We start from the raw sequence: 144,179 nt of genomic DNA on the forward strand, positions 1-144,179 counted from the left end.
AATTTACTCAAATGGTTTTTTTTTTTCTTTGTCTGCACATGCTGTCAAAACTCAACACTACAAGAAGTGCAATCTTTTTAAGACAGCAATGCAGGTTTTATTGTTGCAATTAAATAAATGAATTTATTTTATTGCATAATTACCAGCCCTGCCTAAGGAAGGGTAAGAAACACTTTATTAAAAAGAGAATATAAAAAGAGATGGCAGTGTTACACCTCGGTGAGGAGGAAGGGAACAGGGAAGAGGGAATCAGGGTGGGACAACGGAAGGGGTGGGGAAGAGTTGATTGTTTACTAAAATGTATTTTAATCCATTAAAGCTGCAACAGTTGGACCAGAAAACACAAGAAGCATTAGAGTTGGTTTAGTATAATATATTTCAGCTTCAAGAGACATAGAAATCAATCCTCATTTTCCCCCATATTCTTCTATAAAAGACCCATTTTTTTCTGAAGCATTATGATGCAAAAAAAAAAATGGCATTAGAATATATTATGGGAGCTATGAAATCCCAGTGACCGAGTATAAAATTAAGTCACATTAGAGAGATATTTGCAAAAGAGAAGTCCATGAACAGGGTGAAAAAAGAAAAAATATATATAATAAAAATAATAATACATATAGACCTTGATCTATCATCACTGACATGACAGGCATGAGAATAGGTGTATGGCTATAAAAAAAAAAATGCTCACTTATCGACTTGATTTCACTTGAAAACATCTACACGCGTTAACTGATGTATTTATTTCATGCTCATTTCTGAATATTTATAATCATACAACTAAAGAGGTCAAACTTCCATGTTTTTTCAAAGACAATATTGAAAAAGATGAAAAATACTGAATCCAAGTTCTTGGTTTCTTTAGACTGTTTTTTTTTTTTTTGTTTTTTCCTTAAACCCTTTAAAAAATTGATAGTGGGCCACTCTCCGCCCTAGAGGGTGGCTCATGGATGCATTTATCTATCTTTGCTAAACTTGATGTTCTGCTGTGTTTTTCTTTAAATATTCATCAGTTTGTGGTTATCGTAGAAGTGAAGAATGTCCGTTCAGAGTTCACGCTGAAACCGAGAACCCAGGAAAATTCAAAAGGGGGCAAAGAGACGAGAGTTCTTCTCTCTCGCGGTCTCTTTTTTTTCTCTATTGGCTCTCGTGGAGGTCACTCTGGCTTGGATGGGAGCAGTTCAGTCAGCTAAGTCACCATTTATGGCTGATGGAGGAGGGAGGGGTGGGAGCTGTTGGAATGCTGGCACGTTCCAATCAGGGCAACAGTTCTTCATTACAGCATTTCTGCAACAGAGCACAGTGATGGTCACTCATTCATTCAGAGATTAAATCCTCCACTCTACACATTAATCTGCTCTCTGTCACTGCCCTCTATTGGCTGATGAGTGAAACTACATGAACATACAAATTTCTAAAAAACTGCAGACTGTCGTACATTTAACCCTGGGAGCATCTTTGTGAACAAAGGTGACATTTTGGGTGTTTTTATGTGTTTGCCTCTTGATATTCCAGTCATTTTAAGGCTAGTTGTATAAAATTTTGCCACTATTATGTTTTAATTTTTCTTTCCAAAGTCTTGTGTATTGGAAGTGTATAAAAAAGGAAATATGCGTCATACTGGCACTTTGTAACCTCATGACCAAATTTGCCCCATTGACTCCCATTGTAAGCACATATTTTCATATACTGTAATCATGACATCATAATGCTTTAATAATACCTAATAGATCAAAGCCTCTACCTTCAAAATAAAGGGAAAATGTAGAGAAATTTCAGTGAAGACCTGGATTTCTTGCAGAATATACAAGGTGTACAAGTCTATTTTTTTTCTCTTTAAAACTGTCCTCTACAACACCCAAAAAACACAGCCCATTGTTTTGCAACAACTAAGTGTGTGAAAACACCAGAAACATGTTGGGTAGTCACTTTGGCAGAGTTTTCTGGGGCAAACACAAGAAATCACAGAAAGAATGAAGTAAAAAGACTTTTATGCATCTGTTTACGGGACTCCATATCCCACAATGCAATGCACAAAACTTTGTGTTTAGAGTAGAGACCAAAACAAACTTTCAAGCAGCAATTTCAAACTTTTTTGATTAAATGATCTTTGATATATTAATTAATATATTAATCTGACGCCAACACTGCATCTTTATCTGACAAAAAAAAAGTCCATCTCCAGCAGCTTTAATAGGCTTCATCTAATAAATATGTTTATTTACGGTTTAAATGGATCGATGTTGGACTGGTGACCTGTGCAAAGTATCATTATCTAAATGGCACAAGGCAACAAGACCAGCGCCAAACAACTGCAGAGTGAAGTCAGTGTTTGTAATATTAGAAAAACAACCTGAGTTCTGCGTATTCTTGTGAAATGTTTGGAACAATCAAACTGGAGTATGCAGGTGCCGGTCCAGCCAAATGCTTAAGAGACCCATTTGTTTAGTAGGATAAGCAAACATCCAAAGACGCTAAGCCAATGCAGAGGATTCACATCCAAAACTGAAAATGTGTGCTGACTTTCTATCATTAAATATGTGCATAATACAATAGGTTCCAGCTAATGTACATTTCTGCCAAGATTTAAACAACCTATTCCTATTTTGTGGTCAAACATCAAAGTCTGATAAAACAACTCCAACTCTAATTACTGACTCTATAAACCCTCTTGGTAAAGTACTCTGTAGCAGTGATAAAACATGAAGCCACATCAAACTTACTGCAGCGTGATTCAAACAGTAAAAGGTCACCTGCTGGTTTAACAGCTCAAGTGGTGAAAAGAATAGAACCGTTTTTAGTTTGGTTTTTTAAACACTTGTTTAAACAACAAAACCCAAATCTGATCCAATTAGCATTTAAGGAGTGACACAAAATGTGCATAAATGCTAAACTAAAACTTTATTACTAAAATAAAGCTAACAAGAAGACAGTCATCAACATCCCATGCCAAATTGGTCGTCATAACCCACAACCTTTTCCTAAATGTCTTAAGTCTAAGAACTTAGATGTATAAATAAGAAAAGATTCCATCAGAATATAAAATTACTACCTATCTCAAACGGTTTCTATGAAAAGCTGTCCCCTTTGAAGATACCTTGAACAGAGTAAAAACAAAAAAAAAAAAAAAACGGAACAAGGGCAAGAACTCCGGAAAAAAGAATTGCGCGCTTCTCATTTTCGAACTCCATCAAGGTATTGATGCCTTGAAGCCACACACCAAATTTGGTTATCCTATCTTAAACAGTTTGTGAGAAAAGCTGTCAGAGTAAAAAAAATAGAACAAGGGCAATAACTCCAGAAATGAAAAGCGCGCAATTATTTTTTTCTAAACTCCATCAAGGTATGGATACCCTGAAGCCACACAACAAATTTGGTTATCCCATCTTAAACAGTTTGTGAGAAAAGCTTTTAACTCGCACAGATGGACGCACGGACCTCAAACCTATACCCCCCCCCCACACTTTGTGGTGGGGGATAATAAAGTGATTGGGCCTATAGCTTTCTCTTCCCTCTGTGGTTTGTTGGGAGCAGTGGAACAGGCTGAAATCCCATTAGTGCTGCTTCATTGGTCTGTATGTGACTGACCTCACAGCACATTGGACCTTCACTGACTGACCAACACAGATGGATTTAGAGAGGGAACCTGGAGGGGAGCTTTACATCCCCATTAGCTGAGCTTGACACAATGGCACCGACTAAGGTCATAGGTTATGAGTTCTTTTCCCATTCTAGGTCCCTTAAGGTCAGGTAAAAAATTAGATCTGATTGCTTTTTTCACCCTAGTTTTACAACTACAACTAAAGATCTATTCCCTCTAATAACACAACTACAGACAGGTAAGCTTTTATTTGACATTTTTGTCACCAATACATTATCCTTAAAATTAAACAATCATTTAGAGCTGGGGTGTCAACCTCATTTTATTTCAGGGGCCAAATACGGAGAAGTTTATCTAAAGTGGGCCGCAGATTTTTGGCGGAAACATTAGTAATTTAATCATTATTGTGCTCTAGTTTGCACTTTAACTATACTTTAACTATAAATACTATCACTGATAATCAAAGCAATAAGTGACAGATTAAGTAAAGATTCTGCAGGGACTGAAATCTATTTGATTTTGTGACCCATTTCATGTAATTTGGGGAAATTTTGTGGTGTAATTAAAGAACTTCACATTTTTTCCCAAATCCTGCAATTCGCTTCTAAACAATTTGAGATTAAAATTGTCTGCCATGTAATACAAGCATGGGCAAAATGTGAACCCTGTTAATATTTTATTAATTTGGAGATTTCTACAACTGAATTAGTTGGTAATTTACACAATGATTCATGGTTTCTCTGACTTTTTTTTGCTTTCTGCTGCAGGCCGAATTGGATGCTCTAAAGGGCTGGATTTGGCCCCCGGGCATTGTGTTTGACACAGATATACTTCTCTTCTATTGCCACGTAAGTTACATTGTCTGGTGCTGGACTATTTTAGCCTGCCTTTGCTGTTCTTGCTCCAGGAATTATGCAACACGTTTGGGTTAATTTAAGCTTTTTTTCCTCTCCAATGGCACAAAAAGCTGGTTTAAAACATTTTCTTTTTTTTTTCTTCCAATGAGGAAAATACCATACAGTGCAAATTAATTAAATGACAACTACTGCCACGTAACATAACTATTTCAGTAAAACCACCTTCCTTGTGCAAAGATAACTGGTCTACTACAACTAAGAATAACAAAACGCATCTTAGCAAGATGTTCATTGTGCTGTGGCATCAAATTAATTAAACTACAGCTAGAGAGTGAACCGCTAGACTCACAAGTAAATAATACATTTTCCTGAACTGAAGAAATCTGGGAAATACTCTAGTTTTAGTACAATTTGTGTTTTTAATTCTGTGTTCCATCATACCCAGAGACACCTAAAGAGGGCCTTCTTTGCAAGTCCATTCTCCCACCAATAGTCTTTGAGCACAGGCTGCTTTAAGGCACCAGTAACCCTTTGTTGACACTGACTGTGTTTGACTTGCCCCAGCAGCAGCAGCAACAAATTAGTAATACCGCTCAGTGAAACAAAGTACATCATCATCATCATCATCTGAGACTGAACATTAGCTAGTCCGACAGCGCGCTTCATGAATCATGACAAACACATACACACACACACACCTGGCTCAGAGCTGCTGCAGCATCTGTAGGGGACTGGGGTCTTTAAAGCAGGACACAGTTGGATTTCTTTTTTGCCTTCTTCTTTTCCACTGGCGTTTTTCTATTTATCTGTCTGACCAGGTCATAGAAAATCTGAGAACAGACAGAAAATATTAAAAAGGAGTGATTCAAAATATTCATGCTTCATCAATAAAGTCAAACAATTTCAACAATTTTTTTACAGTTACAGTTGACCTCAGACAATCAGGTGGACTTAGATGTAATAAATTAAACACTATTTAATTACAATCAAAAACATTCTTCAGGAAGCATTTTAAACAGCTTGTGGTTTGGTTGCCATCAGTGTATGTTTGCACTCACATCGAGGACGTTGATCTTTGACTTAGCGGAGGACTCTAAAAAGGCACAGTGGTTCCACTGTCTGGCGAGGTTCTGGCCCTGCTCCTTCCCCACCACACGCTCATCCTCCAAGTCACACTTGTTCCCCACCAAGATCATTGGCACCTGAGGACAAGACATGAGTATGAAACAAAGTGATGCATAAAGAGTGGCCTACAGTTGAAATGAGCTCCAAGCTAACATCTGGTACAGGGAAATATTTATGCTCGATATAGCCTACATTGTCCCTTATCAAATAAACTTTAAAGAATATGAAAAAACATGTGTAGATATCCTCTGGGTACTTTGATTCTTCTCAGTCTAGAACATGTATGCTATGTTAACAGGAGTCTGTTTGAGCAGGTGATTGTCCATTCGTCCTTTTATGCACTTACTCCATAGTGAACCCTAGCTAGACCTGGATAAACAAACATCAGCGTGTGACATTAACAGACAAATTAGTTTTAAATTCATCAAGGATAAAACTAAAAGCCATTTCTAATCACATAAATCAGAATTAACAGATCAAACCACATTGTGGTGTAAAAAAGTTATACAAAAATGATTATTGTATTTTCTCTTTGATATTTTATAACTGATGTTTAAATGGTCCTTTCTGTACTAATAATTAATAGTATAATGTTTGAGTTAATAGTGATAAGTAGAATTGTTTCAATAATGTGATGAGTTCATGATGCTGGGAATAATGATGACAATGATATAATACCACAACTAGTCATTTATAATGTTAAAAACAATCATGATGTTACAGACGACAATGATGGGGACAACAGGTACATTTTTATTAAGGGGCAGGAATAAAATAAGTGTAAACTTCATCCTGAACGAAGAATTATTTTTTGTTGCTTCCTTAATTGTTTCATTTACTTACTTTTTCCTTTTGGAATTAAAATTGTTGTTAAAATTGTCTGAAATAAAATTAATTGTGACCTGCCAAGGGCCCGCAGATGTAAATTAGCTTTACGCTAACTCTTGAACATGGTCACTTTACAAATAAACAAATTAATAAAATAAAGAATATGGTGGTGAGGAAAAAAAAATGGGCCAGAGTTATGAATCTCAGAGGAGGTATGTTAATTGTTACAGCTGCAAATAGAAACAGGACATTACACAATGTGAAGAAAATGTCTTTAAATATAATCCATTTTCATTAACTACCCCTTTAAAAACAGAACTAACATTACAGACCTGCCTTCACACATTTATTTTAACTGAGGACATTGAAAACAAGGGCGTCCAATTTTCTTGATGATTCAGTAACAGAACAATAGTTTTAACAAGTCCACAAGTTATAAATGTCCTCTTAGAGCTCGAGTGGGGAGTAATTTTAGGCATTCCAGAATGTGTAATTGTAGGAATCAGAATGCGTTTGTTAAGTTACTTTTTTTCTCTCAACTAGCCTGTGCAATTAGAAAAGAAAAGCCACCATATTTTAGTTACAATTCTAAACATTATCTGTTTTAGCAATTTTCCCATAGAGTCATAGTGAAGAATACATGTCTCGTTAGAGATTCCCAACCAGCTGCACTTTACAGGTTTCGTTGTTAAGCCAAACGTGACACTTCTGCTTTTGTGTCCTCGGACATATTATAAAAACAGCCAAGGTCAGAAAACAGTGAGGAAGAGAAAAAACAAACTGGGGAAACTTCAGTCCCTGCAGCTACAGCGGACAGAGCCACAGCCGTCAGGGTGTCGTGATGCGTCTCATCCTGCCTGCTGCTTCCTGAGCAGCTATCTAGGGACAACGCTAACTCTGAGGAAGTTATGGCAGCCCCGCCCTGACAGGATAACATCGCTTTCCTTCCTGAATGTTCGCTAACATTTCTGCTGGAAATTTTCTGGCTGCTCTCCGGAATAGCACCATATTTGCATGAATAGTTTATGGTATATTTAGATCTTTTCTTGAGTAACCTCTAAAATACCATTAAGCAACACAAATAAATGACTGAGAAGATTGGTTCCACATTTTGTCTCAGAAATAACAGGATACTAGCATTTGTCAAGCTTTGCAACAAAAAGCCAGCTAGTGAAAAGTACAACAATCACTGATTTTTCTTCTTGCAGAAAATAAACCTTTGCACAGGAAATCCTGATTTTACTTTTCCTCAGGACTAGAAAAGATTAGATAATAGTTAAGATAATATCTTAACCGATACTAATAATTCATGGGGCTGCTATTCATGGCAAATATCCTCCTGAGATCCTGAAGAAAAAATGGTTCATAAATTCATTTTTTTATTTTTAACATACTGAGTCTTCAGGTTAAAGAAAACATTTTGCAATGAAAATGTTCTCAGAAATATTTTTACTTTTGCATTTATCATCTGTCCTTTGTAGTGGACATTGGGTTTAATCAAAATTGAACTTTAAAATGCAATGAAAAGTATTATCTTTTATTAATTGTCTACATTTCATTAACATTACAACAGTTAGATGAGAGAAACATTTAAACACTAAACATTAACTTTTATGAAACATCATCTCACAAAGGTCATGGGTTCAAGCCCTGGGGTGGTGGGGTAACAGTTAAGGAAGCAGGCTGTAATCACTGGTTCTAATCCAAACTGGTCTATCACTGTGGGATGTTGAGCAAGTCCCTAAACCCTAACTGCATGTGTTAGACGTTGCTTTGGATAAAATTAAATTGTAGTAATTATTTCATTATGCACAACATTAGCATTATATCATCAAGAAAAATGATCATTTAACCAAGATAACCCTTGGTCTCAAAAAATGAGGAAGCTGAGACACCAGCCATTTTGGAAAGACAATTCATGTGTTAATTTAGCCACAACCACACACCGGAAAGGCCAGGATGTCCTCTTGACAGTACAGTAAGATTGCAGTTGATAAAATAAATAGTTCTGGACTGAGAGAGTGCAGACTGATGTCCCCCACAAAGGACTAAAATGCATTGCCTGGTCTCAGGAGGATATTAACCTAGAGACCACCTATCTTTGGCAGTCCCAAACCTTCCCATCTTCGACCCTCTCCATATAGCAGATGACAGGAAACAAATGATTACATTAACCCCACAGAGGTTGTAGCATGATGTTTGATATCCAAACAAGCTCTCACAGTAGATTGCTGGGCAACATTGCCCCCGGGGGTCCTGGGAGAACTTCTGGTGTGCCATCCTAACACAAACTCCCGAGCCAAGCATGGGTAACTAAAAAGGGTGATGTGTGTGGAAGGATGAAGGCATGCAGAGGAGAGAAAAATGCTCAATGTCAGTAGAACATGAGGCAGCAAATCCACACAACCCACAAAGAATCTGTTCAGACACTGGTAAACGTGTTACAGACAGGTCTCATCTCGCCCACAATGGCATGCTAGAGATTGGGTTGCAAGGAGACAGGAGGAGTGTATAGAATAACTAATGAATGGAGCCGGGCCCTCCAGATGAAGCAATGAGTCACACGCAGGGAGTCAGGCATTAGCGCTATCAGAGTCACACAAGTGTAGACGGAGATGGCCCTGAACAGTCATAAGACCCCCTCGCTTCCATAAGAACTCTGGAAGAACGTAAAGCAAACAAGCTTTTAGCCAACTGCTATCTGCTCTGCTCACTGCATTAGTGACCTGCTGGGCCTAAATGAATAGGCCATAAAAGAGCATTTCATTGACTTTAGCTTTATTGAGTGCGTATGTACATTTTGCCAGCTATGCAGTAAATGGAGCGCAACAGCTCTTAACAGATGTAGAGCTTTAACAGCTCTACAGTAGCAACGACAGACTAATAGCTCTAAGTTTGGAAGTTTCCTGCTTAAAATAGAAATAATCAAATAGATATATCAATCATTTCCATTTTGATTTGATGAGAAGTAGCACATCCTAGAAGAGGGGTTCTCAACCGGTCTCATCCTGGGACCCACATTTTGCCATGGTCATTAAATCGCACCCCACTTTTCTTTTTTTTTTTTTTTTTTAAAGAGTTCAACCAACCAAGTTTAGTTTTTCAAAAATAGCTGTTAAACACACATCTATTCTTTTTTAAAACCTAAATCTAAATATTTGTGTGCAACATGCATTTCACAGCATACCTGTCAAAATAAAAGTTTCTTCCAAAATTAAAGACAAGTGAAATTTGAGAGAGATTAAGTATTTATTTATTTTTGACCAGCTGTCCGTGACCCACCCAGTGCAAGTCCGTGACCCACTTTTGGGTCCCGACCCACCAGTTGAGAATTGCTGTCCTAGAAGATTACCATATATAGTTATTCATCCTAAATGAAAGGAAAACCTAAAGCAACAGACAGAAAAAGCAAAGAGTGTATTGGCAGAAGAGTGGAGTGAATTCAAACCTCTGCATCAGACAGAGACTTTGCAGATAGTTGGGGAAGGAAAAAAGGCGTAAGATGGATGGGTGGGGGGGAGCTGCAGAGTGGCTTATGGTAACACTTGGTCCTTCCAGAGAACACCAAAAAAGGGCATCTCAGATCAAATTCACCAGAAAGAGGATGATGGGATTACTCATCCCAACAGTCTCCCAACTAATTACAGAGATAAATGACAAATTACCATTTATAAACACCAAACCAGGATAACATTAAAACTACTGTAATTATTTTGCTTATGATGGACAAAAATTGTCTAAAAACTCAAAGTGTGAAAAATAAATGCTAATACTTTAACTTCATTCCTGAAGATATTCCATACCTTCTACTGGCATCTCAGCTCAGTAATGTGTGAAAAAATGATGAATTATTCAAACATATTAAATATGATTGCTTAAAGTGATACATAGTCCATCACATGAATGCACTCAAGCTGTTTACAGTGCTTTTTATTACATATGCAGCTTCTAAATCACGTCTCATCCCTACTAGTAAAAGGTTACCTCTAATTGTCTTTCAGTTGAGCTCTTGTTAATTTGGGATGAGTATCTCTTTAATAAAGTGGTTTTTAAATCTCTACCGAGTGTTGCAACAGTTACCATGGGAAAATGTGAAAAGGTTCCTCCACAACGTAGGAAGCTGAGCCCACGGGCCTGCTGTGCTTTCAACACAACTGTACTTCAGTGTTAAAAATGGAGTCCGAGTAGAAAGCAACAACTTACATCCTCTGTGTCCTTTACTCGTAAAATCTGTTCTCTCAGGTCCTGGAGGTCATTGAAGGTGGACTGTGCTGTTATTGAGTATACCAGGGCAAAGCCTTGGCCGTTCTTCATGTACAAGTCCCTCATTGCTGTGAACTGTTCCTGTAGACGTGGAACAAAGAGAGACAGACCATCAGAGCTGGAATACATCCTAACAGTTTTTATCTTCTGCTCAGAGATACTGAACTCATATTTGCACTTTAAAAGTTAGAACTAAAATGGTGCATGTACTGTTATGTACAAAGTGCTTTACAGCAGAATGAAAGAGCTTTACATTGTCAGTAACAGTTAACTATTCACACATGCAGTGTAACCCTGAAAGTATCCTGCAATCAAGCCATGCAATCAAAAAATAATCCAATCTACCACCTGATCCACTGCCTATAATGCATCTCCATATTCTGCAAAAGAAATGTGCTACATTGCTTAAGAAGTATTTATGGTAAACAAGGTTTATCCAACCAAATGCATTTAAAATGCTGAGTCAACACTAATTTAAAAATAATTGATCAAAATGTACTACTTATTAGTGTTGAAATGTGTTCATGTTTGACTAAATTCAAGCTTTGAAAAATCTTCCCCTGCAAAGTAACTGAAGATTTTTCAAAACAAAAGGCAAAAGCCTACACCAACCTATGCAGCAGAGGGCAATTTACACTGCATTCTTTTTTTTTTTTTACAGTCACTATAAAGTATCTGTGTGGTATTGTAAAAAACCTAAGTAGTTGGAAGGTTCATTTGTCATTGTTGTAGCCAATGGACAGAGTTCCTTCAGCATCTACCCATATGGACCTTTGCTATAGTACTAATTACAAGTAATCCTATTACATTGACTATTCACCTGGTTGGCATCTTCAAAAATTCATTGAGATATTTTGGTTATTTGCTGAAAATAAGTAACTATTTAGAAGATACAGACTCCCAAGATTGTTTATTGTGATGCAGAGTAAAGCTAAGTGACGGCAATGCTGTCTGCTGCATGGCGTTCACTTACTGTGCCGGCTGTGTCGAGAATTTCAAGCATACATTGTTGCCCATCTACTTCCACTTGCTGGAAAGATGGAGGGAAAGAACTCATGTTAATGGACTGAGTGAAACTTAACACAACAGCTCAATGCTTTAAACAGTGATGTTCTCAAGGGCTTACATTCAAGGGGATAAAAACTGTGAGTAAAGTAAGAAAACAAGTATGCACTGCAAATGTCTTTTTTTTTTTTTTTTATTTGAAAGAACATTGGCCTCTCTGTCCCCTTCACAGGACACTTACCTTTCTGTACGAGTCTTCTATTGTAGGGTCATATTTTTCCACAAAGATTCCCTGTACAAATTGAACTGTCTAAAGAAGGCACAGAGAAAGCTGGATTTAGAAATGTGGCATAAATGACAAAGAAACACAGCATGAGCATGAAATATTGTTAAAGCACCATGCGTCTCCTAGTACTGTCTTTTTCAGAGTCAAAACAAGGAATACATCTGGAGAAAGGATATTTATGAAGGTGAGACTGACCAGTCCACCAGTAGGACTACGGCCACATTAATATATTTTACTTAAAAGTAGTGCAGCAGATTAATTGCATGTGTCAAGAAAATCATTCACTTTGGTATAAAAGCATGAAATTTGACACAGATACTCTCTAAGGGCCACTATTTCAGAAAAAGGCACTGGCCACTCAAAAATTCAATATGGTGGCTATTTTTCAAGATGGCTGACATTGCTGTTCAATTGTTATTATATAACCAAAGAATACTCTGATCGGGCTAAACGAGGTGTCAGCGGAAAGGTCTGGTCTTCCCGAGTTTGAATATGCGCATCGCCCCCCAGTCAGGACTGCACCCACTAGAGGTGAAACACTTAATTGCCTCAAAAAACTTGGGAAAAATCCAAAAATGCTCGGATCTGGTCCTTGTTTGGCCCGATCCGAGTATTTTTTGGTAATATAATAACCATTGAATAGCAATAGCATATTGTATTTTTGAGTCGCCAATGCCTTTTTCCAAAATAGTGGCCCTTAGAGAGTATCTGTGTCAAATGTCATGCTTTTACACCAAAGTGAAATTTTTTTTTACTAATCTGCTGCACTAAATTGGGAAAGCATTGTGCTTTAGGGCAACAGTTTTCCATCAGGAGTAGGAGTAACTTGATAGAAAGTATGTTAATCCTGTCAGTTTGACAGATTATCACCACTTCAATACCTGGACAAAACAAACCCAGCAGGGAACCCAACATTTCATACTTCACTCATGTTATTAGATAAGTGAAGTGAGTAGCACTGAGATTTCTTGATCAGTAGTGGGGCGTTTCCTTCAAAACACATGTTATAAGCAAGAAAAATAGACAACCATGAAGCGTGTAATGAGTTTGATAAGGACCACATGTGTCATTAGTGACCTGCACTGATTCATAATCCATCAGATGTAGTCAAAGATTCCAAAAATGGGCCAAAATTCACTAGTGACAGTAGAAAGTATAAAACTAATAAATTAATAAATAAGTCTGTGGGAATGGGAAACCTACTGGTACAAAATATTTGGCAGGTAATCTTAATGTCTAATTGTTCATGCATTTATTTAGTTTATAATGAAATGTAAAAACCAATTAAAACTAAACAGTTAGATTGCTGTGGGTTTTATGGCAATTAAGAACAAGCAAAAACATGGCATCTGACTTTTAAAGTGTTTTGGAAGCCTTGTTGTTAAATGAGGCTACAAAATTCGATTTGCCTCACCTTAAAGAACAAAATTGGTAAGAAACAACTGGAAATGACAACAGTGTAGTCTTAAGACAAAAATAAGCTTCCCTGGTTTGACTTAGTTTTTGTGAGCTTCCTCCAGAAGCTCACAAAAAGTTTCCTTGCTGTTTCATTGACAATTATACACCAAATATATAGGAAACAAGCAGCAGGAGTGCTTCCTTAAGACAGATGTTTAGGAAGGTTTACTCACCAGAGCCGATTTGCCCACACCTCCAGAGCCTAACACCACTAGCTTGTATTCACGCATGGCGGAATTGGTTTTCTGGAAAGCCCAACAGTCTGCACTGGACACAGAAAAAAAAACAAAACAAATGTGGACAAAGTTAGACAATTCAAAAAGAGAATTCAACCAACAAATTGGTACTACAGAGGGAAACTTTGTTTTCAAACTAAAAGGTGCTTTCCTCACTCATCCCTCCATGTTTTTCCATTCCAGAAGGAAAAGATTGTAGTCATTCCTGAAGGTTATGGACAAGAAGCAGCACAACAATGAAGGGAACACCCATAAGAGGAGCTGCTTCAGGGTGGAGGAGGTGAAGACTATGTGACCTCTACTCTTAATACAAACCAGCTGTGAAGTGAATGAGTGTGGGGCAACCGAAGGGATGATGATTAGGGATGTAACGATTAATCGTAAGGCAGTTAAAAATCGATTCATAGGTATCACGGTTGACAACAATTTTCTGAAAATTGAATCGCAGTACTTTTTTTAACCAGCAGAGGGCGCTATCCACAAGTGTAGGCGGAGTCTGCTAATACTTTCTGTCTGGCTGCCTTCTACTCTTAAATATGTTAATAAATGATTCATTACCCCTTTAGCACCGAAAGAATATCTGTAATATTACTTGAATATCTGTAAAAGTCACGTTTTTCTATTAGCTCTGTCTGCTAGCATAGCTTCCCTTCTTCACTGAAAGATATCTGCATGCCAACCGACCACTGTATTACCAGCGCCCTCTGCTGGTCCAAACAAATATGACGTAAATTATTGCAATCACGGTTTTTTTTATTTTATTTTTTAAAGTCCAATTGTTAAGACACAAAATACATTTTCAGTTGCACTTTTAAAAAGAAAAATAACTATTATGCAGTTTTGCATTGTTTGTTATAGAACCATAATTTAAATTAATAGGCTTCATCTTCATTTGTATTATTCCTTTATTTATTTCATTCAAGATTTATTTTTAGTTAAATTGCATTGTTTTGAATAGTTTATCAAGGAATTCTTTTGACAATGAAAAATCAAAGGAAAATAGTACCATATTTTCTAGTTTTTTTCCCCAAAAAAAAAAAATTTGTCTGCAGTCGCATTTTGTAAAAAAAAATCGTGAGAGAATCTTATCGTGAACCCAGTATCGTGAATCGAATCGTATCGGGAGTTGAGTGAATTGTTACATCCCTAATGATGATGCATAGATCTGTTAGATATTCATATAAAGCGTCTTCTGCATTGACTCACTCATGTAAACCAGATGGTGTCATGTACTATTTTAAACAAAAGGCAGAGGGAAATGACAATAGACATTGTGCAAATACTGAACTACATCATAGAGGGAGTTGACTCAAATCATCATCGTCATCATTATAGCTGTAGCATGGATACTGATGTTTTCCTGCATTCAAAATGCACATGTGGCCACCCCTGCTTAAATTTGTCTAGGGTTTAACCTCCATTCAAACTGAGATTTGCCACTTCGACCTAATGTTGTGATACTCCTGCCTTTTGTGTCCTGAAAACAGGTTTTTCTTTCTAACCAGCACTGCACAAGGTGGACATCATTTGTTCTTACAATTACAGTATTCCACTACTCTGGAGGTGATGTGCAAACAGAGCACCAATTTCACTTAAACAAATTTAGCAGAAGGAAAGAAAACAAAAAAGAGCAGCAAAATGTTTATTTGTCACATTGTCCCCATATCCCTCCACCACATTTGTTTTGAAGTTAACATGTGCATAAACAGTGCATTAGTGCTTTGTGTAATAAACAATCCAGTAACGAGCTGCATTAAGAGCCAATCCTGTGCAATCAATGAGATGAGTCGACAAGAAACTTACGACTCCTTTAAAAAAAAAAAGGACATGTTGAGTGATACAAGAAAATATATGGTATTGTGGTCAGAGCAGAACTGAAAGTATTATAGGAGCTACTCAGTGACAGTTCATATGTCTAGTATTAAGGACAAGGTTAGTAAACAGATACTGAGCTTTGATCAAATCTTGCAGGTCTCCATCCATTGGGCTGAAGTCCCAAACAGGGTCAAAGGACACTGAACAAACAATGAGAATAAGTAGCACATCCTATTCAGATTGAGATTCATTTTGATTTTGTGTGTAAATGTTTTTGCGGAGTTACAGTAAAATTTAATTTGAAATCTTACAAAAAATGTCATATTACTCCATCTACAATGTCATTACACTGACCCAGCCCTTTAAAAAGTAGATAGCAATTTAACTATGAACACAAGGCTCTCATGTCATTTTTAATTAAATGCGGAACACCTTAAATTTCTACCCAACAAATTAAATATGCTTGAAATTCAATGTGATGATTGTAATTTTCTTCTATCACATTTTAGGACCCCTATGATACAAAAGTCCAATAGATACATAATGCGTATGATCAGGCTGGTACCATCTCCACCACAATTTCAGCCAGAAAAAGACGTTAGCCAATGGACAACGCAACAAATGTTACTTTAACACCAAGATGGATATTTTTCTATTAATACTTACAGCATTGTTTGTTTTTTCAAAGCCCTCTTTCACACAAAGACAAATCTTACAGGGAGAGGACTGGGACGTGTTATGCATTTTTATGGTTTTACAGCATTCATGCTGTACCCATAATTCTATTTTTTTTTTTTTTTTAACAAAACCATGGGAAAACATTGAGAAATGCAACCAAATCAAAGACTTTCAAAAAGACCAACCATGACGTGTAATATGAGGCAAGAGCAATATGCCTTTTTTTTTTGACATTATCGGTGATGACTTCATACTAAAAAATGCATGCATCTTGTGATTTTCTGTAAGTAAATGATGCATCTTGTAAATTGAATAGTTTCATTATTTTGTATGTCTGACAATATATACAGTACTACAGACAAAAGTTCTTCATTAAAAAAAAAAAAAAAAAAAAAAGTACAAAACAGCTTTAATAATAATAGAAACCAAAAAGGAAATGTTCCTATTAACAAACTCTAGGAAAAACGTTTTCTCACCAAGAAAAATACATATAGTTAAGTCCTCTCATTTATCTTACACACAAAAACATTTATGCCCAGACCATTTCAGGCCATGAGCCTTTAAAAACAAAATCTTTGTGTTTACAGCATTTACCCTACAGTCACATCTCATCATTTTTACAAAATATTCACACCGCTGCTGTTCCTCTGGTCTCTCAGTAACCAAAGCAAATAAGGGAAATCCAAATACAACAAAAAAAAAACAGGCTCTTCCATGACATCACTAACCCTCTGCAGCCAAAGGTATGTCTCCATCTAAGGCTGGAGATTGGATTAGGTAGAGACGGGAGCCAAGACTTGCAGCGTGTTTGAATAAACCACAGAAATAAATTTGAAGGAGCAGTCACAGTTCACTAATATCAGAGAACTTCTATTTCCTGAGCTGCTGAGAAGAATTCAACTGTCAGAGCAACAGAGACGGTGAAAGGAGATGATTGACAGGTGCCCCCCCTATCTTCCAACCAATGTTGGATGCTACATCCGCTGCTTAAGTGAACACTCTCACCAAACCATATATGCATATTTGTAACATACAGTAACGACAACTTAAGAAGAAATACTTTTATCAAGAGCATCATGAAGAAATCCTTGAAAGGATATTGACAATTCTAAAACACTATCAAATTAAATCCTGCTTTCATTGTAACTGTAAGGATCAAATTTGTTATCACGAAGCCTTAACTAGCTGATTATTTATTAAATAGATGAATAGGAATGAAGTTTACCAAATTTAGTCTCAAGTTACCAAAGATTAGCCTAAAAAAAAAAAACTCCTAAAAGAGCAAATTTTTTTACAGGCCTATAAAATCCACGAAGACAGATTCAAAAGATGTAATAAAAACAGGGATAACTTTGTTTTATTATTAACACTTTGACAAACCAAATCATACAGTATGTTTTTGGCATTTTCTACATTGAGGGCTTATATTTGCAACCCTGCACCCACACTTAAACTAATCTCTAAACGATTGACATAAAAATGAAATAATATCCCAATATTTACCTCTTTTTTGATCTCTTCTATATTTGCTGCTACTATCAGGAATGTCTCCGAGTCAGAGCTAAATTTTGATGCGACTCAATTCTAACAAAGACGTGTGACTCCGACAGTCCAATGCATCCGTGAAGCTGGGTTTCTGATGTGAAACTACTTCCTCTTTCTAAACATGAGGGACTTTATGCTGATAAGATGGAAAAGAAGCTGCCAACTAGAATAAACCTCTTCCAGTCTCGGTTCCTGTTCAAGACTCTCATCCGTGCTTACTTACATTTCTAAACCCTCACTAACAGTTCTTTAATTTAGGACAAAGACAAGACAAATGATCTTTAGGCAACAGAGTGACAAAAACCTCAATATGACAGTCAAATAGAGGAAAAATAAGAAATGCAACATTCATTTTTGTAATATGTGTATTGTCGACAATCACAAAAGTCACAAGAACATGTTTTTATTTTCACCTAAAGCTTTTATTTTGAACAGACTCAATCAAATCTATTGCCTACACGAACCCTTGTTCAATAAAATGCCACATTTTAAATTAATTTTAATACCATTATCTGTGCATTGGCCAATAAGAAGTGCCGACTTTCCCTTTCCAATTCATCAGAATCAGCTGTCATCAATCTGGCCGGATGTTCTTTTTATTATTATTATTATTATTATTTCATAGCCCACACCTTTTCTATCAGTAAAATATTCTTTAAAAATACCCTTAAAAACCCAACAATTTAAATGCTGAAGCATAATAAACTGAAAACTATCACATGGTTATGTCACTGCGATTGTGAATGTATCCAAGTTGCTCTTGGCTGTAGCATATGTTTGTTTCTGCAGGTCATGCCAAGTTGTTCCAGTTTGTGGCTGACTTCAACGCAGAGCTGAAGCCAACAATTCCACCCATATGGGTCACAGACAAACTCAATTCAAACTAAGGCGTTGGGAAATCATTTATTGGAATTCAAATATGTTTCCCTTGAATTCATTCTACATCATCTATTAGCTCCAATCAGCAGTGAATGTAATTTATTTGATTTCCTTTGGCATATTCTAAGTTTACAGTGAATAAATTACCCCTACATAAAGAAAAACAGTGCCTGACTGTCATAAAATTGCAATCAAATTGTTTAAAGCTGCTTAAAACTGGATTTCTTGCTACAATAATGTATCTCATCACAAGGCAAATACAAACAGTCTATGTTTGCTGAGGTAAATTACATATACTACTAACACAACAACATGACTAAAATACTGTGGCTCTTCGGTAGTAGTAATAAGTGTTACATTTGCCCAAGTTTAGTTACTGTACGTGTTTTAAAGATAGTAAGGTTTTTGAAATAGGTTTCTCTAATCATTTACTTCCTGTTCAAAATTGACTTGAGGGTTTGTGTTTCCCTTAGTTTACTGTAAACACTGCTATATTGAGCGTTTTCTTACTTCCTGATACTATTTAAGGTTTAGAGCTTGGGATGTGGAAAAGTCACTGTTCCACTTGCATAATGAACTACATTGCAAAAATAAAGTCAAGACTGGAGTTTAACAATAATTTAGGTACTCGTCAGTTCCTTAATGTAAACAATATCCGACTATTAAAATCTTAAGTATCGTAATTGATTTTAAATGGGTTTATATATATATATATATATATATATTTGTAATGTCTGGTTTTGTTATGGAGTTCTATTTATCGTCTGGTACTAGCTCGTGTTAGTGGAAAGAGGACATATGAAATTACTGTGTATGTACATTTTTGATTGACAGACAGACTGATTAGCAGGCTATTATCCAGGCGAGTTAAGCCCGCAACTGTCCGTCAACAAACCAACTATCTTTAAACCGCCCAGCTGTCATAAGTACCGTTATCAAGCTTGTTAGCCGAACACCGCTAACTAGCTAGCTTTAGCTTGTTAGCAGGATGGCGCTAACTAGCTAGCTTAAACTGCCTTCACTAACCGCTAGCCGCAGCTCGTTAGCAAGGGAAGCTAACTAGCCGACATGCTCTTCGACTGGGTTTAACACCAAAAACGCAGCCAACTTGTCGGAATCACACAGCGACGTGATTTAAAACTGAACTACGCTCAACCAGGCGTGGCATGCATTAGGTTCGCATGCGGTGCATGTCCCCGGCAGAGCCTCCAACAGGCGCTGGGCTAACGTTACCTGCCCTTCCGCCTGGCCTTTGCTAAAATGGGAGTGCTCACTCCAGACTCCCACTTACAAACATTTATAACCGTGGTCAAACCGAAGCTACAAGCCTCGACTCGTCCACACACGGAGCCGCCGGTTCGAACGCAACAAGCTGTCACAAGACAAGTGGTTTGAGCGCGGTAAAGTTAGCTGTGTGAGTACTTACCGTCTGTGGCTCGCTGTCTGTCTCTATCGCCGCTCCGCAAGTGTCAGTCCGTGCGCGCCGCAGACGTCACAGCGAGCGGAGTCCCGTTTTCTTAAAAGGGCATGACACGCATGACACGAGGCCCCCGAAGCACGGGAACGATCACGACCTGCACCGTTAAAAACTATACAAACTGTAGCAGATCACGAGCTCACCTTCAGGGACACAAAATGTCTAATCGGCTTTATTCCCACACATTATTAATAACCACTGACACGTGTTTATAATTATTTATTTTAACACGAAGTCTACGCCAAGCTATAAAATAAATATACAAATAACTTTTTTCTATAATTCTGCTGATTCATGGCTGTCTTATTTTAAATAGTATGTTGTCAGGGTTAAATGCATCTGCCTTTAGACGTCCAGATCAGCAGTGTACCTGTTGCCTAAATCAGGGGTTCTCAACCATTGGTCAGGACCCCATTTGGGGTCGCGAGACACTGGGAGGGGTCGCCAGATGTCTTCAAGAAACTAATTGCATTGGATTTATATAGGGCCTTATTTTGGTCACTCAAAGCACTTTACTTGGCATTATTCTTTCACTCCATACTTGGTGGTGGTAAGCTACTATTGTAGCCACAGCTACTCTTAGACTGATGGATGCGAGGCATGCCGTAGTGCGCCTCAGCCCCTCTGACCACCACCAACACTCACACGCACAACACTTTTAAACACTTTCCACCACTTTTCTCACCCAAATTCACATATGATTAGTTTTAACCTCTTTCCATCATGTGATGCTTATTTTTGCCAATTTAACCACATTCACGATTTGTCATTCCCATTATTTGACAGTTTTAACTAATTGTTCCTACTTTTTAAATTATCAGTCTCCGGTCTCTGGCACCTTTATATTTTGGGGGTTGCGGGCTATTTATTTGAAAAGACGAATAAATATGTCATCATGTTCTGTCATGTGGGCATTAACTAAATGAAATGCTGGGTTTTATTCTGGTCTTTGAAAGCATGATAGGGTTGTTTCCAAAACTTCTAATTTATGTCAAACCAACACCACAACTCCATATCTTCACAGAAAAAAACATTACAGTAAGTTCCTCCATTTTTCCCCTTCATAAAACAAAATAAACACGACATATTAAATGTTTTGTTTTTTTCTACCATTGAATCCTTTCACAGAATAACAACAATAAATGTTGGGGTGGGGGTCCTTCTATCCCCAGGCTTATGCATCCTCACTATTGTTTTCCATGTACTTTATTATTATTATTTATTAGAATATATTTCTTGGACAAAAGAATCGAGGGGTTATACTGACTCCGAGGTGTTATACTGACTCTGAGAGGTTATACTGACTCCGAGGGGTTATGCTAAAAGTTATACTGACTCCGAGAGGTTATACTGACTCCGAGGGGTTATACTAAAAGTTATACTGACTCTGAGGGGTTATACTAAGGGTTATACTGACTCCGAGAGGTTATACTGACTCCGAGGGGTTATACTGACGCCGAGGGGTTATTCTAAAAGTTATACTGACTCCAAGGGGTTATACTGACTCTGAGGGGTTATTCTAAAAGTTATACTGACTCCGAGGGGTTATACTAAGGGTTATACTGACTCTGAGGGGTTATACTAAGGGTTATACTGACTCTGAGGGGTTATACTAAGGGTTATGCTGACTCCGAGGGGTTATACTAAGGGTTATACTGACTCTGAGGGGTTATACTAAGGGTTATACTGACTCTGAGGGGTTATACTAAGGGTTATACTGACTTCGAGGGGTTATACTAAGGGTTATACTGACTCTGAGGGGTTATACTAAGGGTTATACTGACTCTGAGGGGTTATACTAAGGGTTATGCTGACTCCGAGGGGTTATACTAAGGGTTATACTGACTCTGAGGGGTTATACTAAGGGTTATACTGACTCTGAGGGGTTATACTAAGGGTTATACTGACTCCGAGGGGTTATACTAAGGGTTATACTGACTCTGAGGGGTTATACTAAGGGTTATACTGACTCTGAGGGGTTATACTAAGGGTTATGCTGACTCCGAGGGGTTATACTAAGGGTTATACTGACTCTGAGGGGTTATACTAAGGGTTATACTGACTCTGAGGGGTTATACTAAGGGTTATACTGACTTCGAGGGGTTATACTAAGGGTTATACTGACTCTGAGGGGTTATACTAAGGGTTATACTGACTCCGAGGGGTTATACTAAGGGTTATACTGACTCTGAGGGGTTATACTAAGGGTTATACTGACTCTGAGGGGTTATACTAAGGGTTATACTGACTCTGAGGGGTTATACTAAGGGTTATACTGACTTCGAGGGGTTATACTAAGGGTTATACTGACTCAGGGGTTATACCGACTCCGAGGGGTTATACCGACTCTGAGGGGTTCAACTTCTGCATCCTCACTTGGATTCAATTTATAATCAATAACTTTTTTATATACCTTTTGGAAAAAATTGCAAGCAGATCCTTCGTGCCCACTTTCTGAAGGCATGTTAAAAGCCAAAGTGTCAAGAAAACATGAATAAATTGGTGCATTTCCAGTATGACTGTTGTTTTTCCAGCTTCCAACAGTATGAGGAGTACGCAATTTAACAAAAAGGTAAAAAAAGAATTTATGTAAACTTCTTCACAAAGCTGATTACATCTTTTTTATTATTTTAAACCAATATTGAAATGTAATCTAAACCATGTGATTTTTTTTTTTTTTTTTTGTACTAAGTTTGGATATTTAAAGATTTATATTTAAAAATTTTCCCACGCATTGTTATTTTTATAGTGAGTAGGTTGACTTCAAAGCCATTTATGATGTGTTACAGCCATGGCTACAGTGAAAGGAGTTGGTGTATATATATATATATATAGCTGCAAAAACTACATTTCTGCAGGCTGCATACCAGAAATGGTTTATATTCATTTAATTCCTGGGATTAAATTTGCTAATTATCAGTCTCTAATTTAAGATTGAAATGACTTGAATTTTCCATTTCCTGTTCTAACATATCCTAAATTAAGACTTTAAAAAAAAGAGCGAAATCTTAAAATAAGTGATTTTAGGGTAAAACTGTCGTTATTACTGCTTTTCTGATGTATCACATGAAGTCGTTCTGCAACTACAAGAGCATTCCTCAGAATAAGGTGGATAGCTTTGAAATCATGACAAATGTTACTTTTGAAAAAGGCTAATTGCATTCTGAAGTTAGTTTTTTTTTTTGCCATCGTCTGTTATTCAAGTTTATATTTTTACAAGTCAAACCTGTTGTAACTTTGTAATACTTCTGTCCCTCTTGGTGAAAAATAAGAAAATGCTCAGATTATAGACAAATAAAAAGCTGGCATTCATATTAAAACACCATAAACCAATTTAATTCACAAAGAATTCTTAACCTGTGAATGCAAAGCTGGACTTGGAGAAAAAAAAAAAGGTTTTACGTCAAAAGACGTGTGTGTGAGGACATGTTGATGTTTTTGGGGAGGAGTTCCCTCTAGTGGGGACTCAAAGTCTCAGTTTTGCCCCCAGTTAGAGGTTGAGTAAGAGTTGTGCTGCTATAATATTCTATTTATCAGTTAGATCAAAATCATTTTAGTTACGGGGCCAAATACGGAGCAGTTTTATCTCAACTGGGCCACAGATATTAAGCAGGAAAACAATTAGTTTCTACATTTGTGCCCTAGTTTGCACTTCTACATATACATACAATACAAAATATGTAAGAAACCAACAATAACTAAGCAATCCGTGATAGATATCTGTCCCTACAGGGTCTTCACTTTAAATTTCCTAGATTTTGTGACCAATTTCTATTTAATTAAGGGAAATATTATCTCATAATTTGAGAAAAAAATTAAGGATTTTGTAAGAATTTTGAGTTTTTTCCAACAGTTTAACATTAAAAATGACTGCAAACATGTGATATAAGCTCCAGGAAAAACTGTGAGCGCCTGCAAATATTGTTGAGTTTCATTTCCACAATGATTCGTGTTTTGCTGCTGGATGAATTGGATGCACCAAAGGGCCAGATTTGGCCCCCAGGCCTTGAGTTTGACACGTGAGTTAGAAGGTCTAGTTTCGCCAGTTAGAATTACATATAATGTATACAAAATAACTAACAAATATGATTTCAACAAATAATGCACAATTTATTTATTGTGTATAGTACAATCACACAGATTTAAAACAATAAGCGTCAATCCCTTGCTCGAGGTTTTTTTTTTTTCGTCTTTCATTCATACTGCCTGTGTCCTCTGTCCCATCAGCCTTCCTTCCTTTTTCATGTATTGTCTTGAATGTACAATTATCGCCACACAAAAGTCTCAAAAGCCAACTAAACAAAAATAAATAATTTTCAATCTTAATAATGTTCCAGATAAGAACATTCCAGTAAACTAAATCATGTGATTTATTGAAGTTAAATAAAGGCTGAGTGAATAACCTTTACAGAACACCATCAGTATGTTCCTTGTTATTCTTAGATTCAATACTATAGAGCACACGGCCACCACAAACTCAGCAGGAGAAAAAAAAAAAAAAAAAAAAAAAAGACACGACCTTGGACACACAAGTGAATCATAAACATGTCTAAATTGAATTGTAAAAAGCAGATCTGTACACGAGGCTCTGATGAGAGCTGGAAAGAAGCCATATCTTGTCTTGTCCTTCATGTCTCTGACTTAGTCCATGAAGCTTGGAGCAGTTACTAATGTGTAATGTGTGACATCCTGCACCTTCTTTTGTTCTCTGTAGACTCTGCAAGGAATTCAAAAAGGCCTAAAGGACGAGGGAGAGAGGGAGGAATCCTCTCACTGGTATTGCCTGTAGTCTCCAAAGGACGGAGCTGCCATGGCACTGGGCTCTTCTGCAAACTGGGGACCTGGAGAGAGGAGAGAAAGAGATCACATTTGCACCGCTAACAAATATGATCAATACATAAAACTGTTCTGTTATTTCCTTTTAAAAGTTATTTTAATCTGTTTTATATCCCCCAGCAATGTAGAAAAATGTTTCACAATTTAGCTTTTTATTAAATCAACAAAAACCAGTTGGTTTTTCATTTTTTTTTTTGGATAAACCAAGCTGTGATAGTCCTTGAATATAAACTTAAATGAGTTTAAATCAATTTTAGAAGAAAAAAATACTGCTAAAATGTTTTATAAATAATAAAAAAAAAAGCCACTTTAAAAAGAATAACCCCACATCACCAACCTGTGGGGTCGTCTGAAATGTCTTGTAACTGATTTAAAAAAATGTGAAATAAATAAAAAAAACACTGATTAAATATTTTTTATGTTTAACTTATTGTTCTTTTACAAATTAAAACACAAAAAAGTACTGTATTCTATACTTTCACTTTGTCAAATATAAATCTAGTTTAATAATAACATGGAGGTGATCAATATGACAAAAAAAAAAATATCAATTTTTTTCTCATAAAAACAATCATGATTTTTTTTTCTCCATTCAGATGATTTACACTATTTTCAAGTTATTAGCCAGTAAAATAAACCAATTCACCTACTTAAAATTATTGCCCTAAATGGAAAAAATGGATAAAAGATCATTTAGGTCAGGTTACTTTTTGAACAATTTAAAAAATGTAATTATTTCATCAAACTGGTTCCAAGTACATTTCACATCAAACAAAAAGGCTGACATGTTATTTTAGTCACACAGTCTTTTTACTTTGTTTAACTAAAGTGATGTAGCATTAGCAACACTTTCTACTTAACAAGGCACCATATTAGTTTAGTGATTTTGATTTGTTATTGAGGTAACACTTGTATTAAGAAAATCCTACTTTAAGCAGTCTTATGAACCCCTTATTTCCCCCAGTTTAGACAATCACATCCTTTACAATATTCATATCAATACTTTTCCTCAAAATGGCGATAGGAATGATACATTTGATTTATTTTATTATCTTTTTCAATATAGTTTTACAAGGAAAAAAAATATTGGGTCAAAGTCAGTGGAGAAAAATTCCACATGGACCCTTTTATTAATCACTAGCAGCACAATATCAACATTTTGTGCCACTTTTGACTTTTTCCTTCATTAATGCTGAACTATGTGATTAAACTATATAGTGTTGCTTCTTTCAGGGCTGCTGTGAGTTGCACAAAGCAGTGTTTAAACTCATTCAGGACGTGGTCCCTTTAAAAAAAAATTAGAAAAAATCTTGTTACACAAGAGAAATACACGCAGTTTTTGCTCAAACGTGACGTCTCTTCTCCTCACACTCTGCGTCCGTGCACTAGGAGGGAGGGGGACGTGGTGTTAGCGGAGCGCACTTTCTGTGCTTTGAGCTCTGATTAATGAATTATTGTGTGTGTAGTGCTGATATGAGCCTGACTAGCAAAGAGTGTGATTTAGCAGAGAAAAAAAACCCTTTGAATGTGCCATGTGTATGAACACACAGACGTATTGTACAGACAAAGCACCGCGAGGGATAAAATGTGCACTACAGACGGTTCTACAATCTCTGTGATTTGGCAGATCTTCGTCATGTTTTAATTCTTCAATCACAATCTAATATTGTCAGATCGCACACCCTTATAATTACAATAATAAAACGCAGTATGAAAATATGTGAGCTGGCACAACTCTATTTGTTATACAGTATAACAGACATGATCAAAAGCTTGATATCAAAATGGGTTCATGCTCCAAAAAAGGTTGGGAATCACTGCCATATCATGAATAATAGGTTTAAACAGCAGAGCTCCTAGTATTACAAATAAAAATACTTTTTGTTTTTGTTAATCATTAAAAGAAATGAGTATAACTGATGAGATCTGTGTTGCTGTGTAAACATAGACTACATGGTGTTTTTGAACTGTACCTGGTAACCACTAATGACAAGACTCAGGCCTTTCATTGAGTCAACAAAGACACGTCACGTGTTGTTTGACTATCTGTAACAGTGCTTTCCAAAGCCAAGCAGGATGTTGTTGTTTGAGTGAAGTCATGGTAATGACTTTATGACCAAAAAGCAGCTGTTCTCAAAGTGTGGCGTGTGTCACTATTATTCACCAACACTGGAAACCTGCTGAAGAGGAGCGACTGTGTTTAAAAGTCCACTGTTATGGTAAATAAGTTACAGTTTGTATCAATTAAAAAGTATACAAAATATTGAAGCAAATGGGGGTGGGGTTGTTTGGTAAAGGAGCAGGGTTGTAAAAACGTGACTCACCTGTGGGGAACTGTGAAGAAGCGAACCTTGTCAGGAGGATTCCTACACCCTCGATCAGGCCCAGCAGGATCCCTCCCATTGCAGCAGAGCCAACCATGGCCACGGGTCCATCTACAGACAGACAGTCACAGGTCAGTTAATACACACACTGAAACAGTAGGTCAAAATATACAGCACAGAAATGCATTGGGCTGCACAGCAGTGTTTGAAAACACTAAGATCAAGAGTTTGATTCCAGTCTGGAACATCATCAGTCCCACGTTAGTCTTCTCCCAAACTTAAAGCATCTTAGATTAATACTTGGCTTTTCATTGGCAATGAGTCTATATGAAAAAGTTTAGTGCATTATGTTTCAGCATTGAGACGAAATGTTAAACAAATGCTCTGTCTATGGGCATGACTGTATGAACAGACTGATATTTCTAAAGGAATTACATGACAGATTAAGGTCAGAGCTTATTTGGAGTAAACCAAGCTTGTCTATTTAATTCACCTATTGTCTATTTTTTTTTAAAAAATCTAGGAAATATCCAAAATTGGATGAGGAACAAGTGAATCATATTTGAAAAGGATCCAGATCAATGGATCAGTTTCAAGAATCAATGATTGCTTATGTTCAGCTGTTTAAACTGGTTGACAGCACCTCCTGCTGGAGAATTTGGTAAAACTACCACAAAATAACTAAACAAATCCTCTAACACAGATTACACTGAGCATAACATCCCGTCTGAAACCCAACCTCAGCTCTAAAACCCATTCCACAGCCGTCTACATCAGTGTTGTTGTGATGCCACCAATTCTAATTTTAAAGTCTGACTACAGTACAGTCCGTCAACAGCAACATGCTATGTTTGTGTTGGTGGTCTCTGTTTACCATCAATGGACTTACTTCTAGCTGCGAGGATGGCTCCTGTCATGGCTCCGCTTGTTATCGAGTTCCAGGGATCCTCTTTCCCTCTCACTTTTACTAAGCTGCAGTCGATCATGGAGAACAGACCTCCCCACACTGCAAAACTACCTGCAAGTCAACAGAGATTGTAAAGTTGGACACAAACTGAAGACCATCCTTCTTCCGTCTCATCTCTCTGTCCTATACTGATATACAAATGACAAATTATTCAATGGGAATTGACCAGTGGTAATAATCAGTATTTGCTGTGATATACTAGAACAGGGTTACATGTAAAACTAAATTTAGTCTAGGGGCCAACTACGGACCGGTATGATCTGAAGTGGGCCCCAGATTATAGGTAGGGGGAAAAAAATAACAATTTTAACATAATCGTGCCCTAGTTTTCAATATAAGTTCAAATCACTTAAAAATTCTGGATTTTGTCACTATTTTTTTTGTGTAATTGAGAGAATTTTGTGCAATTGTTTGTGAGAAATTGCAAGATTTGTGGAAAAATTGAGAGTTCTTTCTACAACTTGAAATTAAAAATGACTGCATTCGTGTGGTATAAACAAAGAAAACATGTAAGCCCCTAAAAATAGAAGTGGAGTTTCATAAAATTGCTGAATTTGTTCATCTACAACTGGATTATTTGGTAATTTACACAATAATTAATGTTTTCTCTTTCATTTTTACTTTCTCCTGTGGGCCGAATTGAATGCTATAAATGGCCGGATTTGGGCCCCGGGCCTTGAGTTTGACACATGTGTACTAGAATATTTAGATAAAAAATCAATAGCACTTCAATGAAAACTTCCCACTACCCTCATTTGTATGTAAATATTTTGAAAAGTTTTTACCTCCGAGCTGAGGAGCTCTGGTCTTGATGGCAGTCAAACTTCCTCTCATTCTGTGGCTCATCCCCTTAAAAAGCACAACAACAATAATTAAAGCCTGATCGCCAGCTAGGGATTATACAGGCAACAATTTTAACAGTAGCAAGTGTATTGAAAAAATGATTTAACAAATAATCAAAGGACCACTGGTACCACTGAGTGTAACATTTCTGTTCTCAAGTGCTGTGATTAAAGTACAGTCCAACTTCAGTTCAGTAATCTAACAGTTATCAACACACACTATCTCTATTAACATTTTACTATATCAGCCAGTTTTAGATGTCTTCGACCTTGACATGAGTGTAAAGCATCATTAGTGGGTAAACTTACCGAGGGGGAGTTTCTGAAGCCCTTTACCGCCTGAAATATTCCTCCTCCGATGGCTCCCATGGTAAACGCCCCCCCACAGTCATCCACAATCCTCCAGGGACTGAAAGCAGAAAGCAGCCATTAACCACAATCATAACAACTTTTTACATAACAAAACATCCACTGAGCCCTTTTTTAATCCTTTCCCAACATACTCTTGGCAGATATGAGTACAGACATTTTCTGATATAACTGCTTATTCCATTTATTAAAGAGCAAAGCTCAGAACTTAGTTCATAAATGCCAGAGATGCCTATGTTTGAAAATGAATTCAACTCATTTTGTTATAACTGAATAAACAGCTGTTAAAGTAACTGGGTTAAAAGTTCCTATATCTGAGGCTGAACTGAAAGTTGTTCATTTCAATTCAACTTTATTGATATAACGCCGAACATACCACAAAATGTATAGTTATTGAAGTCAATTTAAGTCTATTAACCCTTTTTACTTTTATTATTACAATATCTATAATTATCCATTAATCACTCAGAAAGTTAAAAATCTAATAATCGGAAAAAGGTTGTAATGACCAGAGTAAATATTACCGAGTAACATTCCTGATATTTGACAGATCGATAAAATTGTAATGAGTTGCTGAACTTTTGGAATTGTAATTATCTTATAGCCATTTTGTCCGACTATTTAATCAAAGCATGAAAAGTAACAACCAGAAACATAAACGAATTAAAGAAAAAAAGAAATTGGAGAACCAGGACAAAATGAACATAAATCGATGGGATGGTGAACCAAGGATCAACCAGAAGATCGACAAAAGATGGTTCTTTTCATATGGACTGGTGAATACTGGTAGTCCTGTTTTCATCTTCATTTCAATGTAGGCTTGTACATTTTGTAGATTAAAGGTTGGACACTGGCTGCGATGGCCCAGTGTCCTCCCTACTTTTGTTCAGTTTGGCCAAGGCCTCCAGTCGCTTTTGTTTCTATGACATAATGTTTCTGTTGCTACTTTTCAGATCCTTTTGATTTACATAAAATTTTGAACAATTGTTTGTAGTACTGTCCCGATCAGATATTGACATCAGTCCAATTCCAGCAGAAAAAAATTAAAATGGAACAGATTATATTTTGCCTGCATCTAAGATCTCTGATATAAACACTAAACATGCAAGCAGTCCATTACAAATTCTGCTCCAGCAATTGTATCAGCAGCTGACAGATCTAAAAACTGACAGTAAAAATTAACTGAAGTGAACATGAATTATTTTGCACTTAAGTATGATTTGCTGTTATTGTTTTTAAGATGTTGAGGCATCCGGGCATGCTTAGCAACAGACACGGTGGGGGCGTCATGCAGACGTGAGGCAGGGGGTAGAGCGCGTTGAGCAGAGTGAGAGCTGCAGTCTGAGAAAGAGGCTTCTCAACACAAAATCTGATAAAGTCAGATATGAGGGCCAGTCTTCACACTGATACTGTGAAAAACCTCATCAGAATCAGCATCAAACTGATGGACTATGATGCCAGGCCAGATGTTCAGCGGTGGTTCAGGGCAAGGGTCTGCAACATGTGGCTCTGGAGCCTCATGTGGCACTTTGACTCTTTTGTAAAGGCTCCCTAAAGCTTTAAAAAAATATATTGAAATAAAGAGTTGTTATTTTCTTACAGAAGCTATTAATGATTAATGACAAATAAAATCAAGATATAACATTTTGTTAACCTAAAAATAAATCACGTTGTGCAATGACTCAGCACCTTTCTCCTTCACCTCCTGCAACATCTACAGACCATCAACTTTCCTGCACCTGTGAGAAACCTAAATAACTAAACTAACAAAAACACTATTCTGGAAGAAAATAGAGATTTAAATTGTATGGGGAACAGATTCATTTAACCGCCAATGTGCTGGTTAAATATACATGCTTTATGTGTGGCAAGAAATGAGGAATTAACATGTGTTGATCACATGATCATGGGTTATCACATTTCAAGTTACTTTTTGTGGTGTTTCAAATACATTAAAAAAAAAATCTTCTTAATATAACGTGTTTATATTAACTGAGATGCGTAAGATACTGTTTTGTTGTTATTGCTTCATGTCAATTTATTTTATTTTAAACTGTTTTTAAGATTCCATTCACGTGATCAATATAAACCAAATCAAATTAAATCAAACATTATTCTATATAATTTTAACTGTATAGAATTTAATACACTGTATTGTATTCATTAAGAAGGTATTTTTTCGGCTCCAGGAGGACTTTAATCCAGGTGAGATGAGGCAAAATGGCTCCTTGTAGAGTAAAGGTTGCAGACCCCTGACTAGGGGAAGAGGGTTAGGAGACCCCACTATAAGAGCTGGACCCTCTGAAATGAATTCCACGGGGTGAAGCAATGCAGATGCTAAGTTGGTTATGCTACTGTTAAGTTAATTGAAATACAGTATTTCTGCAAAATAAAAAGATTACATGTAACCTGTTGTTATGCTTTGCTTTTATTTAAAACATTTTTATTGTCTTTTTTTTAATTATATAACAGAAATTATCTGTTATTTCAGCCATTGCCTGTTGCAAAAAAACTTAATATTGACACTAAAACTTTAAAACATTTTGCAAATATATCTGGAGTCACTGTCAATCTTTATTCATACAAAACTACGGTACGCCAGTTAAGTCAAGGCCGTGGCTATTGATACGGAAACGTATCAATAGTCTGACAGTCTATGCATACGCAGCGCCCCTCATTGGCCAGTTTAGGTGATGTGATTGGTACATCACGTGACTTAAAGTTCCGTCAGTTTTATTTTAGCTCATATTAATTTTTAGCTACCCCGCTAACCCTTTCATTTTAGCCCTAACTCAGGAAACACCCTAAAATGTTTATTTTTTTCGTATATGTATTTTTAAAAGTGGAATTGGTTGTGTTAAATATGTTAAAATGAAAAAAAAAAAAAAAGTATTTTTGTCAAAAGCAGGATTTGAACCCGCGGCAGTAGAAGGAAAAATTCAGCCATCCTGACACGGTAAAAACACAGGCACATTACGCTTATGTAGGTCCAGAAAACATACTCATAGTCCCGTTATACATTTCAGTATCAATATACACTTCTTAAAGTCAACTATTCATCAGCATGCATGGCTATACTGTACACCACATATTAGGAGTGTGACAATATCCCGGAAAATTGCGATATTTTTTTTGCACGCATATGCTCACACTTAGTATCGATTTAAGAAAAATGTATAATAAGAATTTTTTTTTAAATTTACATTTTTTTTATTATTTTCAAAATCTTTTCTGCTTTTTCACTAAACTGTGGAGGAGAGTCTTCACAGAAATGTTATCACTGTTTGTTGAAGGAACCAATATTTTGTTTACTGGAATATTGCCCCATAATAGTGTCACTGGTGAGAAGGACCCTAGTTGTTCTAATTATTGTTTACAGAAAGCACTATTGGAGATACTTATTCGTTCACATTGGTATGTTGACACTTATTTACAGAATTGTTGCACTACAATAGTGTCGCTATTCATAGGACACTTTGTCTTTCAGAGATAAAATAAAAATTTTATTTTTTCACTTCATCTTTTTTTCTTGTTATGTCATAGATTATCGTAAATTGATTTCTGAACCAATATATCGATACTCACAGTATCATGATATCGTGAGATAATCGTTATCGTGAGGTACCCAGAGGTTCCCAACCCTACCACAAATGACAGTTTATTTAGATTATCGATTTATATATATATATATATATATATATATATATATATATATATATATATATATATATATATATATCAAAAATTGGTGAGTGCTGAGTATTTTGCCGATGATTGTTTAATCTGCCCAGGTATCTCCTGAACCTTGCAAGCCTCACAATCATTACAGGTAGCAGACTACACACTCATAACATTATATAGTATATAACATTTATGTCATGTCAGCATCAACACTGCTCAAAGACTTGGCAACAAGTTGGGTAAAATATATTCGGGCTATGTTTGAAGAGAAATGCCCTGTTAGCTGCGAAATCCTGCGATTATCTTTACCATGAGAGCTAATGTTGCTAACTTAAAAACACTATTGCATCTCAGTTCTCAATACACAAAATACCGTAAGCATAAAGGGGCTACAACTGTCACATCCGAGAAACAATCCCCAACTAAATCCTTTTTAAACAAGTCTATTGTTTTAGACATCTAAGCGTAAAAACGTGGACGAAAACACCGACAAGGTCACTATCAACGTGATGTAGCATCTAGTTCATCCAGCTAATGCAATCCTATGTAAAACTAGCATAGCTGCTAACACATGTTACCCAACCGGGATTCCGCTGATTCGAGCTTTATTACCACTTGAAATGCAACAATAACTTAACGAACAACGCGGAGTAATACTCTCAAACAGACCCACAGAGTGGCTAACTAATATCACTGGTAAATAAAACAAGTTAGAAGTTTTTACACTCACCAAGGCTCTCTGGCATATTCCTCCATTTTGTTCTTTCGCTGTTCCCACTGACGTAACGATACGTCAACGGAGAAGGCCACGTGCTGAACTAGGCAGAGGCGTGCGTAACACAAGTGACCGGAAGTGGAACGATTTGAGGTCAGAATCGTCAGAATCAGATCCCAAATCCAGCCCCGCCTTCCCGCAGGCTGCAGCCATTACCTTCTCATCAGATCAGCAAAGCCTTTCTGTATACATAAATTACCTAATAATACAAACATAATTAATAGATTAAACTAAATGTATTTAACGGAAAGAATGACTTTTAAAAGTATTGCAGAAAAACATCTGTAAAAAAAAAAAAAATCAGTATTTACACACACACACACACACACACACACACACACACACACTCAGTATTAACTGATGATGTTGGTTTTTAATAGTTATCTTTTCATTCAAATGTTGCTTTCAGGCAATATGTTTATTTTTGCAAATCCAGACAATTGTCCATATACAGATCTATTTGTATTTATAGTTCACTTTCATTTGCACTTTCAGATGCACAAAATCTTCAAAATGATATGGCAATCTGTACATTTACTGAATTTACTGTTTGTTTCTGCAAATACAGTATTGTTTGTGCACTGTTGAGCAATTTGAATGCACCCATTAATTTGGATTTATATAAACGATTTGTAATTTCAAAAAACTACTTTAAAGAACTCTAAATAAATACTTTTAATGATTTTGACTTATATGTAGTCCTCTTTGGTAAAGCAAGCGTATCTGTCCATGTTCAAAGATCTTTGAAGGTAAACCACTTCACAGTTTATCTGTCTGTAATTGATTTTCATTTGTAGAGCCAAGTTAATTTTATTTTTTTGAACACTCCTGGATGTAACTTTTCCCTGTAGCCATTACATTTGGTATTGCTACGGAAGTTGATCAGAAAATAACAACATGTGGCAATTGGCTTGCTGCCTATTCATTTTCCCATAAAACGGCTCACTTTAAAGTCACCATCAGAACAGTTTCCCACTGTGAGAAAATTTGTCAGAGGCCGCCACTGAAGCATCCGCTGATCTTTCTGGGCGTGGCCAACCTGATAGAGAGGGCATCGGTCGACAGGGGGCGTGGTCAGTCTGAGAGAAACGTCAAATTTCCTGAAAAAAAGTAAAATAAAACAACTTTTCTGAATAAATGAAACCCTAACATAATTTTTCTTACTTGTCTTTATCTATTACTGTGGTCATGGCTGCGCTTGTTTTTATTATGGTTATTAATAAGGTGGTTATTTATGAGTGCTGTTATTGTTGTTTTTGTCAACACTCTTGTAAATCAAATTATTACAAAAAAAAAAAAAAAAATTGAGAGTTTTGAAAAAAAAAAAAAAAGAAAAAAAAGAATGTTTAGTATTTGTGTGATTGTCCTATTAAAGTAGTGATTCTCAACTGGTGGGTCGGGACCCAAAAGTGGGTTGCATGCCTGTACTGAGTGGGTCACGGAATGCTGACCAAAAAAAAAAAAAAAAAACTTAATGTCTGTCATGTTGTACTTGTCTTTTATTTTGAAATAAACTTTTCTTTTGACAGGCATGCTGTGAAAAGCATGTTGCACACCAAAATATATAGATTTATGTTTTTAAAAAGATTATATATGCATGTTTTCTACAGCTATCTTCGAAAAAAAAACTAAATTTCGTTGGTAGAATTAAAAAAAAAATTGCGATTTGATGAGCGAGGCAAAATGTGGGTCCCTGGGTGAGACAAGTTGAGAACCCCTGCTATTAAAGCACATATCCTTAAGGGGGGAAATATAAATGTCCCCACAGCAATTCATAATTCTAAAATACAGAAGTAAAAATTACAAGATAGAGAAGTGATAATAATAAGATACATAATATAATAATATGATAAGATACAAATTGCACACACAGTTGTTTCATGTTCGAAGTACATTATTATACAGTCAATTCTATTGCACCAACAGCGTGTAATCAAAAGGTCTTCAGTACAGCTGCATGCTGGATTAGTAGATGTACCTGTGGTCTCACTGGTAGAAGACCTTGGGTTTTGATACCTCTGGGGGACCTTGAGACATCCTGCATGAGGTTTGCTTGTTCTAAAAAAAAATGAAATAAGGCCCAGTTTTTTGTGACCCTGAGCACGATGTTCTGCATTCAGTACCTGAATGATTGTAAATGACTGTAACAGGCAACATGCTTAAGCAAAAACAATACCATCTTTAATGTATTTTGACTGACAAAATGACAAAACACTCAAACAGTGTCTTATAAATTGACAAGTTTCCCGCAAGAGTGGTGGCACATGCAGAGAAGTATGTATCCCTAAAAGAAGCGTCGGTCACTACATGACAGCAAATGCAACTCATAAGCTTTTATTTATATGATAAAAACTTTGATTTGTTGTTCAGGAATTATTTACAGCTGCACGTTCTGTTCTTTATTTAATATGTACAATAATGTGTGAGATTCAGCCCGTTTCATTCTTTCCTGCTCATACTTTACATGATGATGACTTTGATCTGTCAGCAGCTTTTCAGTTTGGACAGAACAACCCATAATCTCCACATTTCCATTCTTCCACCCCCCTTTTTTCCCCCCATTACAGACCAGCACTGTTGGTCAGAGGAGCAGTTACAGGCAAAAAACAGGCGTCTGGCCAGCAGCCCATTATTTGAAACAGGAAAGGAATGACTTGCGGAGCAAACCTTCTTTAAGAAATGACCAAATATAGACATTTCATGGATGCTGAAGCTGAGGCAAGGCTGTGCAGAAATAAACGAACCTGCTTGAGCTCCTTTAAACACTGCTAGGTCTCAAACTCCTACTTTTCCCATTCAGCTTTAAACAATAAACCCATATACACGCCATGGAGTTGTCATTTTCAGACAAAGAGGATGGTTTTAAAAAATAATCATGTTAAAGTTTTCCTTACGTGAACATTCAGTAGAGATCTCCTATCAATACAAACTGTATTGTTTTGACTACATTTTACCTCGAACTGGCCACACTGTAACTATATCCTGCTTTTACTTAAACATTCATTACCTACTTAGTTTAAAAGTGATCACAAACACACTTAGAATTAAAACCCAGCACTGCATGTTCATATAGAATACATCAATGTCAAAATTGAATGTGGATACAATTCTTTAAATGTCTGAGCATTCATCGATTTGCCCGTAATAACAACTACATTTAAAGGGCAATATGAAATACCTGCGGATTAGGGTTTGTTCCCAGAGTTACAAATGAAGCAAAGAAATGTGTTAATAGTCCGGACTGATCTCTACTAGAAATGTGCGCTTGAAAGTAACTGAAATACACTTAATTTGAAAAAGCATTTTTATGCAAGTTTGTAGGACTTTTGTAGAACCTTTGAGAAAGGAAGTCTGCCATTTATTTTAGGGTATGACATCTGTCTGTGTTTTTATGGATGTATTGTTACTACATAATGTTCAAATCCAGGCTTCTATCTAGAGTTTGTGTGGTGACATTGCTTTATAAATGTGTTCTGATAAAAAAAAATATTAAAATTCTAATTTGAAAGTGTAAAATTCACTTATATTGAATTGATTTGGGTGTTTTGGTGGTTATTACGCGTTGTGTGGTCTGTGAGGGCGTGTTTTATTGATGACATTGTCTTTTGTGTTGTGGAGAGAGACATTCAGATTTATGTTTGTGATAAAATGAGTTTGTGCTTTAGGTAATTACTGCACTTATAAAATGAAATGCTTAAAAAAAATTGCATTACAATTCTTCTCACTATGATAAATCTAATTAAACTTGAACAAACTCATACCTAATGACATACAACCATCATTTAAATTGCATGTAAGGTAAACATCCCCAAAATTTTGAAAGGTAATAAGGAGCAACAGTTCAACTGAAACACGTACAACAGCATCATTTATCATTTTAAAAGTTAACACAACACAGCTGTATTCCCTTTAGATACACAATTTGTTACAATACACGCAAATATCTCAGAATGTTTTATTGCAGACATACAGGCTCTGTAAAAAAAAAAACTAAAAAAAAAAGGACACGCGTGTTCCTTGAAATAATTTGCTCATAATGTAACTTCACTGAAAAACCTGCATTCGCCAACACAGAGGTACTTTCATGGATGGGTAGTTTACAAAATGTTCTGGATTTATAACAGAGGGGGATAATCACTGAAGCTAGAATGATTCTGTACAAATTAAACAGCCATTTGAGCTTCCTGATGTAATGTATTGCATCATTATTTACATGTCATGCACTGGGAGTCCTCTGGGCAGCTTTCCAAAGCTGCCTGAGATGTCATGACTCATGAGATTTGACGAGGAGACATCCAAACAGAGACAACCATGACCATTCCTCTTTCTGTTTTATGTAGCTTACATAAATCAGGCATTCGTGTTCGTTAACTCCCTGATATTTCCATTATTGCTGAATCCCCAGTTTGAGTAAAATTACAGCACATGCACTGTATTATTAATATTAGCCACCAATAAATAAAGTTCTCATCAATACTCACTGTTAATATCAATCGTAGACTCTAGCTCAATGAGAATTTAATTGTTTCTTTAACTGAATCTGTTAATGAGCCTATCACTTATACTCTTTCCACAGTTACATTCAGATGAGTATACAAGCCAACATGTTAAATGATCAGCTTCATATTATCTAGTGCAAATAACCAGCAAAGCATTCAAACGATTCTGTAGCCAACTGCAGGTCTGCGGTCGGCCTGCGGAGTTCTTGGCTTCACTCGTTCTCCACAAAGTCTCTTTGGTCCAGTGTTTGAAGGGAGAAGTCATAGCGATGCACACCATCTCACAATCATCTCTCTCCATCTCTTAACACCACAAAGCTCAGACTGCCGACTAGAGGAGCTCGACTTGTAGAAAAAGCTGCGGTGAGATGTCCTCCCATCATCTTTTTCCTCTTCACGTGAAATTCCAACAGGAAATACTACTGCAGCCACTTTGGCACTGGCACCTGTGGGGGGAGGGGGAAAGGGGAGTCATTGAGAAAATCGCTTGAAGATCTGAAGGCTCAAACATACTCGATCGTACATCCGCAAACCTGAGTCCGCCAGAACAATTAACTGCAAAGTTCAGACTTTACAACCTCAAGGAGTTGTCTGCATACTTGGTGTAAGACAAAACACTGCTCAGCATTGTATCGACCCGCATTAAATATAACTCTGACCTGGATTTCACCCCTCTGGTGAAACTGAGCAGGAGAGATGGAGACAAGCTACGAAAGTACGGACACCTTTAAAACATGTCCCAGGAGTACAAGGACTACAGAGAAGTGCTAAGAATTGTGGGAAATGTAGGATTTGAATGGAAACTACTACGCGGCGGTGCGCCTGAGTATATAAGCTCTGAGGAGTGCGAACAGTCTGCGCGGAGTTCGCCCGAGTATGTTTGAGCCTTTAGAGATTCCTCACCAACTCCTACCAACCTTCTTCAATTGTTTCACATTGCTCCCTCTAATGGAGGCCAGCAGTTGGTCCCGTGAGTTCTTGCCGCTGCTTGAGCGGTTAGCATTGGGCGTTAGTGGTGGAGGAGGCGGCAGGGCACCACCAGGCGGAGGTGGAGGTGGTGGAGGAGTTGAGCCTACAGCGACTTTTCTGGGAGTCAGCTTTGGTGAAGGCATGGGTGAAGGAATGGGTGATGGTTTGGGGGAAGCCATGGGAGAGCTCCGACGAGACCCACCTACACTTCCTGTCTTGGGCACATCCAGAGTGTCCTTCTTCTCCCCGTTGGCCTGAAGCTGCTTCTGCTCCTGCAGCCTCCTCTGCCTCTGACGGTCCATGTTGCGACTTAGTATATTCGTGGTGGTCATTCGTGGCCCTGCCAGCTCAAAGTGGTAGCCCAGTTTGAGCAAGGTGGTGTTTTCTTTCAGAACTTTGGCCATCTCCATCTCTGTCTTGCCTCCACAGATGTGTCGCTGGTTCTGGAAGCGAAGCTCAGTCAGTGTGGAGTTGTGAGGCAGTGCTTGGATCATTGCCAGGATTCCTTTTCCAGTGAGATGATTGGAGTCAACATTGATGCTGGTAATGGTCTTGTTGACACGTAGCATTCCGGCAATAGCGTAAGCTACGTGGTCGTCCGCACGGCAGTTAGCGATCGCAAATATCTTCACTTGGGTGTTGCTGCGCAGAGCCTCGGCAAACTCAATGAGAGTTTTGGTCTTGATGACCTCTGAGTTGTTGACGTTGAGCTCGGTGATGGCAGGGTCATTGCTTCGAACCTGCTGCATCAGCTCGTCAAACATGCTCGAGTCTTCGTCCTCCTCATCATCCTCTTTTGCCTTGCTATTTGGACTGTTCTTAGCCACACAGTTACCAACTTTTTCATTTTCCCCATTTCTTTTCGACTTTTCCTTACTGCCTTCTTTTTCCTTTGTCTCCTCAGCTTTTTTCTCCTCTTTCCTGTGATCGCTGTGGTTGAGCAGTGCCTCTAGATCTCTCCTTTTTTCCTCCTGCACCAAAGCCTTCTCAGACCCCTGTCTCTTGAGTTTGCCTTCAGGCGTTATTCTCTCTGTTGGTAATACCTTTTCATCTGCTTTGCACTCCTGAGCCAGGCTTTCTGGTGTCTTGCTCTGCATCTCAATCATTTTTGAGACTCGCCCTTGTGTTTTCACACTTTCAGGTTTTCTCTCCTTCTCCTTGCCCAACTCTTTCTCGCTTTTTTCCCGCAGCTTTGAGATAATGTCTTTTGTTTTATTGTCATCTCTTCTTCTGCAATCATCTCGCCTCTCCTTGTCTTTGCCGTCCTCTTTTTTTTCTTGTAACCTAGAGATCATGTCTTTTGTTTTGCTTCCAGTGCTCTCTTTGTTTTCTCTTCTGTCTCTCAACTTATTGTCCTCACATTTCATCTTTTCGTTAATTTCAACTTTTGCGTCGCTCTCCTTGATTTCGAGCTTCCGATACCTATTTGACCGCCAGCTTCTCTCTTCCTTTGAACCTTCTGGATCTGTGTTGTTTCTGTCCTCTGCATTGATCTCTTTTTCACTGGAGATGCTTGTTTGTCTTGGCAATCCTTCTTTGATGTCATCATTGCCTTCCTGGCTGAGGCCCATCTTTCTCAGGTATTCCTGCTTCCGGCTTTCTTTCCTGTGGTCACCCTGCAGTAGGACAAACACAAGTGCGGTGGTGTGATTATTATTGATTATAAATTATACAAACGCAAAATCAACAAATAACTAGAATATTTGCATTTCATGAAGAAAATACAAGCGATCACGCAGGTCCTGGCCCGCGTCGCACTGCTTTAGCTTAGCATTAGCTAGCATTAGCCTAGCATTAACATTAACCTAATGTTAGCATTAGCCAAGCATTACCATTAACCTAGTGTTAGCAATAGCCTAATAATAGCATTAGCCTAGCATTAACAATAGCCTAACATTAGCACTAGCCTAGCATTAGCTTATCATTAGCATTAGCCTAAAGAGTTAGCATCATCCTAGCATTAACGTTAGCCTAGCGTTAGGATTAACCTAATGTTAGCAATAGCCTAGCAATACCATTGGTCTAGCATTAGCATAGCATTAGTAATAGCATCAGCATTAGCCTAGCATTGGTACTAACCTAGCATTAGCATTATCCTAGAATTAGCACTTACCTAGCATTAGCTGAACATTAGCAATAAGGTTAGTAATTAATATTAATTTGAGCCTTGAAAAAGAAGTAGTTGTAGTAGTAGAACTAAACTTATTATAGTTTTGCATCTCTACGATGAATTGCATGTTCAATGTATCACATCCTGTGTGCTCACTGTGAATCATCTACTCATCCATCAGTTCAGTCTAAACACATGCACTCGCTCAGTCACAATATGACATGTGTGTTTACAGTCAGCTAAAGGACACAGAAACATTCAGGGGGGGGGGGAGACATACGGGGCAAGTAGTTTGCTAAGTGTTTGATTTGTGAGCCACCATTTGTTTTGCTGTGCGAGGCCGTAGCCCTGGCAGATGTGTCCTTAAAAGGCAGTGAGTGAAGAAGCAATCAACCAAGGAATTCCATCAGGACGGGATTAAGAAGCTCCATAGCCCCCTCCTCCATTCCATCCACTGGTGTACTGGTCGTTTAAACACGACGACTGCCAGAAATGACAGCTCAGGGAGTGCTGGGTGTCCCTTTGAACATTGCAACAGTGTTTGTTGTTGTTTTTCTTAAAGGCCGTTTCTCTGCTTGTAAAAGGATGAATAAATAAGTGGGAAGGATTAAAGAAAACCCCAGAGGGTAAAACTATGTTTCCCTGTCATCACAGACTGCACTGGGGACCACTATTTATAAGCTGATGGACTGAGGGAGGAACACAGGGTTCTATTGCATGAGGTAACACATCAATCAGCACAAAATCAATCATTACAATTTACAGACAGAAGATGGATATTATGAAATGCAGTTTATTGCATTACAGTAGCTGCTTTTGCTTTTATAATTCATTAATTAACACTCAGATATATAAAGTAAGAGATAAAAATATGACTTGATCTCAGCATGTCACTCATTGGTTTGTCATTGTTTCAGACCAAAACACACCCACTCACCTCAACACTCTGTTCTCTCTGACTGAGCCTTGCTTTACTGTCATTTCTCCTCCCGACGTTGTTGCTCATCGTCTCCCCCTGAACGACGACCTTTCCTTCCTCTGGCTTTAGGTCCGGCACCTTCATCATGTCCTTCTCCAGCTCCTCCATCTCCTCGGGAGAGAGGGTGGACAGCAGGGTGTCCAGGTCAGGGTCCTCACTGACCTGCCGACCTGTGCGGGTCAGGCCTCTGACCTTTCGCCTGGACATGACTGTGAAGATATGCTGTGACCCGAGGAGAAAAACAAGAAGTTAGTGTGGAATGAGCTGCTGATGGTGTCAATCACTCCACAAGCAGATTGTCTCACTCCAGAGTCCCTCTTGCTGGCGTTTACGTCCCCCTCACAAAGACGACACCAGGGGCCTCAATCCTGATGTGAAAAGTCTGCGTTCAGACCAGTGAGAGGAACCAGTGAAGGACTGCAAGAGACTCGCATCATCAGAGTGAACTGTGAGGCTGGGACATTCTTTAAAATCCTCTGAAAGTGCATGTCCATATTTAGTTCAGGGTACACACTCCTTTAAAGGTAATGGGACGGGCTCAAGCTTACAGAAATGTCAGAGCAGACTCACAAAGACTTCCTATTACACAATGTGTGTTTATATTGCTTAGAAATTCCTGTGAGTTTATGTAGCGAGATAGAGCAGTGTTGAATATAACATAGTTTAATATACGTTAACACAAAACTAACCATTCTTCAGAAAATGTATCATTCTATAGGTTTGATTATTTAGTTTTACATTAGCCTAAATAATGACCTCCTACCTAATACTGTATTTGTCTCCGTTTCAGGACTGATGCACTGTACATTCATTCTTCAGCTGTCACAATGTGGTCATAGTAAAAACAGGCTCAAACCTTTGCTTGTTTTGTTTTTTTAACACTTGAAAAAACATTTTTTTTTTTTTATTTAGTGTGTGTAAGACAGTACGTTTACCCACTTACACATGCAGACATTATAATAAGATGCTCAGTGTAATGTTTTTTTTTTGTGTCTTGGGTCATATTCTTATGGCTAATCAATGAATGAATTCACCTCTTTCTAGATCACTTGTCAAACTCAAGGCACGGGGGCCAAATCCGGCCCGTTATACCATCCAATTCGGTCCGCAGGAGAAAGTAAAACAAAAACAGAAAAAACATGAATTATTGTGTAAATTATTGTAATGGTAGAATTATATTACATTTTAGATACATTTACATATATTTTTTATTACATGATAATTCTGAGCTAGATGCTAATATAGATGCTGATGTATATTTCTCCCTCCCTTAATGTCAGAGCTCTGTTTCCCCAGTGTTATGTCTCTCTCTCTCTCTCTCTCTCAGACAGATTCACAAAACATGTACACAAATAATGCAGTCGTACTGTATATACGTCAGCCCTTCTAAATACACTAATTTAATGATATTCCACAATGTTTGGAGGATCGCAATTTCCCCATGCTGGTTTCACATGACTGCAGTCATTTGAATCTTAAATTGTTTAAAGGACTCAATATTCTTGAAACTGTTTCTCAGAATTTCCTGAAACTAAATACAAATTAATCACAAAGTCCATCAAATTGAAAAGAGAAAATCCTGCAGGGACTGAAACCTGTCACTTATTGCTTGGATATTGTCGGCGCCTTACGTACAATTTAAATGCAAACTTTTGAAATCGCTCGTTTTCTCGCCTAAAATCTGCGTCCGACTTAAGATCAAACTACTTTATATCCGTCCCCTCAGCTAACATGAGTTTCACACCCCTGTTCTAGATGTTCTAAAATGCCATCAACTGTTATAATTGTATAAAAAGAGCAGTCCGAACACATTTGTCTGATGGAAGATCATCAAGGACATCTCGCGGCGCCATAACTGTTCATCAAACAACATTTTATGAAAAGACGACACGTCAGCCAAGTGTTTTTTTCATTCTAAACTTTATGTTAATAGAAATAAACATCTTTCACTAACTTTATATTACAATGTCAAAGAATCCACAGGACGACAGATGATAAAGCCATTTTGCTGACAGACGTCCAGAGTCCCTCAAACGTGAAAGCGTCAGTTTACATAGAAATTCTTCATCCAACCCCAACGTCAGAGCACTAAGTCGTGCTTTTTCTCAACAAAACTATACATATGGTATTTAGCATCGCAGTCACTAAATGATGAGATATTTAAATAGAAATGTAGTGTATGTTTCTGATTCATAGTTTAGTTTAGCAGGGGGAGGAGATTATAATACAGTGTGTTCACAGTTCAATGCTCTCAACCTGAAAAACAAGCACACGCTTCAGGCATTTTGCACACTCGTGTTTAACATAAGGTTCAGAGAAGCGGCTCTCTATATCTGCAACACACAGTAGACAGAAACTGGAGGCCTTGACCTTTGTATGTCATACATGAGCATCAGCAGTTCAAAGTGTTCGCTTTGAGAAGGGACATGTTTATTAGATATTAGGGAGGGCTATTATAAAAGTCTGATAGCTGGTACAGATTTACACAAACACTGGAGAGTTCAGAGTAATGGAACATGAATTTAAAAATAGAAAAACTAATTTTGGACATGTGCTGCTAATCTCTCGGCCAGGTTCTTTCATATCCCAAATGTTCCCAAATTCAAGAATATCAAGTAGAGATGTCCCAATACAACTTTTCCACTTCCGATACGATGCCGATATTGCCACCTTGAGTATAGGTAGATACCGATAATGACCCGATACGATATCAGCATGAATCATACCTACTTTTATTACTTATTTTGTAGTGTGGAATGTTAGAAAAGACTTGATCAAGTGATGTTACTCAAACAGAGAACAATAGTCAACAATTCAAGTTTACTTCAGCTATTTTTTACCGTCAGTATATGGTGGGAACAACTGAGGACGGGGACAAAAACAACAAAACCTTATCGGCGCACTTATATCGGAGATTTTAGATCCATTACGATAAAATACGATATTCGTTTTCTGGCTGATATTGAACCGGTATCAATATCGAATCGGGACAACTCTATTATCAAGGCTTAATTATTGCACATTCAGCCCAACCCTTACATTTCTAATTTTATCCAAATATGACAATGAGATTGCGGAAACTGGCTGAAAACTATATATATTGACAATTTAATCTTAATTTTTAAATTTTTCTGTAGAAATATTTACGTGTATACTGAAGAGATCCAAAAATACCTGTTTAGAACCTCTGACCTGCAGTGCCTCTGCAGCCCACTAGAGGGACATTTACATTTTTTGTCAGCATCTTAAAAAAAAGATATGAAAAAAAAAAAAATTAAATGTGATCAAATAAAAGGGGAAAATTCAAAAGAGCAGGTGTCACTGAATTTTGTAGGAAACAATATTTCTCAGATGACAAAACACCAAAATACTTCAAATGTTAAATAAATAAATAACAAGCATTACACATTTATAAATTACCATTAGATAAATAAGAGATATTTAAGGTATGCTCGCTTTTTGTTGCGCAAACACGCCGCCAATCGCCTAAACTTGCTTCCAATCTGTGGCTGTAGATTTTAGGTGATTCTGAGGTTGGGCGTCAGGACAAAATATTTAACCGACAGCTACCATGAGATGCTTCAAAAACCAAAACTTTTAATGACATTTTCAGTCATAAACAGATTCCTTCTAAATCAAAAAATCAATTTCACCTTTATCCTGACCAATTATAATTTGCCATGAATGTGTTTTTTGTGTGTGTGTGTTTTTTTTCTTCCTTACATATGAGTGCAGGGAACAGCTGATCAACTGTCATGTTTGGTTATTTTGGTGTAACTACACACTAGTACTGGTACTCTCCTGCCCTGAACTGGATCTGTTCACCTATAGATAGTTACGGTAAATACCAGTTTGTGCCTCGTAACTTATACATTTGCAGATTCTCATCATAAAACATAAATTGTTATTGTTTTTATTTAAATAGAGAATAAATTAACAGGCAGAGTATCAAACAACTATTATTGGTGTTCATCCTTCACACCAGCAGCAATGTTCAAGTCATTTTCACACCCATATTTTAGTCTTACTTGAAATAAAAAAAAAGAAAAAGTTAGGCTTTACATCAAACACTCAGCCAGAAAGGGCGTTTCCAGCATCTTTCCAAATAAAAAAAAAAAAATCAAATGTCCCACACAGCCATGGATTGAGATGTTTTACAGCGTTTGTTACAGTAGTCACGTCTGTGCAGCTTAATCCATGACGTGAGAACACGATGACAACCAAAGGAGATCAATAATCCTTAGTTAAAAGGTGAGATATTGCCTAAACCCATGTCACAGCAACAACGTTGTGGTTTAGAAGAATTTGTTACAATACAAATATAAAATACTGAGTTAAGAAGCAAATTTACAAAATTCATTTAAATAGTTATTTCTTTTTTTTTTATACATATATATTTCTTTGCTCCAAGAACATAATCAGTTAAAACGAAGCAGCTCAAGGTGCGACTCCTTCAATCTGATCTGAACAAACACTGAACAGGAAACCCAATCCTAGCAGGAAATCTGGGATTATTCTCAAAAACGTATTTCTATTTTACATAAGACCAGAGAAGAAGAAGAAGAAGAAGAGGGGAGGAAACCTTAACTTTGTAGCATGCTGACACTCAGATGGTACACAATAAAGGGCGTGTCTATTCAACTGCGTTAAGTTCATAACAAAAACAGCGAGAGAAAAACCAAAACAGTGTGAATAGGCTTCTCGCACAAAAAGAACAAAACAGTAACATATTTAATGTCTGCGTTTGATTCAAACAGGCTTCTTACTTTGTCAAACAAGTATCCACTCATTCCACTTTGTTTCATGTCTTCCACTACAAAGAAAACGCATGTGTAGCTCTGAATATGTCATGGTATCAGTAGTAAAGAATGTGGATCAGTGACAGAGACTACCTGTGATGTTGCTAAGAGAATTTTTCACTTTAATCAATACAAATCTGCTTTACTTCTCCTTAAATGAAGAAAGAGTTCATTGTTTTTGGGAATATCATTTCTCTCTGGCTTCAGAAGTCATTTAATATTCTGAATGAGTGGCAGTATTGAAGCTCAAACACTACATCTACATCAGGGGTTCTCAACCTTTTCAGTCCATGACCCCAAAATAAAAGGTGCCAGAGACCTGAAATATTATCTGAATAATAGCCACTGTTAGCCAGGAAGTTTATCATTATTTGCACCATAGTAGATAGTGATCTTAAATATGTAAATCTTGTTTTAATCTTGAATAAAATGGGCTAAAAGTGACCAAAAACAGTGGAAAAGGTGGTGAAATCAGACACAGACATTGGTTAAAAGTTGCAAATTAGAGTGGGCAAAAATGGACAGAAAAAGTGGTAAAAATGGTTCAAAGTGTCAATATTGACTTAAAAAAGGCAGAAAAAAAGTAGGAATAATTTGATTAAACTGGCAAATAATGGGTATGACAAATCGTGAATGTGGTTAAATTGGCCAAAATAAGCATGAAATATGGTGAAAAGAGGTTTAAAGTGGCAATAATGGGTCAACATTAGGTGGGAAAAGTGGTGGAAAGGGTTTATAAGTGTCATAAATGTCTTGAAAGTGGAAAAAAAGTACAGAAAAAGCATTGCAATTTGATGGAGAAGTGGCAGAAATGGGGGTAATGTAGCAAAAATGCATTAAAAGGAGCAAAAATATGGCAAGAAAACGTGATCAAAATACGTTAAAATATGGCACGTATGGTTTAGTTGCAGAAAAGGGTAAAAATAAGCAAAAATGGGCTTCTTAAAGGCATCTGACGACCCCCTCCTAGTGTCTAGCGACCCCAAGGTTGAGAACCCCTGCTCTAATTAATGATGATGTGACAGTTTTTGTGAAAATACAAGGAGGAAATAACATTTATATACATTTAAAAATAAAAATATAAAGTGCCTTGTATTTATTTTCACGGGCGAAACCTCCATTTTAGGCTGTAGTGCTTGAGTGTGTGTGTTAGCGTGGTGTGTGTGTAACCCCATGAATGTGTGTGTGGATTATTGTTGCTGCCTTCTCCTTCTGAAACAGTCCTCTCACAGTTGCAGGTGTTTCCTTCGGTGTGTGAGACTGTCAGCCTGTTAGTGACCCGGGTACTGGGGAGGGGAGTACGGTGGGGGGGCTGGAAGAGAAGTAGAGAAAATCCACATTTAACAGTGAGGTAAACATTACACATTCTATTTCTAAAGACAGTGATTTCATGTAGTTATTGGTTGTTTAGGATCAAATCAGCAGGATTCAACCCCAGGATACGTGCACAAAGTGACAAAATGCACCAAATCAGACATTTTTATACTGCATTTTACTATAACTAGATTTATTTGAAAAAGTACAGGTATAGAATACTTGTTTGAGATTGTGTGTGGTAAATAATCAAATGTATTTATTCTCGTCTTACATCTCTGATAAGACTTTAAAGAATAATCATCCATGTCCTAATATGTAAGGTTTCATTTATTCAGACAATTCTTTTTTAGGAAATTAGATCTCCTGACATGTTTCAACTGCCAATCGCCAGTCTTCCTCAGAGGCATCTAGATGAAGACTGGGGGGTTGGCAGTCGAAACATGTTAATAAAGCCTCATATATTACTTACAAATATATATATATTCTTGCTAGAATCATCCATGTCTTGTTTATAATTAAAATTAAAGCTGCAAGCAGCGTTGAACGGGCCCTCGCAACCACACGCACGTCGGGACGTGGCACACGTAGAGGTGTTTTGCATGTCGTGGTGTTGTATTAGCCCCCCTATTGAGTCATTTTGCCATTCATTGTGCAATTCCCCCAAAATATCAATTTTTTTGCCAGTCCTAATATGCGTTCACATTTTCATGAGTTTTTCAACGTGTTTAGGCCCTCAAAGATGCAATCACTCTTTTGTGAGGATGATAGAGCCGGGACAACAAAAAATAAGTTGACGCAAAATGTGCTGGCCGATGCGTTGTCCGACCAAAACAAAGATGGCGGCGCCGGAGAATAACTAACGCGAGTGGCTCTTCCGAGTTTCAAAAGTGCAAGGCAGTGAAGACACGCACTCATTCGTCGAAGGTAGCTGTTCCTCGTAACCCTACTTTTTTATTCTTCCTTGAACTTTATTTTTTACTTGAAAGTTTATTTTTTGTTGGAAAAGCACTTTCTATATTAGCATTAGGAATTTAAGAAAAATGTGAATGGCAGTGTATTACTTTAAGTTGTTGTTATTTTCATGTGAATGAAGAATGAACAGATGTACTTTTTTCAGTGAGCTCGGCCTATGTGTTTTCAACATAAATCTTAAATTCTGTTGGTTCAGGAATGGTTCACAATGACAGGCTGCCTTTTTATTTTTGATTGAATGCCACCTCTGACTCTGAATCTATTATGTTGTACTTTTATATTCTTCCTTGAACTTCATTTTGGAATTTTAGTTGAAGAGCAATAAACATATATTGCAATGTTAAGGAATTCACGTTTGTAAATCAACATGTATAAATAACTTTTAGTCAATTAATGCGGAGATAATTGAATCAAGTCGAACTGAACTGGAAAAATAAATTGTTAGATTAATCGATGCATCAAAAAAAAAAAAGATTAATCGTTTATCCCAGCCCTAAAGAATAATAATATTAATAATAAAAACTAGGTGCATTACAATAAGGTCTTACTTGGCCCTAATTAACACAGTGAGGTCTTACCCTGGCTGTAAACAGGATCCATTGGCTGTGGTGGGTAAAAACCAGGCTGGACCATTGGGTACTGTGGGGGCACGCCGGGATACTGGGAAGCCATTGGATATCCTACATGTGGATACTCGGAGGGTCCCAGTGGTTTACCGTAAGCATCATACATAGGCTCCACAGGGTAGCTGGCCATAGGGATGGGCTGAGCTGGAGGTTGAAATAAAATCAAAGACTGGGACTAAGAGAAAAAGCCTTTGATCTCAGACAGAAATAGGTGAGGTCTCACCATCATAGGGGGTCCTGCCTCTCTGCTGCCTCCTCTGGTAAAGGTAACAACAGGAGCACATGAAGCAGCAGACCATGGTGGCGATGATGGCCACGAACAGGAGAATGGAAGAGGCGATGCCGGCTAAGGCCGTGGGACTGAAGAACCAGCAACACAGAGATAAAAAAAAAAAAAAAAACTTAAACACAACATTCTTTTGTGGTGAAATTGAACAATTTCAACACAAGTACTACTTGGCATTTTGAAGTATAAATTATATAAAAGCATGCATGTAGAGCAGCGATTCTCAACTGGTGGGTCAGGAGTCCCAAAAGTGGGTCACGGACCTGTACTGGGTGGGTCGCAGACAGCTGGTCAAAAATAAATAAATAAATACTTAATGTCTCTCATTTTGGTCTTTTATTTTGAAATAAACTTTTCTTTTGACAGGCATGCTGTGAAATACATGTTGCACAGGAAAATATATAGATTTATGTTTAAAAAAAAAAAAAAAAAAAAGATTGTGTGTTTTGAAAAGCTATTTTTTAAAAACTAAATTTGGTTGGTTGAATTCTAAAAAAATGTGGGTCGCGCGATTAAATGACTGTGGGGTCCCAGGGTGAGACGGGTTGAGAACCCCTGATGTAGAATATATAAGGCACCGACAATATCCAAGCAATAAGTGAAAGGAAGTGACAATATTATTTCAATTTGGGGACATTTTGTCAAATAAGAGGAGAATTGAGGATTGAGGAGGATTTTGGAAAAACTAGGTTTGTTCCAACAATTTTAGAGTATTATTTATATATACATATTGTTGTTTCATCAATTTTGTGAGAAATTCAATTAAACTCCACTTGAATAATTGTGAAGTTGAACTTCCCAAATAAATCTGTTGAAAAGTTATGTTTTTTTAAAGTGTATTATTTTTGCACGGATGCCAATATTTATGTTTGAATATGATATGGTGATTTTAAATTCCTCCCAATTTCCGATTAATTTCAAAAAATAATTCCCATGAAAAATGACTATCTTATTATTGTCAAAGTTCCCGTGTAAATTTTGCCAGATGTTTGATGCTCCTTTGCAACCCGACTGACACATCCACAACTAAATTATTTGGTAATTTACACAATGACTCATGTTTTCTCAGTCATTTTTTTCTTTACACATGTGATCTAGATATACAGTAGATAATGACAATTAGCTTAATTATTCCAGTTGTTACCAGTCCCAGTAAATAGTTCACAGTTTCCATCTCTGAATCTCTCACACACCCTGAGCTCTATATAATAAAAAACGCTTTGTGTTTTGTATCTGATATGATTTCCCACTGCACCAAAATGCAGGTTATTTGCATCCTGCTGGACAGTGATGGATGTTTTCCACTGTGATGTGACAGAAAACTGTCACAGTTTGCAGCCTTTCAGGCAAAAATAATAAAAAATATTTGAAAATAAAGCTGTGCTCAGCATTTCCTCCCAGCCTCAGAGGGAGAATGCGGTGATGTCAGGGACAGAGAATGGAAAATGTAAGAGATGAAGGCAGCAACTGGACATGGGACTCTTAAGGCTATGAGACGAGTTCACTTTGTTCTCGACTTTGTTGATTGTTCTTGAAATGAAAACTGACTGACCTTTGTTAAATATGCCTAAGTATGCCTTTAAAATAGCTACATTATAAAAGGTCTTTGAACACTGGTATACAAACAGCCATGATTTAGGACAAAATGTAACTCCTGAAAACGAAATATTGTAAACACAATTTTTTTTTAAATTTTTTTTTTAGATATAATTAAGCAGAAATTACCATGTGACAGGTAATACACCCCGACTGGCATGTTTTGGGACAATATCATGCATTTAAACGCTATTTTTCCAGGGTAAACAGGTGGGAAAAGAGACGAAATTGTCAATTCTCAAGCAAAATTGTAATAACGTAACGTAATATGACGGGATATGACGCAATATGATGGAGTTCACTTCTTGAAATGGAATTAGCTGTATGACGCGGACTAAACCAGATGTAGTCAACTGACCACATGCGGCCCTCGGTCTAACTGTATGCGGCCCTAAAGTAAATGCAGAAATTTAAATTACATAAAACAACAGCAAGAATACACTGAAATATACCAAAAAAAAATTACATTACAAAAAAATACAGTAAAAGGCAAGAAAAACAGAAAATGCAAATATTTACAAAACGACAACAGAAATAAACAAAAACACCAAATAACACACGACAACAAAAAATACACAAAACTATTGAAAAAACATTAAAAAATTACAGAAAATGATGACAAAAGTACATAACAGACAATAAAAAAATACACAAAATGACTAAAAAAACATACAAAATGACTGAAAATAACAACAAAAGTACACAAAAAGAAAAGAAAAACAACTAAAAATAACTCTGAAAACCCACTGTACTACAAACAAACAAAACGACAACAGAAATACACCAAAAAGACTCCAAAAAAGGCTAAATGGCAACACAAATACACCATACGACTCCAAAAAAGGATACATTTTACAGGAAAAATACACAAAAGGCCATCAGAAATACACATAATAAACAAACGCACACAGAATGACAGAAAAACACAAAATGACTCTAAAAACCTACAGAGCTTCTACGTTTTTGTTAAAAGAGAATAAATATTATCTAAAGCTATAACAATATATCTGCTAAACAAGTAATCAAACTGTAGACTTTGGATTGAGGTCAATAAATAAAACAATTAGGCTAAAATAAAAACCTGAACTGGAAGAGCATGCATCGTTTCTGCTCGCGCTCCGTAATCATCTTGAAGGCGTCCAGGCAGCAGTAGCGGCGATAACAGTTCCCACAGCAGAACGTGATGAGGGGGCAGTCGAAGCCGTTGTGCCAGGTGCCGTTTTTATCCACGTACCAAAGACAGTCCTCGTCCCCACTGACTGCAAAACAACCACACACAAACAACAGAAATCATGAATTGTTTGCATGTTCCAACATGAACTGATGCTGTGCTGTTTTTGTGTTTTAGCACATTTCACACTGCACGGGGTCTCGTCTGTTTACACAGAGAAGCAGCTTTGTTCTGCCTTCAGGACGAAAAATAAATCACCTCAAATATTTGCTAACACATTGTAGTCTTTCTCAGGACGAACTGGATGAACTCACAATTCATTATTCAATGAAGAGCAGACCTTTAAAAACCGATTTAGGGTTAAGTTTAGACAGAAAACCTAAAGATTTAAAGAAAACACAGAATTTGTTCCTGTTGCAATTTTTTACTTACTGAGGAATTCATTCAGTCGACATAAAATCATGTTCATTTTTTGTGTTACATTTCATTAAATTCAGACTCCAGGATCAAACACGTTCTTTTTTGACAAATAAAGAGATAGTGTAGGCCTCATAGATCAATAAAGTTGGATTAGCGGCTCAAAAAGCATGTCGGAAAAGTTTCTCGCATTGCATTGTGGGATGTGGAGTCCTGTAGGCAGATACATACAGTACATAGAAGTGTTTTTTTTTTTTAACCACATTTCTGTTGTTTTCACAGACTGAAAGTTGTGGCAAAACAATTGCAGATGTTTATTTTTCAGGTAAGGTGATATCAAGGGGAATACCAGGAAAAAAACTACAACAAAAATGGTACCAAGTGAATTATTATCACTTTTTGTTTTATCCAAGTATGAAGCTTAAACTACATTTTTATCTGTTAAAAATAAAAGATAGTCCCCAGCAGCTTTAAATACCGTACTACAAGAATTTATGCAATCATTGTTAAGGAAAAAAAAAGTTTCCAAGTCTTTGTGTTTATAACAGCAGACTTAAATAAACACAGCTGATATAAAACTTCTTTTAAGGCGTTTGGAGGTAAAAACTACTCACAAGTGTTGGAATAAACATTGTGTGCACGTACAACACATTTAAACTCTCAGAGATGTTGAGCGTATAAAAGTGATGGAGTTTCCATCACTTTTATACACTCTGCACCCACTAAAGAGCCCAGTTTGAAACCAAGACCTGAATTGATCCTGGTCATGATTAAATGTTTGCCTTTAGAAACCGTGAGGGCAGCTACTCCAGCTGATTCATGCCAAACCTCGAAAACTGTTGAGTGAGTGATACCTTTAGAGGTAAATCTAACATTCACAAACCCTTTGACCTTTCGTTCAGTGTTTGTTTAGATTAACAGATATGTAGTCACACAAAAAAGGACTGTGGTGTGATTGTACTGGTTATTTTCATATTAAATTCAGGCTATACTCGTGGCAAAAAAATGCTGAAACTATACAAAATAAAAACGGTCATTCCATGTCCTTTCACAAATGGCCCCACGCACTTTGGTCTAAAAAATTCTGAGATTTTTACCAATTGTTCCGTGATTGTTGAATAGGCACAGTGTATATTTTCTAGATTCAGATTTATTCATCCCCGAGGGGGAAATCAGTTTCAGTTACATTCCATCCAAGAAACATGAAAAGACAATCACATACAGTATAACGTGTGAGTACAGGAGCGGGAGTACTGTGGGTCGCCACTAGTGGTGCAACGGATCATCATTGATCTGTGATCCGCACGGATCTCTCTCCGCGGTTCGGCACGCACGTGGTCCGAGGATTGGTTGTTGAAAAATAAAGCAAAAAACTTTTCATGATGATACGCGCATCGTTAGTAATGCCTCGATGAAGCCGGCTCCGTTTGCGACGTCCGTGTGTGTGTGTGTGCAAGCGAGCGTACCTGCGCATGTGTGGTTTGATGGCCATCCTTGACTATTGTAAGGATTTGAAATTATAAACTCAGATCTGCTTTCTTTTCCTTCTTTCATTCTTTTTTGATGATGTGGGCATAGGCTAGTTTTTAATTCACTCTCCATGTTTAAAAAAACCCATACAGTTACCTGTTTAAAGGATGAAGGTTTAATGCCTTATACTGTACTTTAATTAGTTTTTATATGATTCAAAACGTTATTTAAGCATTGGATTGACACTTCAAGTTAATTGTTGTTTGTATTTAATGAGCAGAAAAATGTTGCATTAAGTGCTCTACAAAATAAATGGAGAGCAAAGTCATTTGTCATGTCTTTAGATTTAAAAAAAAAAAAAAAAACGAGCTGGTCAACATGCACAGGTTTCAGCTTCTTTGTGCAGTTATAATGTCTCCTACAGTGGGGAAAAAAAAGAAAATCGATATGGATTTTTCTGGTGTTTAAGAGACTCTGACATGAATACTCGTATCACTCTGTCGTTACTGTCCCCAACAGACGCTAGTGCCGTCAGCTCCTCCCCACCGTAAGCACACACAGACGGGGCTGTGATCTAGGCTTCCATCGCTCTGCTTCCAGACTATAGAATTAATTCACCTTGAATAAGCTTATCATGGTTTACATGTGTCTGTTCTCAGTCTCTCTCTCTGACACCTGTGTGTGTGTGTGTGTGTGTGTGTGTGTGTGTGTGGGGCGGACCCTGCGCAGTCACGTGGAAGTGCATTGCATTTTTTTTTTTTTTTTTTTTAAATTGACGGTATTGAAACTGATATTGTTGCTTTTGTATACGGTATCACCGCCCAAGCCTATTTGGGCCCTCAGTAAACAACTTTGCATCTGCCTCAGCTCCCTGTTTAAATCACTAATGATTAGTCACATATATATGAGTTGGTTCTTGGGTGATAGTCTCTTGAAATCTAAAAAAAATTATTTTATGTCCTATTTTTATTGGCCCATAACTGCATGTGGGAATGTAAGAAAAAGAAAATAGGTTTAGGCTTAGTCTTAGCCACGCGACCTAAACTGGCCAATGACTGACCTATCATGTGACCTAAACTGGGCAAATAGGGGCGCTGAGTACTGATGGAATGTCGGTATATTGATACAATAACCGTACGAATAGACACTGCCAATTATATAAATATCTAGTAAGGCAGTGGCTATCCAAACGTTGCCGTATCAATATACCGACATTCTATCTGTAAGCAACGCCCCTATTTCGACAGTTTAGGTCACGTGATAGGTCAGTCATCGGCCAGTTTAGGTCACGTGAATAAGACTAAATCTTACCCTAACTCTAAAAATTGTGGTGATATTGGGTTATAACCTAACCCTAAACCTGTTTTTATTGTGTTTATTTTAATGACTGCCCTGTACAGTGTCCTTGGGTGTTTTGAAAGGCGCTTTTAAATAAAATGTATTATTATTATTATAAGACGCTATGTCGGTAACCGTACCAATAGCACCACGTTGTCCGAACCGCAACCGTACAAATAAACACTTTCTAGTAAACATAAGAGGGATATTTCTATTTTTTTATTTTATTTTATAATCTACACATGGTTTATAAATTGCTTTATTTGAGTTTCCAATATTTAATAAAACATGCCATAATGTTCCACTCCACACAATTACAAATATAAGCCCTTACATAGACCACCAGTTAAACGGGGAACAAGAATATTCATAACACCCCAAACGATTTAGCTTAACCAAAATAAACATTTAGACCTTACACTACAAAATACCGGGTAGATAGGAATAAATATACATTTTAAAAACAATTTCATAGAGTTATATAAGCGTAGGCACCGTCTAGTCTGCGGATAAACTAGGTTTTATAACGGTGTTTTACCGCTGTACGGACGATGAGGCCTGCAGAGCCGTAATCTTACCCGGAGACGAGCACAGAGCGACGGCCACGAACGCCAGAGTGACCGGGACCAGGCTCCAGGTCCCTGATGGAAACACCATCCCCATCCTGAGCTAGGACCGAGTGGGTGTTGTTTTAGTCTCTGATAGTAGGTGCTTTCCTCCGTGGGTGAGCTAACGGTCCCACTCAGCCATCATTACAGCATTACAGCCTGAAGACGATAAAGCGGCAGTGACGCTCAGCAGAGACGATGCCTTCACGGACCGCCTGAAAAGTCGGACCAATTACAACACCAGCAAAAAAAAAATGTCTAACAGTGACACAACCACTGTTAAGTTTGTCAGCACATTTTGATTTAGTTTTAGTCATAGTCTGTTGACAAAAATTCAACTGAGTTTTAGTCTAAATGTAGTCATTTCAAATATAGTCTTTTTCTATTCAACTAAATGACAATAACATTTTAATAGACTTAATTATGGTGATAGATTTGTGTCTATATTCAATCACAAAAAAATAAAAACAAAAAAAATAATATATATAATATATATATACAATAAAAAAAAATCAAAGAAAAAAGTGTTCAAATGCTAAAAAAAACTAAAAATATTTGAGAAGCAAATAATTTCATTTAAACACTTTTTTCTTGTTTTTTTTAATTGAAAAGGTTTGCTTTGATTGAATAATAAAGACAAATATCTACCTCCATAATATAGTCGACTGAAATATAAGGGCAAGTTAATGTTTTGTTAAAAAATATAATTATTATCAATCAATCAACGGATCAATTACCATAGACCACACTTAATTTGGGACGGTATTAATGTTTGTAAAGACACACAGATTTGATATGATCAATGTGTAAAAACCAAATGATCATGAGTTCCGTTTGGATCTCGTTCTGTGATGAAATTATAGATTTTATTAGTTGACAAAAATATCACGAGTTTGATATAGTTTTCGCTCACAATAGCATGTATTTTAAAAGAAATAGTTCTCGTCTCATTATTGTCACTTAAAAAACGCAGTCGACGGAAACTGTGTGAAAATTTTTAGTCAACAAAATTATCTCTGGACAACTTTTTTTTTTAAAAAAAAAAAAAATTGGTAGGCTGAGAGGGAGGGATTCACTTTGTAGTTTCCAATTTATGCCAAACTTCCCTTACCAAGTGTTTTAATATTGCCTATCACACAAAATATTACATTGTTTTATGGTATATACAGTAGAAGAATGAGCCTCCAACTACTTGATAAGAACTGTTTATATCCCAAGCCCGAGATTCTCAGTTAAACACAATTTACTGCCATGCTTTTCTAATGATACACGAATAATAGTTTTTTTTAAAGTTTTTTTTTTTTTTTTTAAATAAAATGTAAAAAAAAAACTGTCAAAACTTATCAGGAACCACAAATCAGACTTCAGAATAAATATTTTATCTAAATCCACAAAGACACCATTAAACAACTCAACATGCCACAATACAAGTTCACTAATAGATAAGATTTATTTGCAAGTATGTTGATATACAAAATACCAAACCCCTCCACATGTCTTTCAGTTTGGGGGAAAACATGGAATCTGTTAAGGTCTTTTTGGGACTTTTATTTAGAAAATGTTGCATACTGTTAATGATGTAAGGCTGCCGATGACAGCACGTTGTTTGGTTTGTCCTTCAGTAAACAGTCTCTTAATTGCATTTACTCTTCAAAAACACACGTGAGCCTAAATTACCAGAGTGTGATTCACTTTTCCATTCCCACCAAGAGTTGATGTCTTTTTTCACAGAAATCTTCTTTAAAGTTCCACCAAAACTGCAGGCAGACCAGTGCAGTTCCTCCCCTGGTGTCCTCCAAACTTTAACAATAACAGATCGTCGTCCGTCATCTTATCACTCACATAATGAAAAGCAGGGATATAAAAGTGTGTACGTCTCTTCCCATCCTTGCTCATCATCCGACGTTGCGGTGTTGTAAATTCACCACGAAAGCACAAAGTGATGGAGCAACAGTGTAGAGTTTCAGGGTTGCAGGTGGAAAGATGTGGAGGATAATGAGAAAGACAGGCTGCAGCGCTAGAGGCCGATAGACTGCAGGGTTTGTCTCTCTGTGTTGTTGAGGTGGCCTGAGAACATGCTGTAAACTGGCTGCTGGGAGAACTGGGTGAGGAAGTCCGTCAGGTAAGCCTGAACAGGAGACAAGTGGCAGAGCAGGTCAGATCCAATCAATCAGATTTTATTCAAATTATACAGACCTTTTGGTTTTTTAATAACGCACACGTTGCAGCACAAAGTCATTCTAATCCCAACATAGAACTACTTATCTCAAAAAATGCTCGAAGATATTGGCAGTAATCTCAATCAGTGCTCCCGATCATGGTACCATCATCATTCACACTTAAAAGCTTGGAAAAATCCAATAACAAAAAGACAGTCATCAACATCACACACCAAAAAAAAAAAAAAGAAAAGGATCAAGGGCAATAACTTTGGAAAAAATAATTGCGCGCTTCTCATTTTCGAACTCCATCAAGGTATTGATACCCTGAAGCCACACACCAAATGTGGTTATCCTATCATAAAACACTTTCTGAGAAAAGTTGTCCCCTTTAACTCGGACTGACAAACATCAAACCTAAATCCCCCTTCCACACTGTGTGGCGGGGGGATAAAAATACCACCATACAAAAAGTTTGCTAGCTTCATGCTAACCTCTATGGGAAAACCTATGTATATGCTCATGCTAACAGTTACTGCGATCTGCAGTGATTTATACAACACACTGTTTATGCTTAACTTTCACAAACAGTGTTATCAAACAGTACACTTAAACATACTCACAAGCATGTTTTTTTTCAAGCTGAAAATACAATAACTTAGTTCGTAGAGACCAGTAGGTCATGGGCTTTCTAGATGGCGACTACCGACTACTACGGGAACAGTGGTAGGTCAAAACACACAAACTCACCCAGAGTAAAAAAAAAAAACAGAACAAGGGCAAAAACACCGGAAAAAATAATTGCGCACTTCTCATTTTCCAACTCCATCAAGGTATTGATACCCTGAAGCCACACACCGAATTTGGTTATCCTATCATATGAGGAAAGTTCTCAGCTTTAACTCAGACAGACGGAGCTCAAACCTACATCCCCCTTCTACTTTGTGGCGGCGGAAAATAACAATAAAGTAGCTCCAAACGTATGGGCACCCCATTTTTTTAAAAAAATTGTGATGAAATGTGCAATCTGGATGTGATCCAGATGAAACTCAGAGCAGAAATTGAGGAACCAACCTAACATAAACGAGTCAAACGCCAAAGATCTTTTAATTACAAACAAAGATATTAATTTTTGAACTTTTACCAATAGGGAAAGATAGATTTAAAAAAAAAATATTTGAAACTGAGCTACAATCAGTATATTGATCCAAATCCCCTCCAAAATGTAATGGAATCTTCCATGGCATTATGTCTGTGTTTGGTCAAAATATCAAAATCCAATCAGCACTTTTAATGTAATCTGTACAGCACGGTAATAAAACTAGAAAAATGAAAATGAGGTGAGGAAATACAGTAGGTTGAGTAAAAAATAGTAAAAAAGTGAAACTCAATAGTTAAGAATTTAAAAACAAACTTATGCATAAAAATGGCACGAACAATAGATAACTTTAATCAATTAAAATGGAAGTAAACATGTTAAATTAAAAACAAATCTATGAAAAAAAACACTGGTTTTAAAACTTAACAGGAGAATAATTGGAAATGTGACTTTAAATAAATCAGTCACTAAATACACAGATGAGTGGAAAGCCTGCCTTTAAAAAGAGTAGTATTACGTTTTCCTTTGGAATTGTCAGGACTCTCCGAGGTAAGCCATTCCACAGCTGTGTTAGGCAGCACCAATAAAACAAAGCCTGTTTGTTTCTTGGGTATTGTTAAGTTTAAAGAGCCTAAACTCTGTGAACCTTATGACTTAATCTGTTTTAGAAAAAACAAAGGTTACAAGAAAGGATAGATCTGAAAACCAATAGCAGGATTATAAAATCAATATTTAAGCACGCTGGAAGTTTTAAAATAGATGTAATACGAGTTCTCTTTCAGGTCAACCTCCACTCATCTCGTACTGTAATCGAGTGATATGAAGACTTAAAGGTCAGGCGAGCGGAGTATTTCAGAAGCCGTTGTTTATCAGCAGCTGGATGTGCACATTGTGTGATTAATTCTTCCAGTCTAATGGTTTGGCCCCACTTCACCTTCCCCTAAAGGCCTTTATATAACTGGGACATCATCTGATCTCATTCTATGTTCTCAGGAGCGTTTTTGCAGGGATTAAAGTGCCTGTTTTACATTTTTGATTCCAACACAAATACATTTAATATCTCATTTTCAACACTTGGTGCAATTTAGGTCAACATATGGATGTTCTGAACCTATGCTGCTAAACACTACCCACTCAACTCAAATACGTCTGCTTCCCAATTGACAGAAAACTCTAAAAATGTTCACCCTTGAAAATCAGATTTTCTTTTCATCTAAAGTAATTACATAAAGACATTATCTCCTTGGATGGAGTTTTAATTTTCTATTGCTTGTAAACAACATGAAGTGGAAAATGTGTCAAATGACAGATTAGAAAACAATTAGACATTTTTTTTTAATCTTGGTATTAACAAATAATTTATGCTACATGCATAAGGTCCACCTCAGGATAATACTAATATAATTTAAATTCAATCACACTTTGTTTTTGATATAGTCTGACACATTAATCCATTGTCTTTAAAACCAAAGTTTGGACAAATAGTAAAAATAGCCTAAAATGGGAGAAAAATGAACACAAATATAGTGTTTTAAAGGTTTACCTGCAGATCTATTTGATAGATGGGGTCTTTCAAGGCATCTGGATCATCTTCATCATCATCCTCATAGTAATCATCATCTGTATTAAGACGTTAGTATTGTAAACAATCGTTTATGGCGGTAATAATTTAATCTCAACATCCAGAGTAAGATCAATGCTTGCGAACGAAGGTCACAGAAGTACCGTATTTGTTAGAAGAGATGAGATCAGAGAGCAGCGTTCCCGCCAGCCCTTCATCTTCCTCCTCATCCTCCTCGTCCTCCCCCTCCTCCTCCCACATGCCGCTGGAATCTAAGGAACCAATCGGTGCTTTTCAGTCATTCCTCAGATTAAACATGCAGCAACATTTCAGATTTGAGTTAAAGCAAAAGTTAAATACGTTTGGTTTTCAACAATTGAATATATTTAACTGAGGGTATTAAGATAAAAGTTGGTGAACTTGCCAAGGTCAATATAAAGCACTTTGTCCTTTGTGAGTGATTTGATTTCATTACAGACACCAAGCTGTTATAACACTAGACAAGCCATGACTCTTCATCTTCCAATAAACGTAATTTTATTTTCATTATCGTGGAGTGAAATTATGGAATGAGTATGGAGATCATATAGAAACTTCAAAAACTAACAGAAAAAAAGCATTTTAAAGAAATATTGTGCACTAAATATATATCTTAATTATAAATTAATGCAATAGTAATCTGTAATTGTGATCATTAATTAGCAATGAATACATATATTTTTTCTTTCCTACTGTAAATGATCTTCAATGTGATATTTGTTAGTCATTAGTTCATTAATGTGATTGTAAACCATTTTAGGAGATGCAAAGTTTTTCTCTCAATTTGAGAACAGCCTGGGTTCTATATTATGTTGATATTAGGGGTGTGGCTTTAAGGATAAGCGCTTTCAGGTTTCTGTCACACTCCCATCACGTTTTGTTGTATTTATGTTTTTTACTACCAATTTCTGTTAATATCATGTAAAAAAAAAAAATATACAAAAATAAATACAAAATACAAATACAATACACAGTTGGTTAAATTCACAATTACCAGAAGCAAACTAAAGCCAAAGAAGTGCAAATGCACTCCCAGAAATCTGTGCTTCAACAATACAATGGTGCAGAAGACAGAAGACTTTCACACATTTATCTGGTTTGCTTCACTTTACATTTAAACGCAGACCAAAGATTCCCAAAGTCAGAAACATTGAACTACCTGGGCAACATACATACTTTTTGATCAAAATCTGCCCAGTATGAGTCAAATTTAGCTTTTTAAATGAATAAAAGCAGTACAGAAAAAGAAAAACAGTTTTAATGTACTGGTAAGAGGACTTCAAACTGTGAAGCGGTGAATAACTAACTTTCCTGCCTCACCTTGGCTCCAGTCGGCTGCATTCGCTCTGCTAGCATTCGCCTCTACGACCGTCGACAATTCATTGATTATTAATTTAAAGATTTTAACAAGCAAAGGAATGTTAGTCCATCGCTCCGGATCTGGAGGGACAAAAAAAAAAAGACAGAAGAACAAAGATTAATTGACGTTGCACCATTATCTTAGCAGACAAGATAATGTTGCATTAATAAATAAAATAAAAAACACACGTAGATATTCTTACGTCTTCCAAATACCTCGCTAAGTAAACAGTTTGGGATTTTTTTTTCGTTGCGTCTTACTTTTTGCCGACTTGGAGCGAGTGCGAATGCCATCTTCAGGGCCGTAGATTTCTTCTCCTTTAACCACAATGTCCTGGAGACGTTTGTCATCAGTGTTGAGGCTGTGCTGCAGCAGTTTACAGAGAGCCACGGTGCTGCAGGCACAGGTCACAAACAGCAACAGCATTACAGGACAATAATTAGTAAAGGTCTTACACTTTAAAGTTGCATGACATTATTATTATTTATTTTTTAAACACTAAAGTAGGAGCCATTAAACAATGCCTTAAGAAAAGGGTAAAGGAAACTAAGTACTTTACTATATTCTTAATTACATTCAATGCAGCTGTTGTATTGTAAACAGTTTAAGCAAGTTTGATGTATTCATATTTTTTATTTTACACTTCATCATTATTGCTGCCCCACATCTTCATTTGGAGCCAGAAATCTATGAAACAACAAAATGACAAAAAATAAGAAATTAATAAAAGCCATTCATTGGACAGGCGATTGTGTGATTGTGCGGTGTTACGATAAATTATATATATTTAAATTTTTAAAAACTAATGTTACCATTTATTTAGAAACGTGAGACTAATTACAATCACAAAATTAAGTGTTAAAAATTAAAACTTTTGACACATTGATTCAAGACCTTCTAATGACAATTAAGGCTTTATTTTTAGATTCATGAAATAAATGCTTTGACTCAAGGCTCCACAGGAATCGACAGTCAGCAATTTTAGTGTGTACATTAGGGATGTAACGATTCACTCAACTCCTGATACGATTCGATTCATGATACTGGGTTCACAATACGATTATCTCACGATTTATTTTACAAAATTGGAATGTAGAAAAATATTCTCTTTATTTTCTTGGTTCTATAGTAAACAATGCAAAACTACATAATAGTTCCTTTTCTTTTTAAAAGCAACTCAAATGCAACTGAAAATGAGCATCGATGTGATACCTATGAATCGATTTTTAACTGCATTACGATTAATCGTTATATCCCTAGTGTATATGTAAATACTCCGTTTTTTTGTGCAATGTCCTTTCTTGCCACACATCTTCCCTCTTTCTCTCTTTATTGTGTACGGCTCATGTATATATATTTTCTTTTTTATTATGCTGTTTTATTTTTTTGCTACTGAAAATCTGCAAATTTCTCCTTTAATAAAGGTCAACTTTATCTTTATTGGTTAATATTGATGAAAAGTGAACATAAAGCTTCCTTACCTGACTTTACCCTCGTACTGTCCGTAGAAAAGGTGCTGCCTGCTCATCCACTCCGTCATTACAAACTCCAGGGCAGGTTTCCCTGTCGGTCCAGGCAGACTGCACAAGAACTCCAGCAAAGGGTCCAGCTGAGAGTGAACCAGGTGAGCAAACACCATAATCAGAGACTACACAGAGAGAGAGAGAGAGATGAGGCAACTCCAGTCAAACTCATAACCTCAAACATCACAAAACGTCGTGTGTTCCTTTTCCCACAAACCTGCATCACGCTCAGCGTCTCCGCCTGCTGCATCTTACTCAGGATCGCTCGAAGGATTTGGTCCAGCTGCTCACCGAGCTCAGTCCCCGCCCTGGAGATCAGGGTGGAGACGAGGCGGCCCACGAAGGCGGCCGTGAACTCGGAGGTCCGTGGGTCCAGCAGCTGGTTGACCACCTGCATCACGTACCATAAACCACTGTTGCCCTGCTCGTCTCTCCACTGGGCTATCTGCTCCAGGGCCACGGAGACGTAGGCCCGCAGACACTCACCTCCGTTCTGGTGGTGAGGGGTTAAGAATTATATAGTGGGGGAAAAACTGATGCAGAGATAGGAGACCAAATGTTTATCTACCTGCATTAATGTGTTATCGTCGGTCCGTAAAGTACACTGAGCCACCACAGGGAATGCCTGGCACACCAGCAGCTCTGACAGAGGAGGTTTGGTGTTTCGAACGACTGTGGTCAGGATGTCTATGGACGTCTGCAGACAGAGCAACGCAGGAGAGAGAGAGGAAAGCAATGCAATAAATGATTAAATGATGATAATGATAATGCACAACAGAAAACATTTAACAGTTTAAAAACGAGAGTAATGCGCAACGTTAAACAGTCGGCTTCTCCTGAGAACAAAAACAATGGTTACTTACGGCACAGAGACCGGAGGGGATCTTATCAGTGGGAGCCTGCATGATGCTGACCAACGTAGGAATGAGACGCATCTGCATGGCGCCCTGACAGCCTTCGATCTGAGCCAGTTCCTTAAAGATATCCTGCGCCAAAGACGCCACCACAGGGTCTGAAGCGGGAGGAGACAGACTGAGATGGGGGCGTGTCCCTCAATAATGGCGTGAATGTGTTTTTGCCCCATATAACACTGGTTTAAACACAGTTGGGCTGCCTCCGTACCGTTGTTATATTTGAGGAAAATGGCGATGGTGAGCGGACAGATCTTGTTCTCAGCGCTGGTGGTGAAAGTCGGGTCGACGGTACAAACAATGCACAGCGTCTCCATGACCAACGTCAGCACTTCTGAGCTGAACTGAGCCGCCAGCTGGACCAGTCCCTCCAGGATGCTGGGGAGGAAGGGCTGGAGGATGTGTGTGCTCTCCGACAGCTTCAGCTGGTCACAGTACCTGTAGGTCAGCGTACAAACAGGAGAAGCTTGGACAATAATCATGAGATTTGACTAATTTTCCTGCTCTCAAAAAATGTGTATTTTTTTTTTGTGTACCTATTTTCAATTTAAATATCTGTATGTTTTGTGCTTGATCTTTATTCTCTGTATTCTATTAATTTCCTTTTCATTTATTTTGTAAAATTTGTTTACTTTATTTATTTATACCTATGGGTATGAGTGTCTATATACTGTACATATATTATATGCATACTAGGGATGTCCCGATCCGATATTGATATCTGATATTGGTCCGATATCAGCAAGATTACAAATATTGATTTTATCGGACTAGTGTTCTGCAAATATCTGGAGATTTAACGTTAGAATGCCACCCTCTGATTTTCTGCATTAATACAAACTAAAAGAATCAGTTGTTTGCACATTAAAACGCTGGCCAAAGCACCATGTTTAGTGCTGGAAACCAGTGTGTGTATGCGAGTGTGTGTGTGTTTTAACGCAGTGAGCGTACCCCCAGATGGCTCTGACTGCCGAGATGCGGACGGAGGGCGGTTGGTTGTCATGGAGGCCGCTAACGGTGGCCTGCAGGAACTGTTGGATGAGCTCAGGAGACATGGCAGCCGTGAAGCGACTGGCTGCCCATAGAGCTCGACCCAGGAGGAACGGAGATGCAGCTGAGAGAGAGAGAGAGAGAAAATAAGCAAATGAGAGCAAACAAAAGTTATGTTTGATCAAAAAAACGAAGACAAAACATGACCGTACCATTAGTAGAAGGTAAAATTAGCTTTATTTGTTTAAATAACTTTGTACATAAAGTCTTCGTGTTCTTTTTATTTAACATTAACCAGAGTTTTTTAGAATGCTTCATTCAAATGTAAATTCTTTTAGTTTTTGCTAAGAAATTTACATTTGATTCATACAAATGTTCGTCCTGAAGGGCCGCAGAAAGAAGTCTGAACTCAATGGCTGTGTTTGAAATACTAGCATACTAATGTAATACAATAAGTCTGATGTCAAAATTAGTATGTAGTTTGTTCTTATGAGACAGTATGAAAAGATGGAGTATGTGTGAAATACCTGGATGTATACTCTATGGGGACATTTTTTTAAGTATGCACACTAGTCATACTCAACCGTCCCATGATGCATTGCAAGCGGAATGTAAAAATCATCCTGCGACCTGCTTCAAACTAAAAGTCAAACATCCCCTTTTCAAAACAAAAGCATCTCTCCTTGTCTTCCATTAGATTTTTTTAACCCTTTTGTAAATAGGGCTCTTGTTTTGAAGTTAACCGGAAGCTTTGTCAGTAGCACAATGGAAGGTGTGAGTTTTATGGACCAACTGACCACATGTTGATCTTCTACTTGGTCACTTTCTCACTTAAAATGTTTTCAGAACTTTCAAAGGTGAAGAATCAACAAAGATATTTAGCCTCAGTGTGCTTCAGGTTTTTGTTATTGTAAGTTTGAAATACATCTTGGGAAACTTGGAAGTATACTTCAGTGGGAACGCTCATCTTCCTAACCATACTTATAGTATATAGTAGACAGTATACACTCATTGAGTTTGCAGTGTATAGTACGTTAATGTGCCATTTACAATACAGCCAATATGTAATCATGCAGTTCTGCAGCAGGTCGAATGTGGAGCCATTGATTACGGTCAGGACTGCAGCCCTCCAGGACCACTTTAGAGTGTAACCTACCTGGCAGGTTGAGATCAGCCAGGATGACACTTGCCAGAAAGCCGTGCATATCAAACTGGATTCTACCGTTCTTCACGTTCTCCGTTATAATCGTCTTAACCGAGCCGAGGGCCAACATACAGGCCTCGTGGATTTTCCACCTTGATTTAAAAAAAAAAAAAAAATGAACAACACGTAATCTAGTAAGTTAAACAAAAATGGAAAAGTGGAAAAGTCTTCTTACCAGTGCTCATTTCCAGCGTTTTTGGCCTGTTCGGCCTCCTGCAGATGTCGAGTGGAAGCCGCTGCGAGGGCTGCTGCGCTCTCGTTTTGAAACTCTGCAGCGACAGCCTGCAGCCAAAGGTCAGAGGTCATCACTTCTAAAGCAGGAACCTCTTAGGACCAGTTTAACTTCAAATGCACACTTTAATCTCCCTACCAGCAGCAGGTCCTGTGCAGAAATGCGGACTGAGTACGAAAACGTGTCATCATCCTCGTCCTCAACGAACTGCTGCGGATTGGCCGTCCACACTTTGATCTAGTCACACAGTGGAGGGGGTGATTAGGATGCAAAACAGGGAAAACAAATCCTCAGCTCCTCACCTGGTCCTCTGTGATCTGCATGTACAGGATGACGTAGTAGATGAGTTCAGGCAGGGCTTTCTTCACTGTGCTCTTAAACTTGCTGTTCTCCAGCAGCGTGTGGACAAACTCAAAGATGCTGAAAACCAGATTCTCAAAACCCAAAACCTCACCTGTGGGGGAAAAAAAGACAACACAAGATGGAAAAACGGGCTTCTCTGTGTGTGTGTTTTGTGATCAAGAGGAGCTTCAAATCTGCTCACCGTCTGAGTCAATGGGGTCATCCACCTCTTCTGTGTAGTTCACCTCAGTTCTGACATAAGTTAACATCTGCTTAAGGAAATTATGTTCTTTCAGCCACAGTGAAAATATGTTCCTGATGTGTAAAACCATATTGTTTAAAGAGAATTGCTCTAAAAGGTTAGTTTATTTTGAGAATAAATGTATTATTAAACTTTTAGTTTTGTTTAAAAAAAAAAAAAAAAAAAAATCATAATTCCTATTGGGTAGGAGTAGTAGGGGTGTGCATTGCCATGAATCTGACGATACAATATGCATGTCACGATATGATATATCCCGATACTAAACAATACAATTTACATTGTAAAAAAAAAAATCGCAATATCAATAATGACAAATTTCTTTACAAGTACAAAATGGTTAGAAATACAATTTTTAATAATTTTTTTTTGAGAACAAGTAAATGGTAAATGACTGTAATTCAAGTACCAATATCAAAAACAAGTGGTATGTGTATCAAACTGTCAAATTACATTTTTCTTTTTTAAAAAGTGTAACTTTTGCTTCTACAACCGATTTTTTTCTTACGATGTATTGAGCAGTGAGGTCTTCTGTGATTCACTGACACATAGTGACCGGGAGTTTATGTGCTATGCATATGTTAGCAGAATTAAATGTTTCTTTTGTTGTTAAAAAACATGATTAAACAAAATCGATTTAGTAATTTTTTTTTGGATCGATACGATAATCGTGTGGTGAAATATCGCAATATATTAAATCCATTTTTTCTTACACCCTTAGGAGTAGCTTAAGCCCACTAAAGTCATATTGATTTTAATCGAGCAAATTTACTTCCACGTGTCTTATTTTCATATTGCAGAAATATCTTCTGATCATTGCAATAAAATCAAATTCTTTACATTTGAATCTTATTTTATTAGATTTTAATTATGAAAATGTCATACATTTGTCATATTTTCTGTCGTCTTGGTATTGCATGTACTGTTACTATAGTTTTAATTAGGTGAAAGAGTGAAGTTGCGAAAAATAAGAGGAAAATAGTCAACAAAATTAAACAGAACAAGAATAATAAATGAACAAAAAAAAAACATCAGACCATTGATGACGTTTTGTTCTTAAAGTTCATTTATAAAGGCAAAGGTTATGTTTGTCTGAGATTAAAAAGGATATAAAGCAGCACTTTCAGTCAGAGTGTTCCAGACGATGGGCAGGATCTGCTGCATGGAGGAAACCATGGGTTTGGGGAAGTTTTTCACCAGCGCCGTCACAGCCTGAGAGAGAAAGAATAAATGCAGATATCGGCATCAGTCAAAACTACATTACAGCCTACGGGGGGTTTAAACATTTGATTTATCTTTATAATAGAACTCAGTCAGGAGTGGGACAAAATAGGCAGCAAGTAAAGAGGTTATTAGAGGTGATGCTTCCAAACATTTACAGTGGCTCATTAAACTTCATTAGATTCAGGTGTGTTGAGCAATTAGATAACACCTGTTTCTAATTACAAAAAAATGAAACAAAACAAAAAAAAGCCTTTTTTTTTTTCCAAACGGCGCGAGAGCCCGTATGAGAACAGCATTTTTAGTAAGAAGAGCGCCAAAATGTGTAATAATATGCAAAACGAGGCTCATCAACAGCAAAAAATATCTGCATAAATCACACTAAATCAGCAATCATGGTCTCTTCCTTGAGACATAATCTTATCATTTAAAAGAAACGACAATGTACGGATTCATGTTCATCAACTTGTTACACAGAATCGCTGAAAGTCTCACTTCTTACACAGCACCGTCCTAAAAAAACGCCTTTTTACTTTGTTAACGGCGACTTCCAGTCGTACAATATGTGAAAACTTGTTTGTTTGCTTCCATCTTCTAACATTTTAGTTCCTGAAAATGAAAATTAATTACTTTTTAAAGTTTTGCTAATCACTTCCTGACCCTGATGAAGAAAAATTCCTTGAATTTCAATCTTAATTCTTTTTTTATTTCAAAATGAAAATAAAAAAAAAAAATCTTTTTTTTTTTTAAACTTTTTAATATGATTTTCTGAACAACGACCAAAACCTACACTGACAACGGGCTTATTGTTTATAATTCAAATGACTGACGGTTGAACTACATTAGTGATTCAAATTTACAACAAGGTGAGATGAAAGTATATACATTTACAAGAATTACTTTGGAATCAAATCTAGAAATCATTATTTGTGCATGTTTTTCTAGTGGAGTATTTTTTTTACATTTTGGATTGAATTTATCCCTAAAAATGTGTTATTAAATCAAATTATAACCATAAATAAACTGCAAATAAAGGCATGTTGGCTGCAGAGTATCTGTTTAAAAGGAAAACTCAACTATTGACACTTTCATTAATAAGTGTCAATCCCAGCTCAATGTTTCCCTCTTCACCTTGAGAACTTCCATCTTCAGCCCGCTGTCAGACGAGGGACCGTCAGGCATCTGGAGAGCCTGCACGAACGCTTCTGTGAACTGCTGCACCACGGGGAAGATCAGTGCTTTGGCTGCACCCTGCACACAGTTCATTACAGTGTTAGACACACACCATAGACACAAACACTATAAATATTAACCGCATTCTCTTACTTTCTCCAGCTCTTCGATAGCACAGATGAGGTTGGCACAGGTGGTGAATATTTCTACTGCTCTGGAACGAGTACGAATACTGTAAACCTCGGCCATTGTAAAGATCTTGTACATCTCTGGTAAGATGACAGGAGCCACCAGCGGCATCTGTGTGTCCGTTACTTCTCGAGTGAACTCTGAAGGTGACCGTTTAACAAAGAAAGAAAAACTACTTTAAATTGCCAACATTTTTGAATAAATTTCACGTAAAAAACATGCGTGAAGACATTTACATTTGTGCTGTTCTTTTACGCACCTGTGAGGACCCTCATGGCCCCGTGCACAGCATTAATGTCGCCGCTCACCAGCATCTCCATCAGCAGCGTGAAAAGTTGAGGCCACGCCTCCGGCCAGTCCCAGTGTGCGATGGCTGACACGGCGTAGGCCACGCTGGAGCGAACTTTACTGATCGACTCACGCAAACCGCTGGGTAAAAGCTCCCTGATGGCGGCTTTAGCCTGAAGCAAGTAAGTAAATACATTAGTTAAAATGAAGTGGAAGCTTCACAAAATGTTTTTAATCATTAAGTCAGACGTCAAGAAAAGATAAACGGTACTTTTTTAAGCAAAGTTTGCACTCGTCAGGTTTAGCAACAGGAATGGGGTCAATTATACCTGTAATCTTGTAATTGATAAATAATTATGATGTAATTATAATTGCAATTGTCACTGAAAAAAAATGTTGCTGTTGTAATCATAATTGAATTGATAATTGACTTTGTATTTGTAATTGACATGGAAATTCTATAAAAACTGTCAGTTACAATTGAATTAAATGCAAAACTGGGGAAACTTGTTAAAGTTCTATAGCTTACACAAATGTAATAACAATTATTTAAAAAGTTTTCCCACTTCCTGTCATTTCTCTTGAGGATCATTTTATCATTTAAAAACAAACTGAAATCAACACAATCTGACACAAATAAAGGCTCAGACGCCCACACCAAAAATGTTAATACCAATATTGTCATTGATTAGGAAGCCTAACAAGGTAAACCAAGATAAAAAACTAATTAAATAATAGATACTATTCTTAGTGTATTTTGCAGCTGATATGGGTCAAAACTGACCCGTTATCATAAGAGATGCTAACAGAAAGCTAATATTTGAAATCTGTGTACCCTTCGTTCTTTGGTTATTCTGTTTTGAAACCAAATCAAAATAACAAATAAACAGTGTGGTTATTTTCTTTTACTGACTTAAAACCAAAACAGAAATACAGAAAATCAAATACCAGAGAAGAGAAGCAGCGTTTTTCTGTTTTAAAATTAAATCTTGTTCCGTTTTGTGATATTTGGATATTTACAGGAAACTATGACCAGAGCTTCATGTTTTAATCCCAGCACACAGAGTGGACCCACAGACGGGGGTTGGGAACTTTTACTTTCAAACAAAAAAGGAGCAACACATAAGTCACATTACTGATGAACTGGCGAACTGAAACATTATTAATGCGTAAACAAATCAAAACAAAAATGGATATTACGAAAAACACACATATGTGATTAAAGGGACCAGAGGTGGTGTAATGAATCTACTGGTGCTATTCGTTTCTCGTGATCAACTTCCGTGTGTGTTAACGGCTGTCGTTAGTGGCTGGCGGAAATATAATGTGCAAAATACATATTTTTACTGCCCTCAAAAAAGCTGTAATTGTTTTTGCAGAGGTGTTAAATCGTAGAAGTTCTAAAAATCTATTGTTCCTCACACCAGCCCCTGAGTCATTAGTCAGTCACATGTTTATTTGGATACTAGTTGGACAGTACCACTACAAAACAAACCAAACGTGAGCAGCTTTTTACGAGCTAGAACATCCACAGGCTGCATGAAAACATGAGCAGGACCAGAAAACAGCTGAAATACATCCTAAACAGTCCTATTGCAACAGGAAACCAGGTCCAGCAACTGTGGAGGGAAACCAGGTGCAGTGGGCTTCAGTTCTCGTAATTTCCCCCGTAAATATCCAAATATCTCACAAACAGAAAAATACATTTTTTTTAAAAACAGAAAAACGCTGCTTATCTGGTTGTTGACATTTCTGTGTTTCTGGTTTGGTTTTAAGTCAGTAAAAACAAAATAACCACACCGTTTATTTGTTATTTTCATTTGGTTTTAAAACAAAATAACCAAAGAACGAAGGGTACGCGGATTATAAGAGGTTAGTAATTGTGATTAGTTGAATTTGAACTTTAGCAATTGAGAAACAATTGTCGTTGACTTTCAGGGGGAAAATGACAATTCGAATTGTAATTGCAAAAATGCTGGTCCCCCTAAATATAATTAATTGCAATTGAACATTGATAATTAAAGACATAATTGTAATTGAAAAATGTAATTGACCTTCAAACATATCTGGACATAATCAGCCTCAAGTGGTGCCAACAATCAATAAAAAAAAAAAAAACAGTATTACCTGATCGGAGGTTTCAGGAGGCCGAAACTTCTCTGATTGAGAAAACCAGTGAGTCTCCACATACTGCTTCAAGATGACAGACGCCAACTGTAAAAACAGCCAACTGAGGAGTCAACGGCACATAAAATGTACTAAAGACAAGTGTCTGTGCAGCAGCTGCACGTCAACTTCTTATTGCTAGTTTTCCTCACCTGGCGGATAGCGAGCGCTCCCTGAGGGTCTACAGTGAGCTCTGCCAAGTGGACACCAAACTCTACAAATATAGAAACACCAAAAAGGGGAGGAGAGAGAATGTGAGTAGGTTCAGTCAGACAACACACACAGGCCAAAGTGAACAGCCAAAAGTGGTGTGACGATATCTCGATACGGCGATATATCACAATATTTTTCTGCACGATCGATCACCCATATGCTCCCGCGAAGTAACCTTTTCTGCTTTTCCACTAAAATGTGCAGGTTCGTCTTCACAGAAATGTTGTCACTGTTTGTTGAAGGAGTCAATATATTGTTTACTGGAATATTCCACTATAATGGTGCCACTGGTAAGAAAGACCCTATTTTTTGTTTACAGAAAGCACTATTGGAGATACTTATTCGTTTACATTGATATGTTGACACTTATTTACAGAAATGATGCACTAAAATAGTGTCACCGTTCATAAGACACTTTTTCAATTTATTTTATTTCAGAGATGTAAAATAAAAATTGTATTTTTTCACTTAATCTTTTTTTTTTGTTATGTCAGATTATCGTAGATTGATTTCTGACTAATATATCGATAATCACAGTATCGTCACATCGTGAGATAATCAATACCGTGAGCTTTGTATCGTGTATCATATCGTGAAGTACCCAGAGGTTCAAATAGGGGTGTCCCGATCCGATATTGATATCGGTCCAATATCAACTATAAAACGAATCTGATTTTATCGGACTGCATATAAAATCTCTAATATATAATATATTAAATTGTAGAATACTGTAGATATTATGTTGACGGTTAAAATGTATGTAACCAATTGATTAATAATAAATGGGTCAGTTTTTCTCATACCTACAGTTGCTGACTATTGTTCTCGGTTTGAGTGACATCACCTAATCAAGCCTTTTCTAACATTCCACACTACAAAATAAGTAATAAAAGTATGTATGATTTGTGCTGATATCGTATTGGTATCGGCTAATACTCAAGGCTGCAATATCGGCATAGTATCAGAAGTGAAAAAGTTGTATTGGGATATCCCTACAAACAAATGGACGCTTTGAATTGTCAACAATCACCACTGCTGCAGCCTTATTAAATATATTTAATAATACACATGTAACTTATACTGAATAAATGTGATGTTGGAAGGATAATAAATAATGTGCCTCTGGTACACCAACACAGGAGAAGCCATAATGTGGTCAACAATTATTCCTTGATGCAACAAAACTGATGAGTGTCAATTAGGGCTGGGCATAAAAATCGATTTAATCAAATTTGTAGACAAAAACAATTATTTTGCAAATTCGAGTTAAAAAAAAAATGTATTTTTTTTTATTTAATAAAAAATAATTATTTTCCCACCACATTTTTTTGGACTTTTTCACGTTCCGATGTGAGCCAGCCCCCTCTTTGTTTACATGTGTTTACCCTTTGAGTGGGCTATATGTGTGCCACAGGCATGTTCAATTTTTCATTCACACTATGCTGAGATGCTAAGGGAAGAGTTTTTTATTTATTTTTTTTAACTGTAATATTATATGTTATAGAATATGTAATTATCTGATTTCTTAATCAGAAAAATTAAGCTACTCTGAAGTTGCTGTTGCACTTTTGCTTAAACCTGGGTTAAAGCTTAAAATAGTTGAATGACAGAGACTCATTTACTTTTGATTTTGGGATTGTTCTATGCATTTTAACTCCTGAGGACAATCACAGCAATAACGTTGCACTTTTCACAATATATCTGATGTCTGCCGTCATTTTCAAGAGCATTGAAAAAAAAAAATAATAATCGAAAATCGAATCGAAACTCAAATTTTTCTTAAAAAAAATCTCCAATTTTTTTTAAAGGCAAAATCGCCCAGCCCTAGTGTCAATTTGAACTTATTTGGGACAGGGTGTGGAAATGTATCCTGTGAGGCCTAAACACTGTGTTTTAGCAGCAGTGACATCAGCACCAGGAGACAATGTTAGTGCTGAGCGGCCGACTTATACAGGGGCCAGTGGAAGGGAGCAGGCCTCACAGTGACGACACGACACACCCAATGCTTTGCTTTCTTTCTTAGTGAAAGTTTATTCAATTCAGATAACAGTCTGTATGCTTTGCCTCACATAAATAAAATGTAATAAAATATGCAGATGTACTGGTTTTTACTACACTATTGTAATATTTTTTTGTATTAACTATAGGGACTATATACACCTCACATTCTGCCTTAAAGAAGCAAAGATAAGTTTGACGTGCCCTAGTTTGCACTTACACATATATTTGATATATAAAGTATGTTGGCACTGAAAACATCCAAGCAATAACTCACAGATATCAGTCACTGCAGGATTTATGCTTCAATTTTCTTGATTCTATGACATTTTTATTTTTAATTTGGGGAAAATTTTGTAGAATAATTTGAGGAAACGTGCTGAATTAGGGGAAAATTGAGTTCTTTAAAAATTAAATGGGACTAAATATGACTGCAATCATGTGATAAGCATGGGGAAACCATAATCCCTGGGGCTGAATTAGTTGGTAATTTACACCAGTGGTTCCTAATTAGGGCTATGTGTCGTGTACCCTTAGGGGTACTTGAACACATCTCAGGGGGTACACAAGAACATGTGTAAATGTAATTTCTACCATTATAGCACATCATATCATATGCACATTTTCCTTGTCCATCAGTAATTAATCGTATCATACTTTAAAATAGCTATATGAAAAGGTGAAAACGCCAAAACTTCAGAAATAGATAAATAAAAGGCTTGAATCCAAGGTTAATGTGGGACTTGACACAAATAACCTGAACTAGACCAGGGGTGTCAAACTCATTTTAGTTCAGGGGCCAAATACGGAGCAGTTTGATCTCAAGTGGGCCACAGATTTAATGCAGGAAAACGAGTAATTTCAACTTTATTGTGTCCCAGCTGTAAAATACAAAATATGTAAGAAACCGACAATAATAAGCAATAAGTGATAGAAATCAGTCCCAACAAGATCTTCACTTTATATTTCCTAGATTTATTACCAATTTCTATTTAATGATATATAATACTGTAAGTTGAAGAAAAACTTTTTCCCAAAAAGTTTAACATTAAAAATGACTTCAGTCATGCGATATAAACACTGGGAAAACTGTGAGTCCCTGCTTATATTGCTGAGTTTCATTTACACAAAGATTCATGTTTTCTCTTTCATTTTTGCTTTCTCCTGTGGACCGAACTGGATGCTCTAAAGGGCCAGATTTGGACCCTGGGCCATGGGTTTGACACATGTGAACTAAGGGTTACTGGCGATCATAACAAAAAAAGACAAGGAGTTAATGAGGTAAAAAACAAGTTGGGAAACACTGATATTCACAAAGATTGCTGTGTTGTCTTTCATTTTTAACTTTCTTCATGTGGGCCAAATTGAATGGTCTAATGGGCTGGATTTGGCCCCCGGGCCTCGAGTTTGACTCGTGTGGTCTAATAAACGGTCCTGATGATGTTGACATCCTGGAAGGCAGGATCCGCGGGAAAAGCTGGAGACAACTTCGCGGGAAAATGTGTCACTAGTGACATGCTGGGGTTGCCATGGAGACCGTAAAGATAGATGGTAAATATTTTATTACAGAAATAAAAACGGTATGATTTAATGTAGTCAACGATTGCTCGTGAACCGGAGGATGACCCGTTAGAGCAGGCCGAGCTCAGCACTGGGTCCATGTGGTGTCCCACTGCCACTTTAACTACTTTAAAGACATGAACACAACACATCTGTTAACCACATAATTGTGCCACTTCTCGTATTTTAATCACATCTGGCTAACTAGACTAACTTATGGTAATGTGGCCTAACGTTAGCCACTGGGAGCCAGGGACAGCCCCCACCGCTGTTAGCCACACACAGCGTTTAGCACCGGGAGGAGGCTTGCAGACAGCTGCCCTACGCGGACACCAGGTCATTCAGTCCGTGAGCACCGGCCTGATGAACGCCGGTCCCCTGTTAAGCAGCATCGGGCTCACCCTCTGTCACTTCCAGCACTTTGATTTGCTCCTCCGCGGCGGCGCGCACTTCTTGCACCGGGGACAGGATGGCTGTCAGCGTCTCGATCAGAGCCTCCTTCAGACCCTGCTGGACGGGGCCCACGGCCGAGCCAGGTCGGGTGTTACCGGCCACACTCATGCCTCCACCGTTGGGTTCACTCGCTGGCCGCTACAGTCGGTCCACAGCACCGGGAGGAGCAGAGAGCCGCGGACACACGGCCGGAGCGCGCCAAGGCATGGGAACGTGGAGGCGTGGCTTCCGGTTTGCTTCTTCTTCTGTTCCTGCGTCTTTAAAACTCAGTAGAAAACTACTGCCTCCTACTGGCATGGAGCTGCAAGTTCAGTCTTCATTTATTTATTTATTTATTTATTTATTCTCTCCATTTCCTTTAGAGGTCGCCATAGTTCGTCTCCTTCATCCTCCACCATTTCCCCGTGATGTTTAGCCTACATTATTTTAACCCAAAAGCTTTCTTGGATCGTACACTGGAGTATTTGTATATTATTCTTGCTTGATATTTTTATCCTTTCTTATTCCTGTGTGAAACTCCTTTTAGTTTAATCAGGGGCTAAATACACACCAGTTTCATCTCAAGTGGGCCACGGATTTTAGGCAGGAAAAAAAAAAACAAAAAAAAAAACAATTTTAACATTAATGTGCTCTAGTTTGCACTTCCAGGTATACATTAAATATAAAGTATATACAATACCGACAATATCCAAGCATTAGGTGACCTTAAACTTGAATTTACTTTAATTTCCTTGATATTATGAACAATTGTTATTTATATTACTATAATAAATTGAGGACATTTGCAGGATTTAAAAAAAAAAAACATTTTTTTTCATCAATTTGCGATTTAAAATATGACTTCCATCATGTGAAATAAGCATGGGGATTTAGTAAATGTATAAGCATGTGTACTCAGATGGACTAAGATATCTACATCTGAAATATTTTGTAATGTACACAATGATACATTCAGTCATTTTTACTTTCTCCTGAGGGTCAAAGTAGATGCTCTGAAGGGCCGGATTTGGCCCCCGGGCCTTGAGTTTGACACGTGTGTTAATAATCTCTTAAACTCTAATCTCTGTTTACTTTTAATCTTGTGTATCTTTTGTTGGTGTTTCTTTTCACTTAATCATTTCTAATTGTTTGCCATTGTAACAAAAGTATTTTTTCCCTGGGATTATTAAAGTATTCCTGATTTCCATTTTAATCCTGTTGACTCCCTTTAACTCTTTCAAACAATCTTCTGCTTGAAGATTTAACTGCATATTTTATGTATGTTACAAATCAAATGTAGAGACCAAAGTCAAACTGTGATAATTCTATTTTACTCTCAATGTAAACCCAACATTTTACCTTTCATTTCAAAAATGCAAAGTAAAATAATAATAATCATCCTTATCATCATTAAACACTCTCCTACTATAAATTTTCTTTTAGTTGTGTGACGCTGAAAATTATGTATAATGAAGTATGTCCGAGTAAAGATCGACTGATTCAAGCTTTGGAAAAAAAAACAAACACTAACAACTGTTTCCACTTATTTAGCAACAAAACGTGAGGAGCGATTCATTGTAACGTAACACAAGGGGAGGAGCTAATTACTGTAACATAACAAAAGGGGAAGACCTAAATGCTGTATTTTAACAAATGGGAGGAGTTAATTACTGTAAGGTAACAAAAGAGGCGGAGCTAAAAAATTGAAACGTGACAAAGAGGAGGAGCTAATTACTGTAATGTAACAAATGGGAGGAGCTAATTACTGTACCACAACAAAAGGGGAGGAGCTAAAAAAAACAACTAATTTACACAAGGGGCGGAGCTAATACTTGTACCATAACACAAGGGGCGGAGCTAATTACTGTAATGTAACACATGGGAGGAGCTAATTACTGTAACATAACAAAAGGGGAAGACCTAAATGCTGTATTTTAACAAATGGGAGGAGTTAATTACTGTAAGGTAACAAAAGAGGCGGAGCTAATAATTGAAACGTGACAAAGAGGAGGGGCTAATTACTGTAATGTAATAAATGGGAGGAGCTAATTACTGTACCACAACAAAAGGGGAGGAGCTAAAGACTAATTTACACAAGGGGCGGAGCTAATACTTGTACCGTAACAGAAGGGGCGGAGCTAATAATTGTAATGTAACACATGGGAGGAGCTAATTACTGTAACATAACAAAAGGGGAAGACCGAAATGCTGTATTTTAACAAATGGGAGGAGTTAATTACTGTAAGGTAACAAAAGAGGCGGAGCTAAAAAAAATTGAAACGTGACAAAGAGGAGGAGCTAATTACTGTAATGTAACAAATGGGAGGAGCTAATTACTGTACCACAACAAAAGGGGAGGAGCTAAAAAAAAACCCCTAATTTACACAAGGGGCGGAGCTAATACTTGTACCATAACACAAGGGGCGGAGCTAATTACTGTAATGTAACACATGGGAGGAGCTAATTACTGTAACATAACAAAAGGGGAAGACCTAAATGCTGTATTTTAACAAATGGGAGGAGTTAATTACTGTAAGGTAACAAAAGAGGCGGAGCTAATAATTGAAATGTGACAAAGAGGAGGGGCTAATTACTGTAATGTAATAAATGGGAGGAGCTAATTACTGTACCACAACAAAAGGGGAGGAGCTAAAACTAATTTACACAAGGGGCGGAGCTAATACTTGTACCGTAACACAAGGGGCGGAGCTAATAATTGTAATGTAACACATGGGAGGAGCTAATTACTGTAACATAACAAAAGGGGAGGAGCTAATAACTGTAATGTAACAAAAGGGGCGGAGCTAATAATTGTACCGAAACACAAGGGGTGGAGCTAATAATTTAATACAACAAAAGGGGAGGAGCTATTAACTGTAACATAACACAAGGGGCGGAGCTAATAATTGTAACGTAACACAAGGGGTGGCGCTAATAATTTTAATATAACAAATGGGAGGAGCTAATTACTGTAACATAACAAAAAGGGAGGAGTTAATATTTGTAACGTAACAAAGGGGAGGAGCTAATAATTGTAATGTAACAAATGGGAGGAGCTAATTACTGTAACATTAAAAAAGGGAGGAGCTAATAATTGTAACGTAACACAAGGGGTGGAGCTATAAATTGTAAAATAACACAAAGGGGCAGAACTATAAATTGTACAGTAACACAAGGGGCGAAGCTATAAACAGTAACGTAACACAAGGGGCGGAGTTATTAATTGCGGGCGTGTTGTAACGCTCGGTGTACAACACGCTAGTAATCTGTTTATTTGCTTTTTCAAATTCTGTTAAATAAATCAGAGGTGAATCAAACCAAAATGAAAAGATAAAAATGGGAGAAAGTTGTAAAGAAAGAAAAGTAACAGAGGAAAAGGCCTCTTCCCTGAAACATAACTTACATTTTTAGCTCATTTGTACAGTCGTGATCAAGGCACAGGAATCTCCTACAAGTTCTTATTTTTTTCATCAATAAAGTTGTACAAAATAATACATTTTACAGTCTGTACAAGAATCATTGTCCGCCAATAAAAGAGAGACAGTTACACTTAAAGCCAAAAGGAGGAGGTGGTGGGTGGGCGAGAACAACACAAAGACTACATGAGAAGGCTGAGGCAGGAGGGAATCAAATGTGTGTGTGTGTGTGTGTGTGTTCCTGGGACAAAATGTAGCATCCAGTCTAGACAATTGTTTTCTTTACCTCTCCTAAATGTTACTTCTTCCTAATCAATCTGCTCCATCTTTTCTCATACCTGAATTTTTTTTAATTAGCAGCAGGAGGGCAAATCCATGAATCTGTGTGTGTGTGTGTTAGTGTAGATATTGCAAGTTGTACACACACATGCACACATATGCATACACACACAAGTTGAAAAAACTTTAAACAAAAAAAGTAAAGGTTGAAGAGTTATTACAGGAATATATATATTTATAGATTTATATATATATATTTATATACACATATATAAATATCTATATATATCAACAGCTGGGATTTTTTTTGCACGGCATGATTTGTTTGCATGAGAGTATGCATCGTATGATATTTTTTCTTGCTTTGTTTTATCTTCTTTTTGCGTTTTCTGTGGTCCCTCTATGAAGAAGCGGGGGGTGTGGTTTGAAGTCCGTGCTGTCACGATCACAGGCTTCCTTTAAAAGTCTATCAGGTCTGTCCGTCCATCAATACGCATGATTAAAAAGACAACAGCACTGCTTTGTGTCCGTTACACTCCTTCATTTGTTGTCAGCTCGCAGTGATGAACTCTTCCCTCCAATAAAGCAGGATGTGTTTCACTCGACCGAGGAAAACTAAAGGGTTTGAAAGCAGTGGTTCTCAACTGGTCTGGCCTCGGGACCAGTGATCATTTTGACAGAAAACTTTGATTTAGCTTCTGTCAATGTTTTTGACTCAAATTCAACTTAGTTTAAGTCAAAATTTTGTTTTGTTTTAATGTAGTTTTAGTCAACTGAACGACATCAAGATTTTAGTAAATTAAATCAGTTACAGATATAGTTGATTAACATAAGAATTTAAGCATTTTGTAAATATTTAATTACCATCAGAGCTGGGGTCAATTATAATTGTAATTTGAAAAATCTGTGGCTGTCGTAATGGTAATGAAATGGTGATTGAGTTCAGATAATTGACTTTGTAATTCTAATAGCCATGAAAATTCTATAATAATTGTCAATTATGATTTAACGCCAAACTGGGGAGCCATGTCACAGTTCTATGTACAGTTCTACACATACGTAGTTAATTATTTAAATATGTTTCATATCACGCTTTCCCACATTTTACCATTTCAAAAAAATGAAGCGTATACTGACAAAAAAAAAAAGCTCAAACGCCCACACCAAAATATGAGGATAGAATAATAGATAGATGATAGATATTTGTTTTTAGTGTATTTTACAGCTGATTTAGGACCAGAAAATAAACTTTAATGAAGTTATTTATATCAGGCTCAATAATTGTGATTCATTGCAATTGAACTTTAGTAATTGGAAACGTAATTGTAATTGACTTTGAGGAAAAAAAGAATTATAATTTAATTATAATTGGAAAAAAATGCTGGTCACTGTAAGCATAATTGAATATGGGTAATTGAAAACGTAATTGTAACTGAAAAATGTAATTGATCCCAACCCTAATAACCATGCATCAACCTGATATGGAATGTTCTATTAATGTTTGTAAATACACACAGACAGATTTGATTTGATCAATGCGTAAACCACATGATCACATGAGTTCTGATTGGATTTGGTCCCATCTGGCGAAATTATAGTTTTTATTGGTTAATGAAAATTAAAAAAAAAATAGTTATAGTCTTGTTAATATCATTTAAAAAATGTAGTGGCAAAAACTAAGACGACATTTTTCAGTCAACATTGACGCTGCTCGGGACCCACAATCACCCCTTGATAACAAGTCGCAACCCATATCAACAAAATGGTCTTACATTCTCAAATTTAATCAATAGAATTTTTTTTCAACTAAGATACCATGATATATGTCATCACAGTACAGTTAAATTAAAAAACAAACAAACACAGTTCAACAATGAAGCAAGAAGAATGTGGAAAGTGTTGCCAAAAATCATTTTTAAATGCAAATCCCAGTTCAAACGGAGAAATTGGATCCAGATAAATTGTTATCACCACCTATCGCTGTCAGATGTGTCACTTTTTACCATTTATGCCAGAAACCCACTTTTAAAGGGTCCACGACGTACCTCTGTGTCCTGACCCACGAGTTGAGAACCCCTGTTCTGAAGGCTTGTAAGTCTGCCATATGAAAGCAATATTTCGTAATGTGGTGCATAAAATTGAAAAAAATGAAAACGTGGCCGACGCTGAGGATTCCCAGTCCTGACGGTCGTCAATGGAAAAGATGTTTGCAATGAGCTGTTGGTTAGTTTACCACTGGGTCCATTGGAGGAGAGAGCAGGTCCAGTTTGCTCTTTCGTCTGTCAAAGTGAAATAGGTTGAAACAGAGTGGTGATTGGTAACTGGTGACAAAGTGGCTGCCATGTAGGCAAGTTAACAAATCAGTGGACCAAGGAGCCTCTGCCCATCACAACAGCTCGTACTGTCGGAGGTGCATTCTCTGTATGATATCACGACAGTCATTGAAGACGCGGCGGATGTTTTCCGTGTCAACGGCGCAGGTGAAGTGAGGGTAACAGTAGTGCCGTCCGTCTCCGCTGGCTGTGCTGATCCTCTGAAAGAGACGCAGAGAAAATCCACGAGTCAAAACCTGGAGCAAGGCTTGCTTTCAACTGCGAAGTGTGTGGGTCATTCCACGTCACGTTCAACAAATGGCCCACGCACTGAAACAATTCTGCCATTTATACCAATTATGTCCTCATGCTGTCCGGATTGTTAACTCCACTCTCCTCAGTTAAAAAAAAAATGGCTATTTAACTGGACCCTGGTCACTATGAACTTTGCATATTTAACACGTTGACTGGTCACTGTTTACAGTATTTGATTCTGTATTCTATGTTTGTGCATTCATATAACTCCTTTTATTTTTTGCACTGAGTTGTATTTTTCTGCATTTATGTGTATTACTAAATTGGGTGTTTGTTGTTGTTGCATTTGTATGAGCATGTGACAAATAGGAGTGTGACAATATCTCGATACGGCGATATATCCCGATTTTTTTTCCTGCACGATCGATTATCGATATGCTCGCGCGAAGTATCAATTTTCTTTAAATTATTATTATTTTTTTTTTTTTTCAAAACCTTTTCTGCTTTTTCACTAAAATGTGCAGGTAGGTCTTTACCGAATGTCACTGTTTGTTGAGGGAACCAATATATTGTTTACTGGAATATTGCACTATAATGGTGTCACTGGTAAGAAAGACCATATTTTTTGTTTACAGAAAGCACTATTGGAGATACTTATTCGTTTACATTGGTATGTTGACACTTATTTACAGAAATGTTGCACTAAAATAGTGTCACTGTTCATAGGACAATAAAAATTGTATTTTTTCACTTAATCTTTTTTTTTTCTTGTTATGTCAGAGATTATCGTAGATTGATTTCTGACCAATATATCGATAATCGCAGTATCGTCTTATTGTGAGATAATCGTTATCGTGAGCTTTGTATGGCGTATCGTATCGTGAGGTACCCAGAGGTTCCCACCCCTAGTGACAAATACAAAAAACTTGAATCTTGGATTGTTCCGTAATTATTCAACAGGCACAGTGTAAATTCTTAGTTTGATTGGATGAATACTTCTGAGATATGGCCAATTTATTGAGGTGTTTATGTGTTGACTTTAACAAACTGAAATTGGGTAAAGTAATACAGCTTCACCTACTCTCTCAGAATATACAAAAACACCTAATAAACTAATATTAAGACACAGAGGCAAGCTGCTATAGCCTCATGCACAGGATTTAAATATTTGTAAATGGTGAAATAACCTAAAGTTGAGGTCCAAAATAAAAATGAAGAGATTGGATAAAGAAAATGTGTTTTACATCCCAAGAAAGGGTCATCTTTATACAATAAATTAAAACAGAAATCAGATTTTTTTCTTACATTCCCACGTGCAGTTATAAGCCAATGAACATAGTAAAAAAAAGTATTTTTGAGGCTTTCAAGTGACTGTCACCAAAGAACCAATGCATTTATGTGACAAATCATTAGTGATTTAAACAGTCTATGTACAGAGCTCAAAGCTGATGAAATAATAGGGAGCTGAGGCATATGCACAGTTGTTTACTGAATCTCAAACATGTCTGAGACCTAAACCCAGACAAACCTTTTTCCAAATTTGAGGGACTGGCATGTCCACCAGATAGGATGTATAACAGATGTGTTTGTATATTTTCAGAGAGTAGGTGGAGCTGTAATTCTATACTAAATTTCAGTTTCCTATGTGGTGTAGGTCCTGAGATATTGGAAAAATAAGGACACAAAAATCGAAACATACCCCCCTCACTGAATTAACAATATCTAAAAAAAAATATCAAACAATAAAAATACAGTGTGTCTATAGAACTTTTGAGACGGAGATGCGTGGAACGTCCTGAAAATGTTGTTGAAATTACATGTAATGACACAAATGTCCAATGGAGGGTTTAATGCTACTGCGTTTAAGATTCAGCTAAGGTTTTCACTTTTACAATAAAGCCCTTTTTGCTATACTCTTCTTACTTGTTTGAAATCTAATGTACTTTACCCTAAACTAAAGTCATATTGTGCAATACATGTCCAACTCACAAAGCAAGAACAGCATACATGTGTTATAAGCTGAGCGTATACTATAAATTATCCACAAACTTTGTGATCATACATCAAACTACGTAAGTTTCACCATGTATCCGGTTAAATAATTTTTTTTTATGAATGAAATGAGATCCGAGAAAAACATTTTGATTCATGTCACTATAAATAATTTTTCAATGAATAAATAGGATTAAATTCTTGAATTCCACTGTTGTACACACCAGAAACTCATCGCGGATGAAGTACTTGGCCCTGGTAACGCGAGGATCTTCACCTGGCTCTGGTATTGCTGCAACAAGACGAAATCAAAGTCAATGTTCAACTGAACGATGGAGACCGATAAATCATTAGCACCAGTCTCACCATCATCAGGTGTAGAGTAGCGAGCAAACTCCGGGAAATAATCCTCAATCTTTGATTTCCCAGCTAAAACCTTCTCAGCGAGCAGGTCCTGTTTGTTCAGGAAGAGGATGACAGAAATGGTCCGTAGCCACCTGTGAGAAAACACATTAAGGTCAGTAAAAGGAAACTGGTTTTTATGTGACACACGGGCGTGTTTTGGCAGTATTGTAGCTTCCAATGAGAGATTTTCAAGGATTCGATGATCTTTAATTGTCATTATGTGTATAACATGTACATAAGAGAAATAGCACTTAAAAAAAAGTAAAAGAAAATAATAGAATAGAATGAAAATAGAAAAACACCAGTAACATAAAAAAAGAATATATACAAATATACAATAATAATAATACAACAATATACTGTACAACATTTTCATATTCAATGGCTTTCTTAAAAGCAATAGATAATATTTTTACCTTCATGCCATTGGTTTGTCTTCCAAAAACTACAACAATAAGGTAGAGGAAAGCTAATTTATGCTTCGTCTTTTTTTTTTTTTTTTTTTTTTTCTTTAAATAGCTGCAGCTATTTAAAAAAAAAAAAAAACTAAAAACCTTGCCTTAAAATGTGTGACTATGGTGACGTATACTGACATTGTTTTTAATTCACCAGGACATTGTTAAAGTCTGACATCTATTCAAATCAACAACTTTTTTTTTTCTTCCAATTTTTATTTAGTTTAGTCAGTACACTTACTGGTATTTTTTCAACAAAAGAAAAAAAGAACATTATAAATTAAAAAGAAATCTTAAACTCAATGACAAATAAATCAAGACAATACTGTTTATAATAATAATAATAATAATAATAATAATAATAACAACAACAATAATACATTTTATTTGTAATGCACTTTACATTTGATACCAAATCTCAAAGTGCTACAGGATTAAAAAATAAAAAAATAAATAAAACACAACATATATTAAAAGACAGGACTAAAAGAGGCATTTTAGTTATTATACAAAATAATATGAACAAAGCCTGTGGTGTATTAATCTTTACCTCTTTTCTTTTTCCTTAATCTTTTTCCTTTTTTTATCAAAGCATTCTTCCTTCATTTTTCATTTGAAACATTTCATTTTTAAACTTTTGTTTCAACACTAAAAATAAAAATGAAAAAAAAAAACTGGATGCAGTATTTGTTTAAAACTGACTTTTCAGAACTATCTTAAATAAAGTGAACAACCACAGACGTACGAGTCCAGGGGTGGCTGACCTGTTGTTCCAGATGTTCTTGAAGAGATTGAGGGCTTCCTGTAGTCTGTTGGTTTGATTGTCTTCTCTGATCACCATGTTGTAGCTGCTGCTCGCCACCACAAAGATAATTGCAGTCACATCTGTTACACACACAAAGACAGGAAAAACACAGTGTATCAAAAACATGGACTTTGTTAAAAAAAAAACTTAGTTTTTAATGATTTATAATAACTGTATGGCAATCATTTTAAAATAAACGTGTTACCGTTGAAACACTGAATCCATTTTCGACGTTCGTCTCTCTGACCTCCAACGTCAAACATACTGGGACACACAGAAAGAGGAGGGTTAGAGGAGGAAAAAAAAAGATCCCGCACATCATTTCTGTCTGTGGAAAGTTGCCGTAACTCACTGGAATTTGACTTTGTCTATTTGAAATGTTGTTTCAAAAATCCCAGATGTCAAAACTCGGCACCTCAGGAGATCCTGAAAATAGTGAAAGAACAGGAAAAGTTATTCCGGTTAATGACAAAAGAATAAAGAAGCAAAATATAATATTGGACATGGCGATTCTCTTCAGAGCAAGATGAAAAATATTTTTATAAAGAGTTGATAGGATGATCTTAAAACTCTAAAAAGTCTAAAAACAAATATAAGGCCTCTGTGTGTCACATTTTGCAAAGTTCAATGAACGTGAAGTAGGGATTTGAAAAAATATCCATGTATGATACATCGCACATTTTTTTGTGACACAATCAAAAAACATATCATTCACCAGAATTGGTTGGCTTATTTAAAAATGTAACTAAAATAAATGCATTTAACTTTTTAAACCATGTCTGCGTGTGTGGTCATAGGTTAACACTACACGTAGTTCACTTTCACGAGCAGCGGAGATGTGCATTGTTTTTTTGCAACTATGACTTATACATTTTTTTTTAGAAGTATATGATTCCACCTTTGTTTTTTAATAAGGAAAATGTGAAAATTAAAATGACAATAATTGTTACTATCGAATCGTAATAAATCCAAATCGCAACACTTTCCGTTCCGTTATTTCATTTAAAAAACATCCTAAACCAGGGGCCACTGCCTACGTCCAGAGCCTCCATGCAGCATGTTCCGAGTAGCTCATTATCAGGCTTTCTACAAAGCTGCATGATTACATCATTATTAGATTCAGGTGTGTTAGAATAGAAGGACACCTAAAACATGCTGGACATCAGCCTGGAGCACCAAACTGTGGTAACTATTATAGATACTGTACATTAGTTTTCTAACCAACAATGTTTTTCTTTCACTTCAGTTTATTTAGATATCCATCAGCATCACACGTCTCACCTGATCCGTCGGCGTGTAGTCGTTTTGTCTCACCATATCAATGCGGTCTAAAAAACTGTAAAAAACAGAGAAAAAGGAAGAAAAACCTTTACATTTTAGGATGATGACCAACAATAAAATAAAAGGAACAAGTTGATTAAAAAAAAAAAAACAGCAAAAACGCACACACACAGGAATTGGCAAAAATTATGCCATATGGTGGCTTTTAGTGCATTATATTAGTGTAATTGTGGCTTTTCTTCTGTCTATTTTGTAGCACTTTTCCTAGCATGATGTATTTTCTCACCAAGTTTTCGTTTGCATGACGCATTTACAAGTTGAGATCTGGTATCCATGATAATGATGACAAAGAATTGAGCATCATTATCAGTTTACCTCTTTCCAGTTGAAAATGTACCAACTTATCGTATACCAGTCGTATGGGCGCTTGGTCTCGTAGTAGTCTGTAATCTACCCTCTGTAGAACGCTGTCTGGCACTGGAACATATCTGCATGATTAACATCATTTTTGTGTGGTTTGCGTGTAGTTGGTTTTGGTAATATATTTAGTTGTACATTAATATTTTTAATATATCTAACACAAGCACATTAATATTCATAATATTGCTTACATATACCCTTACATTTGTGATTTGTGAAAAATTAAAAAACCCCTTCAAAATCTTTAAAATTTGGTCTGTGAACTATTCTTACCAGCAACTCATTTCTTTGTTGAATACTTCTTAAAAGATAGTGTTTATTTAATTTAGTTGAATTCAGTAATCTTGTTAATGTTAAGATTTATATGTTTATAAACATGTTTAGAGACAATGATTGTTTTCCTTCAGTTGCAGCCGCCAGATATTTGTTTGGACCAGCAGAGGGCGCTGGTAACCCAGTGTTCAGTTGGGATGCAGCTATTCTGCACAGTGTAGAAGAGACGCTATGCGCTAGCAGACAGAGCTAATAGAAAAACCTGACTTTTACAGATATTTTTTGGTGCTAAAGGGGTAAGGAATCATTTATGGACATGTTTAAGAGTCGAAGGCCAGAAAGAGAGTAGTAGGCGATTTCGCCTGTCGCCTACATTTCTGGACATCCCTGCTTATGTTTTAGGTTGAAATTTATGTAACCCATGGGTCAGTTTTTGTTGCGAACTCTTGTTCTCGGTATGACTAAAAGTATGTATGATTCGTGCTGATATCGCAACAGATCAACAGCTGTATCGGGCGATACTCAAGGCTGAAATATTGGTATTGTATCGGACTGTTGAAGATACACAAACCCTGAGGATAGAAGTCATTTTGGTTTAAAAGTCTTTCTGTTTAAGGGAGAGTAAAAGTCTCTTAGAAGAGCTCTTCTTCTCTGCTTCATTGTCTACTACCAAACCGCTGAGTTTTCGGGTCACAACTGTTTTTATCCTCTTTCGGTAAATCAAAGAGGATTACATCAACATCTTTAACTTTTCCTGATTATTTACAGCAGGGTTCCTCAAATGGGGGTACGTGTGCCCCTAGGGGCATGCGATGGGACAACAGGGGGTACTTGAGAGAGAGAGAGAGAGAGAGGAAAATAAATAAAGTACCAGTCTTGGTCCCACCCCAGGTGTGAGATGAAATAAAGAAATAAATCTATTCAGGAGCCATTAAATCCGTGTTTTTCAACCTTGGGGTCACCTGGAGTTTAAATGGGGTCGCCTGATATTTCTGGAAAATTTTAAAATATTTTAGATTTTTTTTCTAATTAAACACAATCTTAAACAACTGTATTTCTTTGCTTTCACTTTGTGAAATATAAAACTTCACTCCAATAAAAAACACAAGGATTTTTACAGGCAAATGGGGCTGTGACATCTTATCACGTGATTTCAAGATGGCGGAATACAGGTTCTAAAAAAAGTAGTCCCATTTTCAGTTAATAAAACAAATATGGTGCAAAATGATGTGTTTTGTTAGGCATAGATCTTCAAATAAGGACATTGTAAAAATTTGTAAAAACATGGAGGATCCCTTTAATGTAAGACGAGAATGGCCACACGCATACATGCAGGATGTTGAGTCCTGAACGTCCACAAGGGGGAGAGTGTTTGAAGTCACCAGCAGCTCTGTCAGACCAGAGCAACCTCCTCTTCAATGGAGCTGCTGTGTGTGTGTGTGTGTGTGTGTGTGTGTGTGTGTGTGTGTGTGTGTGTGTGTGTGTGTGTGTGTGTGTGTGTGTGTGTGTGTGTGTGTCCGTACAATGTGCTTTCATTAGCAAAGCGCCCACCTAAATGCATGCTGGATTTTGGTGGTTAACTGGCCTAGATTTGCTGCTTCTTTCCTGATTGTGTTGATCAGAGTAACCACATTTGAAAAGGTTCCACTGCACCAAAATAGGAACGCTCCACAAAGAGAAGGCCTCACCGTCACACACAGGAATCTACGATGAACCCCGGCTAAACAAATTTGAGTGCAGTGGTGGAGCAGCGATTTTAAAAGTGAGGGTGTTCTAAGGGTAGGGCAACTGTCTAATCTCAATTTAGTTTATTAAATTCATTTACTAATAACATTTTAACCCTCTTTTACCTTTTTCTTTGGTCATTTCAAATTCCTTTGTCCCATTTTTGCCCCTTTTCCAAAAAAGTCACACTGTTTTGTTTTATATCTCTAGATTTTAGCTTCCTTTTGCCAATAAATATACCTTTTTGTAATTTCTGTCCATTATTGCAAGTTCTTTTTGACACTTTTATTATATTTTTGTTGACTAACTTTTCATTCAAATAAGCTACCTTTTGCCTGATAAAAAACACTTATTTACTTTTTCTCCATACATTTTTCCTCTTTTTGTTCCACATTTTTGTCCTTTTTCACAATTTTTTGCCATTGTTTTATGTTTTGTCAATTTTTCTGCCACTATTGACTGCTTTTGGCCCATCTTAGTCACTTTTCACTCTTTTCTTGCCACATTTTTGCCACTTTTGGACCATATTTTGCCACTTACACTTTACTCACCGCTGTTAACTCTTTATTAAACAGCGAGAAGGTAAACAAAGTCAAACGGCTGGCTGTGATTGGCTTGATCACTATTCAATCAACCTAACTGCACCAATACATTTTTTAACAATGAATCCCTCTGTAAAAAGTGAGAGGGATTAATTTTTGCTTTCATGAAAGTGCGGGTGTCGCATCCCCCGCATCCCCCACGGGTGAGACACGCCTGTTTAAGTGTACACATTCAACAAGAGACGGAGCAACCCTCCTTCTACACACGTGTGTACAAAACAAACCCCAAGGACTTACATTACAGCCTTTAAGTAAATATTGACAAAAACATGGCAAAAAGGACAGAGGTTTAGACGTCCTGAGAGTACTTTCAAGATCATCTTGTTATTTGCACATTCTAGTCTAACTACTGTTTATATTTATACTTATGTTTATACTTATTATCATCTTTTCTAGTTGATTGTTTATTATTGAATGTTTTCACTATTGGAGAGAGCACAGTTGACCGAGTCAAATTCCTCGTGTGTACAACATACACTTGGCGAATAAAGATGATTCTGATTCTGATTCTGATGCACGGAAGAAATATGATTTATTAAGAACAGGAGTGGCCCAGCAAAGGGAAGGAGGAGTGGGTTGAACTGAGACCAGTTGTGCTACACTGTGAGGAATTTGATGATTATCTATCAGCTTCAGTGACAACAGTGTTAAATGTTCCACTGGCATGCATTAATCTATCCATGTTAGAGAGCCAAGAAAACAACAGCGAAAACTGTTTCTACCACCAAAATAAAAAAATAAAAAAACACTTGTTCTGCCCATTCTGTGAATAATACATTTATTTAAATAATATAATAATAAATAACTACCAAGTGTGTTCAAATATCAGTTAAGCGCATACTTGCTGTAATCAGTAGTCATCAGTCAGAAATCACACATAAAACTTGGTCATACGTCGAGTCAAAAGGTCAAAATTCAAAAACCAACAAGCCATTACACCAGGGACGAAAGAAAACAAAAGTGGGATCTAGTGATCTGACCATGCTGTGTTGTTGGCAAACACAAAACTTCAAAGTTTCAGATCTCTGATTAGAGTAGCAAAAGGGCGGAAACCTCCTGGTACATTTCCACAGTAACTTAAGCTCTGGAATTTTGGAAATATTTTCAAAATCTACACTTTTCATGGGAATTATTTAATGGAATTGACCATAAATTGAGAGTAATAACTGATGCTGATATTTTAGGTGATGTTAAAATATATTTTCCCAACTATCCCTGCTAATGGTCAGTTTTCATTTTGTTTACGACACTTCCCTGTTTTTTACCTGTTCATTCCCATGCTGGACAGTTTCCAATTTTAAATATTTCCAGAATTTTGCAACCCGAGTTGAAAGGTTTTATTTAATTGTATTGTTATGCAATGATGCTAATATTTATGATTGGATATAATAGTTATTTGAATTTACTCTCTGTTTCCGGTTAATTTCAAAAAAATAATTTCTATGAAAAGTTTTTATTTTTTAATATTCCCAAAATTCCATCACTTAAGTTCAAATAGAAATTTTCCGACCCTTTGAAAGCGTGTCTCTGATATTCATCTGTTTTTTATCGGTACAACTGAAATCGGGGGTACTTAAATCCTATTATCCTATATAAAACATATTAAGACAAATGTAGAAAAATAATTTTGTATTTTATATTGCAATAAATTTACTATTTTCTATTAGAGACTTCTAAAAATAAATGTCTCCCAGGTGTCAATATATCATTTGATGAGCCAAATGCCCCTTAAGTTTCTTCCCAAACTCATTTGGTGACTAAAGTACGTTACATTTAGCAGTTGTTTAAAGCAGACCTGTTTGTACAAGAGGTTAATCTGTTCTGAGTAATTATTACTTTAGATAACTCACAAGGAAATTACATAAATAAATAAATACATACACAAACATGTTTTCACACTGTTAAATAACTAATACAACCATATAAAGTTTATAAAGTGCATTTCTTTTTAGAAAAAGAGGGAAAAAAGCAGTTAAAAAAATGAAAGAAAATATAATCTGTTGATAAAAAATCGATTTAATATATTAAAAGTTATATTTTGTTAAAGCGCATTTATTTATTTTTCCCACCACAGTTTTTTTGGACTTTGTCGCGTTCCGTCCTTGTGAGTTACCGTAGTGCAACGTGAGCCAACCCCCTCTTTGTTTACCCTTTGAGTAGGTTATATGTGTGCCACAGGCATGTTTCATTTTTTATTCACACTATGCTGAGATGCTAAGGGAAGAGTTGATTATTTTTTTAATTGTAATGTTATGTTATAATTTATGTAGTTACCTGATTTATTAATCAGAAGATTTAAGCTACTGTAAAGTTGCTGTTGCACTTTTGCTTAAACCTGGGTTAAAACTTGAAATTGTTGAATGACAGAGCCTCGTTTACTGTTTATTTTGGGATTGTTTTATGCTTTTTAACTCTTGAGGACAATCACAGCAATAAAGTTGCACTTTTGACAATATATCTGATGTCTGCAGTCATTTTTGAAAACAATAATAATCGAAAATCGAATCGAAACTCGCCCAGCCCTAGTTCATAATCATGAGTCTGTCACAAACAAAAACTCAACTTCATAAGAATAATTCAGCATGTTTTCCCGTTTGAAAACCGTCGACTGCTGATGAATGACTTCCCAGGCTGTTTGAATCTCTGCCTGGTTGCTTCTGCATGGTGAGCGCTTCACTCTCACAACGCGCTGGTCAAGACGCGTGAGGACAGGTATGCATGCAGCCGCCTGTTAAATAAGGAGGAATGTGGCGGGCAGGAGTGAAATGTGACAGCGGGGCTGCAGGTATAACCCATAGACAGAGTATAGCAGCTCTGCAGTGGCCACTACAGTAACACTATCAGACAAAACAAATACACAGCAAACGCATCTGAGAGCCAACAAAAGGCCCTCCTTACACACACAACATGGGTTTCAGTATGAAACACACACACACACACACACGCACACGGGAACATTCAGTAGCTTCAACACCCTGAAGGACAACGGACCCAGAGCTTTAGTGACAGAGGAGTCCACGTGGCTGCTGTCCACCAGACCCAGCCTCTGTTTATCTACGGCTCTGCTCTGATGCACCAACACACACAGGTCAAACCTCCTCTGCCTCGTATAATAGCAGAAGTGCCAATAATAACTGGGCTTAGTAATGTGAACTTAATAATAGGGGGTGCCCCAGTAACAGAAAGCTCTACAGTGTTATGTATAGCCTGTCAGGGTTATTTTGGGGGTGCAGACAGGCTGAGTTTAAACTCACGACACTGCTTTGGTGTTAGGAAAAAACGTGTACACAAGAGATCCATGACTCGTTAGTCAACTTTACTGTGCTTTACTTTGAAAATAAAAATGTTCTTGCATCATGCATAGTAAACAATTATGCAGCAATTGAACTTATTTTCACCCAATTTTGTTTTTACATTAGAAGTCAGAAATCAGAATCAGAAATGTTTTTAATGGCCATGTACAGTTTTAAGGACAGTACAAGGAATTTGTCTTGGTAGTTGGTGCACAAAACAAACAACAAAAAATTAAAAAAAAAAAACAAAGAACAACCCAGCAACAATAATAATAATAATAATGATAAATATAAAGGATGAGGGATAAATAAAGGATAGATAGAGAATAAAGGATAAATATGATAAATATAAATATATATATACAGTGCAGCAGATAATGTCATCATGGAGGTGGTGATCGGGTGGGGGGGGGGTTTCAGTGGGTGACTTGGGGTGTGTTCATGTGGATGGTGGAAGTCGACCAATATATAATATAAAAACCGATTTAAAAAAAAAAAAAAAACTAATTCAGCCGATGGTCGATATCTAAAGCCGATTTTGGAAGCTGATACACTTTTTTTTAAAGCACATTGATTATGAAAGACAATTGAAACACTCATGATATAAATGTGGGGTCCTTCCGTCAGTCAAGCGGTGGCTGGAGCTGCCCACACGGGTGCCTGATCAAATATCCTTATCCTATTAAGGATATGGATATAATGGATGTTTTTTATGTTCTCTTTTTTCCTTTAATGGCTACTCTAATGTGCTAAATGAAAAATAAAAAATTAAAAAAAAAAAAAAAAAATACCCTCTCTTACACACCAATTCACAGCAAAAATAAGAATATACACATTTCAGTCAACATCCTGCATGGCTTAAAATCAGTTTAACAATTAACAAAAACCATAATAGTGTGTGATTTTCTTGTCATTTTTTTTTTAAAGTCTGTTTTTCAAAAGAGAAAACAACTTTTATTGTGTCTCTTATTATCAGTTGTCGATAATCAATATTAAAAAAAAATCTACAGGTTTACACCATCACAAACACATGTATTATTATCCTATAGAGTTCCTAATGTAGCTTTAGCATTAGGAAGGAGGGCTACGCTGGTCATTAACTTAAAGCATCTTTGAAACTATAGCAAGTTAAAGCTGATGAACATTTTTTAAATCAAATACATCCATAGTGTAGGCCTCATAGATCAATAAATCAAAGGTGATATTCTCGAAAAACAAATGTAAAAGATTAAAACTCAAGTTTGTTTTAGCCTTTATAAACACATTCTTGTAAGAGTTTTGCATTGCATTGTGGGATGTGGAGTTCTATGGACTTTTTTTTTACTTCATGCTTACCAGAAATTAAGTATGTAGCTGAAACTGACTACATCTTTAATTAACTATTACATATATTTAGATAAAATCTATAAAGACAAAACTAATTGAAGCCCCTAGCTACACAAGACATAGCTTTTCATATTTCATACACCCATTTTTGTTTATTCTATTTTAGAGGGAAAAGCATAATGAATCATTATTGATAAATACTCTTTTTATATATTTATTTTTTGCTCCAATCTTTTAAAACAATTTTAAAAAAAAAGGGAACTTTATTTTTCACATTATTTAGAATTTTTTTTAGTCTTTCCAAAATGGTATATAAACAAAATTAATATGCTCTTTTAAAGTGGTTGACGCTTCATATTTTTAAAGCTGCAGCAATAAAAGACTAATAGATTCGGAAAATTTGGTGTTGAATGACTCATCCATGTGTGTTTTCACTTTTTATTTCCATGTCTTTTGTTACATGAAGAAGGCTTCAAATTAGGGGAAATTATAAATATTGAAATTTAATAAACATAATTTGTAACTTTAATATTTTTTTTTATTGATTTATTTTATGGAACCGATTGAAATAGTGACAGAAGACACATGACCATACCATTAAGAATAAATACCAAGCGGATCCTTTTAAGCACGCGGAAACAACCTGAAAACACAAAATTCACCATTTTGTGTTGTGTTGTCAAAATGGTGAGATGGTTCATGCGTGCAACGGGTGGCGCGGCTTCACTGAGAGCTCACTGGTTCTTTGTATGTTAATGTTTCCCACTGAAAGTCAAGCCAAGCAAAAGCGCTTCAGCAGCCGATCCTTCATCAAACACACGGAGAGAGAGGGCGAGAGGAGGAGGAAAGAAAAGAGAGAGGAGGCTGTGTCTGACATTACAGCGCTGCTCCAAAAATAGCTCCCCGGCGCCCTGGCCTCCAGCTTGGTTGTCATGGTGACAGAACCACAGGCGCTATAAATAGACAATCGGCTCCAAATCTTGTGCTGCTGGAGAGAGTCCAGAGAGAGGGAGAGAAGGAGAGAAACAAAGAGACGCCGACGGAGACGTGCCGCGAAGAAGAGGAGATCAGAGCAAACAACAGAAGATGTCAACGTAAAAACAACACACAAAATGGAGGAGACGGAACAACAGCAATCAAAGGAGAATGGTCCTGTAGAGAAACAGATAGAGCACGAAAAAGAAGACAAGCCGATGGAAGGGTAGGAAAATAGGATAAGGGAGGGTCAAAATAAACGTCTGTACAAACACATTCAAAAATAACAAGCTATCAAGTAAACCACAGAATATTATATATGTATTACGAGATTCAAAATATATCAAGTTTTTATTTTAGCAATATAGAAAATTACACTATCACCTATATATATATATATATATATATATATATATATATATATAGCTTATTTTGTTTTAAAATTCTTGTTTTAGGAGTTGCTGCTTTCACTACTTCTCCAAACATTATGAAAAGAACAGTTAGATTAATTTCTGACTGTGTCCTAACCCAGACCTTCCCCTTAACAAGCCACACTACAGAACTCACTCACACGTGCTGTCCCTCATAGGAGAGAAAGCCAATAGTGGCACATATTGTGCAACTGTTTGTTAATAACTGACTTTCTGGTAAGACTTCATTTGAATTAAAATAATGCAGATTTATATCGTATATCACCATTTTGTGAAAAAATATCAAGATATGAGTCCATATCGCCCAGCTCTATACATTATATCAAAAACTACAGTTCAAGCATTTTCAACACTATACAGCAAAAAGACCAGAAAACCCTTAGACCAGTAGATTTCCTTCTATTTAATGTTTGAACGGTCTATTTGTGTCTTCATAACTTTATCATTTAATTCTTGTGTTTTTTTTTTTGTTTTGTTTTTTTACCAATCATTATCATTATTATTGGCAGGGGTGGTAATAGTAGAAATAAAGCTACTGGTGTAAAAATCTACTCGAGTAAAAGTAAAAAATAGATCACTTAAAATGTACTCAGAGTAAAAGTTACTAGTTACTTTTTTTGGGGGGGGGCATCTCTCCAATGCAATAAAAAAGTACAAAAACTTGTATAAAGATCAAACTAGGTTTTTATTAATATTATTATTATTATAATACACCATTTCAAAATAAGACATGGTGTGGCTAACCTGGATAAAGAAACATTTTCCAGTAACAGAACAATTCCTATCTTTAAGAATCTCTGAAAGCAAGAAATGTGTACAGTATGTTATATAAAGTCTATAAAACATTCTAGGTGGAATGTCAAAAACTTTGTATGCATCTATGCATTTCAAACAAACTGTCTAATGAACAGATTACATTAAATTGTGCATAAACATCAAAGAAAACATGAAATAAATGCTTAATGAAATTATGAGAGGTAATAGTGCTTGTGTCAGTGCAGACATTTATAAACGCTGCGTACGTAAAAAGAAAGCGTACGCCACTTATAAGCAACGTTTGAGACTTATTTTAAAAAACCTGGCGAGATAATGTGCACACCTCCACGGCAACTCTGACATTAATAATAATAATTGTAATTAAAATCACATGATCATTGCGCAAAACTGCTGATCACCTGGCTGCAACACCTGTAGCTGTTACAAAAAGGAACATGCACATAATGCGTAAAGACGCACAGTGGCTTATCAGGCACTGCTGGAGGACGAGGTGCATGCGAGACTCCAGAGGGAGAGGATGATCACAGACCAGCGAGATCTATAGGCAGCAATGCCCCGTGAGGATGAGGTGCTGCAGGTGGGAAGGAGGATGAGGTAAACACCCGGGGACTGATAAAAAAATATGGTTTTAATTGAAATGAAATATTGTAATTTATGTAACAGAAACAGGCGTGGGACGAGCGTGCAGGATTTATTTTACTCTGCAATGAAATTTATTTCCAATGAAGCAAAGTTGTGTTAGAAAATTGACTTTAGTAAAAGAAAAATTACAGATTTTAGAAAGTACTCAAAAAAGTAGAAGTACACAAAAACGCTACTCAATTACAGTAACAAGAGTAAATGTAATTCGTTACTTTCCACCCTTGATTATTAGTATTAATATTATATAATCATTATTATTATTATTATTATTATTATTATTATCATGTTGTGTCTTCCACACCCAAGTCTTCCTGTACTTCTTTGGCTCAAACACATTCCTAAACATTCTGGCTGTATCCAAGATGTAAGATTTCTGGATCATATCTATTCAGACATTGATGTCAAGCATCTCCTGGTATGAAAAGAGTCTAATGTATATCATGGATATCCCACGAGTATCTGCACTACTCCAACACTTACCGTAACTCCACACAACTTTGCCATAGCTCTCTACATTATGCCCTGTACCTCTACATCTTTCCATCATCTTTGTTTTAAACTCTGGTATCTCTTGATACTGCAATGTCTACAATCAACCAATCACTTTGTTACTTTGAACAAAATATTGTCAGCTTTGATTATTATCATTTTATTACAAAACAATCAAAAAAAACATCACTCAGAGAGCGCAAACCTCCACCAAGCACCAAATATCGTCTTTGGCAGAAATACAGAGTTATCTGGATCAGTGATCCTGATCATGGTACCATGGTCATTCACACTTTAAAAGTATATCCCATTATTAACAATACTGTAGGTCCACATGTATGGACACCCCCATTTTTTTTGCAAATAATCATGATAAAATGTACAATGCAGATGAAACTCTGTGAGGAGCCAACCCAACATAATAGTCAATGACGAACCAAGATGGGAATTTTTTGAAAGATGAGAGATCTCTCGTTTTTTTAAAACTGATCCAGAATCAGTATATTGACCCGGATCCCCTCCAAAATTTAATTGAATCTTCAGTGTGGTAAGGTCTTCCTTTGTTTTAAATTTTGTCAAAATATTTTAATCACTTTGGACGTAATCTTGCTAACAAACGTTGGTGAAAACATTACACACATAGAGGAAGTAAAAATCTAACCTAAATTCTTTCTAGAGGGTAGACTAACAAAGCCAGTTAGACAGGAATCATTTAAAAGTTTCAATCCTCGAAACAACGAACAGGGACACGCCCAATAGATAGCACAGGCCAATAACCAATAGCAACCAGCAGCTTGTCCGGTCACATCTAACCCTCCCTCTTTATGAGTCAGAGACTCGATCCCTGCCATTATCTGTCCCTGCAGAAGCACAGCTGCACATCAGAGGAGAGGAGGAACCCTGAGGAGAGAGTCAGGGGGCACCGGCACCCCAGTATTATCAAACTCTAATGTTCTCCAGACATCTGGGACCAGTGTCGGCCTCGCTGAACAATGAGCAAGACAAATAGAAAAGAACATTAATATTAGAGTTCTACAATATTTGGTGACACATTTAATGTTGTTTTTATGAGCTTTGAAGTCACGTTTTTTTTTACCTTTTTTTCAATAAAGGTTAAATTTTTTCACCGATTTTTTTGAAATTTTGTTGCGATGGAGGGGGCCTAAAAGTTTTTCATTCTTTAAAGAGTGCGCAACAGAAAAAGGTTCGAGAACCACTGATCTGAAACAAAACATTGCTTTTGTCACTATTAGAGGTCACAAAGTACATTTATTCTTACGGATCCAACAATGAGCGTCAATAAGCCTCGTAAAAACAATCTATCAAATTTGACTTGTAGTACATTTGGATTTATAGTCTGTTGAAAGACAATTACTTTGTAGTTTCAAACTCTTTCTTTCTATCTTTTTAAAGGACTTCACAGTTTGTAAGAAAAACAATGAGGTTTTTAACGGACTAACATCCAGAAGGAACCCCATTAACTACGACCAAGTTTTGGATATACCTTTTAAAATCTCAAAAAAAAAAACATCAGAAAAACTTAAAACGTCATCTCATTCTCAGAATTCAAAACGTTAAGAGTAAGACATCGGCTGTGTTCGAAATCGCAATACTCAATGAGTATATACTATTAGTATGATTAAAATGATGACCGTTCCGACTAAAGTATACTTCCAAGTTCCCCTAGATGCATTTTGAACCTACAAGGATAAAAACCTGAAGCACACTGAGGCTAAATATTTCCGTTGATTCACCACCTTTGAAAGTTCTGCAAACAATTTAAGTGAAAAAGCGACCAAGTAGAATGTCAACATGTGGTCATTTGATCTATAAAACTCTCGGAAAACATATTTCATGACAACATTTTGAAGATTTTTGGAGACCCGCCATTGTGCTACTGACAAAACTTCCGGTTAACTTCAAAACAAGATCCCTATTTACAAAAGCATTAAAAACCAATGGAAGACAAGAAGAGATGCTTTTGTTTTGAAAAGGGGATGTTTGCCTTTCAGCTTGAAGCCAGGCAGGATGATTTTATGTTCCGCTTGCAATGCACCATGGGGCAGTTGAGTATGACTAGTATGCCCACCGTGCATACTTGAAAAATGTCATGATATCTTATACATCAGGGCATTTTTCGCGTACTAAATCTTTGCACACCATCTAATGTGACACTAATATATACTAATCTTGACGGCAGACTGAGTATGAGTAGTAGGTTAACAAAGCGCTCAATCTCTGTTTCAGTTTCTAGACTTTTATGATAACACTTGTTGCACTCTATTAGGTGGAGGTGAGGGTTAGTGTGTGTTAGGTTAAGCTAGGCTGTCCTGTGCTGATCCAGGGTTGAAGCAACTTTCACCTATAATGCTAAAGTTGTCTCTCTCTCTTCACACACTCTCTCAGTCTTTCTACTTCTGCAGACGGCCTGGGCTAAAAATAGCTCAACCAGCTCTCTTTCTCCACTTCTGTTTACATAAGCACACAGAAGCGGGAGGGGAGCAGTTCCGGTCTGGCCACCCAGCCCAGCATCTGATCCATAGCATTGGGACTGCTGAGTGTGGGAGAGGAGAAAAAGACGCTCCACAATGTGGGGAAGCGCTTTCCTTTTCTCTTTCAGGCCCTTCATATGTGTGCAAAAGGACACACTTTGTAACCAAAGGACACGCTTCATACAGTGCCACGACCTCCCCAAAAACACCTGAGCTGCTTTGACGATCTCATCATGCTGCTGCTTTCAATAACTCATACTAGTTTGACTCGTTTTTAAATGCATCCATTAGCAACGGCCACAGAGCAATACATTTTAAAGGCGTCGTGCTGCTTGTTGCTTTAACTGTAGAAACAAAAGGCAACATGATGCAACCCAGGTAAGAGAAGCCTCAACAGGAATAGAGCATGTTAAACTTTACCTGATGATACAAATTTCATTAAACTGGAAAATTAACCAACGGTAGAGAAAACTAGAGGTCGACCGATATGTGATTTTCAAAGGCCGATGCCGATATAGACTTAAAAAAAAAAAAATTCAGCCGATGTCCAAAGATGATTTTGGAAGCCGATATACTTTTTTTCAAAGCACATTAATTATGAAAGACAATTGAAACACTTATATGATATAAATGCATATATTAGAAATTAGATTAAATACATCAAGAGAACTAATATTTATTGAACTTTAAATATAGCCGTACAAAGCCAAGTAAAACAAAAAGTACAGAACGGGTAATTAGCAGTAAAGCACGACACCAATATACAACATTTTATTTTTTTGACCAATGGCGGATCTTGAAAAAAGTCCATATATCGGTCGATATCTAGAGAAAACCCAAACAAAAAACCACAGTGTTGTAACTGGTGGCCCAGCGGCCCCATGTGTTTGTGCTGCCTTCAAGGTAACCGCAGAAAATCACTCCAAAAACAGACAAGACAACAACAAAAATACACAAAATGAACACAGAAATAAAACAAATGACTCCAAAAACACAATGTGACAACAAATGAACAAAACGACTCACAAAACACACAAGGCAATTAGAAGATTACATATGACAACAAAAAACACTACATAAATTTAAAAAAAAAACACAATATAACATTAATAAAAACACAGTAAATGACTCAGAAACACACACAAAATAAGAAGAGAATCTACAAAATGACAACAAAAACACAAAGAAACTCTTTGTTATTTCCTGTGTTAATGCTCAGATTGGTCATTATTTCAAACGCTAGCATGAATGTTGATAATGTGGCCCTCGTTTCAATCAATCACTCTTCTGTGGCCCCTGCTGTGACTAACGTGAATTAAGAACTGGAAATTAAGAATAAAGTTTTGAAAAATAAACAGTAGTTAATTTCTATGAACGTTCTAGGTATTTTATTTTGAAAAATAAATGGGTATACAGTAGAGGGGGAAGTGTGCCGCCAATGATACTGTTGCTAATCCCTTTGCACATAAACAAAAAACTATTGGCTATTGTGTGTAAGTTGTGAGAGTGCTGGACTGTAGAATCAGTTTTCATGGGAATTTAAACATACAATTTTAAAATGTGTTCCCTGAGGGACATATTTAAGAAAAACTCAAAACATCCCAAATAAAAAATAATTGATCAATAAACAGCATTTCCAAGCAATTCATTATGTCCAGCGCAATCAATCCTTCACTAATAGACGCAATAAGGGATGCCAATGGATCCACCCACTATGACAGGTAGTTCAGATCTTACATGAAGACACAAATACAAACACAGGTGGGAACAAAAAATAAATCTCTATATAAAAAAAAGCTCTACTACCAGATCCATGAAACTATAGACGGCTAATTTGTGCAAAAAATCACCTTTAATCACAACATTCACATCTTATTTTCTACCCAAAGGCTAAAGAATAATAACTAACTAACTAGGCGATTATTGTGATCAAATAGAACAACTCTGTAAGAATTAATTACTTACTACTGCGCGCAATCGATGAGTTGATATTCGTTAGACCTCTCCCAGCATGCCCGCACACCCTCGTCATTCCAGAGGATCTTAGCATGGTCGTAAAATTCCTAAAAAGGATTTAAAAAAAAAAACAAAGTTAGGATGAACAACATGAAACATCAATAATGAACAAGTGTCTATAACAGAAAACATCAAAATAAAATCTAAATCTTAGGATTTTACTCAGAACATTGAGAAGCAACTTGTAATAAGACAGAATCATGTTTTTTTGATATTTTTTAAATAAATCCCTCCTTTCTGAAACCTGTGGATCAGACACAATAGAAACAATCCTGTAGCAGATAATAAATAAAGGTTAAAAATTAACAGAATCGTGCAGGCATTTGAGGGCTGTGGTTCTCAGTTGGATTTATTTGTTTAAGAACAGATGAGCAGATTCAGAAAGAAGCAGAATATATATCAGTTCATCGAGTTCATGAAGAAACTGGGATGCGCTCAAGGCCTGGTTGTCACAATACAGCCATTTATTGCCCAAATACCATCTTCAGCCCGTCACACACAGCACAGTCATGCACATATGAGTTGTGCTATCACACTTTATACTTTTAAAAAATGCTGACATGCAGCTGTTTAACTGTAGAGATGAGAACTGTTATAAATGGTGTTTCTAAAACCTAAAAATATCTCCTTGAAAGCCATGTTGCTACTTTTCTGGTGGTTTCTGGCAGATATGTTCAATTTATTAAATCCTCAGGGTTTGGGCGTCTTCAACAGCTATTATTTGCTAACTTCAGCACCAGAGCATCAGCTGTGCACTGTTTAAGGGAGAGTACAGGTCCCTGAAGAGAGCTCGTCTTCTCTGCTTCATTGTCTACTACAAAACCACAGATTGGGAATCGTCGCCCCCTGCGGTCACAGATTATTTTTCGGGTCACAACTGTTTCTATCCTCTTTTGGTAAACAAAAGAGGGTTACATTGACATCTTTAACTTTTCCTGTTTTTTTAGAGCAACCAAAAACAGCAAAAGTCGGCATTTTGACCGAAAAAGCTGCTAAATGATCTAAAAAAGCAGGTTGAATGCTTCACTCCAATAAAAAAAACAATGGGATGTTTACAGGCAGTGGGGCCTTGTGACATCATCAATCATGTGATTTCAAGATGGCAGAACACAGGGCCTTAAACTGTAAAGCAGTCCCATTTTTAAAGGGAAATCAAATAAATATGGTGCATAACAATGCATATATCGTCTAATAAATACATTTCAAAGATTTTAGGCCAGATTTATAAAAACAGTGGAAGATCACTTTAAACTCAAATAGGTTTTCTCTCCTTTTTGAATCTATGTGTCACAGACGGTAAATGTGCCGTCTTCCTATGAGACTGTGAAAAAACCAACATTTCTGACATATTTTGGTAAGCTGAGCAAATACTTGACTGAAAATTGTCAAAGCGTAAAGGGGCGGGGCTTTGTTATTGGGTCATTTAATTGGTTCAAATTCTCTTATTGGGCCAGTAAAGAAGAAGAAGAAGAAACATGGTCTTATTGGTAAATAAGGTAGTGGACCAACACATATTTATCCACCCAATATACCCAAGTGCCGGTCGAAGGTCATTTCTTCAGTGTTCCAAAAACATTATTAAATATGTCCCTAATTACTTGATTACTTTTATTTTTCTGGTTCTTTTTACCACTTAAAATATCTGAAGATGTAGCAAGAAAACCTTTAAAATAACTTGTATATGTACCAGTAGCTGTAAATCACAAGCATTGCTTAAATTACTGATAACATGGAGATAGAAAAACCAAACGGTATCTTCTCAATCATTAGAGCTGCAGAGTTCAGCCCACAGTCCAAAGGGGAAACCCTCTGAGCTTTCATTGTTTCTGGATGACATGTCCCCCTGGACCCATTTAGCTTTATTACAGGCATTCAGTGCTAATGTCTGTGGATCCCTCAGGTGAAACACATTCAATTGACAGCCTCCCAGAGCAGGCACACCTGCAAATTAAAGCTGTGCTCACCAAGGACTGGCCCCCGTCTCCCACCGTTTGTGTCGGCAAACCCGAGAACTCAAAACAAAGCCCTTACACACTCTGCAAAAATTGGCTCAGGAGAATTCAAACTTTAAGTCTAGTTTTTAAAAAGGTTTTTACAGATCAGTAATTTTAATAAAACAAAATTTGGGGAAAAAAAAGAGTCTACTTAATCCGTGTACCCTTCTTTCTTTGGTTATTCTGTTTTAAAAATAAATCAAAATAACAAATAAACAGTGTGGTTATTTTGTTTTTCGGATTTAAAACTAAAACAGAAATACGGAAAAACCAAATACCAGATAAGCAGAGTTTTTCTGTTTTGGTTTTTTTTTAACTTGTGCTGTTTGTGTGATATTTATGGGGACATTAAAGCGAGAACTGAAGTCCGTTGCACCTCATTTAAGGGTCTTAGACCAGGGCTCCTCACACAATAGGACTGTCTAGGATTTATTTCAGCAGTTTTCTGGTCCTGCTCCTGTTTTCAAGCAGTCTGTGGATGTTTTAGCTCGTAAAAAGCTGCTCACGCTGTAGTTTTGTTTCGCGGCGTTACGATCCAAAGAGTATCCAAATGAACTGGTGACTATTCACTGTGAGGCTGGTGTGAGGAACAATAAGTGTTAGAACTTCTACCATTTGACATTTTTGCAAAAAAAAAAATACAGCTTTCTTTGAGGGCAGTAAAAATGTTTATTTTGCACGTTATAAATACCGCTAACGGCAGCCGTCAACACACACGGAAGTTGATCATAAGAAACGAGGAGCACCAGTAGATTCATTACACCACCTCTGGTTCCACATATGTGCATGTTTTACGTAACATCCGTTTTTTGATTTTGAATTATTTGTATTAATAACGTCTCAATATCTCAGTAATGTGACTTATGCTTTGCTTCTTTTTATGTCCGAACCAGGAGCAAAAGTCCACCCAGTCACCAGTTTATCTGGATACTATTTAGACCGTAACACTGTTTGGTAAAGTTGGTAGATATTCACAGATTCGGACTTCCAGCATTAATAACTCTTTACCGAAACGTCATCGACACACAAATTACATCTCTGCCATCAGTGTGAGGTGGACAACATGATACAAGATCATCTTTTACCAAACACAGCAGAATAAAGGTCTGCCTGTGTGTCCCCTCTGTGTGGTGAGATTAAAACATGAAGCTGCCGTCCTAGTTTCCCCGTAAATATCCAAATGTCACACAAACAGAACCAGATTTAATTCTAAAACAGAAAAACATTGCTTGTTTGGTTTTTCTGTTTTTTTGTTTCTGGTTTTAAATTGATAAAACCAAAAAAAAACAACCTTTTTTTTTTCAATTTTCCAATTGGGTTTTGAAACGAAATAACCAGAGAACGAAGGGTAGACGGATTCTACTTAAATTGATCCGCAGCAAACACATTTTTTTAAGTGATACTCAAACCATTGAGGAAGGCACTTTAAAGTCTACAGATGAATAATAAAAGTTTGCTATTAATTTGTGGAAAGTCATTTTTGCCTCAAACACATCGCTATTTTGGAGGTTTTAGCCAATCAACGTTCGCATATTATGTTCTTGTCAAGTCATAATTTCTCCTACATATTTCTGGTCCAAAATATCGCTATAAGTCTGTCAGTGGCACTTTTTGCACTTTAAAATAGAAAAAAGTCTGATGTTGTTTATTTTTATATACAGTATATATATACATATATATATATATATATATATATATATATATATATATATATATATATATATATATATATATATATATTTGAATTTTAAAAAAGCTCTTGCAGAGTTTAAAGTCAAATAAATTCTAATTTATTAAATGTGATGATGATAATAATATATAAAAATAGTCAAAATAAAATAACTTTTGATCTCTTGTTCCTTTTCATTATTCAGATTTTGCAGGGTCAATATTGTGTATCAAATCATAAAGGCAGGTAATGGTAAAACCATTTATAAACCTAATGCTCTTAAAAAGCGTACATTGATATGAAGCTGACATTTATCACTACGGTGACTTTAGCGATAAGGAATATTCCAAACTAAACAGACGTCTTAGGAAGCAAACAAAGTGTCAATGAAATTCACGACACTGAAATATCTGCAGGAAGCGAGATGCGACTCACCGAGGTAAACTCAAAATCCTTCTGGTTTATTTGGTTCAGTACATATTTAATCCGGGATTGGTGAGCCGGACAGGCTAACTGACAGGGAGGCGTGAGTGTCGTCATGGCCGCCACAATGGTCTGAAACACGCAGAGAAACATTGATTTATCAGAGACTCATAGGAGTTACAACAACAGGTTTTAAAAAAAAATACTTTTGAAGGTAAAAAATTTGCTTTTTGTCCTAAAAATGTCCTCTAACATCTTTATTCTAATAAATAATTATTTCCAATTTATTTATTTTTTTTAAAATAAAAACAAAAACTGATAGTGTAGCAAATTGGATTTCTTACCTCTATAGCTTCTTTAATGTTGTTTTTAATGTCTTGTATTTTCTGTTTTTTCTCCCTGTGAGAACAGAAAACACATGCAACAGTTATTACAGCACATAGTCACATAATTAAAATATTACTACACAAATAAAATGGGAATTTATACCTGTTAAATCAATGCTTTATTAAAAAGTCTTAGGCCATTTTTTTTGGAAATCTTACATTATAGAACGAAGAATATCAATATGGACGTAAACATGATTATTTGGCTGTGTAAGCACTTCCTGCACCATTGTGGCAGGATGCAATCCTCCTGCAGAAAGAATCCATTGCCACACAATATACCCTTTCATTTTCTGAATCCACATCACTCTATACTGAAACTTACAAACAAAGGTGCACTGGTGAAGAAAAGTTCCCATTTTTTATTGAGGCTCCCAGTGGATATAACGTTTTAACTGATTGGTGAACACTCACGAGTAAAAAAAAAAAAAAAAACAAAAAACAAAAACAAACAAGTGTCTTCATAATTCAATCAGGTCTTAAATTAAACCTTAAACCTCAGTTTATTTTGCCGTTTTTGTCACTTTTGGATGCCAAAAGGTGAACAGTCTACAGCAGAGATGAAAAACTTGTGTCAGAGCGAGACCCAAAAAAATGTGAATGTCTGATCCGAGGGCCACATTATCAACATTTATGTTAGCATTTAGAATAATGACCAATCTGAGTATTAATACAGGAAAGAACAAAGTGTGTCGGGTTTCCTTGGTCTGTTTTTTATTTAATTTTTAGACATTTTATGTGTTTTTAATTCATTTGTCTATTTTCTTGTCAATAGGGTAATTTTTTAGCCTTTTTGTGTGTTTTTAAAGTCACTATGTGTCTTTTAGCTGTACCTTTTGTGTTATTGTTGTCTTTTTGTGTATTTTTCTGTCATTTTGTGCAATTTTGTTGGCATTTTGTGTGTCCCGTTTTATATGTTGTTGTTTTTGTCGTCATTTTATGTTGAAGTGGTTTCTCTAGTGTGTCTTTGTTAGCATTTTGTGTACTTTTGTTGACATTTTGTGCATTTTACTATTGTTTTCTGTGTTTCTAGACTTCAAATTCATGAAATACAATTTTGTTTTGGGGGCCGCATGAGGCTCCCGGGCCGCCAGTTGCCTACGTATGGTCAACAGCAGGTATTAGCAAATTCATTGCTACGCTCCGTTTTGTCCAGAGTGTTGTAAAGACAAACACCATTTCAGTATCCGTGCACAGTTTCATTGATAACAGCTGCAAAGGCCTGAACATCACATGACTCTTTCAGGTACAGCAGCTGCTCTTTCAAAACCTTCAGACAAAAAGCAACAAAAAAAAAACCTGTTGAAACTCAGATAGTGATATTCACCAAATATTAGAAGAATGGGAGCGTGAATGGAACAGCAGCAGCTGAATAACTAAAACTAGAGGACTTCAAAATAAAAGCATAGAGGTATATACTGTATTTTAGGAGTATTGTGTGGTATAAATGGGGTTGATTGGATTCTTTCATTTGCCTGTAGTCGTCAATGAGATTAATCACACTTTTTATTATTGCTGATTACAAACTGATTCTTAAATTTATAGATGTATTTTCCTCCTAATTTAGACATAACAATAACACTAAACATAATTGAAGGTTCTAGATCAGGGGTGTCAAACTCGTTTTAGTTCAGGGGCCAAATACGGAGCAGTTTGAATTGAAGTGGGCCACAGATTTTATTCGGAAAAACTAATTTCAACATTATTGTGCCCTAGTTTGCTCTTCTATGAATAAAAATAATACAAAATATGTAAGAAACTGACAATATCCAAGCAATAAGTGATATAAATCACTCCCCACAGGGTCTTTACTTTAAATTTCCTTGATTTTGTTTCCAATTTGTATTCAGTTAAGGAAAATGTCATGTAATAAGAGTAAAAATGAAAAAGGAACAATAAAAATGACTGCCATCAAGCGATATAAGCACCGGAAAAACTCTGAGCCCCTGCAAATATTGTTGAGTTTACTTTACACATGGATTTACAATTTTTCTGTCAATTTTGCTTTCTCTTGCGGGCTGAATTGGACAATCCAAAGGGCCAGAAATGGCCCCCGGGCCTTGAGTTTGACACATATGTTCAAGATATGATTGAAAAATGAAGTTGAATAATTCAGCAGCTGACTGATGTTAAACTTTAGGTCAATAATCATATTTGTGAACCACAAAACTCAGATTCTGTCTGTTAGATACAACCCAAAAATAAACCACGGATGATGCTTCCTCCTGAAAAATCCTTTTCTTGGAAAAAAAAAAAAAAAAATGATTAGGAAAAAAAAAAAAAAAAAAAACTTGTTTCCATAGCATCAACATGGGATTGAACTCCCTGCAAATTGTTTCCATGAAAAAGCCGACATGGATAAAGACTAGATCCTCTGTCACACAGTGCAGTGTTTATTCAACAACATCCTTAAGCTCTGCCTCACTTCAAACTTCTTTATCAGAGATTATTGAACAGTTTATTTAACCAGTGACAAGCCCCCGTCTAGTTATGCCAGAAAAAAGAGTTAGGGATAAATAAAAGAATATAAATACGTCGGTGAAGCCATCAATAGAAAAAACAGGACAAAAAGCTCATGTGGAAAATCTTGACTTTACTTGTTGATCATAAGAAACTAAATTAGAAGGTAGAGTTAACATCTCTCGTCTTTCTGGCACATTGTTCAAAGCACCTATTTTGACCGAAAAGTTAAAAAAGAAGGAAACGTTTCAGGAAAGGCTTGAATTTATGTGCTAAAATTCACAATTTGAACATATTAACTAACTAACACTGATTATAAGTTAGAGATTTAAAGCTGAAAATGTGTTTTTATTCACTTATTTACTTCATGGGTTCATGGAGCAAACACATGGAAAGGTGTTTTTTTGGAATTTTGAATTGTGGGTTGACCGTTTAAATATATTAAGGCAGTTTTGACAGCATAACAATTTTAAAAACTAAAGTATCATATGAATGTAGCATCACACACCCCTCAAGACTGCAGCACCTTTGTCAACAAATTGGATACATCGACATATTTTAAGATAAGATACTCTTTTACTCAAAATGGTACAAGTTTCGAAAAATTCATTTTTTTGTTGGGATTTTTTTTTTAAGGAAAACAAAGGTTGTAAATATAAAATGGGTATGAAAGGGAAAGAAAGAGAAAGACTTACTCTGCATTGAAGCCATTTACGTGTAATATTCGCATCTGTTTAACTATCGTACTTTTCCCAGATTCTCCGGCTCCTGAAAAAAAAAAACAGACACAATCACAGACTAACTCAGTGACAGATACACAAAGTTGCTTTTCTGAGTTTAAAATTAGTATGTGTTAGTATGTGTTGACTGACAGAGCAAAACTTGAACTCCTTTTTCTTACTAGAAGCAGCACAAGTCTGTACAGAAATGAACAGAAAGATAAAATGGTCACTTTGGGCTACTCTGCAACACAAACATCCAGACAGAAACTAACACATCAGTTTTTTCTTCATTTATATTTCATAAATTTAAAAACCACTTAGGAGGGGATTATTTCTAAACTTTAAGTTACTAGAAGATGTTCACTTACTGCACACAAAACCTCCAACTGTTCAACAACTCAACAACAAGTTCCTAGAGAATAAACTCACGACGATCACCAGTGTTTTCTCTTTATAGAGGATTTTCACCGACATAACTTTCTGGGCAGTAACCCGGATGTGCGGCCATGTTGGAGGCAAGCGGATGTTGACACTCACAGAGGTGAACTCTGCGATGGATAAATCACAGAAAAGCTCCTCAAAAGGCGTTAGAGATGCAAAGGCATACAGGGAAAGACTTGGTCCGCAGGAAAGGGCACGATATTTGGAAAAAATACGGTTTACTGGTGGTGCAGATCCATACGAGTTGGCTTCCTCGTCTTGGATCAATGACCCAGAGTCTTCCGTCTATTATGTATCCTGATATCGTCAACTCCCTAGATTTCACCAAGCCCATACACAGCAGAAGACCCTAAATCTTATAGAAGATTGGAGGTGGGCTATGGCTGTAGAGGCTGGCGTTAGCAACGGATATACTGTGTATCAGCAGATAACTCAGTCAGTTCTAATAATTTCACAGTGAACCTGCAGCGTACTTACTCTAAAATAATATACAACAACCAGGCAATCTTAGATGTAGCCAAATCTAAATTTGCCTAAATCTAAGCAGTTATCAAACAGTTATAGTCCGTTAGATGCAACTACTCTGGACCTCGATTGGTACGCCGACTACATCCAGTGGCCTGTGAAGCAGCGGAGCCTCGTACCAGCGGTGTCCGCCAGCGGAGGAAGCGGTGTGATCAGAAGCAGGAGCGGGGCTAGCAACCAAGCTAAAAGCTAATCCTCAGAGAACGCCGCTTCCTTCCATCCTGCGTTCTAATGTCCGCTCCCTGCAGAGCAACCTGGACTACCTGAAGCTGGATTTAAATGCAAGACAGGAGATGAGGGCGGCGGTGTTTGCATATTATACACCAATAACAACTGGTGCAACAACGGTGAGCTAGTCTCATGTCACTGCTCTCCTGATGTAGAACTACTGACTATAAAATGCAGACATTGTTCTCCCTGATCTGTTAGAACTTTTGGCAGTCTATAAAACTCCACGTGTTTTACAGTCTGACCAATTAGTACAGTCAAAAACACGACAATAGTTCAGCATTTCCTCTTTAAATTTGGGATTTGCTCGGTTGTGTGCTGTTTGTAAACCTGCTGCTTATTTCCAAAATGGCGACTTCCGGGTTGATGACGTGGTTGATGAACCCGCTATACAAGCTTGTTTCATTAACAAAGACATTTGGAATTTTCCCTCAACCTAAAATAGTCACTTTTTTATTTCGGCCTTGTTACGACCACTTTAGATCTAGGAATTAGGGATGCAACATAACCAGATTCAAAATGGTTAAACCAGAATAATGTTTTCAACACATTAACAAATGGTTTCACTATTTTTCCTCTGGTTATGTTGGATCCCTAATGCATAGACCTAAAGGGGTTGTAAAATAAGTGGGAGGCTTGTCCAGGATTTCCAGTTGGTGAAGAGCAGCTCCTGATTGGTGAGTATGTGGAAGGTAAGGTGAAATAGTCACTTTTTTATCCTTCCTTTTTCGTATTACAACTGATAAAGGGTTTGTTTGCCACATGCCTGGTTAGTAAGTTTAAAAGGTCAGTTATGGTGTCACTAATAATGTCCAGTAAGTCCAACAGCTAAAGTCTGAGTGCATGAATCTCATATCTATTTCAAATTAGAATGGCTAGGACAGCCACTAATCCAATGATGGTAATCCTAATTTACAGCCTTTGCCTTCAAGATTATTGAGCCGTATGACAGGATCAAAATTAGCCTTAAAGATATTCAAAGTGGATGATTGTGGAGAAAGTAGGGAGGCAAAGGGCCGGAAAATTGCTTAAAGTCTGGAATGTAGGAGATATTTCATCAAAAATATAAAATTTTCAAAGGAATTATTTCGTGGATTTAGCCAAAAAATGGGAGCAATTTTAAATTACTATCAAATTAAAATATAAATATTAGCATCCATGCGAAATAATACTATTAACTACAGGGTTGCAAAATTCCAGGAAATCTCAAAGTTGGAAACTTTCCATGGAAATAATGGGTAAAAATGGGTAATTTACTAAATGGTAAATTAACTAGATTTATATCGCGCTTTATAACCACCGAGGAATTCCCAAAGCGCTTCACAATATCAGCTCATTCACACATTCACACACCAATGGGACTGAGCTGCCATACAAGGCACTAGTCGACCACTGGGAGCAACTTAGGGTTCAGTGTCTTGCCCAAGGACACTTTGACACCGAAGTGTTGAAGTGTCCTTGGGCAAGTGTAGCCTGGGATCGAACCTCCAACCTCGGAATCAGAAGACAACCTCTGTACCACCTGAGCCACTAAACTTAAGGATGGTAAATAACATTTTTTTTTAAAATCATATTTAGGATTACTCCCAATTTCTGTTTAATTTCAGTAAATAACTCCCATGAAAATGTAATATTTTTGAAAGTTCCTAATATTGCAGAGTATTTCACAGTCTCGTACCCCTTCAGACATTTAACCTAAAGCCATGTACCCCCTACTCCTGCACACTTAAAAAACATAATAATGTAACATGTCCCTACAGTGAAATTTGTCTATGAATTTCACCTATCCTGTTGAGGAATAATATATCAATCATAATCTGTAAGCACACAATAAAACATCTTATTCAGAATTTCCAATGTTGTCGAACTGTTTTTCTTTTTTGTTTTTTTTCCCACATACCCCCTATGGCAATTTACGTACCCCACTTTGGCAACCTAGGCTCTACAGGGGTCACCAACACGGTGTCCTCATGGACAATGTGAGGGGCCCTCAGGAGCTCTAGTCACTGATGAGTTCCATCTAAAATGTGATTTACTTTCCAGGATTCAAACTCACTAAGATAAATAGATATCAGAGATGTAGTTAAATACTGATGATAAAGTTTTAGAATTAAATGAACCATCTTTCAATGTTTATTTTTATGGAAACATTGTGACAAATGTTTTTAAGTGTCGCAGATCAGAGGGGTATTCCATAAAGGAGGGATAACAAACTCTGAGTCTATCCATTAACTCTGGGTCAACATACCCCGCGATGGGAAACTCTGGGTATCGGATTCCATTACATTTGGTATGAAGTGGGTTAATCAACCCTGAGTATGTAAACCTTGGGTTACTTATGTGCACGCGTGCGATAAAAAGCCATCATCAATGGATCGAAGATGAGTCGAGCTGCCATGGCAACCACCCGGAAAATAGTGATTTATTCACCGTAATGGGTGAAAAGCCGTTGTTTGATGAATATGAGCCTGTTCTAAAGTTGCGTTCAGTCTTCAGTGACTATAGTGGCTTAAATCACCCGTAATAAGTCACACTTTTTGGTCGCTTCATCACTTTATTGCTTCAGTGACGTGACGAGCGGTGAATAATATGAATAAAATGTGTTTGAGGAGACGTGTCAGCAGCATAGGATGGCTACATTGAGAGCCCTCCCGTTACACTGGATATTAAGACAGTAAATGCCGCTTGATATTGCATCATTTATATAGATTTTTAATGTAATATTGTCGCCAGAGTCATCTCAACGTCCTAAAAAATGTCATAAAAAAACACTGAAGCGGGACGCGAACCCACCGCATCCACGCGCAGCATGACAACTCACTGCGCCATCATATCTTCAAAGAGCCGTGATCTACAGATTTAACTGTATAACAATATGAAACAATAATCGAGCCTTAAAAGTGGATTCATTTAAATTGTCATCTTCTACTTTATATTATCCACAGGTTTGTATTCAGTGAACTTTACTACAGACGTCAGTAGATGTTTTAATGCAGATCAACCTCTCAGTGTCTTTCACTAAATGATCTACATCCACAATGTTATAAAGAAAACCACCGTTTGCACAAAAAAAAAAAAAAAAAAAAAAAACGTAAATCAACACAACATTAGTAATGATGTGAACACGTCTGTGGTGTGTGATGTTACTAATGTGTTTCAGAGAAGAGTTAAGGTTCATTAAAGTGTTCAGAAACGGTGTTGAGGTGGGCGGAGCCAGGTAGAAACCCAGGGTTTCTTTGATAAAACCTGCCAGCGACCAGGTTTAGTTCACGGACAATGTTGCCAGGGAGCGTTTAGGAATGGGATACTCAGAGTTTCCCTCATTTGAACCCGAACATACTCAGAGTTTGAACATAACCCGCTTTATGGAATACCCCTCTGGTGTATGGTCAGTCAATGATATGTTACAGTATTTTCAAAAAACGCAAGGTGAATTTTCTCTAGAATTTAATGAAAATTAAACAGTTGCATAAATTAGGAGAAATAAAGTGTTTCATGTTGAAACCTCAACATTTCCTACATTTAATATGTTATGATTTTATTTATTCAGACAACTGTTTTTCAGGAAATTTACTTTGATCTCCTGACATGTTTCGACTGTCAACTGCCAGTCTTCTTCAGAGGTGTCTGCTGATCAGTTTGATGTGGGATAAACAGCAGTCTGAATAAATGAAACCTTAACATGACCTTGCTGGAATTATTACGCCAAACTCAAAGGAAACATCAAAGTGATCATCAAACGCCTCTGAAGAAGACTGGCAGGTGACAGTTGAAACATTGCAGGAGATCAAAGTAAATTTCCTGGACAACAGTTATCTGAATAAACGAAACCTTAACATTATTTAAAAATAAGACAAAAAGAGCTTGGTGGAATTATTTTGCAGAAGTCAAAGGAAACATCAAAGCAATCAGTAGATGCCACTGAAGAAGACTGGCAGTTGACAGTCGAAATATTGCAGGAGATCAAAGTAAATTTCCTGAAAAACAGTTGTCTGAATAAATGAAACCTTAACATTATCTAAAAATAAGACAAAAAGAGCTTGGTGGAATTATTTTGCAGAAGTCAAAGGAAACATCAAAGCAATCAGCAGATGCCTCTGAAGAAGACTGGCAGTTGACAGTCAAAACATTGCAGGAGATTAAAGTAAATTTCCTGAAAAACAGTTGTCTGAATAAATGAAACCTTAACATTATTCAAAAAGAAGACAAAAGGAACTTGTTGGAATGATTTCCTACATTTTTAAGTTACAGCTAGCCTATCTTAACCTCTAATTGAGGTGAAACCATGAAAATGTTTAATAAAAATATTTAAAAAGTGATTTTCTAACTGGAAGCCCTTCAGACTATACAGTACCTATGAAGTAGCTCAGTTTCAAAAAGGTTGGTGACCCCTGCTCTATAATATTCCAAAAAAAAACAAAGAGCACAGCTGCTTCTTTGCCCATCCTGGTGTCTCTCCGTGCCGTTGCATCATTGCTTTGGTGGTTGTGAAACACTCATACAAGAAGGGCTTAGAAGAACGACTCTTACACAAATACATAAAATGAGGAAACTCATGATTATAAACACATATAGTAATGACAAATCTCACCCACACCCACACCTACCTAAGAGTAGGAGACGGTGTGTGGCCCTGTAGATCTGTTTGTCTTTTTGGAGCTGTTTTTCTATCTTTTTGTTGGCCTCCCGCTGAGCCTTCTCCTCATTTCTTTGGTCTTCAGTCTTACTGTTGCCCAGACAGCCCATCTTCACAGAAACCCACTGGCAGGGTCTAGGCAGGGGTTGGTGGTTGGAGGAAAGTAGGAGGAAGGTGGGGGAAAGGTGATCAGAAAGAGTGAAAGGGGGGCTGATGGCTATTGATCCTAAATAATTCCCAGTCTAGTCCAGAGGAGCTATATCATATATGTATGACACCTGGCACAAAATGGGTGACATGTACAGGTCCAGATGAGGCAGATGTTGGGGTTCCAGGAGCAGGCACGGTGTGAAAAGGCTGCTTTGGTGCCACCTCACACGTTTTGGATTCCCCTGTCTGTTTTTTTTTCTTCTTCCCAACTATAAATCCGCAGTGAAGTCATCCAACATTTGACAACCGATGCTCCATGTCTCCAGGACTCACCCTGACTTCTCTCATAATGCAGCTACTACACTAGAGATCTCACAGATGTTTCCAGATGCCCATCTCCAACACTGCTGCTCAAACCAAAGCCATGTGTGGCCCTGTGTGTTTCAGTTGAGTGATGCAACTTTAAATCCTCCTAAAAATGACTCCTTCAGACCCTGTGCTATGGACAGGCAGCCTCAGAGGAGGGTGACATCCTGGTAGATGCTGGAGGTTTGGTTTATATATCACAGATCCCAAAAGGCCTCGCTTCACCGTCCTTTTTCCTTCTTCCACTGGTGGTAATTTGTATTTCTGTGAACCTGGTTAGTTTCCTGGCAGCTTGATGTCAATGGATGAATTCATAAAAATAATAAGAATAATAATAAATCGCAGTCCGGACGATAACTGCAGGAATCCTTGGTTATTTCCCGGTTTTGGCGCAGGTACAGCCCGCTATCAAATCCCTGGGCTTTTTGTATTCCCTTTGAATCCGATGTGGTGCTACATGTGCACCGTGCGTGGACGCGCCGCGGTCAGACGCTGCTTTCTGCCGCAGCCGCTCCGATGAACCGACGAACCGGAGCTCAGACTCGTCTCTTCACGGGGTGACTGTGGATTATTTTGCCCCCCCACCCCAATTTTCTCTGAGAATTGCACATTGAGATAGATAGCGTTGAAGAGGTGGGGTGGGGCAAACGGCTCTCACGGAACCCTGGGAACGGAGTGTCGGGGTCAAAGCGCCCGTGCTAAGGCGCTCATATCCGGTTGCCGCTTTCACAATAAAAAAAGATTTAAAAAAAAAAAAAAAAAAAACTAAATCAGTGCTTCCCAACAGCAGTGACAAAAGGGTCAGACTAAATGTGGACATTTGTAAATGATTTATTTTTTTCATCAAATTTGATGATTTTTTTACATTTGCCAAGAAAATAAGAACACAAAACGTAAAGTGACTGCCTCACCTTGGAGAGTAGTTTCTGGCTCTCTGTAAGTTGCCAAAATAAGGTTTCAAACACTTTTGTTATCCGCACTGCCTTTCCATAAAGATCTACAGTGTTTTTCAGTTATTTTATTTTAATCTTCCTAAATATGTTTTTTTTTTTTTTTTTTTTTTAAATTTACAACGTAAATAAGATCCCTGCTGCAGAAAGACGTTTTTTATACTTTCATATGACCGAAAAAATGCAATGAATGACATTTCTTTTTATGTTTTCACTTTATCTTTTAAAGTGAGAACATAAAGTTTCAGTCAGTCACTGTGCTGAGACATTGGAACAGACAAAAACATTTAATTCCTCTTTGGACAATCCTAATTAACAATTTGAGTACCCAGTTAAGCTCATATACCCTTTTTTACAAATTGCAGGAGAAAGCAGGGCTATCTATGTATATAAAAAATTTTTTTTAAAAAACCAAAAACAAACAAACAAGCACAGGGAGAACATGCAAACCTCATTTTGGGAAATGAACCGAGCATTCAGGACCTTCTTGAGCAAACCACATCATCACTTGCTGCTTTTTTATATCAGGAAATGTGTGAAAAGATCTTTTTATGTGTTTTGAAAAATGTGTCTCTATTAGAGGGACACAAACTATTGCATTTTCTCTAATTTAGTGTTAACAGAAAATACATAACTATCACAAAAAAAAAAAAAACCCAAAAAACAACAACTTAATATTCAAAAGTTATAATTTAACAGAAATTGCAGTGGAAACTATAAAAAATCATTCTCACACCAATACATTTAAAACGTGTTGTTTATATAAATTAATTGTATAGTATTTGTATTTCACTCATTGTTTTCAATTCATTGTAATTCCGAGAAGTATGATGTCTTTTGTTTTAATGGGGTGTGACACTACTTCCGGTGTCAGCCTTTTTCTAGCTTGATAGCTGTAGACTGAAGCAGGTCGGATCACATGATTGCCCGGAGGTTCAAGCAGCAGAGCTACAGAAGGGGAGAGGCGCCCTCTTTGAAGCACAAAGATCACCAAGCTTCCTTTAAATATTATCTATGTGTGACACAGAGTGCCAGAATGTGAACTACATTATCATTCAATCATAAAAAAAAGGGGAACATCTCCATTTTTATTACACAATCAAATATTTTAATAGGACTCATAGTACTTCCCATAAACTAAAAAAAAAAAAAAAAACATACCTGTAAAACCAGAAGCTGGAAATATGTGAAGTATTTTGCAGATTAGTGCCAAAAGAAGAAACCAATTTAAATTAGTGGCTTGAAACTGTATTTTAGAACACCTTCGTACATTTCCTACACGTTAATAAAGTGAAGTTACATTTTAAAATCTACACTTAAAAGCACATAGAGAGTTTATTCTGCTTCCAGTTATACTGTATATGAGCCTGAGAGTTAAAAAAAAAGTGTCATATTCTGATGTATTTTGACTTCTTGTAGATTATTTCACATTACATTCCCTGATATACATGTTGTATTTTGTCTAGAAAACAAATGAAATAGGATTAAATGATCTAAAATTAGCTGTTTGTTCCAAATTAAATATTCACAGGCTGTCAACATTTCAATGATTTTCTTCAACGTTCTTCGAGCATAAACAATCTTCTTTTCTTGATAAAGATTTCTCACTTACTTTGACTTGTTTTAAGTACATTACAGGCCCAAAGAAAAACCATCAAGACACTTGACTGAGATGAGACTGTGGCAATCCTGTTTTTTTGTTTTGTTTTTCCTAATATGAGAAATGTGTTTTCTCGTAATCGACGCTGTGAGCTTGTTGTTAAAGCAAGATTTGAGTTGATATTAAGTGTGAACATTATTGTGGATGAGAACCAGATATCTCATCACTCTAACTCATGTGACGGTGCTTTGATTGGTCCATTGCCCTTTAGCTCTGACGTCTAAAATCGCACACACACACGCAGAGGTAAGAGGAAAGTGCTCAGGGCAAAACACATAAAGTTCATCCATGACATCTAAATGCTGCTGTGGCTTTCTAATGAACCTGAACACCCAACTGAAGAGAGAACTAATGACTTCCATTTTTGCTCCAAACTTGAGGCTAAAATAAAACACTTGATCCATCTACCATCAACCAACAACACAACCCTTACAAATGTGTGGGAGGTTTGTTTTTTTCTTCTTTGAGAATTCATTTTTTCTTGCCCAAAGGCTATGCTGGTAATTTTCCAGTTTCACTGGTGTGCATGGACCTTTGTTGACGATAGAGGAAAAGATTCGAGTAAACAAGGACACCGATGACAGTCATGAGCGTCAGTGTGTCGTATTGTATTACATGGAATATAATGGCAGAGCAATGGTTTCCAGTAGGAGTTTTCCACCTATGGAGTTTGGGTTTGAAATGTGTTATGGTTGTATTCTCTTTTCTCCCATTGATTTTAAATCTGAAACCCATTATATTCAGATTTCAATGTCAGTAAATATCACAACAATAGCTCACAAGTTCTCTCGCTGATTTGATTGACCCTTAAAAACTAGTTGGATATTTCTCCAGGTGTTATTACTTCAAAGATGTGCTTTACTAACTAATAATGTGAAACATTTATGCTAGATTTGCCAATTTTTGTCAATGGGGTAAGTGTGGTGGAGGAGGGCCCAAAATGCAGAATAAGAAGGAGGCAGTCAGGTGAAACTTTAAAAAAAAAAAAAAAAAAATCCCTTTAATGAAAGTCCTTTAAACTCGGAGAGAGAATAATAAGAACACAAAGAAACAAACCTTAAACAGTAAGTCAACCCTGAGATTTTGGCTGTTGTGCGTCTAGGCTGGAAGATTCCAAAAAATGTCTTGATTATGGGCGGGGCTCCTGTCCACACCCAGTCTATTCTACAAAATTTGCAAAGAACAATCTACAGCTGCCCTGGGGTGTACTGACAGAAACATTGCCCCATTTCACATGGGTAAAATATCTTGTCCTGTGCAAGAACACAACAACATTGACTTGAATAGAGCAGGATTTGAACCCCCAACCCTTTGGTTATTGAAAGACCCACTCTACCACTGAGCCATGGTCAAATGAAAATTACTGATTTCAAAGCCAGAACCCGCTACAGCCTGACACTTTTCAAATCTCTGCACACACACACACACACACACATCATCTCTTTTGCCTTTTGTCAAGAACCGCTCATTTACCATGCAGTGCCCAAGGGCATGTGTAAAATGATAGTAATAAAGATCATCCCCGACCCGAACCCTACCTGGTTTGTCATGTCTCATTGGGTTTGGACAAAGATCTTCATCTCTAATACGATCTACTCAACACTCACTATAACAACACTCTTTACTCACAATTCACTAATCCAACCTACTCGCCACAGATTGCTGAGTTGACAGGTGCTGGTTTTTAATGGAGGGGCGGGGCCAACATTGGTGGTTCGTGATGTAAGAAGCCACTCTTACATTTTTTGCAACAAATTGAAATCCGTCATATTTCTGACCCGCTTGTTTCAGGGTATCGGGGGTCTGCTGTTGCCTATCTCCAGCTCTCAATGGGCTTTGGGCAGGGGTACACCCTGGACAGTAGAAGTGTGACAATATCTCAATATGGCAATATATCACAATATTTTTTCGCACTATCGATAATCGATATGCTCACGCTAAATATATATATATATATATATATTTATTTATTTTTTTTCATTTTTATTATTTTTTTTTTTTTTTTCAAAACCTTTTTCTGCTTTTCCACTAAAATGTGCAGGTAGGTCTTCACAGGAATTTTGTGACTGTTTGTTGAAGGAACCAATATATTTTTTTACTGGAATATTATACTATAATGGTGTCACTGGTAAGAAAGACCCTATTTTTTGTTTACAGAAAGCACTATTGGAGATACTTGTTCATTTATATTGGTATGTTGACACTTATTTACGGAAATGTTGCACTAAAATAGTGTCAGTGTTCATAGGACACTTTTTCAATTTATTGTCTTTCAGAGATATAAAATAAAAATCGTATTTTTTCACTGAATCTTTTTTTTTTCTTGTTATGTCGTAGATTATCGTAGATTGATTTCTGACCAAGCCAAGTTACTGAACTGGAACAGATTACATTTCTGATGTAGCTGGTTATGATTTACAGTCCGCATAATCAGGACTGAATCATAACATAACCTAACCACTAGAGCGGACATAGAGGCTCGTCTGTGAACAGTCGCATTTACAGACCTTGGAGTCGCTGTTAGCTAACCAATAAATGGAAAGAGATTTGTCACTTTTATAAGTGCTGACTAGGCCACTGAGTGAGGCCCAAGGCCAAGGCAGGTTGACTTGATAATAATGTATCATGTTTTTCTGCATTCAGTGCCTTCTCCTCTCCCTTCTCTCTCTGCTCTGTTTCAGGTGTCGTGAAGCTGATGATGGCAGTTCCTGATCTGTGGTTCACAGCTCAACTAGTCTGGAACACTCTGATGTTCTATCTCTATCCTGTTCTGTTGGTCCTTCTGTCCACTAACCCCAACCAGTCCACGCAGATGGCTGCCACCTCTGAACCTGTTTCTGCTGCAGATTTATTCCTGTTAAAAGGGAGTTGTTTCTTCCCACTGTCGCTAAATACTTGTTCATGTTGATCTTGTAGGTTTTTTCTTTCTTATTATGAATTTTATATTTTGATAAGCGCATTGAGATGACTTTGTTGTAAATTGCGCTATACAAATAAAGCTGAATTGAACCCCAGGGAGGCCTACCGAGCATAAACAGTAAACCATCAAGCCTTCACCAGCAACAAAACTGGATGATAGCACAAGGCCAATTAGTCCTTGAGCCAAGGCTAAAGTCTACCTAAATAAACTAGTACTACCACCAAAGTGAGCCAGGATCCCACCAAGATGATCCTAAAGAAAGGTGGAGGGTTTCCAACAGCAAGCTCGCTCCCCCGTACGGTCCAAATCATTATTCAATATCACTGAATATTACTTTATTAATTTGAACAGGGAGATTGAGAGAAATGCTCTGACCAAGTATAGATGGTTTTATTCTATCATGTCATGGTTATATTATGCCTGTAGAGGGTAGCATCCCTTACAAAACCTTAGTCTAATGTACTGTGTTTTTACATGGACAGGGTACATATATAAACACACATTAATGTAACAACTTAGATCTGAACCTGAGCATCACACTTTACAAATCTTTTTTTTTTAATTTTGTTTGTTAGTTTATTTAACAGGGATAGTGTACATTTATATCAATACAGACAATGTACCAGATTTAGCCAGAAGGCTATTTTTTTATCTGTAGACCCTGGACATAATGTTCTAATGTCACCCAAAAAGAATACAAATTACATAAATTACAGGGAAATATACAATAAAACATACAGTGAAAAATGCAACTATACATAATAACATATCACACTTCCATTTGCAGATACAAAAACAACACTATTTGAAAATAGAAAATAATTTCTCAATGTGCAGTTGTTTGTGTATTACTGTATGAGTAGCTTTTTGTTTGAACTTTATTCCTATGCGACTTATGATCAGTGACAAAAATGTTTGTTTAGGCAAAAAATAAAATAAAATAATTTAAAACACCCACATACAATATCATAGAGTTGATTTATTGCTTTTGAATGGCTTTGTTATATATATATATATACATTAGGAAAAAATGGGGGAAAAAAAGTATGATAAAAGGCAAGAAATAGGAAGGAAAATGGTTCTATATGAAAAAAATAAATACGAGAAACCTTAATTTCCCATGTGTATACTTGTCGTCTATACTTGCTTCCTGTGTGGAGCTGTGGTGGTCTGCTAGTGGTCGTGTATTTTGGGACTCAAGTGACTTCCTGATGTCAACAGTGACATCATTTCTGGTCATGTATAAAAGACAGGGGAGGCAGCTTGAGGAATCCTACTGACCTCTGACTGCTCCTCTTACTGTAACCTGATCATCATGCGGGAAATTGTTCATCTGCAAATCGGACAATGTGGGAACCAGATTGGCTCAAAGGTAAAAACTAAAAAAAAAGAAAAACAACAAAAAACTCTTATTAATCCTTGCTTCTTTTTTTTTATTTTTATCAACATGACCAATAGAATAAAACTAAAAAGAAATGCACAGTTTTTATTTTTTTTTTTTAAAATAGAGAATTAAACTAATAGACATGTTTGAAATGTTTACTTTTAAATAGTATATTTTTTTAAATGACTTTAGACAAACACTTTCTTTTGCATTATGCCACTAACTGTTGGAAGCGTCACAGGGTGTTTCCTGGCAAGTCTTTAGGGGAAAGATAAGAGCCTAAAGGGTGGGACATATTTATCACGGTTAACACAAAACGAGAGGGTAACCACATAGTGATAACTTTAATGTAGTTTTTAGTTTTTAGCGGATGATATTTAGTAAGTCATAGCAAATGGCTGCAGATTAATCAGTTCAAATAAACTACATGGGTTGTTAAAAGCTGTTTTAATTAATTTGATTGAAATCCCTACAGACAAAACCACAATAAACAACAATATACTCATTTATTACAATGTTCTTCTTAAAAAGAAAGGGTCTGACAGTGGTGAATCCATTCTTTTATAGTTCTGGGAAGTGATCAGCGAAGAGCATGGCATCAATGCTGTGGGCCTCTATGACGGAGACAGCCCAGTCCAACTGGAGCGAGCCAACGTCTACTTCAATGAAGCCTTCGGTAATGAAAAAGCAAATATGATTTTGTTGTTTGTTTTTAAAAAAGTGGAGAAATTGTTAGATGTGAGATGATTGCCCAGTGAGACACTTAGAACATGTATGTGTGGGTCTTACTGGTTTTCTTCATACCGTCTAAAAACATACATATAAGGTTAATCAGAGCTATTGGAATTTACCATAAGCGTGAATAGCCGTTTGGATGGTTTTCTTCATACTGTACTATTACTATTACTTTCACTATTACTGTTTAGGGTGCATTCTTCTATATAATGTGAGTTGTAATAATATCCCACAACCAGTGTTGGGTAAGTTACTCTAAACTTGTAATATATTTATTTTACCAGTTACTGGAATAAAATTGTAATATATTTGTATTACAATATTGCTGTTTTTTAAAATGTAACTGAGTTACACTACTTTGAGTTACTTTTGACCCAGAACACTAATTATATCACACTGATAGTGTTCAAATAACATCGGTCTAAGTTTTGTTTCAAATACTTCTGCTGTTTCAGGAGCAGAAAGCTCTTTTTTGTTCCCCATAAGTTATATTTAACTATAATGATCATCTTTTTTTTCCTCAAATAATTGCAAACAGTGAGAAAACAAAGCAAATATGCACTTAAATGAAATATGCATGTAACTTGAGTTGCTTGATTTGCAACTAGTAATATATTACTACTTTTCACTTTTGTAATGTGTTACACTACTGAGGTATATATTATATTACAAAAATATCTCGTTACTACCAACACTGCCCACAACCCTGTACAGAATTAAACAGATACAGATGATTAACTAATAGATGAGTTGTCATTATTATGAGAAAATGGATTACTCACAAAAACACTGATACAAACTGAGGTTTTTTGTTTTCGTCTGGCACCTTCCTATGTTTGAGAAATCACCTCTTTTCACAAGGGAGAGACTTTCCCGCTACAAGTCGACTGACCACATGTTCTGGGAATGCCTTATTTTGTTTTTTGGAAATGCCTTTTTGAGACCTTCTCATCCATATTTGGGGAAAACACTGATGCCTCACACAGGGCTGATTATGTATCCAATTTTATTGCATTTTTTTTTTTTGCAGTGGTTACACACAAACTCATACTCAAACTCATACAAACTCAACTGAATCCTACCCAGAGCCTATATGTTTGCAGGTTGGGTTAAGCAGGCAATGTCTTCATAACCCCTGGAAATCCTTGAATACAATAGGATCTGTTTTTGATTTTTTTTGTCCTGGTTGCCTTTTCTGGAATTTGTCTTGCATTCTCAGATACCAGCTTATATATGCATTGAATAATAAAGAATGTGGTTGTGCAGGTAATGGATTTCAATTGACTCATTGAATGTTGGTGCTATCTTGTGTTAGTTTTTCTTCTTTTTTTCAAAGTATGTAAAATCTCCCAGTTCTATTTAATTTATGCATTCATTCATTTTCTCTTTAATTTAGCTTTATTATTACTATTACTTCATTCATTACATTTTATTAACCTTATTTGATTTCATCTCATTTATTTTTTTTCTCTGTCTTTTTCTATTCCTAAGGGGCCAAGTGGATGGAGCTAAGTGGTTGTTACTGATAGTCCTGATTTGGTCATGTCAGACTGTTCTTTTAATGTCAGACCTGTTGTCACGGGATTCGTCCTTTGTAATATCAGACCACTGTTTCAGAGTCCGACCTGTTCTCATGAGACAAAGCCGGTGGGGGGGGTGATGGGGTTGCCACTGAAATCCTCACTTTTGTAATATAATGCAATTTTCTATTGGAAAAATGTAAACAAGTTTTAAAAAAACAAGCTAATATGAGCAATAATCATAATAAAGTCTCCATCTCTTTGGCAGGAGCAAAGTATGTGCCCAGAGCTCTGCTTGTGGACCTGGAGCCTGGAACCATGGACAGTGTCAAAGGGAGTCACATCGGAGCTCTTTTTAGGCCAGACAACTTCATTCATGGTAAGATTGTGGGATTTTAAATAGACATTATTCATGAATCCCAGAGTACCTTTTTACACTCTTATTTATATTGACTATCTGTTACAGAGCTAACTGTTGGTGTTGAAGCCTTTACTTAACAACCAGCTGAGAGGGTTCAGGTTTCATGTGTTGTTCAGGACACTTGGACACATGTACAGGACAAGCACTAAATCAATCTGACTTTTGTAAACAGCTTTCTTTCCATTCCATACAGACGTAACAGTGTTTAAGTGTCCAGAGTGTATGAGACTCTTTCCCCACCACCTTCAACTAAAACAGATCAATGAACAAAGGGTGAAAAATGAAGAGTCCCCTCAACACTTGTTACATAAGTATCCCAAAGTCAAAGAAATAAATATACCATGTGCCATTCACACTTTAAAAGCATGTAAGAAATGTCCGTCCCCATTAATAATGATACAGTAGGTCCAAATGTATGGGCACCCCAATTTTTTTTTAGTTTTGTTGAAAAGTCACAACAAAATGTGGAACCTGGGAAACTTGGGGTAATTTGAGGAACCAACCTGACATGACAGAGTCAAACTTCATAAAGATCAGTGAAATACAAATTGGGATATGTATTCTTGAAATTGCGCCTACAATTAACAATAGGGATTTTTAGATTTTTGAAACTGACCCAGAATCAGTATTTTAATCCACACTAGATCTCCTCCATAATTTAATGGGATTTTTCATGGCGTAGTGTCTGTCTTTGGTTAAAAATTTGTCAGAATCCGCTAAATATTTAAACACACTTTATTTAGTTTTATACATAAGGCTGACATTACGCTGTCATTATTATGACATGACACCTGTCATTAGCATGAATAAGGTGTCATGAAGGCTGTCATTAAGTATTGTTCAGTAAATTATGACACCTTTTGCTAGATTATGACACCTTTTGAGCTATGTTGGCATTTTTTTAATGTAATCCTGCTAACAGTCAAACAAATAAAAACCAGTGATAATATGACTTCCTTGGCAGAGGTAATAAACGTATCTCATTAAATGGCAAAAAAAATAAATCACAATTCCCAAGCCCAACCCACGACAACCTTGAGATTATGGGTTCAGTCCTACGTGGCAATTTACTACCTCTGCATTTATTTTCCTAATTAAAAAAATCCTTTTTGTGGTGTCACAGGGAACTCAGGTGCTGGGAATAACTGGGCGAAAGGCCACTACACGGAGGGGGCCGAACTGGTGGAGCAGGTGATAGACAGGGTGAGGACCGAGAGTGAGAGCTGCGATTGCCTTCAGGGCTTCCAGATGGTTCACTCGCTGGGCGGCGGCACTGGCTCTGGGATGGGAACCCTCATCATCAACAAGATCAAAGAGGAGTACCCTGACCGCATCATGAACAGCTTCAGCATCATGCCATCGCCCAAAGTTTCTGACACCGTGGTGGAGCCCTACAACGCCATCCTCTCAATCCACCAGCTTCTGGAGAACACAGATGAGACCTTTTGCATTGACAACGAGGCCCTCTACGACATCTGTTTCAGAACACTAAAACTGACCACACCAACCTACGGAGACCTCAACCATTTGGTGTCAATGACCATGAGTGGGGTCACAACCTCCCTGCGATTCCCTGGGCAGCTCAATGCAGACTTAAGGAAGCTGGCGGTCAACATGGTGCCTTTTCCTCGCCTCCACTTCTTCATGCCAGGGTTTGCACCTCTGACAGCACGTGGCAGCCAACAGTACAGAGCCCTCACTGTACCAGAACTCACCCAACAGATGTTTGACGCCCGCAACATGATGACAGCGTGCGACCCAAGACGAGGCCGGTATCTCACTGTGGCCGGTGTCTTCCGGGGCAGAATGTCCACCAAGGAGGTGGACGAACAGATGCTCTTAATTCAGCAGAAGAACAGTGATTACTTCGTGGACTGGATCCCTCACAACGTCAAGGTGGCCGTGTGTGACATCCCACCGAGAGGTCTCCGGATGGCCTCCACGTTCATAGGCAACAACACCGCAATTCAGGAAATTTTCCGGAGAATGGGCGAGCAGTTCTCCCTGATGTTCAGACGTAAGGCGTTCCTCCACTGGTACACCGGGGAGGGGATGGATGAGATGGAGTTCACCGAGGCAGAGAGCAACGTAGCCGACCTGGTGTCAGAGTACCAGCAGTACCAAGACGCCACTGTTGAGTCTGACTGGGGAGCAGAAGAGGAAGAGGAGGAGGAAGGCTCAGTTTCACAAACAACAACCACAGTCCAGTCTCTGAGGGAGGTTCATTTAGAAACTGTGACAGAAACGAGCAAAGAAACTTTAGATGATTAGAAGACAGTGGCTGGAGCTGCGGTTCGAGGGTTTCTGAACAGGATGCGGAAAGATGTGTGACTCTTGATGTTTCATTTAATGTACAACGTTTGAACTGGAAAACATAATAAGTTGACATTACTTATGAAATTTAAAGACTCTTACTACTTACAGTATTTATGTTAAATTTGCTTAACTTAATCATAACTTAGTTAAGTAAAAAATAGCAAAAAAGAGGAAATATAAGCATGAAAAAATACATTCACAATTGATAAAATTGTAATAATTCTTTTTTTTTTTTTTTTTTTTTAATGAGTTTGCACTTAAAAAACAAAAAGTAAAGTCAACTTATTATTCTTTACAGTGCAGCTGCTTGATGTTACCAAACTCAATACTTTCCAAAATCATTATTTGATGTCACCATAATGGTTAATGGACATGTTTGTGGTGGCTCTTTGACTAAAATTATAATTATAAGACAATTATTTAAAGTATATATTTTTCATTTTAAGGATTTAAATCAACAGTACTGGTAAATGTCTTGAATAATTCTGAATTAAGTTATCATTTATTAGCAATAGAAATAATTACTTTTGAGTGTTGAATGTTATGCTTATTTACATTTTGAATTCTGAACTTCGTGCTTTTACGACAGGTGAGCTAATTAATTAATTAAGCACTTCATTTGTATAGTCAAGAATATTATCTATATTCTTTAATTAATTAACAATGGTATGTTTGTCTCGGAGGACCAATAATATGTAGTTTGTCAAATAAAGCTATTATAATCTGTTGGTGTGTAACAATATTGTTTAAATATGCTTTTGTTTTGTCAGCTTTGACTTTTTTGTTTTGATCTATAACTGAATATGTTAAATGTATTGGTGCTTTTACATATTTATTTTCTATTATACATAAATTAAATTGAATGTGTGTGTGTGTTCCATTGATTGTAAACTAAATATGATACGATCTAATATAAAATGTGACTGCAAAACTTTTAAAGTAGAACTTTGTCTGACAACAGAGCGAACATTGGCAAGGCAAAATATAAATGAATAACAATAGCAGTGGTGTTCATATAGCACTTAATAGCACTTCTTATAGTGTTAACCTTCAGCGACATATGCAGACATGGTGAATAAGTTCGGATGAACAACGGCTGGTCCCGCGTAACGTCTCAGCGCCGAATAGCATGTAACACGTTCCCGAGAATTCAGCCAAAGGACTCGGTTCCACCGAGTAAAAAAAGGTCTCAGAGAGGCTCTTGACATCCGCTCATAGAATATCCATGTCAAATTACAGCCCGATTCAACAAGCATTAACGAAGGAGTAGTCATTTGAACAATGGGGCCCCTGTGGCACATACGGAGTAATGGGCTCCATTCATATATTGGTATGTGTCAATGATTTGGTACCACCAATTGTTGTAATATTTGACTCGCAAATCATTTTTTTTTCTTTTGAGGGCCCAAATCAAAAATGGGGCTCCGACAGTCGATGCGTATACATCCATAGATTATACCTACCACATTTCAGCCCGATCCATTCATGAATAACAGAGGAGTAGCGATTAAAACTAGTGTACATAACAACCACAAAAAAAGAACAACAACAAAGTGTAAAAATGTGTGAATAATTACAATAATTATTCATTTCAAAGACATCAAAAAAAAAAAAAAAAAAATATATATATATATATATATATATATATTTGAATAAACCAAACTGTCATGACAGAACACACATATAACACTGTTCATGGCTGTCACACAGAGTTTCCTCCCTGTCAGATGACTCTGGGGTAAAGAGATTACACACGGCTGGGCCAAAGTGTCTGTGCTCTGAGATAAGGAGATGACGGGGCAATGTCACAAGACTCCTGGGGCAAATTGACCTGAGTAATACTGTTCAGACAAAGAAGCACCGTCTATGGATATAGGTTAGGTCTACGAGTGCTAAGGGCTACTAGGTAACCAAGGTCAACATTTTTACGCCATAACAACCACCAGCTTTTGCAAAGAAGGTTAATTTGATGTTCTTCCAACCAATTACCTCACAAGTCTCTCCGACATTACTTGAGGCCAGTCATAGGCACCTGGTGGCCCGGGGGGCACATGCGGCCCTCCGTCTAATTTTATGCGGCCCCAAAGTAAACGCACAAAATGATAAAAAAATACACGAAAGAAAAGCAAGAATGCATTGAAAAATACAAAGAATTACATCATTGCAAGAAAAATACAGTAAAAGACAAGAAACACACAGAAAATACTCCAAAAATGAACAAAACGACAAGAGTAATACACAAAATGACACCAAATTATACAAAACAACAACTAAAATACACAAAATGACTCAAAAGAATATACAAAAGTACAGATAATGGCAATAAAAGTACACAAAAAGACAAGAAAAACACAACACACAGTATTAACAAACAAGCAAAACAACAACAGAAATACACATAAAATACTCCAAAAAAACAGACAAAATTACTATAAAACCTCTTTGTTCTTTCCTGGGTTAATGGTGAGATTGCTCAATATTCTAAACCCCAACATGAATGTTGATAATGTGACCCTTTGATCAAACAAACACATTTGGCCCTCGCTGTTATAGAAGTGGCCCATTTCTGCTTTAGGCCTTTGATCAAATGGCCACAGCAAATATTCATCTTCTCAACACACTGTGTTGAGGTTTAACACAAATGTATGTGTGTTAATCCCTGACAGGTCACCTAGTTGTCAGCGAGCCAACTCCAGAAGTCAGACAAGCCGTCCTATTTAATTTTGTGGCTCGCTGAAAGAAAAGTTGGAATGAACTGTATTCCCCAAAACATCCAACACATGCAACCTCTAAACCACAGGTGGGCAACTTCTATCACAGCGGGGGCCACAAAAATGTGTTTGTTTGAAAGAAGGGCCACATTATCAACATTCATGTCAGCATTTAGAATAATGACTATTCTGAGCATTGACACATGAAAGAACAGAGTTTTTATTGTAATTTGGTGTTTTTTTGTCATTCTGTGTATGTTTGTTGTTGTCTTGGTTGTTATGATTGCATTTTGTGCCTTTATGTTTTCCTTTTGTGTATTTTTCCTCTAAAATGTATGTTTTTTGGAGTCGTATTGCGTATTTATGTTGTCATTTTGCGTTTTTTGGAGTAAGTTTTGTGTACATCTGTTGTTTGCTAGTACTGTGGGTTTGCAGAGTCATTTTTTGTTTGTATTGTCTTTTTTTTAATATGTTTTTTTGTTGCTGTCATTTTGTGTATATTTGTCATTGTTTAGTGTTATTTGGAGTAATTTTGTGTATTACTGTTGTCATTTTGTAAATTTTTTGTAGGAGTTTTGTGTGTTTGGAGCATTTTCGCTGTATTTTCCTGCAATGTTATAATTCTTTGTATCTTTTCAATGTTTACTTTGTTGGCCGCATAAAATTGGACCGAGGGCCACATGTGGCCCCGGTGCAGCCAGTTACCCATGTCTGCTCTACACAGAAGTGGAAAATGTAAAATCCAATAATGCTTTTTCTGGGTGGCAGAGTTAATCAGCCTTAGTTTAACAATGTAAGGCTTGCCAACAAAAATTAAAAGCCAATTGCACATTTCATAAGATTCTGTTGATAAAATCAACATTCAATGACAGTCAGTAGAAAATCTGTTATAACCTATAGCCTTTTCATTAAATTCCAGCTTTAGTTGGTTTCAGAATGATTCATTTTATGAAAGGTGATAAAGTCTAGTTGGCAAAGCCCCAGGGCTGTTGACTTTTTAATATTTAAATTGAATGTTTCAGAAATAGAACATCTTTATGACTTTACCTACAGAAAACTTCCTAATTTGTTAATTAAAAATTCAAAAGAATATCAACTTTTGAAGTTTTTTTTAAAACATGTTCATAATTTATAACATAGAGGCGCCTTTCAGGGTAGCCAAGGTCACAGCAAGGTTAGAGCAACAATAACAAAATAAATGTTTAACGCCAAAATCGCCTTAAAATGTGCTTTTATATTATACAATACATACTTACTGACGGCTGATGGTGGACAAATACATTTAAATCACGTGCGTACAAAAACTCACAAGATCTCAATCATTTACGGTACGCTTCACTGTGCAAAGCTCTTTTCATACAAATTAATGTAGCACTATTGGTTCTGGGTATAAACAGAAACACAAAAGTGAACACAAACATATTAGGTGTAAGTAAAGTTTGAATTTAGATTAGTCAGAGACAGTTAGGATATATTTTTTTTCTAAGAAATCATCCAATAGGAATAACAAATCAATAAGACACTCATCTAACACAGCTCCTCCTGTCCCGTACATGCAATGACCAAAGTCCATCCAACAGGACCAGAGCCAGACACCTTCAGCCTTTAGTTCACCTCAGCTTTCCTTATCTCGTCCCTCCTTTCCTTGGCATGGGACATAGCTTCATTCTACCAAAGGAACAGACTATATTGTATATTGCACTGTTGTCATCTTGCACACCTTCACAAAATAAGATTTTAAAAACTGAGCATAGACCTCAGATAAACAAACTTAAAAAAAAAAACAATTCAAGAATTAAACGTGATGCTTAATGATGAATAACAAATAAACAGGTTTACAGAAATGCTAGTATACTTGTGAAAAAAATGCAAAAGTTCCCTGAAAGTATTTACACATCTTAACTACAAATGCTAAATATTTGTACAACTTAAATTCTGACCAGCAGAGGGCGCTAGTGAGCATTGTGTGTCATACAAAAAAGGTTGTTGCGTCATTCAAACGTGTGTTTAGGTTTTATTTTTTGCAATAGTTGATGGTAGTTTGTCTTATAACAGTCAAAATCTATTTCTCTTATATTTATTTAACTGTAAGCAGTGTCTATGAACATATATACAGTATATAGTGAGATGAAATTGTTGACTGTTGACACATATGTAATAAAGGCATTTTAAACAAAGCTAAAAGTAGCCCATGCGTACATTTCTGTGTGTCCAAATAAAATATGTGTATTTTTAGAATTTAGCTAAATGACCTGTCTGAACACTGTTAAGTCACTTGACATCATTCCTTGAGCTCCATGTGTGGATGATGTAACCAGTTTTGAATGTGAGGCAAATTTTAAAAACGTCTCTTTGATTTTACCTGCATTAATTTCAACAATTAAATTGGATTTTATGTCAAAAACATGTCACATTAATACAGTTTTTAATCAAAGTCTTGACATGAAGAAGAACGTGGTTACCATCGGTGATTGGATTTAAAATGTCAGCATTTCTCAAAGGCGGGACAGTAAAGCCAAATTATTAATGTTCTATAATGTATAATCACATATATTTATTGATTATAAACGGTCATGTTTAGAGTATTTGAGGAATATATGACTTTAGTCGCTGGGTCACTGGTTGAAAAAGCAAACAGGCACAGCACAGGCAGCTATGTGCAGAAGTGGGGGAGGGGTTGGGGTTGTGGGGGAGGAGCCTAGTTTGAGGTCGCTCCTGAACGTGGTTTTTAACCGTGTGTCTGTCTGTAGTTTTACCGGCTTATCCTTCATCCACCGACACATCACCGACAGCTTTCAACCCGTTGCACCATGAAGATCTGGACCTCTGAGCACATATTTAAGTAAGTAAAGACTGTTGGAGTTTTAACGCGGTCCGCTTTTTAGCGATGGCGGCTAGTCTCGGCCGCCGGCTTCCTCGTTTTAATCATATGAACGACTATAAAAGGTTACTTTACGCAATTAATTAAAAATAATTGAGTTCCCAGTCGCAAACAAACAGGCATGGATAGCGTATATAACTCTCTCGTTTTGTCTCGATGCGTTTTTTTCAATCTATTTAATTTTTCATTGCATAACTATCCGCTTAGGTCCCGCCCTCCACGCGCCGATCCTTTCCCCTACTTTGTGCCGTAACTGTCTGCGTCACTTAGCAACGCTGCGGTGTTCCCTAGCAACCATTGAATTGAACGGTCGGTTGTGACGCCAATGTCAAATTCTTCATTCAGAAATTCTCACATAATCAATTACATTAAAAAAAAAAAAAAAAAAAAAGGCAAATCCGGTTTAAACATTTCGAGAAACAAAACACACACAGTGACATAAAATGGTAGACAAGGGCCTCAGTAGCCCTCAGCCTCATTAATGACGCCATAAATACACAAAATGGGAGTACTGCACAATATAATAAATGACAAGAAAAAACACAAAACGGCAAATATGTCGAACAACGAAAAACTTTCTAAATACAGATGACAAGAAAAACACACTAAACTGCTTTTTCTTTTAAAGTATTTCTTGTTTTTTCCTGTATAAATGCTTAGAGCAGGGGTGTCCAATTCCGGTCCTCGAGGGCCACTATCCAGCATGTTTTAGATGTTTCCCTCTTCCAACACACCTGATTCAAATGATCAACTCCTCATCCAGCTCTGCAGAAGCCTGATAACGATCCTAATCATTTGAATCAGGTGTGTTGGAAGAGGGAAACATCTAAAAAATGCTGGATAGTGGCCCTCGAGGACCGGAATTGGACACCCCTGGCTTAGAGTGTTCATTATTCTAAATGCTGACCAGAATGTTGATAAAGGAAAATACAATCGGATTGCAGATTTTCGTGGCCCCGTTGTGATAAAAGTTGCCCAATTCTACCCTAGATGTGTATCTAAATTATATATTATATAACAGGTCTACGATAGTATTTTTGTAAAATTGCAAAGGACGAATGTCCTTTAAAGTTTTTTTTTTTTTTTTTTTTTTTTCTAAAATAAGATTAAAACAACTGCCTCGACCCTGAAAAGGGATCAAGCATGCCCGAAAATGGATGGATGGAAAATTAAAAGAAAGTGACTTGATCCCTAAGCCTAATCGGGCAGGTAATCATTGCTATTACATCTGCAGGAACTTGTTTTTCTACTAACTGAAGTAAAGCAAGTTTTTACAAAGGTTTCAGGAAACTATAGATTAACTAAGAAAAAGTTATGCTACAAACAGAATAGCTATAAAAAACAATCACTTCAAGAAACAAGCTCCGTTGCACTTTAGTTCAGCTTTTTTGATGATATTTACAATTTTACTGTTATGTAATACCACCAATTCATGACTAATGGGATCATTTTAGATATCTAAGATAACATTTTGAAGTGTATACGGTAATTGGTGTTTTACTGTTTTTTTACGTAACCTAGAGCTGGGCAAATAATTGATTTATCGAATTTGTAGATAAAAACAATTTTTAGTTTGCAAATTCAAGTTTAAAGGAGAAAAAAATGTAATTTTTTTTCCCACCACAGTTTTTTTTAGACTTTTTCACATTCCATCTTTGTGGGTTACCTTAGGGCGATGTGAGCCAGCCTCTGCTTTGTTTACATTTGTTTACCCTTTGAGTAGGCTATATGTGTGCCACAGGCATGGTTAATTTTTTATTCGCACTATGCTGAGATGCTAAGAGAAGACGTTTATTGTTTTTTTTTTTTGAATTCTAATATAATGTTATAAAATATGTAGTTATCTGATTTCTTAATCAGAAAATTTAAGCTACTGTGAAGTTTCTGTTGCACTTTTGCTTAAACCTGGGTTAAAACTTAAAATTGTTGACTGACAGAGCCTCGTTTACTGTTTATTTTGGGATTGTTCTATGGATTTCAACTCTTGAGGACACTGCAGTCATTTTTAAGTGCATTGAAGGAAAAAAAATCGAATCGAAACTGTAATTTTTTTTTTTTTTTTTTAAACAGATTTTCTTTTTAGGCGTAATCACCAATCCCTAACTTAACCAAAATGGTTTTGCCTGTTTGATTTGTTTTGCAGTCATCCCTGGGAGACGGTGACCAAAGCTGCCATGCAGAAGTACCCAAACCCCATGAATCCTAATGTGATTGGAGTGGATGTTCTCGACAGGAACATCGACAGGCAAGGACGCCTCCACAGTAAACGACTTCTCAGCACAGAGTGGGGTCTACCATCTATAGTAAAGTCTGTAAGTGTCCCGACCTACAACCTGAACAGTCACAACTATGAACTATTCAGTTCCAGTGAGGGGTTAATGCTTTCCATGAGGGGAGCACAGTTGTAACTTGAAGAGCTAATTCTGTCCAGGGGTCAATGGCCTTTTGGTAAAGCTCGTGTACTGCTGTACAGGACACAGTAGTACCATTCCTATCATAGGTCAGATTTAACTCCATGACTGCGCGTGATGTACGTTTCCACGTCTTTGCCTGTGCCGTTCTAGGGGTCACCTAAATCTAGAGGGCAGAGATGACATGTTGCTTACTTTTCTGATCCTCTCATATTAAATGTTGAAAATAAAAGCCCAACAGTAAGATAATATCCTTCCATGTCTGTATTACTGTTGGTCTGTTGCTCTGCGTTAGGGAAGGGCTTGTAATTGAGTAGACGAGGTCAGTCTGATGACACAGACTGTCCCAGTCATGGATGGCTTATTCCCACAGTTCCTTATTGGCTTGACCTTAAAGCACATTATGTTTATCCATGTGCTGGATCTTATTATTCTACATATCATGTCTGCCCGTGACACCACACCATGGCAATACACACCATGAAAAATAAACTGAGATAAATGGATAATTTTTGGATTTTCCGCCTATTTTTTTCCCTGCTGTTGTAATTTCTGCATTTTTTTTTTTGTGGGAAAAAAAATGTACATTTAAAATGTACCTACATGTGATTTTTGGAGTAAGCAGGTCTTTGTGTCCCAGTGGAACACTCATTCTGTGACATTTAACTGCTACTTTATCATTTGTACTGAAAGCATAAATCATGTAATACTGTTGAAAATGCACCATGTTTCAGTTTATTTTAGTTTGACACAGATCCTCAAAAATAAATTACATTTTAAAAATATGTAATAAAACTGAAACAGGTAGAAGCAAAAATGCTTATGTTCAACTTAAATCATCCCATTTAAGTTACCTTTCTTAAATAATACACACAAAAGAAATGCAAGCATTCAACAAAGTACATTTGAGTTGCCTTTTTCAAATGTATACATCTAACACAGTACACTTTATACCCTTGCAAATATATTCCTACTGCTTTACATAACTTTCTGTAACATTTTCTTTTTGAAAATAGTGTGTCACTTGTTTTTATTTCTTCATCAACATTATTCCACAATTCAACAGCTAGAACAGATGGACGTTTTTGCTTTACTTCTAATCTTGCCTTTGATACAATAAATATAAATTGATCCCCTAGGGTGTATTTGCTGGTTTGTAGAGATATGTATATTTAAATGTCTTCTGAAAGAGCATTTAATTTATCTTTGAATATCAGAGTTTTACACAGTAGGTCATATATGGGAGTATCAAAGTAAGTCACTCCGACTGCTGACGACATTGAGTTTACATTGAAGATTTATCTGAACATCAAATATATGTGGTATTAAATCAAATGTAGTAAAATGCTGTATACATATAAAGATAAGTCTGTATCAGTTTGTAAATGCTAACTTTGCTGATGTACTTCTATTTTCATTTTTCCAGATTATCGGCAGCTCGCGAACATACACATATGTTCAGGAAGAATCGGTGGTGGATCCCAAAGAGAAGACTTTCCAGCTTCAGTCCTCAAACGTGGGTATAAAACAGATGATGTTCATGATGCTACTGTGTGTGAGTGAGTCTCTAAACTGCATGGAGAAAAAAATGCTCTGGGTTTGTTTTCCTTTTGAACAAACTCAAGAACAGGAATGCAGTTTTTCCTGTTTTTCCAGAACAACATTTTACATTGATTAAAAAAAAAAATAAAAAAAAAACAATAATTGTGAACGCTATGTTCTTTTGAGAGTTATTTGTACTTTTTCATGAGATGTGGTTAGGGGTATTTAAGATTACTGGAGTGTTAAGATTTCCTTCAAGACACTTTTATTTTTAGATTAATTGAATTGACATAAACTAATATTCTTCCTCATTTGTTTTGTCTCCTTATGTAATTTTAACTGTTGAGTAGTTCAGTGTTATAGTGTGTAGTGGAATACAGATTATATATATTATGTTTATGTATTTATTATTATTGAGTAATATGCACATTAGAATGTTTAAAGTGGAGAACTATCTCATACTTAATAATTAGTGTTGAATGAGCTCTCCTTTTGATCAATAATGCTTTTGTTATACTTATTATTCAGTACATTGGTGTCTATAAAGTAAATGAGTATAATACACAGCTTTATGTCCTTGTGAGGATGCTAATCCTATAGCAGCAATGCTAGGCTAAGCTATTAACTATTAAATTATGAATAGATTAATAATATAACGACTGTTAACATTTTGAATGTATGCTCATACTGTATATGAAAGCAAAGGTTGTAAAATGGTTCAAAAACGTGACGCTAATGCTAAGCGATATAATGTTCCTTCCACAGATCACGCTTACAAATCTGGTTTCGGTGGATGAAAAGTTAACATATAAACCACATCCTGAAAATCCAGAAAAGTAAGTTTCTAACACCAACTTAAAATATTTTTTTAAAAGAAATGAGTCAACTCCACATGTTTACGAAATTCCTGCCAATTTTTCTAGGACGGTGCTGACTCAGGAGGCAATCATCTCAGTCAAAGGCGTCAGTCTCAGCAGTTACCTGGAGGGAGTGATGGCCAGCTCCATATCATCCAATGCTGGAAAGGTATGTTAGCTTTCAAACATCACTTACACTCATTTTTACTGCTCGCATGTGTGAATAGGACGAATATTACTTTGTAACATGTCTTATTGATTCATATTTTACCTTATTCACCAAAATTTGTATTATTGAATTTTGTAGTTTTCAAAATTTATAAACTCTAAGTCATACTTCAAGATGAATTGAAAATTAACTTGAAAAATAAAAAAAACCCAAACGGTTTTTTATTATTATAATTATTATTAACAAACAATCGTCAGTTATACATCAATGCACAACATCTACAAACATGAACTAAAATACACCACCAATTACAGTTCAACAAGTGAAACAGTACAAAAGGAAAATATAGGAGATATAATAAAATGACAAAAACATTTTACAAGGGGTGTTTTTTGTAATAAATTTAACCTAAGTATCAAATTATACTACAGTATTTTCTTGTCTGGACATTTTCAATTTTATCTAGGAAAAACCTAAAACATTTAGCTGTCTTTTTTCCCCCCCATTCTCTATTAATGTGATATTTGATTTTTTTAAAACCTGATTTGACTTGTTTACTTTATCTTTAGCACCTCCTTGTGTTTTTGTCTTTTTTTTTTTTTTAATTATTACATTTTTTCTGTTAGTTTCAAGATTTCTGGTGCAGTCTGTAGTGTTGTGCCTCTGCACAGACAATAGAAAAGCCTTTTATGTATATGGGCTCAAATATGACCAACATGTACAATACATAAAACAATGGGGGGTTTTTTTTTCCTGGCAGCATGTAAATAAATTCATAATTTGACAAAACTTTAAAAAAAAAAACTCTTCAAACTGGTTTCGACTTGAATGTTAAATTTGCAACTGGATAGAAATGATTTGACTAATTGGATGAAATTATTACATTTATTCCGTTGTTTTTACTTTTTAAAATGACCTCATATTTGGAATTGATCTTTTTTCATTTATGTTTTATTCTGCACAATTTAAAATAGAATGAAACATAATAATATCAACCGTGGACAGACATTAATAGAAATCAATACACAGAGGGAAAACCCAAAAAACTCTCAAGGGGCTTGAAGAAGAGGGCTAGCGATATTTAAACTTTAACTAAAGAGAAAAAGGAAAAAAAGAATGAAATCAAGACAAAATAAAGACTCGTCAAGATAAGAAAACTTTGAAACGGAGAAGGAAACAGGAAAAAGAAAAACATTAACATAAGAAACGGAACAAAAAGCGATCATTGTTTAGTCATTTATTAAGGAGTAGGTCAATTTTGGCAAAAAGATGCCTTGGTAAACATCTTTTGTGAATAGACGGATGAAAAATTCCTTGTCATTATGTACAACAACAAAAGAAGAAACTGTATGATTAGAAAATGATGATTTTTTTTCATTTAATTTTTTTGGCTGCAACATATATTTAGAATGACTGTTTTCTTTCCTGCTCACTGAGCTCTGAAGAGGTTTCGTTTGGACTCATTGTTTTGTTGCTCCATCAGGGTCGTGAGGCCATGGAGTGGGTAATCAGGCGCCTGAATGCAGAAATTGAAGAGCTAGCAGCTACGGCGCGTGGGACCATGCGCACGCCGATGGCGGCTGCGGTCACGGACAAATGACACACGCCTCTGCTGATCTGATAAAACCTCACACCACCACTACACGCCTGACTTTATGATGCTCTGTGTCGTGGCGCTCTGGTTTACTTAATTGAATTTTTAGAGGCAAAAAAGTTTAAAATGTCGTTTTTGTTTTACTATCTACATTAGATATATTTTGAAGCAACAGGCAGTGACATAAAGCGGCTCTGTTGGGTCTTGAGGGCACAAAGAAAAAGACGACAAGTGGGAAATCTTTTGTCGAATTTGTGTTTCTAAAGCATGTAGCGATGCTAAAAATAAAGGTATTTTGGGGTTAATGATGTTGCTGAAACCACAAGAAAAGTGCCAAAGCTAACACAACCTCATGCCGAACCTCTTTGTAAGAAAGAGCAACTCTTATTAGCTGTATATTCAGCCGAAAACCAGCAGGAGAAATTTAACTAAAATACAAAAACTTAGAGTAAGGCGTACTGATGTGACTGTGGCAATTATCAGCCTGAAAAACAAAATATGAAGGCCGCGTCATGTCCAGGGCTGTGAACGGTGCACATAAAGAGGCCTAAAAAACAACAACTCATGGTCAGGTTTGTTTGTGCAGGAGAAGCATCTCCCCAATGTGTTTTTCTGTGGGACCTGAGTGCAACTGATGCAAGCACAACTGTAAAATCTAATCTACTTGTGTCATACTAACATTCTTTGAGAAACGAAGGGATCAATGCATTTGGCTTATTTATTCTTTTGAAAGCAATGTCTTTTTGAACATTATGTTGCTGTCATAAAAGCTGTAAAGGTGTTGAACACACATACAGCACAAACTTTCCATCTCTCTACGAACTCATGTCATGTTACCAGTTCACACATGCATTATTCTGTCTGCATGTGTTTGAATGGAGAGGGTGAAGCCAACACTTGGACAAAATGATCAGAGAATAAGCTGTGAATTGTAAAGAAAGTGTTGAATTAGGAATGGTTACTTTTCTTTTTTTGAGAAAGAGAGAGACGGTGTGTTTTTCTTTGTGTGGACAAGCAAGATGTTGGTGATAAATGCACTAAAGTCTTTGTTTCCTGCCTGTAACAGGTGTATTTATTTCATTTAGGCTTATTACTGGTTGACTATGAACTGGACTTGAGATACGCAGCATGAAATAAGTTATTTTGAATGGAGGACTGTGAAAAATAAACTATCAAAGTGAACAACAAGAATGTGTAGTAAAAGATTTTGTGTTATAAATTGTGTTGATCTGGATTTATTTGTGTGTTTAATGGGGGGTGGGAATATATATATATATAGTTAGTTTTAATTCAAACTGCTGGAAGTCGAGAACAATTTAAAAACCAAGTGTTTTCCACTGTCATCTCTGAAACAGCAACCAATCACAATGTGAGTATTAGAATTGCATCATTAGGCAATAAAAATATAAGTTATTGTTAGTAATTCCCTTTGCATCATTTCCTGAGCAAATGCTACAAAATACTGTTAACGTAAAAAAAAAAATCCAGTCTGATATGCATATGTGTGTGTATATATATATA

At 36.7% G+C, this 144,179-nt stretch overlaps 8 protein-coding genes across 15 annotated transcripts; 2 read left to right on the forward strand and 6 right to left on the reverse strand.

Annotated features, from left to right (window-relative positions):
* Positions 1-358: 358 nt before the first annotated feature.
* On the reverse strand, positions 359-20,160 carry LOC114463026 (ras-related protein Rap-1A). 4 transcript variants are annotated; one of them, XM_028446243.1, is made up of 8 exons: positions 20,006-20,160; positions 13,600-13,693; positions 11,924-11,992; positions 11,651-11,707; positions 10,618-10,758; positions 5,520-5,663; positions 5,160-5,291; positions 359-1,290 (listed from the first exon to the last, which is right to left on the reverse strand). In XM_028446243.1, the coding sequence occupies exons 2-7, from the start codon at positions 13,654-13,656 to the stop codon at positions 5,202-5,204; spliced, it is 558 nt and encodes a 185-aa protein (XP_028302044.1). In that variant the 5' UTR covers positions 13,657-13,693; positions 20,006-20,160; the 3' UTR covers positions 359-1,290; positions 5,160-5,201. The 4 variants fall into 4 exon arrangements, with proteins under 4 accessions (XP_028302044.1, XP_028302045.1, XP_028302046.1 ...); XM_028446244.1 differs by having other exon boundaries at positions 13,600-13,688; positions 20,006-20,148; XM_028446245.1 differs by lacking the exon at positions 20,006-20,160 and adding an exon at positions 17,659-17,792.
* Positions 20,161-24,142: 3,982 nt separating this feature from the next.
* On the reverse strand, positions 24,143-33,940 carry timm17a (translocase of inner mitochondrial membrane 17 homolog A (yeast)). The gene is made up of 6 exons (XM_028447718.1): positions 33,806-33,940; positions 29,335-29,434; positions 28,969-29,032; positions 28,106-28,234; positions 27,217-27,327; positions 24,143-24,897 (listed from the first exon to the last, which is right to left on the reverse strand). The coding sequence occupies exons 1-6, from the start codon at positions 33,829-33,831 to the stop codon at positions 24,827-24,829; spliced, it is 501 nt and encodes a 166-aa protein (XP_028303519.1). The 5' UTR covers positions 33,832-33,940; the 3' UTR covers positions 24,143-24,826.
* A 3,884-nt stretch (positions 33,941-37,824) lies between these two features.
* On the reverse strand, positions 37,825-42,863 carry LOC114464114 (leiomodin-1-like). Its single transcript, XM_028448201.1, has 4 exons — positions 42,713-42,863; positions 42,366-42,629; positions 39,267-40,934; positions 37,825-38,795 (listed from the first exon to the last, which is right to left on the reverse strand). Exons 2-4 carry the CDS (start codon positions 42,612-42,614, stop codon positions 38,769-38,771), a joined length of 1,944 nt encoding a protein of 647 aa, XP_028304002.1. The 5' UTR covers positions 42,615-42,629; positions 42,713-42,863; the 3' UTR covers positions 37,825-38,768.
* Positions 42,864-47,949: 5,086 nt separating this feature from the next.
* On the reverse strand, positions 47,950-57,199 carry shisa4 (shisa family member 4). The gene is made up of 5 exons (XM_028447108.1): positions 56,978-57,199; positions 53,085-53,262; positions 50,345-50,481; positions 50,074-50,265; positions 47,950-48,518 (listed from the first exon to the last, which is right to left on the reverse strand). Exons 1-5 carry the CDS (start codon positions 57,060-57,062, stop codon positions 48,478-48,480), a joined length of 633 nt encoding a protein of 210 aa, XP_028302909.1. The 5' UTR covers positions 57,063-57,199; the 3' UTR covers positions 47,950-48,477.
* Positions 57,200-58,433: 1,234 nt separating this feature from the next.
* Positions 58,434-78,193, reverse strand: ipo9 (importin 9). Of its 4 annotated transcripts, XM_028447430.1 has the most exons (23): positions 77,896-78,193; positions 73,876-73,937; positions 73,685-73,771; positions 71,529-71,730; positions 71,234-71,409; positions 71,039-71,158; positions 69,798-69,898; positions 68,630-68,688; positions 68,388-68,539; positions 68,224-68,322; positions 68,029-68,135; positions 67,806-67,945; positions 66,611-66,773; positions 65,871-66,097; positions 65,612-65,760; positions 65,317-65,445; positions 64,966-65,241; positions 64,707-64,873; positions 63,486-63,619; positions 63,186-63,305; positions 61,991-62,098; positions 61,809-61,885; positions 58,434-59,135 (listed from the first exon to the last, which is right to left on the reverse strand). In XM_028447430.1, the coding sequence occupies exons 1-23, from the start codon at positions 78,053-78,055 to the stop codon at positions 59,025-59,027; spliced, it is 3,126 nt and encodes a 1,041-aa protein (XP_028303231.1). In that variant the 5' UTR covers positions 78,056-78,193; the 3' UTR covers positions 58,434-59,024. The 4 variants fall into 4 exon arrangements, 3 of the variants coding, with proteins under 3 accessions (XP_028303231.1, XP_028303233.1, XP_028303232.1); XM_028447432.1 differs by lacking the exons at positions 58,434-59,135; positions 61,809-61,885; positions 61,991-62,098; positions 63,186-63,305 and adding an exon at positions 63,867-63,912 and having other exon boundaries at positions 63,514-63,619; XR_003674114.1 differs by lacking the exons at positions 58,434-59,135; positions 61,809-61,885; positions 61,991-62,098; positions 63,186-63,305 and adding an exon at positions 63,800-63,912 and having other exon boundaries at positions 63,534-63,619.
* A 4,972-nt stretch (positions 78,194-83,165) lies between these two features.
* Positions 83,166-119,257, reverse strand: LOC114463522 (guanine nucleotide-binding protein G(s) subunit alpha-like). Of its 2 annotated transcripts, XM_028447129.1 has the most exons (13): positions 118,043-118,137; positions 112,392-112,436; positions 112,215-112,287; positions 109,018-109,072; positions 108,686-108,805; positions 104,537-104,634; positions 89,127-89,181; positions 88,198-88,271; positions 88,051-88,109; positions 87,805-87,925; positions 86,547-86,677; positions 86,405-86,472; positions 83,166-84,154 (listed from the first exon to the last, which is right to left on the reverse strand). In XM_028447129.1, exons 3-13 carry the CDS (start codon positions 112,247-112,249, stop codon positions 84,008-84,010), a joined length of 963 nt encoding a protein of 320 aa, XP_028302930.1. In that variant the 5' UTR covers positions 112,250-112,287; positions 112,392-112,436; positions 118,043-118,137; the 3' UTR covers positions 83,166-84,007. The 2 variants fall into 2 exon arrangements, with proteins under 2 accessions (XP_028302930.1, XP_028302929.1); XM_028447128.1 differs by lacking the exon at positions 112,392-112,436 and having other exon boundaries at positions 118,043-119,257.
* Positions 119,258-125,397: 6,140 nt separating this feature from the next.
* On the forward strand, positions 125,398-130,575 carry LOC114463521 (tubulin beta chain-like). The gene is made up of 4 exons (XM_028447127.1): positions 125,398-125,489; positions 126,069-126,177; positions 128,025-128,135; positions 129,301-130,575. The coding sequence occupies exons 1-4, from the start codon at positions 125,433-125,435 to the stop codon at positions 130,446-130,448; spliced, it is 1,425 nt and encodes a 474-aa protein (XP_028302928.1). The 5' UTR covers positions 125,398-125,432; the 3' UTR covers positions 130,449-130,575.
* Positions 130,576-135,918: 5,343 nt separating this feature from the next.
* LOC114463154 (PRELI domain containing protein 3B-like) lies at positions 135,919-142,883 on the forward strand. Its single transcript, XM_028446453.1, has 6 exons — positions 135,919-136,046; positions 138,229-138,397; positions 139,923-140,012; positions 140,804-140,874; positions 140,962-141,064; positions 142,548-142,883. The coding sequence occupies exons 1-6, from the start codon at positions 136,015-136,017 to the stop codon at positions 142,662-142,664; spliced, it is 582 nt and encodes a 193-aa protein (XP_028302254.1). The 5' UTR covers positions 135,919-136,014; the 3' UTR covers positions 142,665-142,883.
* The last annotated feature ends 1,296 nt before the right edge of the window (positions 142,884-144,179 follow it).

This window comes from Gouania willdenowi, chromosome 5 (assembly GCF_900634775.1).
Source record: "Gouania willdenowi chromosome 5, fGouWil2.1, whole genome shotgun sequence".
Lineage (NCBI taxonomy): Eukaryota > Metazoa > Chordata > Actinopteri > Blenniiformes > Gobiesocidae > Gouania > Gouania willdenowi.

Bases quoted from the DNA above. Each gene is read 5' to 3' on its own strand.
- LOC114463026 (XM_028446243.1), bottom strand. From the start codon at position 13,656: ATGCGTGAATACAAGCTAGTGGTGTTAGGCTCTGGAGGTGTGGGCAAA. The intron at 11,993-13,599 runs GTGAGTAAACCT...TGCCTTCTTTAG, and splicing joins GTGTGGGCAAATCGGCTCTG to ACAGTTCAATTTGTACAGGG. The intron at 5,292-5,519 runs GTGAGTGCAAAC...GTCTGTTCTCAG, and splicing joins CAAAGATCAACGTCCTCGAT to ATTTTCTATGACCTGGTCAG.
- timm17a (XM_028447718.1), bottom strand. From the start codon at position 33,831: ATGGAGGAATATGCCAGAGAGCCTTG. The intron at 29,033-29,334 runs GTAAGTTTACCC...GTGCTTTTTAAG, and splicing joins GCTTCAGAAACTCCCCCTCG to GGGATGAGCCACAGAATGAG. The intron at 24,898-27,216 runs GTGAGTCACGTT...TCCTCTCTCCAG, and splicing joins TTCTTCACAGTTCCCCACAG to GTCCCCAGTTTGCAGAAGAG.
- LOC114464114 (XM_028448201.1), bottom strand. From the start codon at position 42,614: ATGTCCAGGCGAAAGGTCAGAGGCCTGACCCGCACAGGTCGGCAGGTC. The intron at 40,935-42,365 runs GTGAGTGGGTGT...GTCCTACTGCAG, and splicing joins AGAGAGAACAGAGTGTTGAG to GGTGACCACAGGAAAGAAAG. The intron at 38,796-39,266 runs GTTGGTAGGAGT...CTCCCCCCACAG, and splicing joins ATGTGAAACAATTGAAGAAG to GTGCCAGTGCCAAAGTGGCT.
- shisa4 (XM_028447108.1), bottom strand. From the start codon at position 57,062: ATGGGGATGGTGTTTCCATCAGGGACCTGGAGCCTGGTCCCGGTCACT. The intron at 53,263-56,977 runs GTAAGATTACGG...GTTGTTTTGCAG, and splicing joins CGCTCTGTGCTCGTCTCCGG to TCAGTGGGGACGAGGACTGT. The intron at 50,266-50,344 runs GTGAGACCTCAC...TTCAACCTCCAG, and splicing joins AGGCAGGACCCCCTATGATG to CTCAGCCCATCCCTATGGCC.
- ipo9 (XM_028447430.1), bottom strand. From the start codon at position 78,055: ATGAGTGTGGCCGGTAACACCCGACCTGGCTCGGCCGTGGGCCCCGTC. The intron at 68,136-68,223 runs GTAGGGAGATTA...CTTTGGCTGCAG, and splicing joins CTGCACAGGACCTGCTGCTG to GCTGTCGCTGCAGAGTTTCA. The intron at 66,774-67,805 runs GTAGGTTACACT...TCTCTCTCTCAG, and splicing joins GGCTGATCTCAACCTGCCAG to CTGCATCTCCGTTCCTCCTG.
- LOC114463522 (XM_028447128.1), bottom strand. From the start codon at position 118,181: ATGGGCTGTCTGGGCAACAGTAAGACTGAAGACCAAAGAAATGAGGAG. The intron at 108,806-109,017 runs GTAAGAAATCCA...TGCGTGTTTCAG, and splicing joins ACATTAAAGAAGCTATAGAG to ACCATTGTGGCGGCCATGAC. The intron at 89,182-104,536 runs GTAAGTAATTAA...TGTTTTTTACAG, and splicing joins CTCATCGATTGCGCGCAGTA to TTTTTTAGACCGCATTGATA.
- LOC114463521 (XM_028447127.1), top strand. From the start codon at position 125,433: ATGCGGGAAATTGTTCATCTGCAAATCGGACAATGTGGGAACCAGATT. The intron at 126,178-128,024 runs GTAATGAAAAAG...TCTCTTTGGCAG, and splicing joins CTACTTCAATGAAGCCTTCG to GAGCAAAGTATGTGCCCAGA. The intron at 128,136-129,300 runs GTAAGATTGTGG...GTGGTGTCACAG, and splicing joins GCCAGACAACTTCATTCATG to GGAACTCAGGTGCTGGGAAT.
- LOC114463154 (XM_028446453.1), top strand. From the start codon at position 136,015: ATGAAGATCTGGACCTCTGAGCACATATTTAA. The intron at 138,398-139,922 runs GTAAGTGTCCCG...TCATTTTTCCAG, and splicing joins TACCATCTATAGTAAAGTCT to ATTATCGGCAGCTCGCGAAC. The intron at 141,065-142,547 runs GTATGTTAGCTT...TTGCTCCATCAG, and splicing joins TATCATCCAATGCTGGAAAG to GGTCGTGAGGCCATGGAGTG.